General features: G+C 36.3%; 2 protein-coding genes, 1 long non-coding RNA gene and 4 pseudogenes across 6 annotated transcripts; 2 read left to right on the top strand and 5 right to left on the bottom strand.

Moving 5' to 3' along the window:
- Positions 1-24,125: 24,125 nt before the first annotated feature.
- Positions 24,126-25,657, top strand: LOC147504523 (patellin-6 pseudogene; annotated as a pseudogene).
- Positions 25,658-36,706: 11,049 nt separating this feature from the next.
- OCT4 (organic cation/carnitine transporter4) lies at positions 36,707-43,547 on the bottom strand. 2 transcript variants are annotated; one of them, XM_086557355.1, is made up of 3 exons: positions 42,529-43,547; positions 37,168-38,003; positions 36,707-37,064 (listed from the first exon to the last, which is right to left on the bottom strand). In XM_086557355.1, exons 1-3 carry the CDS (start codon positions 43,202-43,204, stop codon positions 37,044-37,046), a joined length of 1,533 nt encoding a protein of 510 aa, XP_086413481.1. In that variant the 5' UTR covers positions 43,205-43,547; the 3' UTR covers positions 36,707-37,043. The 2 variants fall into 2 exon arrangements, with proteins under 2 accessions (XP_086413481.1, XP_086413480.1); XM_086557354.1 differs by having other exon boundaries at positions 36,707-38,003.
- Positions 43,548-74,638: 31,091 nt separating this feature from the next.
- LOC147504521 (zinc finger CCCH domain-containing protein 53-like) lies at positions 74,639-80,687 on the top strand (annotated as a pseudogene). Its single transcript, XR_015221018.1, has 5 exons — positions 74,639-75,275; positions 75,863-76,014; positions 79,915-79,967; positions 80,083-80,193; positions 80,279-80,687. The product of XR_015221018.1 is annotated as a zinc finger CCCH domain-containing protein 53-like (transcript).
- Positions 80,688-106,689: 26,002 nt separating this feature from the next.
- LOC147504520 (uncharacterized) lies at positions 106,690-107,373 on the bottom strand. Its single transcript, XR_015220414.1, has 2 exons — positions 107,242-107,373; positions 106,690-106,848 (listed from the first exon to the last, which is right to left on the bottom strand). It is a non-coding gene; the product is annotated as an uncharacterized LOC147504520 (long non-coding RNA).
- Positions 107,374-108,515: 1,142 nt separating this feature from the next.
- Positions 108,516-111,668, bottom strand: LOC147504519 (phosphatidylglycerophosphate phosphatase 1, chloroplastic/mitochondrial pseudogene; annotated as a pseudogene). Its single transcript, XR_015221017.1, has 5 exons — positions 111,444-111,668; positions 111,031-111,093; positions 110,759-110,960; positions 110,575-110,655; positions 108,516-108,792 (listed from the first exon to the last, which is right to left on the bottom strand). The product of XR_015221017.1 is annotated as a phosphatidylglycerophosphate phosphatase 1, chloroplastic/mitochondrial pseudogene (transcript).
- A 364-nt stretch (positions 111,669-112,032) lies between these two features.
- Positions 112,033-113,075, bottom strand: LOC147504518 (uncharacterized). The gene is made up of 2 exons (XM_086557353.1): positions 112,588-113,075; positions 112,033-112,511 (listed from the first exon to the last, which is right to left on the bottom strand). The coding sequence occupies exons 1-2, from the start codon at positions 112,885-112,887 to the stop codon at positions 112,050-112,052; spliced, it is 762 nt and encodes a 253-aa protein (XP_086413479.1). The 5' UTR covers positions 112,888-113,075; the 3' UTR covers positions 112,033-112,049.
- A 6,223-nt stretch (positions 113,076-119,298) lies between these two features.
- Positions 119,299-125,396, bottom strand: LOC147504517 (5-methyltetrahydropteroyltriglutamate--homocysteine methyltransferase-like; annotated as a pseudogene).
- Positions 125,397-144,179: the final 18,783 nt, after the last annotated feature.

Raw genomic sequence — 144,179 nt, 5'->3', positions numbered from 1 at the left:
CAAGTACCTTTCAAGTTAACGGTCAACGGTTAAAACATTTTCACGAACTTCGTCCCTCGATATAGAGGAAGTCCTTTTACAGGACCCTATATATGAGGAATGACCCTTGTCATTGGTGTACTTCCTTTCACTTCCATTTAATGGTAAGTGCACCATTAAGGTAACCGGGCCCTCCCTATGGAGTGTGTGGCTGTAAGTACCGGATCCTAAGTCCACGGTTCACATATTTCACGTTTTCCACTCTTGCATGTTTTCTCGGATTTTGAGTCATGTTTCTCTATGGTGTGAATTATGTCTTTATTTGCTTAATGTTTTTGCTTATAGTTCAAAAAAAATAATAAAAATAATAATAATAATAAATAAATAAATAAATAATAATAATAATAATAATAATAATAATAATTGTTTTCATTTTTAGATATAGATATATATCTAAACCCATAAAACTAGCAATCCAACAAGTCTTGGGAATCTGACTTTAAACGACCCATGTTAAAACAAATTTTGTGTTTAAAAATTTGTTTTGGGGTGGGCGATCGATCCTTGCATCCGGATTGCTTTCGAACCTTCTTTTATGCGTTGCTTAGGTCCATTAGTATAGTTCATTGGGGTTGGCGTCATCTAATTTAGTGTTCATTTGTCCAAGATAACTTACGTCATGCACGCACTTCGAGGCGTTTTCCACTATCTTATATGTCACCCACAGTCGGAATAGAGTAGTTTATGGATCATTGGATTGGAAATTCTCTCCTGATCATTTCCATATCTCATTCATAAAAATCGGACCGATAACGGCGGCAAATTTAGTTTGAAGTTCTTGTTGAAAATCGGCGAAAGTCGAAAAATCGAAGTGGGCTTGGGCCCAACTCAGGCCACCTACCGCCAGCCAGCCCTTTCCAAAATCCAAATCGCGGAAGTTCATCTTCTCCAACCCGTTTCTCACAAATTTAAATTCAAACCCTAGCAACCAAAAAAAAAAATAGAATAAAAATAAAATAGAATACATCAAAATAGAAAGACATCCCACTTTGTGAAACACCAACACAAGCTCCAACCGTTCCACCAAGAAACCACCCACCAATTCAAGTTTTCAAACCTCCACCGTAACCACCACCGCCACCACCATTGTTTCTCCTTGTTTTTCATCAAACTTGCATCCACCTCCATCTACAAACCCCAAATCGGTTCAAACTCCAATGGCGCTTACGACGAAGAATGTTGCCGAGCAGCACGCGTTTGAGCCCGACCATTTCGCACCATTTTACGGACGCCAATATGATTAAGAGGGATTGGAACAGACCGTGGTATTCGACCGGGGATTTCTATCACTATGATTTGGTAGAACAGTTTTATAAGAAACGAGAATTGGGGAAATAGGATTTTCATTAGGATAGCGAGAACGAGGAGGAAGTAACGAGGCGGTTGTTGGTCGAGCTATTAGGAATCATGCCTCAGAACCAACCTAGATACGACCAAACAGGAATCAAAGATATCTGCAGTTCTGTTTTGATGAAAGATACGGTCATAGAGGGTGAATACAATACGATATCTCATTGCATTCGCGGGACGACCACGAGAACCAATCAACCGGTCAGCTTCGGTGGATTGGTAGGAACGTCCTCGGCAAAGACAAAGTCGGCGACATCGGACTTGATTCCGCGCACCTTCTCCGGATTTTGCAAGCGAATGAGTGTAATTTCTGCATCCTCGATGTAATTTTGAATGTGATTAGAGGAGTGGGAAAAGAGCATGGCCTCTTCCCGTATTGATCACTAAGATTATGCTCTCATTTAGAGCCATGTCGCTAAATCTGCTCCTATTAAGATCAAATTGCATTCTAATGCAAGTATTTATAAGGAATGCATCCAAGAGACTTGGCCGTTGTCCGCAGAGAATACACGGTTGAGTCGAATAATGAAGGCGAAGATATGACATGGTTGGTTGAGGATAATTTCGATAGTCATACTTCTAATTTAGAACGAATGATAATGCCGCAAAACCGGGTTGCGCAGTTATCGTATCCGTGAAGATATCCGACATAGACAAATTGTAATTCGAAATAAGCAAACGAACTTTCGACGAGAGTTGAAATGCTCGAAAAGGGGAGGAAGATATCTTGCCTAACTTGGAGATTATCCACGAGAATCACCAAGCCCAAGATCGATACTCAAGATCGAGATGGAAGCACGGTATTGCTTGTTCGGGATAGAGATGCTACGACACATGCCACTCGTGGATGAGTCTGTCTCACCGAAGTCCGAGAGGCATGAGCGTCGTTGCCGAGAGCCGGATGGCTCAAGCCATTCTTCACCACAGAACCAGTCTCCATCTCAGGGACCATCTTCTTCACACGCCTAGGTGTTCACCATCAGTTGTGTCCTGTTATTTCATTGTTTTTATTATTTTGTTAGTGGAATTTTATTTCAGTAGTTAGATTTAAATATTAAGTTGTTTGTTTTAGATTGCTTGGATTTCATATTATTTTAATATAATTTATTTTGATCATCTTTCGTAAGGTTGTCTTGGAGTTAGAGTTGAAAATTAGGCCGATATCGGCATAGCTATGATTTTTTGTAGTGGTAGCATGATATGTAGGAGAGTTTAGAAGTTACTATGCTAAACCAAGTTTAAAAGATACCATGGTTGTTAGGAAATCAAAACTATGGATAGTTTCCGTTTTCGGGTTTGGCAGTTTTTCAAGTTTAGGAAATTGCCTTTAAAACAATTTGGCAACTTGCCGATTCGTTTTGGAAACCGGAACCTATTTAAACTTCCATCTTTCTACACTCACAACCCACACTACACCCCACAATCATCTCTCACTTTTTACTCCAAGCTTTTTTCTTCTTGTTTCTCTTGTCAACTCGGTTTTTATGGCGGCCGCCCAGGAGAGGCGGCTTTACACTTTTGTCGAATTTTGTTCAGAGCGCCACCAAGTCAAGTAGAGCGACTTCGCCCTAAAACACTGTAATACGAAAAATCTCTCAAGCGCAGCGAGCGGCCAAACAACCGTAATTTCAAAAACCTAAGAAGCGCGACTTCGCTATAATGGCAACGCCCGCCGCCTCCATCGATAAAACACGTGAAATTCCAATTTTTCCGAGGTTTCTTCCGTGTTTTCGCAGGTTGTTCTACACAGTAGTTTTGAGATGACACCTCCTATAGTGATTCCTGAACAGTCATTTGAAGACTTGATGGGAACCGATACCTATGGAGCATCGTTCATGGCGGATCGATCGGCGATTAGGATGGCGGCATCTTCCGGTGAGTGATGACGACTTTTTCACCTAAGCTAACTGAATTCTTCTATAATAATATTACTTTTATTGTACCCAAGAAGGAGAACAAAAATTTTCCCTTGCTATTAATGGCACGACTATGAAATTCAAGAAGCAATTGATAGCTTTGGTTTCGGGGTTGCCATTACGACCCTATGCACACGCGGGGATATATGACGGATAACTCATACCTATATGAATATGCCTATTTCCATGAGTATTATGGGGGAGGGTGTTTCATATCATGGACCAAGACCAATATAACATCGCCTAAAGTAGCCTATCGCTGAATGTAGGCACAACCATGTTGTTCATCATGATGAACATTTCTAGGAACGGCGGTTTACTTACGCCAATAATATCGCTGGTGACGTTTTTCCTTGCTTTAGGCGAGGGACGTCGTCGGTATGACATTCCCCGAAGTTTTAGTTGCTACTCGCGGCGAGGCCATTCCTTGAGGCATAAGTACCTTCTTATGCCTGTCTTGGTTTGTCGCCTTACGCGGCTTGCCTACCCATATTTGCGTACCGCGATACATGATTGGGAAAGGGTCGAAATCATGAGACCCACCAATCAATGGTGGTAAGATCATTCCGAGCCATGACTTGGCGGGATGGCAGGTGCAACCACATTTGGTTGCCCCTTACACCCCATCGGACCAAATAACACTAGAGAGGTTAGCACTAGTTGATGATACCACGGACGGAAGCGTGGCAAGTTGTTATGGCATGGCGGGATGCGAAAAGAACCTCATATAGAAGAGGAGGATGACGAGTAGATCTTTGGGGTGCAGGTAAGTTTTAGTTAAGTTAGTGTCCGCTTATGTCCCAAGCAATTTAATTGTTAACCCCATAATGGGTGGAACTCTTATAGAGTCAAGGCGTCGAATATTTTATTACTATATTTGTATGTTTTAACTTTGTTTTGCGCAGATGTTCCCGAATTTCACGCACTTCAATGGTATTTTTCCTACCCTCTTTATTTAAATGCTTTGAGGACAAAGCATGCTTCTAGTTGGGGGGGATAGAAACACGTGTAATTAAGACATCTGTTAGGATATAGATATGTATAATATGCACTTGTTTTCTAGTTAAAATTTCAAAAATTCAAAAATATAAATAAAAAATAAAAATAAAAGTATGCTATACACTTAGGAATATTGGTATTGTTTTCTTTCTCCATGCTCTTAACAATTTAGAAGTCTCACATAGCTTTTGCATCAGAATAATTGTTAGAAACTTAGGTTAATATGTAGGTAATAATCTTTGCATCTATCTATAAATTTATTACATGAGTATCTATGATTGTTAGTAGTAAGTTTCTAAAATCTAGGCTAGAGTACTTATTCTACAAATCCTGTGAGAATATAGCCTAAAGCCTTATATGAGCGAAACATTTGATAAATGACACAAGGGAGAAGTAAAATCCGGATAGAGAAATCACACGTCCACTTGCTTGATCACTATACCATATCCTAAGCGAGAATTTAGGCCCTCTTTGGATCGATATAGCCAGAAATTCAAACCTATGAATTATTTTCCGCTAGTTAAGCCCTCCGAGCCTTTCATTAGCCCTTCCATAACCCACAATTCCTTTACCACTGTTACAAAAACAAAACAAAATAAAAAAAATAATAAATCAACCTACCCAATTTAGAATAAGTCCGAGAATAGAATGATGAAGAAAGAAGAAGAGAAAACCTGTGTAAACAAAAATTAGTTAGTTGCTTGGGAAAATAAAGAAAAGAAGTTTCCATTTAAAGAAAAAGAAAAAGAAAAAAAAAATATAGAAATAAATCTAAACTCCAAAAATAGAATAAAGGGAGTCAAAAGCCAAAGAAAAGAAAAAAAAAAATATGGCTAAGGATGGAAACAAAATGTAGAAGCAAAAAAGTAAATAACAAGGTTTCTCTAGTTACATAATATGAAGACTCTATTATCTCGGACTTGTCCTTTTTGAATATCCATTTCCTTCCTTCTTAAACCATCTCCTAATCCCCCGCAACACCTAATAAAGACCTCTAGCTCAATTAGGAATAGGTTAGTGTGATAGTAAGTGGCGGATGTGTTTGATCGACTCCGGCTTCCTTGTTGTCATTGAGATTGTAAGGTAAAGTGTGCCCACTGCATTAATTGGAGTATGAAAACTTGAGTGGAAAAATCAGAGTGGTTTTGTCTTGACATTTATGCGAGGACCTACTTAAGGACGCTTATTCCGTTTTTAAACGGACCTCGCTATTACATTTCATAGTATTACTCATTGTTATATGTTTATTTTAGATGATTGATTATTATGCATATATTAGCTTAGGGTTCGATTTGGGTTATTCTTATGTATTTGCTAGTGAGATGTATAGATAGTTGAGACATGAATGAGAAAACAATAGTTTTATTTCTTAGTCGTTGTAGTATAGATGAAGTTTGTGAGTACCTTCATCGAAAACTCTCACGAGGCTATAACTTCGTCCACTAGGGAATTCCTAGTGGTTTAAGGCCTTGTTGCATATGGTCAATGCAATCGCGACTCAAATAAACGAGAGTAGTTAGAACTCCATTTTTGGTCACTTATTTTAATTTCTCATCTTTGCTTGAGGACAAGCAAAATCTTTGTTTTGGGGTGGTTTGATAAGAGCCCAAAACTGTAGTTTTAACCCCTTAATAATCATATCTTGTTAGACCAATTATATGAATAATAAGTAAGAGTTAATACTGATTACGTGTTTTTATGCATTTCAGGGCTTTAAAGTCCATTATATGCGAATCGTGCCACTTTAGCGAGATAAAAGAGAACAGTCGTGAGAACTTCCGAATGCCATATCTTTGGACTCAGACCTCGGAATTGGGCCTACCTTATGTCAAAACGACCGGCTCGGAAAGAGCTTTCCAATGGTCCAAGCCTTGACCCAATCAGAGGAGCAGAAGTGGACGAAAAGTCTGTTGAAATGAACTGCAGCTGAAGAGGCCTTTTTGGACCGAAAGAATCGGGTTTTGGGCCTGATTCTCTGGCCCAAAACATGGCTCCAAGCCCATGCACGATTTTTGGATCTGGATGTATAAAAACAAAAGCTTCATTCTTTGTTAATGGTAGCTAGTTAGACCTAAATTAATAAATAGAATTCTAGATCTAGTTTTATTAATAGATTAAGTTTTAGTTCCATTTCAATTCCTGTTTTAGATTAAATCTTTGAATGATTGTTCTTGATTGATTAGATTAATAAAATAGTTAGTTGTCAATTTCGAATTTTGTCAATTCCATTCTAGATCTAAATTAAATTCTTGTTATTATTCCATTCCAGCCATTAAATTAGATTCATTATTGTTAACTAAGTAAATCTCAATTTCTTACATTATGTTTAGTTTAGATTCAATGGGAAATGTTGGTTTGATGACTCAAGGCTAAACCTCCATTAGAGGGGTTGATGAAGCCTTGATGAAAACTTAGTGGTTAGTATAGAATTTGGTAGTAGAATCTATTCCACTCTAGAAGGTCGTGTTTCGCCATGAGAATGGGTGGACGACCTCACATGCTAGTTAGTATCCGGTAGGAATGCCATGAACACTAGGGATTAGACTCGAAATTCTTGCCGTTAAAACGTAAGAATCGAGATACGACAATCTATACTAGGTTATTAAGTTGGATTCGAGGTGGATTTAATTCCCCTCTATTTCTTTATCTAGAGTAAAACAATCGTATTTCCGTAGCTTCGTAGATTATCTTTAGTTTATATTTTATCTTGTTATTTATTATATCTAGTTATTTAAAATAACGCGTCTTGATAGCATAACATTTCGTAAAGCTCTCATTGACTTAAGACTGATTTCTTAGACTTAGAAAACAATCCATGCTAGGGAACTAGGAGTGGAACGAACTTCCTACTCCACTTAGTGCAATTTGCATCAAGAGTAGAAGATTTGATAATAGACACGAAAGTTAGTTTAGTTTACTTACGTTGTGAATTCATCGTTCATTTCGTAGGTAGACTATTCATTTTACATTTATCACTATTCCAAAAACTAAGTGTACTATGATTAAGTTGCATACGAATGCCATAGCTTATACAGACTGTATTCAGAAGGTTTGGAGGTTGCCTAGAGAGAGGGTACTGGAAGAGACTGAGTCGGATGATGAGGAGGACACGACATGTTTTGATGTCGATGCCTTGGAGAGGTGTACTTCTGATGCAGAACGCATGTCAGTGCTTTATCGTGGCATGCGTTCTCTTAATACAATTTGTGAAGATCTTCAAACTCGGCAGACTACCATACATCATAACTACGAGACTTGTGCCCAGCGCGAGGATGAGCGTTGGGAAGAGATGAAGGCAGAGATGGAAGCACAGTGCAAGTTCCGAGAAAAAATGCTTGAACGCTTCCCACCCACGGGGGTTCTTCTGAGGAGAGGCATCTGTGAGGCACTAGAGTCGTCACCGAAAGATGGATGGCTCGGGCCCATCGGGATCTCAGGACCCATCTTCTACTCATGTTCCATCTTCAACCATTAGCGTGTGGTTTAGGGAATTTATTGATTGATGTTGTTTTTAATGTTTTTATTAGTTCGGATGTTAAGTTGTTGAATTTAGTAGTTACTTTTTACATTCGGTAGTTAATTGTATTTGAATTTCGATTTTAATTTAATATGGTTCTTTTCTACGTATGCGATAATTTTAACATTAATCCCACCTTCCCGAATTGTTTTAGGGTGGTATTATTTCTTTTAGAATTGTTTTTATATAATCCACAAATTTAGAAGTGATATTTCAATGATTGTTGGGAATGTTGCCGATATTGGCATGACTATGATTAGATATTGTGGTAGGATGAAATTTTGATGAGTTAGAAAGTTGCTATTCTAAATTCAACTTAAAAGATATTATGTTTGTTTTGGAATAAGGAATATGGGTTGTTTCCGTTTTAGGTTTTGGAAATATTTTGTTTCCGAAAATTACCTTAAAGCTTTTTGGCAACTTGTTAATTCGTTTTAGAAACTAAAACCCTATATATACTTCTTTCATTCTACACTCACAACCCACACTACAAACCTTGCACTCTCACCTTTCACTTTCATTTTTTTCTCTTTTGTTTCTTCACTTCAGCACTCAAGCTATACGGAGCACGCCCTGCACCTCAGTGAGCGCACCCTGCGCTTGAACCGCCTGTTAATCAATTTAGACCGGAGCGCACCCTACGCCCATACAAGGCATAGTTTGAGCGCCCCCGCGCTCTGACATCCGTAGGCACAAAAAATTCTGTGGGTTGTTCAAGGATCGTTTGCACCTGTTCTAGAGAGTAGTTTTGTGATGACATCTCCTACATTCATACCGGAGCAGTCTTTCGAAGACTTGTTGGGAAGCGAGACTTATGAAGGTTGGTTCTGTTAGAATGGCAGCATCTACTGGTAGGTGATGACGACTAGTATTCACCTCAACTTACTGCATTTTTCTAGAATAATATTACTTTCTATTGTAACCATGATGGAGAACAAAAATTTTCCCTTGCAATTGAAGACACGACAATGGAATTCAGTAAGTCTTTGGTAGTGTTAGTTTCGGGATTGCCCGTGCCTGATCCTATGTACACGTGGGGATATATGACCGATAATGCATACCTCTATGACTATACATATTTCCATGTATTATGGGGGAGGGGTGTTTCGTGTAATGGACCAAGGGCGATATAGCATAGCCCTTGGTAGCCTGTCCCTGAATGTAGGAACCACCATGTTATTCATCCTGATGAATATTTTAGGGGAGTGATAGTTTAATTCTGCAAATAGTACTGTTGGTGACGTTTTCCTTGCTTTAGCTTAGGGACGTCGCCGATATGACATTCCCCGAGTATTAGTGGCTAGTCTTAAGAAAGCCCATAACATGCGACATAAGTATATTCTTATGCCTGTTTTGGTTTGCCGTATCATGCGCAGTTGTTTACCTGAATTCTGTCCCAGTTCACAGATTGGAAAAGGGTTGAAGTCATGAGACTTACCAATTGGGTGGTTCGTTCATTTCGAGTTATGACTTGGCCGGGCTGGCAGGTGCAACCTCATTTGGTTGCTCCTTACACCCCATCAGACCGAGTGACACTCGACAGGTTAGCACGGGTTGAACACACATGACGATGGGCTTGGCAAGTTATCATGGCATGGCAGGACGCGAAGGAGCCTCATTTCTTTAAAGAGGATGAGGACGACGCTTAAACACTGGAGTTAAGGTAAGTTTTTATTTCAGTTAGTGTCTGCTTATGTCCCAAGCAATTTGATTCTTGTTAACCCCATAACGGGTGGAACTCATATAGAATTGCGTCTGTTTTTCTTTTTCTATATTAGTATATTTTAACCTTGTTTTGCAGATGTTTCAGAATTTCACGCGTTTTCATGGTATTTTTCTACCCTTTTTATTTCAATACTTTGAGGACAAAGCATGCTTCTTGTTTTGGGGTGGCATAGAAACACGTGTAATTAAGGCATATGTTAGGATATATATATGTACAATATGCACTTGTTTTCTAGTAAAAATTCAAAAATTTCAAAAATTCAAAAATATAAATAAAAAGTTTATGTTATACACTTAAGAATATTGGTATTGTTTTCTTTCTCTATGCTCTTAATAATCTAGAAGTCTCACGTAGCTTTTGCGTTAGAATAGTTTTTAGAAACTTAGGTTAATATGTAGATAATAATCTTTGCATCTTTCTATAAATATATTGCATGAGTATCTATGATTGTTTGGCAGTAAATTTCAGAAATCTAGGCTAGAGTACTTATTCTACAAATCCTGTGAGAATATAGCCTAAAGCCTTATATGAGTGAAAACAAATTGAGAAATGACACAAGGGAGAAGTAAAATCCGGATAGAGAAATCACACGTCCACTTGCTTGATCACTATACCATATCCTAAGTGAGAATTTAGGCCCTCTTTGGATCGATATAGCCAGAAATTCAAACCTTATGAAATTATTTTCCGCTAGTCGCCCCTCTGAGCCTTTCTTTAGCCTTTCATAAACCGCAAATCTTTTACTCTTTTACAAAACAAAATAAAAATAAAAATCAGCCTACCCATTCTTTGAATGAGTCTGAGAATAGAGATGAATAATAGAAAAGAGAAAGACCTTTAAAATCAAGAATTTGTTAGTCGCTTCAAATAAGAAAAGAAAGTTTTCATCCAAATAAAAATAAATAAATAAATAAAAGAAAATAAAGAGTTAGAACCCTAAAAACATAATCAAATTAGTCAAAAGCCAAAGAAAAAGAAAAATAATGCTAAGGATAGAAACAAAGTGTAGAAGCAAAAGTAAAGAACAAGGTTTTCTCTAGTTACATAATATGAAGACTCTATTATCTCGGACTTGTCCTTTTTGAATATTCAATTCCTTCCTTCCTAAACCATCTCCTAATCCCCGTAACACCTAATAAATACCTCTAACTCAATTAGGAATAGGTTAGTGTGATAGTAAGTAGCAGATGTGTTTGATCGACTTCGGCTACTTGTGTGTCACTAAGTTTGTAAGGTAAAGTGTGCCCACTACATACTGGAGTAACGAAACTTGAGCAGAAAAATCAGAGTATTTTTGTCTTGACTTTTATGTGAGGACCTACTTAAGGATGTTATTCCAAAGTTTCAAAAACGGACATGTTACTGCAGTTCATAGTATTACTCATTGTATATATGTGTATTCATAGATGATTGATTATTATGCATATATTAGCTTAGGTTTCGACTTGATTATTCTGTATTCATTGCTAGTGAGATGTATAGATCATTGAGACATAAATAAGGAAACAATAGTTTTATTTCTAAGTCATTGTAGTATAGATGAAGTTTGTGAGTACCTTCACTGGAAAACTCTCATGAGTCTATAACTCGTCTATTAGGGAATTCCTAGTGGTTTAAGGTCTTGTTGCATATGGTCAATACAATCGCACTCGGCGAAACGAGATTAGTTAAAACTCCATTTTTGGTCACTTATGCTAATTTCTCATATTTGCTTGAGGACAAGCAAAATGCTGTTTGGGGCTGGTTTGATAAGAGCCAAAAACTGTAGTTTTAACCCCTTAACAATAATACTTTTAGACCAATTATGTGAGTAATAAATAAGAGTTAATGCTGATTATGTGATTTTATGTATTTTAGGCATTGGAGTCAATTATGTGCAGAAATGTGTCACTTTTGCGAGATAAAGGAGCAAGGTTGGTTGCTAATAAGTTCTGTGATTAAAAGCCAAGATTCAAGGAGAAAAAGTCTTTTTAAATCCCAGCCAAAGCTGAAAAGTCAAAGTCAACGTGGGCAGAAACAGCGCATAAAAGTTAGCAGAAGTTCCGACAACCGTATCTTTGGACTCAGACCTTGGAATTGGGCTTACCTTATGTCAAAACAACCGTCTTGGAAAGAAATTTCCAATTGGTCCAAATCTTGACCCAATCAGAGGAGCAGAAGTGGATGAAAAGTCTGTTGAAGTCAAATCTAGCTGAAAAGGGCTCTGTGGACTGAAGTAATTGGCTTTTGGGCTCTATTTTCTGACCCAAAACATGGCTCCAAGCCCATGCACGAAATTAGGGATCTCTTTCTCTTCTTGAAGGGAGGAAAAAGGAGACTCATTAGCTAGACCTTGATTAGAAAATAAATTAGCTTAGACTCCATTAATTAGTTTTATTACCTTGTTTTTAATTCAATTTTGAATAAGTATTGTTATTTATTCATTAGATCAATAAAGTTAGTTAGTTATTCATAAATCTAGTTTCATTCCATTAAATCATTTTAGTTCAATTCATAATTTTACTTATTAATCATTACTAGTTCAATTCAATCTTGCATGATTAGATTTCCTTTTTAAATCAAATAAGTAAAATTATAATCTTTATATCATGTCTTGTTTTAACTCAAATAGAAATGATAGTTTTATGAATCAAGGCTAAACCTCCATTAGAGGGGTTTAAGGAAGCCTTGATGAAAACTTGATTGTGTAGTGTAGAAATAGTTGTAAGATTCTATTCTACTCTATAAGGTAGTTGATTCGCCATGAGAATGGGTTGAACTTCCTCACATGCTAGTCATTATTTAGTAGAGATTGCCATGAATTATTAGGGATTAGAACAACTAATTCTTATTGTAAGGACGGAAGAATTGGATTACAACAATCTATGCTAGTTTATTAAGTTGAATTCAAGGTGGAATCAAATTCTCCTAATTCTTTATCTAGATTCGAACCTTAGTATTTGAATTGCCATCATAGTATAATTTCCATCATTACTCTCATTGATTTGATAGACTGATAATCGTATTTAACGTAGAATTCTAAAGAACTAGGAGTGGAACAAATTCTCTACTCCACTTATTGCAATAGCATCGAGAGTAGAAAACTTTGATAACATTAAGTAGAAATTAGTTTTAGTTTTACTTACATTTGAGTCTCGTTGCTTATTTGTAGTTAAACTATCGTTTTACATATTATCAATACACTAGAAAATGCTATGCGAAAATGACAAAAAACTATCCTACAATGCTTGAATAATATGTAACTATTCTAAATTATAATAAAATGTAAAACTAGTTTCCTTCAACTGGGTTGGGCTTTGCAGCTAGTATCTCACCCGTTGTCTAAAGCTGTCTCTTCTAGGGTTATGGTGAATCACTTAGATTGCTTAACTACCACGGCCCACAGACAATAGTCCGTTTGTCAAGATTCAGACAAGAAACACTAGATTTTGATGTTTCGCTGTGTTGGCTTACAACTTTAATTGTTGGAAAGGTCCTAAATGCAATTATACTAGAAAGCAATAAAACTAAACTATGATGCAATTATACTAAGAATGAAATAAAAATAATGAAGATTCGACTAACCTAGATGGTAGATCTTGTCTTCGAGATATCCTTCAAGTTTCTCTCTTTCTCAAAAAGATGGATGATGCGGCTAAAATTACCTCAAGATCTAAAATTCTAATCTTGAAAGAAAACGTTAAACATAAACAACTTAAAACGGCAGCGGCGCCATTTGACACTACTTTTTTTTGTGTTTATGAGATGGTATTTGTATGATGTAGATAGATGATGTAGATGGATGATGGTCGTTAAACAAAATAGAAGCGTATCAAAACCTAATTATCCCTCAATAAGTAAATGATGAGTAGGGTATCGTTCAACTTTTAAGTGTATGTTATGTGAAGGACAGGACTGGAAAGGGGGTTTGAGGGATTAAAAACTATGATTGTAGAGATTTTAGATTCTAATGCTAAACTAAACTAAACTAACTAAATTATTGAGAATTTATAAGAGAAGAAATTCAAGAGATTAGAATCCACCAATACTTTTGATCTATGACCTTCTGCTTCATGGTTGTTCTTACAAGTAGACTACAATTAAGCAATCGAGCGAGTGCCGATGCCCTCTTGGAAGAAACATCGTTAACTCTACTTAAGGTTGTTCCTATGTTTATGCTATTAATATCTTCTTTTCTTTTATTTAAGCTCGGGCAGCCATTCAATGTATTACCGAGAGCAACATCAAGGAGTACTTCCTAATAGGGCGGCCATTCAATGAATCACCACTTAAGGCAAACACAAAGAATACTTCCCCTAGGCAGCCACTCCCTTAGCTACCCCTTCTAAGGTAACACAAAGAATATTTCCCTGACTCTAAAGAACTATACTACTAGAAGAAAAGTAAAGAATACTAGCATGATATTAAGATTGCAAAACATAAACCCTATTCTATACTTCCATCCCCTAGTGTGGGCAATGGAACTAATAACTAAAAACATAAAGAACTAACCTGATTGAATAACACCATGAACCAGAAGAATCATTTAACCTTAAGCATCGGCTTCATCTCCTCCCTTGAAGGAGAAGATTAGCCTTCCATATAGAAGGAAGAACATGAAGAACGAGAAGAAGAAAAGTCAAAGAACATAAGACTAGAAAGACTAACTTATCAAGACACGACTAGTTAAAACTGAATCTTTTATTATTAATCTCTCTCTGCCTCAATTTCTGGAGATAAGAATATAAGTGAATTGGCAAATTACATGAGGCACTTAGGTCCTCTATTTATAGGGGTTACAATGAGTTCTAAAAGCATTCCAAACCGTCATTTGTTTCCTAATACAAATCAACTTCTTTCAGAATCCAACTTCGTCTCCAAAACTGAGAAGGAAGTGGCTACAATGTCATTTCATGCATCTAGACGCATGATCCTTGCGTCTGGGCGCACGATCCTTGCGTCCCAGACGCAGAAGTCTTTTTTCCCTCTTTTGCTTTATCCTCTTTTGCAAGCTTCGGTCCAAGCAATGAATCTATTGGCCTTGGGCTTCCAAATAGGCTTTAAAATAGGTCCAAGTCGCATCTTTAATAGCTTCAATTCGTTGGCCTTCCCCATAATTGTCCACGGGCTTCCTATGTGATCTTTAATGCTCCAAATTGCTCCATTTTACCCCTTTTTCTCTAATATTCTACAAAACTCACTCTTTCACTTGTAGAATCATAAAACACAACTTACAAATACTATTAGTCCACTAAGATGGCTAAACAAGAGGCATAATCGAGGGTTAAATTGCACTTTTTGAGCACTTATCAAAACTCCCAACTAGCCTTTTGCTAGTCTCTTAGCAAATAAGATAAAAGAAAATAGATAAGTGATCAAAATCACATCCTAATAACAAAAATAAAATCCTAACTCACTTTGGCAGGCATCGCGATTTCATTTACCATATGCAACAAGGCTTTAAACCTTTAAGTTCTCCAAAAAGGACGAGTTATAGTCTCGTGAGGGTTTTTAGGTGATATACCCACAAAATCAATCAATAGCATGTTCAAGAATGATATTTTTCAGATAGAGAAATTTCTTACCCACTTGGTACTTACTCCAACAGACGGTCTCCATTACTAACTACATTGTTGCAAATACTCATAAATTATGATGGGAGATAGTAAAAATTGACAAAATTTTCAATCAAGGCTTATATGTGTGTACTTAGTCAATCTCTTATACTCTCCTATCTAAGAAACGGAATCCCTAGTTTACATTTAGACAAATAATCACGACTTTCAATTCTCACCGGTCATACTCTCATAAAAGAATCTCTCAGAAGATGGTATACTATTTTACCTCATGTATGTGAGGAAAAGAATAATGAATACGAACATCCCACATACTACCTTGAAAAACAGACTTCTAGATGACAGTAGTCTCATGGAAACACTACAAGAAACAGGGTCTTTGGCGACAAAATTTTTAGCGACGACAGTATATCGTAGCCAATGGTCACTTTTGGCGACGTTTTTAATCGTTGCCCATACTATTCTAACTTGCTTTTGAAAAATATTTTTGCTGACGTTTTTAGCGTAGCCAAAAGTGGCAATCATTATTTGTAGAACGAAAATAGAATTTTGGCTTAATTTAAGTCAACGACGTAAATTGATTTTTCTATTTAGCTACGTTTTTTAGCGTTGGTGATTGTATTTCATTACCGGCGTTTTTTCGAACCGTTGCTACTAATGGGATTTCAACCACGTAAAAATATACGTCGCTAATTCACTTTATAATTTAGTTTATATCTAATTAGTTTAGTGACAAAATTTTCTTATATATGGCGCTATATTTTTCGGTCGAGCCCGCTATATTTTTAGCTGTTGCCGCCCCATTGGTTTAAGAAAACACAAAGAAAAAATTAAATAGAAAACCTAAGTCTTCAAAATAGAAAATAACCAAGTTTAAAACCCGACTTTCCTCCCCTTCTCCCACACTCATCTTTCTCAATACTGAATCGCGGCAACCATACGAATCAATACACCAACCTTTGGCTTGAGGTGGCTAAAGGTGATCGAGGTTATTTCAATCTCAACTACCAGAACCCACCTTACCTTAATATTGGTTATCTGATAAAACATTGTTTCGCAGGTTCTTACACAAATATAGGAGTTCTCAGATTAGCCTTGCGCTAACAAAAGGTGGAGAGCATTAACTTCCCTGTACATTGGCAGCGTAAATCAAACTTCATTATCAATTGGTACACTTTACACTCTCGTTCATCTTCTAGAAACTTTACACTCTCGTTCATCTTCTAGAAACCTTAAATTAACCTATGAACTGTTTTATGACGAGAGGCTTGACTAGTTTTGTATTGTTGTGTTAGTTTGATATCCTTTCCTTACTGTTTGATAAAATGCTTCATAGAAATTTATATTCACTAGTTTTTAATAGCATGGTTTGTAACAAAAGGTCAAAGTAACAACAGGAGCTCTCTATCTATCTCTCCCTCTCTCTGAAATTAAACAAAGGTGAAGCCACTACAAGAAACAACACCTACTTTCTTCATCTATTTTATTTCCTTTTTATTATCACTATAAAATAGAATTTAATATTATATGATAGCCACTTCATACTATACAAGAGTAAAAATACATGATTTGGTTAGGGATAGAAGAACATAATAGGTTTGGATAAAGTAGATTTCATTAGCTTGGCTGATACATAGTCTGATGGTTGCATCTCTTACTTGATTTAATTGATTTTTATGTTTTCATACCCCTCATAATTTTATGTTTTCAATTTTGGAACGAACATTCTAGTTACTGGTCAAAGCCTACATTTTATAGAGCTGATTTTTTTTTTCTCTTAAATTTTTGCAAGTCTTATTTTTGCTTTCACCTTTTATTGCTTTCTTGATTGTTCTTAAATATTTTTACAAAGTTTTGTTTAGTTTGTCTTGCTCAATGATTACTACTGAAAGGAGTATGTTCTATGTTTGTGACATAATTTATATGTTGAAAGATAAATTATTTCTTGCAGTTTTGATTTTTTGCATGTATGATTATATACTAGGATTCATTTTTAATTACTGGGTATGATAAGTTAATTCGTTAGATATATATATGCTTAATGGATTTATGAGTCTCTTTAGTTAATCTGAATTGTCAAGACGCTACATAACTTAACAAGATTATATTGACCCGTTTTCTTCTGTAGGCACCTATGAGTTAGTTTCGTAATAGTCTGATTAGTGACGAGTTATTGCAAGTTTATCTGAGGTCTGGTAGCATCCTAGTATTTGTTATTCTTAAATGAGTTTAGTAATGGAGTTTGAATCCAGTGCCTTGAGGTACATGTCGTAGCAGCCTCGTTTTTGCTTCCTATATATTTGGTTTGTAGTGAGAGGGAAATAGCTTGTTTTTAGTCCCACACCATGCTTTTAGAACCTTGTAACATACTAGAAAATCAATAGGTGAGAAATACCAACAAACACGACCTTACGTTTAATTTAGAATGTGATATGTTAAATAGGCTCACACATTTAAATCCTCCAGTCATAAGGAGACAAATATGGTTAATGTGGAAAATATTGTGAAATGCATGGTGTTTGTTGCTTATTTATTATTTTTTAGTTAAATGATCATTTTGTCTAATGAATTTTTAATAGGAACAAATATGGATAAGAGTTGGTTGAATATGCCACATAGGCCTATTCAATATGCCCAAGGTATTAGGGATTTTATTGCTCTTGCTAGCAATCATTTAGACGGTGCAGGTAGGGCCCGTTGTCCATGCAAAAAGTGCAATAATCGGATGTACTGACACTTCCAAGAAGTAAAAGATCATTTGTATGATAATGGTTTTGACAAAGATTATACTTCTTGGATATACCACGGAGAACCTTTAGAAGTGGCAAGTGATGACGACGATGATGATACTGATTTAGGTGGTGAAGGTGTACGCTATGATGGTTTGGATGACATGCTTGAAGATGTGAGACAATCAACACATAGAGACAATCAGGCGTCAGACATCCAACATGGGGAAGCTAGCAGTAGTTACATACCCGATGCAACTGATGGGGGTGCATTTGCTGGCCATCATAATACGAGTGATGGAAATACAATGTCATTTGATAGACTCTTAAACGAAGTGCGCCAACCTCTCTATCCGGGGTGTGAGAAATATAGCACGTTGGATTTTCTCATAAAGATGTTCCATTTGAAGATAATTAATCGTTGGAGCAACAAATCTTTTGACATGGTCCTTCGTTGGTTAAGTCAAGACTACTGTAGGTGAGAGGCTCCCAAAATCTCACTATGAAGCTAAGCAATTACTGCGGGATCTGGGCCTAGGTTATATCTCAATACATGCATGCCAATATGATTGTGTGCTCTTCTGGGGGACAGAGAACAAGGATCTTGAAAATTGCCCTGCATTTTGCAATGCATCGAGGTATAAAATTAATGAAGGTAAGACTAAAAAGTACCCGCGGAAAGTATTACGGTATTTTCCACTTAAGCCAAGACTTCAGCCGTTATATATGTCGAGGATGACCGCCGAGGACATGAGATGGCACAAGGAGAAGCGAGTTGGGGAGGAGAATATACTTCGGCATCTTGCTGATTCTGAAGCTTGGAAAGAGTTTGACAAGGAACATGAGTGGTTTTCTAGTGATCCCCGCAATGTCCGTCTTGGCCTAGCAAGTGACGGGTTCAACCCTTTTCCGACATGAGTAGATCTATAGCATGTGGCCGCGATCGCTTATGCCGTATAATATGCCCCCTTGGAAATGTATGAAGGAGCCGTTCATTTTCATGTCTCTCCTTATCCCTGGGCCTAAAGCTCCTGGAAATGACATTGATGTGTATTTACAGCCATTAATAGACGAACTGAAAGAGTTGTGGGTACATGGTGTGGATACATACGATGTTGTAACGAAACAAACATTTCGGTTGCACGTTGCATTACTATGGACTATAAATGACTTTCCTGCATTTGCTAATTTATCCGGTTGGTCTACAAAAGGCAAACTAGCATGTCCAACTTGCAACAAGGATACATGTTCTATGTACTTGAAAAATGGCAGGAAGTTATGTTATATGAACCATTGTAGGTTTTTGCAGCCACGACATCCTTTGACAAAGCGTGCTAGGCGCTTATTCAAGAGAAACAATTGGAGCAGGTTGCCTCCTAACAAGTTGACCGGGAAGATGTGTTAAAGCGGTTAGAACATGTTAAGGAACAAGGGTATGGAAAGCATCCGTAATACAAGAAGAGGAAGCGTCATCGAGGACCGAGTTGAATTTGGACAAAACATAGCATATTTTTTCGATTACCCTATTGGCGCACCCTTAAATACCCCCCACAACATTGATGTTATGCATGAGAGAAGAATATTTGTGAAAGTGTTTTAGGGACATTGTTGAACCTAGATGGGAAGACAAAAGATTCAAAGAAAAGCTCGGTTGGATTTGGGTGAATTGGGTATTAGACAAGAGTTGCATCTAATTCCAAGGGGTAATAAATTTGTTGTACCCCGCATGTTATACATTGTCTCTTCTTTGAAAGAAGGATTTTTTTGCGAAAGTGGTTGAAAATGGTGAAGTTTCCGGATGGTTATCGTCAAATATTTCTCGATGTGTAAATGTTACAGACTGCAAAGTACATGGACTGAAGAGTCATGATTGTCATGTACTTTTACAACGAGTTCTCCCAGTTGCACTTCGTGGTTTTTTGGCTAATGACGTATCTTCTGCTCTAATTGAACTAGGATTCTTCTTTAGAGAGCTTTGCTGCAAAACGTTAAAAATAGAATTACTCGAGAAATTGGAAAAGGACATTGCAGTGATACTTTGTAAGCTCGAATTGATTTTTCCACCAGCATTCTTTGACGTCATGGTCCACTTGGCAGTCCACTTGCCTTGTGAGGCAATAGTTGGTGGACCTGTACAATACCGGTGGATGTATCCTATTGAGAGGTGATGTTCATAAATTATATTCTACTCATTTTGATGCTAAAATACTATCATACTTTGATACCCTCATCTAACTTTGCTTATATAACACTTTATTGCAGATTCCTCAAAACTCTCAAACAATATGTTCGTAATAGGGCACACCCAGAAGGTTCCATTGTAGAAGCGTATGTTGACTCTGAATGTCTCACTTTTTGTTCAATGTATCTCCAAGGAATTGAAACGCGGTTCAACCGTGAAGATCGTAACTACGACGGTGGTCAAGTGAAACAAACCAAGGGGTTGCATGTTTTCTCACATAATGTTAGACCATTGGGAGCTCCGAATTATATAACAATGAGTTCAAAGGATTTCAACAAGGCTCGATATGATGTGTTAAACAATTCAGAAGAAATATCATCATATTTAGAGTAAGTGTCTTTTCTGATTAGATGTGTCTTGTGTAGATTGTGTTAAATCAATCACAAAAGATAATAATACTCATTTTGTAGTGAGCATATGGTTGAGCTACAAAAGCACAGCTCTCATGATTTGGAACAAAGGCAGGAACAACATTTTGTTGAATGGTTCCGGGCTCGCGTAAGTGTTAAATTAAGTTGACATGTAGTTAGGTTCACTCGATTACGAAGGATCTTAAATTATTATTAATTTTTTTTTTTCCATTTGATAGATGGAACAACTATATTATGAGAAATCTCCCAAGGCAACTGATGATTTATATTCACTATCATGCGGTCCCGATCATCGTGTGACTCGATATAGTGGTTGCATTATCAATGGAGTTAGGTTTCATACCAAGGATCGTGAGAAAACTCTACGGACTCAAAATAGTGGTGTGGTTGTTAAAGGGGATGACCAATCAAATGATATCGACTTTTATGGTGTCCTGGCGGATGTTATAGAGTTAGAATATATATTTGGAAAACGAGTTTGGATTTTCAAGTGTGATTGGTGGGATGTTAGTAACAAAAAAACAGGAATCCATGTAGATAGATATTTCATTAGTGTTAATGTGTCTAGGAAGTGGTATAAAGATGATCCATTTGTGTTGGCCACACAAACAAGTCAAGTATTCTATGTTGCAGACACCAAATTGCGTGGTGATTGGCAAGTTGCACAGAAGAGGAAGAAATCGGAGTACATCAGAATGCTGAGACTTATCAACAAGAGGAGCAACTCATAGTTGATGAAATTCAAAGTGATGAAGTTACGCTTGTGCAAATGAATAGAGATGATGTGAACCTCGATGAGGCTGAAGAGGTTGATGCAAATGAGGTCTTTAACAATATTGTGGACTCTAACCAAACTGACGATACAATTATGACCAATGACTATGACACTGAAGAAGATGATACATTGATAGAATATTGTACTGAAGATGAGATTCTTTCGAGTGATAATGATACTAATATTGATTAATCATAATCAATGTAAAAGCTTGTTATTTTTCTTCTATAAAAATATATATTTCTCAAATACTTATAAATGTATATCACACATTCATACTTGTAGGCTTTGTATTTATTGCCTTTTGATATTGTACTTTTCTAACTCTTCTTTTATTGCCTTTTGTTTAGAAGTATTGTACTCTTCTTACTTTTCTTCTATTGCCTTTTGATATTGTACTCTTTTTACTCTTCTTTTATTGCCTTTTGTTTAAAAGTATTACTATTTAATTTGCTTTGATGGTTCTAGTATGGCACCTGGTCGTCCACCGCGTACTCGTGTTACATCACAGTCTCAGGCCACTCAGCCCGCGCAAGATGGTTCTAGTGTTGGTATAATTCTTTCTTAATTTTGTACTATTCTTCTTCATACTAATCTTTTACGGTTTTGCTAGTGTTGGTACAATACTTACTAACAAATATTTTGTCTTCTAAATAATTATTAAAGCCAAAAAACGGGAGCCTAGAAAGAAGACCCAAAACCTAATTCTGAAGAACCACTTAGCGCGAGGGGGTGGAAAACCGAGGATAGAGATTGCTATTGGGAAAGATAGGCCTATATGCAATTGGAGCCAACAGTGGATCACCGAGCTTGGCGTCATTGCTAGGTTTAGAATACCGCCTTTTGCCCATTACTGGAAAGACGTGACTGATGATCAAAGGAAAAGTCTTCACAAGCTTGTTTTGGTAATTGATGTTTGCTTACTAATTGTTTCTTTTACTAAACTCTTTAAAGCATCGTGCTAAAAATTATGTCCTTATGATATCTTTGTCTGTATTTTATTTTATTTGTTTTTGTAGGAAAAGTTTGACATGGACATCCATCTACCACATGTCGAAACTACTGTTAATAATTATATTAGGGATCGTTTCAGAGATCATAGGTGTGCCCTTCACAAGTACTACGTGAGGATTCCAAATAATGTGAACAAACGTCAACACCCATTTAATGGTGTATCGCAAGATTCTTGGGAGAGATGGTGCGATCTGTGGGAAACAGATAAGTTCAAGGTAAGTGAGTTTACTCCTCTTTTTAAAGAAGAGGCTATGGCGGCCAAATTCAATGTGGGAAGTGGTAGTGCTAAAAGGATGGTTGTTGTACTTATACACATTATAATAGTTCTTTTTATGATGCATTGTTTATTTGTTTTAACCCAGGATGTTAGTACGCATAACCAATACAGCCGCTCATGCCTCGTCGTTAACCATTGTGCTGGTTCAAAATCTTTTGTGCGGATCCGTGGTGACATGGTACACTTAATTGATTAATTTTAGATATTATAAATAGTTATTTTTTTTTAGTACTAACTTTGGAAGTTTGCCTGTCTTTTGAAATGACATAGCCGGTTGATCCCGAGACTCAACAAGAGGCTGGGATGATCGCACTATATCATAAGACTCATTTCAGTGAGAAAAAAGGCTGGGTTTCTCATGAAGCAGAAAATAATTATGTAATTAACTCGTACTTACCCTTTAAGTTAGCTAAATTGTACTTTTGTGAAATAGTTATATCTATTTGTTTTCTTTCCAGGAGAGAATGGTGGAACTACAAAATCAACCTACACCAGAAGGTTCTAACCCTTTGACTGAAGAAGAGATTTTTGATGAAGTCTTGGGCGTAAGACCTGGTTATAAACATGGTCTTGGACATGGCGAGGCACCCCATCCCGTAAACGCGTGTGGCTGGATATGAGCACCCGGATGTGGATCAGTTGAGAGCAAGGGCGAGGAGGAGAGTCTCACAAATTTGGAAGAGTTCGCGAGAATGGAAGGAAGCGGCTCAAGAGACACAAGCAACACACCAAGCAAATTCAACGACAACAACGCCGGTTGGACTATCTCATGGAGAAGCTTGGTGGTCCTCCTTCAATGTGGTATGATTTATGAATTTAACTATTTTTCCGATATGTGTTGGTGTTGTTTGATTGGGTTTTAGTTGTTTGAAGTCCCATAGAATGAATAACCCTCCATATAAGGCATCACTATCCTTTGGGTTGCCTTTATTGAGTTGTCCCCAAGTTATAGTTTACCGGCTTTATGCGTGTAAAATAATTTAATAGTTTACCAGTTTTTCTCTATATGTAGCAGTAATTTTACCAATGGTGCATGCTTTATTTTCGCCGCCACATTCTCTTGGTAGATGTTAGGAGTTAGTATGTTAGTATGTTTCATGTTCTTAAGAACCCGACGGTAAACTCCCTTGAGCAGTCCCGTGGGGGCAAAGCGTATATCCTATTGAGCGGCACAAGCAAAGATTCATTTGTGTTGCTTTGTTCATGCTAACAATATCTGATAGAGTGTGCCCGGATAGTGTGATTGGAAATAAAATGGCAGTTTTCGATTTTGTTTCAAGTCATAATTAATCAAGAGAAGTGATAAGAAAATCAATTGGGAGGATGTCACAGAGTGTGCATAGGAGGACCATGTGAAAATCTGACTTTTCCATGTGAACTCAATCTACAGTAGTCAGTCTATTGAACCCTTCAAGTTGACATGGTAAATCTTCTCTTAGATTTCATTTTCATTTATCTTGGTTAGAACCTTCACCATGGAAGAAAACGCTATACTATCTCCTCTCTCAACCCAACCAGAAACCTCCCTAAAATCCTTGAAGAAAAGTCTTGTTTCTTTTGCTCCATTTAGATCTTCATCATTCAAAGAAGACACTTACGTTACTTCTAACTTAAAATGTTCCGAGGCGTGTCGAGGCTTTTACTATCTTTGGAGAAGTGTTTAGCTTGGAGAAAAGAGTTTAGTTTGAAAGTATAGTTGATGAAGAGTTGGGGTTTAAGGAACTTGAAGGGGTTGTAGCCTATATGCATAGCTATGATAAAGATGGACACCCTGTGTATTATAATGCATATGGTGTGTTTAAAGATAGAGAAATGCATGAAAGGATATTTGGGGATGATGAGAAGTTGAAGAAGTTTTTGAAATGGAGAGTTCAAGTACTTGAAAGGGGTATCAAACTTTTGCATTTTAAGCCTGCCTGGTGGTGTTAATTCAATTATACAAGTAACTGACTTGAATGATATGCCAAAAGAGAGAGTTAAGGGTAGCTTCAAATCAGATTCTATCTCTTTCCGGATAACTATCCCGAAATGGTAACTAGAAAGGTTTTATCAATGTTCCATGGTACTTCAAAGTGTGTTATATGGGATTTTTAGTCTGTTTCTTACTCAAAGAACTAAGAGCAAGTTTGTAATAGTTAGATAAGGGAATGTGGCAGAGACCCTTTACAAGTACATTAGGCCGAGAGAATATTCGGTAATCTACGGTCTCGGTCGACACGGTGATTTCACAGGATGGTGTCCCAAAACCAAAGATCCGAAGTTCATTTGTTAAAGGAGGAGAGAAGGTTAATCTAGAAATTGATGGAATTGAGGCTGGTGCAACCATAACATGGGAGTTAGTAGTGGACGGTTGGGAGTTAGACTATGCAGGTGAGTTTGTTCGAATCTTTGAGAAAAGCTACACCATTGCTATTGGAAGGCAAAAAAATGGATGGCTGCGTGGTAGACCCTTTACAAGTACATTAGGCCGAGAATATTCCGGTGCAATACTGGCCGGTCTCGGTCGACTGGTGATTCACGGGATGGTGTCCCAAAACCAGCATCCGAAGTTCCTTTGTTAAAGGAGGAGAGAAGGTTAATCTAGAGATTGATGGAATTGAAGGCGGGTGCGACCATAACATGGGTGTTAGTAGTGGGCGGTTGGGAGTTAGACTATGCAGGTGAGTTTGTTCGAATGTTGAGAAAAGCTACACCATTGCTATTTCAGAAGGCAAAATGGATGGCTGCGTGGCGTAGACCCTTTACAAGTACATTAGGCCGAGAATATTCGGTCAATCTGGCCGGTCTCGGTCAACCTAGTGATTCACGGGATGGTGTCCCAAAACCAAAGACATCCGAAGTTCACTCTTAAAGGAGGAGAGAAGGTTAATCTAGAGATTGATGGAATTGAAGCTGAGATGCGACCATAACATGGGAGTTAGTAGTGGGCGGTTGGGAGTTAGACTATGCAGTGAGTTTGTTCGAATGCCGAGAAAAGCTACACCATTGCTATTGAGAAGGCAAAATGGATGGCGCCGTAAGAGCGAGTGTACAAATCTTTTCGCCACAAAAGAAGCTGGGAGAATGGTCCTAGCTATTGATAACACAAATTCTCGACAAAGGATGGTTCTTTGCCACCGATATATCGTCCGTCGACCTCTCAGATAATCTTTAAGAACCCAACATATTTTGTATGAGTATGGTGTTTAACTTAAGACTTCTGAATAATTTCTGATAATATGAGTTTGTAAATTAAGGTGCATTATGATTAGTACTAGAAAAGTGCACATGAACTTTGGGAAGTTTAGTAAAAGAAGATTTGTGTTGGCTTGCTTTAAAAAAAATAAAGTTAACATGGACAGCTAGTCGCATGCATGTTAAGTGAAGGATCATAACTTCTACAAAGAACGAAAATTAGTTACTAGAGCCAATATATGGACGATTAATCGCTTGTCGCCTAAACTTAGGGGGGACACAATGCTTATAAGGTACCCTCTATTCTCTTACCCTAGCCCGATATTGACCCGACCTTAACCACTAGTCTACACACCTAACATTTGTTCACTACAAACACTACAATAAAATGAAAAACACTGCGGCCTAAACTTGTATTCTGTGCTAATTTTCACATCGATGAATCGTTCCTATTATTAACTTTTAGACTGGTGTATAAGTTTTTGCGTAGTATTATCTTTGTAAAGAGTGGATATGCAGTGAACATCTCAAATGAATTGGCGATGCGGATATATGCTACCAGCTTATGGTGACATATATTATACGTTCGCACCCACATTCATTTTTGGACAGTTCGATTAAACTTGGGATTCTTCAGTCATAATCACAACTTTAATTTATTTGCTTAAATGAACAGGACGAAGAACCTTGTGTTAGTATTGTTTATGATTTCAGTTGTTTGTATATTGCTTGCTCATGTTATTATGCTCTACAATGCAAAAGGTCTAATAGATAACATTTTCGTGTGCAGATCGATAAACGTACATCAAAAGAGGAGTAAAGAAATGGCGGTTTGGAATTGCAAGAGGCCTGAGATGAATCTATATGCTATTTTATGTCATTTTTTTTTTTGCTTTTTAGTGAAGATAGTTTTATTTGAAAGCTACTTGGGGGATGTTTAGAATTGTTTTTGTTAAGTTAATACTTTTATTATTAAGAAGAGTTTAGAAGAAAAAAAATATGCAACTCATTTGTTTATAATGGAGTAAATTGATCCAATTTTTTTTATTGAAAATTTGTTGTTTATTACATATTATTAGATATTTGATGTTATGTTTTTTGTTTTTAGGTTTATTTGTTAAATGATAGGTTTATTTAAAATGATAGTCTTCTGCGGCGCATGTAGTGTCAGAATATGAACACAACGAATAGACTTTTTTGGACTCCAGCGGCGATTAGAACGTCGCTTATGATGCCAATTTTTCAAATTCGTTTTAGCTCGTCGACGATAGAAACATTGCTAAAAACACACAAAATTCAAATATTTTAAATCTTTAATGACGATAAAAACATCGCTTATATGAACAAAGTTTCAAATTACTGTTATCTCTAGGAACACTAAAAACGTTGCTAATACTACTTTTTTTTTAAAAAAATTTGGACTTATAGTGATGATTAAAACGTCACTAATAAAGTTAAAATTTTCAAAAAAAAATTACTTTTATCGACGATAAAAACGTCGCTAATAAGGCTAAAATTTTCAAATTTTCTGAACTTTTATCGACGATAAAAACGTAGCTAGTAATCCTCATTACCGACGATGTTGAATATGTCACAAAAACCCCATCTTTTGCTACGTTATTGCATTTAGAATGCGGAAAAGAGTTAGCGACGTAATTAGGTAATTGGCGACACTAGGAATCGTCGGTGAATATATGATATTTGGCGACGTTGAAAAATCGTAGGCCCATATCATTGCCGACTATAGCATTAGCGACACTGACATAACACTCCAAAAACCGTCGCAAAATGTAATTGGCGACGTTTTGGCAATTTTCAGCGATAGTTTTTTTTGTCGCCAATGACCCTGTTTCTTGTAGTGAAAGAATGTCAATAACATATGAAGTGTCGGGTCCTTCACTTTAGCATCCTCTCACCTATTCTAGATTTTGTACCATACTGTAGTGATAAGTCATAGGGACAAAATGGGTATTTCCAAAATGGGTGGGCTTGGGCCCAAGTCCACAGTAAAACCCAAGAACGCATCGCGTTCTTCTTCTTCTCCATTTCGCCATCAGCTTTATTAACGACCAAACCCTAAAGAAAAAAAAAAAAAAAAAAAAAAAAAGGAAACCAACACCGAATTTAACCACCACCACCACTTCTTCTCCACTCAAATCAGCCACCCATACCAAATTTCGCCCCCCTCCAGTTCACTTTCTCTTCAACAGTTCGAAAAAAAAATTCAAAAATTTTGCCCAAATCAAATGACTAATCAAACCCCCAGTTCGATTCCTTGTTCTATTTACTCTCCTCCATCTTATTCAAACCTACATTTCAAATTCCAATACTCAATGGCCCAAACACGCAAAATCCTCCCGAAACAATTTTTCAAGTCGGACTATTTTGCGCCGTTTTATGATGACGAGATGAAACGTAGGAATTGGGAATGGTTGTGGTATACGGGGGATGATTTTTACCATGAGGATTTGGTTTTGAATTTTTATAAGAAGCGGGAAATCGAGGGTAGGAAGATGTTTGTGAAGTTGAATGGTGCGAAGAGAGAGGTGAGTGCTTCGATTATGACTGATGTTCTGGGCATTATGCCAAAACGCCAGCTTGTAGCCACCACGCAGGAATCCCAGTATGGGGGGGGTAGAGGCGTTGATGAGAGACACTATGTTGGAAGGACAATACAATACGAAGTTGCATTGTGTTCGACAGTCGTCTCTAAGAACCAACCAGCTGGCTGTAGCTCAGTGGGTTGGTAAGAATGTCATTGAGAAAGAGAAGTTCAGTGACATCAATCTAAACTGTCTACATGTACTCTGGGTATTACAGCAACAGAGGTATGATTTTTGTATTGTCAACTTCTTGTTAACTATGATTAGAGGAGTTGGAGTAAGTTCCGCACCCTTTCCTACTTTAATTACGAAGATAATGTTGTCTTTTGGTGATAAACCAAGAACTGAGAGGACTATGTTGAAGTTGCATGCAAATGCAATTGCTTATGCGGACTGTATCCAGAAGGTTTGGAGATTGCCTGGAGATAGGGTTGTGGAAGATGGTGATTCGGATGATGAGGAAGAGGACACGGCATGTTTTGATGCCAATGCCTTGGAGAATTGTAATTCGGATATGAAACGCATGTCAGTGCTGCATCGTGGTTTGCGTTCCCTGAACCATATTTGTGAAAACCTGCAGAATAGGCAGGTTGCCATTCATGATGAAAATCTGAACTTGCAGAAGATTGGGGATGAGCGTTGGGTTGAGATGAGGGAATTTATAGAGGGACAGCGGCGGTTCCAAGACGAAATCCTAAGACACTTGCCACCTTATCAGAATCCTGTTTCTGACGACTCTGACAGGCATGAGAGTCATCGTCGCCGGACTGACAAGGCTGGACCATCTTCCTCTCATGGCGAGTAGCCTAGTTATTTGGTATTTAGGAAGTTTCCTTGTTTTCGTAGAATTTTATTTCGAGTTGTTTAGTTTATTAGTTAGATTTGGATTATGTAATCGTTTTTGGATATTTGATCGTTAATTGAATTTTTAATGCAATTTGGTTTTTGTCCAAGCATGCGATGATTTTTCCATGAATCCCACCTTCCCGAATTATTTGGGGGTGGTATTATTATATTTTGCATTGCTTTTATCTTATCCACCGTTTTAGATGTTAAATTTTGCAAACTATGGAAATACGAGTGTTTAAGAATGTTGCCGATATTGGTGTGGCTAAGAATAGATATTGTTGTAGAATGGAAATTCAATGAATAGAATTAGGAAATTGCTATTTTGAATTCAACCAAAAAGCTATTGGTTTATATTTGGAATATGCACCTAACTTGTTTCCATTTTGGTTTTTAGAATATTTTGTTTCCGACAATTGCCTTAAAATTTTTGGCAACTTGTGGATATTCGTTTTAGAAACTAAAACCCTATATATACTTGATTCACTCTACACTCACAACCCATACCTCTCACCTTTCACTCCTCACTTTTCTCTTAGTTTTTCACTGCAGAGCACTAAAGATATACAGAGTGCACCCCACGCCCTATACAAGCTGAATCAGAGCGCACCTTGCGTTGTGGCCTCTGGACCTCAAGTTAGACAAGAGCGCGCCCTGCGCCCTTGTAAGGCCAATTCTGAGCGCACCCTGCGCTGTAGTGTTGGACCTCGCCCAAGACAGGAGCGCACCCCGCGCCCTTCACAGGCTATTTTAGAGCGCACCCCGTGCCCTGACCTTCATAGCCACTTGAACTTCTGATTTTTTTTATGAGTTTTTCTTTGCAGCACTTCTAAAGAGTATTTATTGTGATGACATCTCCTACAGTCATACCTGAGCAGTCTTTCGAAGACTTGTTAGGAAGCAAAACCTATGGAGGATGGTTCAGCGACAAGATCGTGCAGTTAGGATGGCGGCATCTACTGGTAAGTCTTGACGACTCGTATTCACCTCAACTTACTGCATATTTCTATAATAATGCTAAATTCTTTTGTCAACCTGATGGAGAACAAAAATTCTCCGTCGTAGTTAATGACACGACAATGGAATTCAGTAAGAATTTGGTAGCGTTGGTTGTGGGAATGCATTTGCCTGATCCTACAAACACGTGGGAATATATGAGTAATAATGCATACCTTTATAACTATGCATATTTTCACGAGTATTATGGGGGAAGGGTGTTTCATGTAATGGACCAAGGGAAATATAACATAGCCCTTGGTAGCCTGTCCCTGAACGTAGGCACTACCATGTTATTTATCCTAATAAATATTTTAGGGGAGTGGCAATTTACTTCTGTGCATAGTACCACTGGTGACACGTTCCTTGCTTTAGCTGAGGGACGTTTCCTATACGACATTCCCAAGGTTTTAGTGGCTAGTCTAGCGAGAGCCCATAGCATGAGGCATAAGTTAGGGTGCATAGTACCATCTTCTTATGCCTGTTTTGGTTTGCCGCATCATGCACGCTTGTTTACCTAAATTCTGTACTCACTACACGGATTTGGTTGGGGTTGAAATCATGAGACCCACCAATTCTGTTGTTCGTTCATTTCGAGTTATGACTTGGCCGGGATGGTAGGTGCAACCTCATTTGGTCGCTCCTTACACCCCATCAGACCAAGTAACGCTTGACAGGTTAGCACGAGTTGATGATACAAGGAGACAAGCTTGGCAAGTTATCATAGTGTGGCAGGTCGCAAAGGAACCTCGCTTCTTTATAGAAGATGAGGATGACACTTAATCGTGGAGATAAGGTAAGTTTTAGTTATTTTTGTTCGTGTCTGCTTATGTCCCAAGCAATTTACTTCTTGTAACCCCATAACGGGTGGAACTCATATAGAGTTGCGTCTGTTTTTATTTATCTATATTAGTATGTTTTAACTTTGGTTTGCAAATGTTCCAAAATTTCACGTGTTTCCATGGTATTTTTCTACCCTTTGTATTTCAATACTTTGAGGACAAAGCATGATTTTTTGTTTGGGGGTGGCATAGAAACACGCGTAATTTAAGGCATCTGTTAGGATATAGATAGTATAATATGCACTTGTTTTCTAGTAAAAAAATCAAAAATTCAAAAATATAAATAAAAAGTTTATGATATACACATAGGAATATTGGTATTGTTTTCTTTCTATGCTCTTAATAATCTAGAAGTTTCACGTTAGCTTTTACATTAGAATAGTTTTTTGAAACTTAGGTTAATATGTAGGTAATAATCTTTGCATCTTTCTATAAATATATTACATGAGTATCTATGATTGTTTGACAGTAAGTTTCTGAAATCTAGGCTAGAGTACTTATTCTACAAATCCTGTGAGAATATAGCTTAAAGTATTATATGAGTGAAATATTTGAGAAATGACACAAGGGAGAAGTAAATTCCGAATAGATAAATCACACGTCCACTTGCTTTATCACTATGTCATATCCTAAGCGAGAATTTAGGCCCTCTTTGGATCGATATAGCCAGAAATTCAAATCTTACAAAATTATTTTCCGTTAGTCGCCCTTCTGGGACTTTCATTAGCCTTTCATAACCCGCAAATCCTTTACCCTTTTACAAAACAAAATAAAAATAAAAATCAATCTACCCATCTTTGAACGAGTCTAAGAATAGAGATGAAGAATAGAAAAGAGAAAGACCTTTGAAACCAAGAATTTATTAGTGCTTCAAATAAGAAAAGAAAGTTTCCATCCAAGAAAAAAATAATAAATAAATAAAAATAAAATAAAGAGTTAGAACTCCAAAAACAGAATCAAAGGAGTCAAAAGCCAAAGAAAAAGAAAAAAATGACTAAGGATGGAAACAAATGTAGAAGCAAGGTAAAAATAAGGTTTTCTCTAGTTGCATAATATGAAGACTCTATTATGTCAGACTTGTCCTTTTTGAATATCAATTTCCTTCATTCTTAAACCATCACCTAATCCCCGCAACACCTAATAAAAACATCTAGCTCAATTAGGAATAGGTTAGTGTGATAGTAAGTGGCAGATGTGTTTGATCGACTTCGGCTTCCTTGTGTGTCATTGAGATTGTAAGGTAAAGTGTGCCCACCGCATTTGGAGAGTAGCTTAAACTTGAGTTTAAAAAAATCGAATGTTTTGTCTTGACATTTATGTGAGGACCTACTTAAGGACGTTATTCTAAAGTTTCATAAACGAACCTGTTAGTGCATTTCATAGCATTGCTCATTGTATATATGGTTATTTGTAGATGATTGATTATTATGCATATATTAGCTTAGGTTTCGACTTGATTATTCTGTATTCATTGCTAGTGAGATGTATATATGTTTGAGAATAAATAAGGAAACAATAGTTTTATTTCTGAGTCGTTGTAGTATAGATGAAGTTTGTGAGTACCTTCACTGGAAAACTCTCATGAGGCTATAACTTGTCCACTAGGAAATTCCTAGTGGTTTAAGGCCTTGTTGCATATGGTCAATGCAATCGCACTCAGCGAAACGAGATTAGTTAGAACTCCATTTTTAGTCACTTATTCTAATTTCTCATATTTGCTTGAGGATAAGCAAAATGCTGTTTGGGGGCGGTTTGATAAGAGCCCAAAACTGTAGCTTTAACTCCTTAACAATATTACTTTTAGACCAATTATGTGATTAATAAGTAAGAGTTAGTACTATTATCGTGTTCTTATGTATTTCAGGCATTGGAGTTGAATATGTGCAGAAATGCGTCCCTTGTAAGAGATAAAGGAGCAAAGGTTGGTTGCTAAGAAGTTCTATGATTAAAGGTCAAGATTCAAGGAAAAAAAAACCTTTTGAAAGCCCGGTCAAAGCTGAAAAATCAAAGTCAACGCGGACAGAAATAGTGCACAAAAGTCAGCAGAACTTCCAAAGGCCTTATCTTTGGACTTAGACCTCGAAATTGGGCCTACCTTATGTCAAAAGGACCATCTCAGAACGAGCTTTCTAATGGTCCAAGCCTTGACCCAATCAGAGTAGCAGAAGTGTACGAAACGGCTGTTGAAGTCATTTCCAATTGAAACTGAAGTAATAAGATTTTGGGCTCGATTTTTCGGCCCAAAACATGGCTCCTCAACCCATGCATGAAATTGTGGATCTAGCTCTTCTATATCAAGAGACAAAGACTTAGCTCTTAGAGGATCTAGTTTTTAATTAGCAATTATCCAAATAGTTAGTTTTTTATCTAGTTAATTAGCATCAAATTAGTTTTTAGAACAAGATTTAGTTTTTAGATTCAAAAAATTAGTTTATATTTCAAGTTTTAGTTTCTAATTCAATACTTAATTCATTTCATTTAGTTTGTCTTAAATTGATAATTAGTTATTCATAATCTCAGTTCTAAATTAACTTTAAATTCAATTTTAATTCATTTGAATCATTATCCTCTTGTTCAATTAGATTTATAAAGTTTATTGCTTATTCAATAATAACTTGTTCTATTTGTTCTTGTGTTAGAAATGATAGTGTAATGATTCAAGGCTAAAACCTCCATTAGATGGGTTTGAGGAAACCTTGATGAAACTTGATTTCGATTAGTGTAGAAATGGTTGTAGTAATCTATTCCATTCTATAAAGTAATTAGTTCTCCATGAGAATGGGTTTGATCATTTCGCATGTTGATTGTTAGTTGGTAGAGATTACCATGAACAATTAGGGATTAGATAGACCCAATTGTTATGCGAAAACATTGCAATTTGGATTACGATAATTCTTCATTAGTTTATTAAGTTGAATTAAGGTAAAATCAAATCCCCCTAATTCCTCCCCATATTGTCAAGTTAGTATTTCCGTAGTTTGATTTATATCATCTTGATTGTTGATTCACCATCATAGTTAAAATTCAATTCCATTACTCTCACGACTTTGTTAGCTTACACGAACTAGGAAACCTTCACATCTAAATGACTAGGAGTGGAACGAATTCTCTGCTCTAAACATATTGCATTGATAAAGAGAGTAGAAAACTTTGATATATAAGCAAGAAAATAGTTTTAGTTTTACATACATTTGAGTTTCATCGCTTATTCATAGGTAAAACTATCGTTTTCCCTATTATCACATCTCATTAGACAGGGTACTCAAAATTGCATGACGACATACCTTGTTACCTTTTATCCAAGCAGCATGATTTCTTTCGAAATCAATAGAACCCTCCATGAATGCAAATTCAGTAAGATACCTCGCATAATTGAGGACGTCCAGGGCTAAGAACACCCTCTCCTTCCAACACTTGAATTGAGAATCGCTGAAAGATTCAATCTTGGAAATATAAAGTAAGTTGTGAGCAAACAGCAAACTAAAGGCGAAGCATCCATCAGATTAGAAGTAATTTTAATAACTCCAAAATTGTTCTTATCAGATTGGTGTAACCGTTGGTGTAGACATATCTAAAGTCTTTCCTTATGATTGTTGTATCTAAGGTCAGGAATCAGAAAAGAAGTCGAGGACAGAAGAAACAGTAACTACCAAGGCGTGTTAGACACTGTCCTTAAGGAAAGATTTCACCCCCTTCGAACAGTGCAGAAAGGCTATAACAGGCGTCTTCCTCATAGGATACAATAATGGTATACATTAGACTGATATGCACTTAAACAAGCTACTCTCAAGAACTGTAGTACAACTCTCTTTGGTGGCTTAAGTGAGAAGAGAAAGAAGAAGCTTTAGGGTTTGATTATTGAGTGAATAGATATTGACGCGAGTCTTAGTTTTATAGAGATGCCTCCACAGTTTTGTTTCCAAAATAGTATAAGAATATTACATTAATTAGGAAACATAAACGTGGTGGAGAAGCAAAAACACTTTAGGGAATTAGCCAAGACCACACTACCCACTACCCTATCACACCCAAGCCCGAACCCGAACACGACGCGGCTTAACTCGGTGCGGCACGCGCACGTTCTCCCTCCTAACACAAAAGCATTTGTACATAAGCGCATGCCCTTATGCTATAGAAAGTATAGATATACTTGCAAGATTAGTGGTGGCATACCAATGTGGGCCCGGGACTATCACCAAAGCACGAAATGAAGAACCACTTTGCACACTCACAAATAGTTTGAAATACCTCAAGAGAATTTCAACAATCCGAATGTATAGTGTATTTAGTCGAGCCAGCTCACGATCTTGGCTTGTTTATAGACGAGCCTTAATTTGAGCATGGGCTTGGTTAATATACCGAAACAAGCTAGCTCGAGCGAGCTATAAACGAGTTGAGCCGCTCAGCTCAAATTCTACCCTTATTAGTGGGTAGCATAAGTTGGTTGTCAACTGCAGCTAGTCTCTCCTTTTTACCACACCCAACCAAATTAGAATGGATCCACAATTCAAGTATATATGAGCGTTGTGGAGCTGCATGGCCTTCTTGGTAACATAGTAATAACATTACTATTTAGACAAAAAAGATTAGATAAATTATACACTATGACACAAGTTATATATTACCTTTTAGGATTTGGTAAGTAGGCCAGTTAATTAGGTTTTGATCCTACTTTATGCCATTAACAATTGAATTGACTAGTTAGGTTAGTGAAATATCAAATATAAAGGGAAACTATTGAATTAATAATTGAATGCCTTTATATATCGCCGTTTACAGTTACTTCTATAGATACATTCCAAACTATTGGTGTCTTGCCCCTACATTTATCGAAGATATGTTGTGGAGAAGATGACTTCTAACCTCTCCATTTATAAAGGGAAAAATTGTGTACTGTTGGGTTGTAACGGCTCTATTTTTATGATCATTGGAATATAGGTTGCAAATTGTGACAAGTGTTCTCATGCTCAAATTTTATGACGGTTTGGTTTCAATACTAACTTATAGTTTGCACGCACTGCACATAAGGGTAGTCTAGCCATTATGTGATAATTGGACACTTTGACCATAGTCAACTAATAGTCAACGAGTTTGACTAATAGAAATAGGACTAAAGTCTAATTTCCAACTATAAATGGATCAAGGCCTAATATCACTACTATAAATAGGACCAAAGCCTAGAAAAAAAGGGTCATCTATAAATTTTAACAAGTAACTGGAAAGTACGCCCGTGCATATGCACCAATTATTTTGAAAACTTACTCAATAATTATTACTATACATATAGAAATTTCCTAGCAAATCATTTTAATTAGGAAAAGGCATTCTCATTTTAGTTGCTAATCCGTTTTAATTTCCTAACAAATCATTTTAATTATGCTGTAAAAACCCTTTTTTAACTGATTTGACTTAATTTAGAAGCGTGATTCTTGTTTTAATAGGAGAAGGATTCCCATTTTAATCAGAAATAGTAGAATTTCCATTTTCAATAGATTGGAAGAATTCCCGTTTTAATAGGAGTTTTGAAAGGAAAAATAGATTCTAGGAAAACGAGACCCATTTTAGGTTGGTGATGTGGAATTTTATGGAAGTTCAAAAAATACTTTAATATTAAGATATAGATATAGATAGATGTGGGGTAATCCCTAACTAACCCTTTTCTCGTGGATATTGTGAGTGAAAAATGTTATTGTGACAAAAAAACAAATTTTTAGGGGAGGGCGCGGAACTAACCCTTTTCTCGAGCGACGGTGGATATTGTTGTTATTGTGACAAAAAAACAAAGTTTTAGGGGGGGGTGGGGGGTTTAAAAACCCGAGTACAGCTTGAAATCTTGAATACATCTAACTCAAACATTTCCGACAAATGCAGTTTCACCATCCTCCAATCCAGCCATAGTATCATATAACGGACGATTTAGAGTCTCTGGCAAGTAGAACGCAAGAATCCCTCCAATTATCCCACATGTGCCAAACACGGCGAAAGGAAGTCCCCCACCCAAAACAACCACCAAAGGTGCTAATATAGCTCCCATTTGTGCCGCTTGTGTTGCACCTCCTAGTGCTGCATTCCTCACAACTGTTGGAAAAAGCTCTGCCGTATAGATAAATAACAAATTATAAGTTCCAGCCATCCCAAATATACCCAAAACTCCACACAGCATTCGCACCACCTTCCACACACCATAGTTACTTACCAGGCTTCCCCCCAAGCAAAAAACTCCACTGAACCACAATGTTCCTATTGCCAAAGGTTTCCTTCCAAATTTGTCCAATAAAACTGCTGTGAATGCAAATGCTGGCATCTCTGCTACGGCATTGATTAGGACATTGATGTAAAGATTCGTTTTAAGATTGACAACATTCAAGCTAATGCCATAGTACACGATGGAACATAGGAAATTGATAGCAACTATTAGTAATAACCGTAAGCGGGTAACTGGGGATTTAACAACATCAATCAGTGAACCTGATACGACATCCCTTGACATGGCCTCTTCTTTGACATTGCTTACTTCTTTGGAGACTTTATTATTGGTTTCGTCATCAAGAGCTAAGACAACTCCACTAGGCAGGTGTTTTGCATTACCTTGTGCAATTTTGTGCATAACTTCCATGGCTTGATCAATTTTTCCGCGCACTAAGTACCATCTAGGAGATTCAGAGACGAAGGGAATAAACACAAGAAGGTAGATGACAGAGGGAATAGAAGAAGCAATGTAGAGGGCACGCCACGATTGGAAAATGTAAGCAATGCCAGAAAGTATAGCGATCCCAGTAGAGAAGAAGTAGAAAGTTGACATTCCAACTGCTCCACGCACTGATGGGCCTATCGGCTCTGTGGCTAAGACAAATGCACATAGGCCGACGCCACCAGTGCTGAAGCCAGTGAGAAAACGAAGTGCCGCATAAACCCAGTAGGTAGGAGATAATGCTGTTAAGAAACCAAAAATGGCATTTAATATGCAAACTACAGTAATAGATCCTTTCCTTCCTAAGAAGGAATCTGAAAGATGACCGAATATCCCAGCACCTGAAAAGTAAGTAAAACTACGTTACATTGTCAAGATAAACTCGACTTAAAAAAAGAGGCCGGATCTTTTGCACCCGGCCGAAAACATTAGCCATTACACCTTACAAAATATTATTGACACGTGTCCCCTTATTTAACACCTAAAGTGTTACTTAAAACCAAAAAAAAAAATCATTACAAAAATTAATTGATTGATATTGATTTTCAATATTAGGTTGAAAATTAATTAAATTTCTTTTTACGGGATCAATTTGATCTTTACAAATTAGTAATTTGATGATTGGGTTTTGAGCTTTAATCATAATTTTGAATAATTTCATCTTTTTTACTTGAAGTTGAGTTTTAATCAGTTCTTTAGATTATTTCTTGAGTATTAATCAAATGCTGTGAAGTTATGTGATAATTTATGAATGTAATTTCGACTTTCATTCAAATCCAAATGTGGTTATCTATTTTAATGGAAAATTTGGCAATTTCATTGAAGTAATAATAAGAATATTGTTGAAGAGAGAACATTTTTTAAAACAAAATTTCTATCGAATCTTTTCTTGTTTGTAGTAATTTTTTATTGATTTTGTTTTTGGGTTTTAAGTAACACCATTACTTTGGGTGTTAAATAAGAGACACATGTCAAAAATATTTTATAAGATGTAATAGCTAAAATTTTGACTTCTTAAAAAAAATACTTTATTAAGCAAGTCAGTAAACATCAAGCATCATTAAAATAAAGGGGTAATAGCAACTACGGTGTGGTCCATGTATTGGTCCTATACTCCTATTGACAAGATATTTCTTCACGCCTGCACCTTGCACAATGAATGAGAAACAGAGAAGGTGTGGGAGCTAACAACTAAAAGTGTAAATGGATACCCGTTTAACTGAAACCAGAACCGGAACAGCATAAAAAATCACGTTTATGGTTTCTTTTTAGAAACCATTTAAAAATGGGTACTAAAAAAACCAGACCATATAAAACCGGAACTGAATAATTTTTTAAACAAAAAATCAAACTAGAACTGGAATCGAAACCAAATGTTAGAGTATTTTTACCATAAAAAATATCAAAATAAAATATATAAAAACTCAAAACGTTTAATTATATATTACTAAATTTTATTTATTAGTGTAACATGTAGTTTTCATGGTATTTAATATTATAAATAATATAAAAATATAGTTTACAGCTTTAAATATATGGTTTTACTTAACTTATTATTGAATGATATAATTACTTATATAAATATTTTAAAAACAATTCATTCGTGCAATATTTTTGTGTTTTTAGTACACATTTTTTTTTTCATAAAACTAATAATAAATGTATAAATAGTGAATCTCTTAAGAACTGAAATGAAAAACCTGAACCAGTGGTTATTGATAAAGTTCCACATTTTTAAAAACCGAAACCAGAATTAAAACCGCAAAATTAAACGGACACTAAAAACCAGACCGTTGACACCCCTACTAACAACTTGCAAATAGAGGTGATGTGGCAATTGGGATAATAGAGGGCCTATAGTTCTCAAAAAGAATTCAAGGGCAGTAAGTCTAATTCGAAAGGATAGACCTAAAACACATGGCCGAGCACAAAAAAAATGTCCAAAGTAAATTGTGATTGGTTTCTCTCTCTCCACCAGCCAATCACAGCCGACTTCGGATGGTTTTTTTGTGCTAGGCCTTATGGTGTAGTCGCGCCCAATTCAAAAATGGTTGTTACTTATTTTTGTGAAGGTCAATTCTCTAGCTACTACAGATTCGACAACTGATTTACTTAGGCCTGTAAATCACCCATTGTACTTGTAATACTTTCTCATTTTTGCTAATTCAATACAATCACCCATTTTTATTCAAAGATAATTAATCACCCATTAGTATATAGAGCTTTATTTTACTTATTTAGAATAAAATTTCCAAGTGGAAACGACACACATGCATTACATTTGACAGTTAAAAGTTAAAACAAGGGTCATCAACAATTTTAAACGCACTAATGTTTCCAACAAAAAGTAAACATCTGCAATTGCTAATCAAAGTGTTTACGACTCTAAGAATGGATTACACTCCGGAGTGGACGGAGAGATAAGGCCAAAATTTGTTTCTATCGTTTAATAAAGAGCATAATAAAGAATTATTTTCCAAGTTTGTCGTTTACTTCAACTGCAGACACGTGTTTTCTCGATCACATATTTAAAACTATATATACACTAGACTCATGCACGTGTTTCACACGTTTTAGGTGAAATCACAAAGCCACAGTATTTTTTTCTCTCAAAACATAGGTGGGTCCCTGATATGACGGTTCTTATTGGAATTTATTAATTTGCCTTGTAATATACGTTATTTACACGTCTGCCACACACAAATTACCTTTCTGCCCACAAAAAAACAAATCTGAAATTCGTAAAATTACCGTTTTGCCACTACCAAAAGTCAAAAAAATAATAAAAAATTTCGAAATTAAGCAATTGCCACCGTGAAATCACAAAATAACGATTCTACCAATGTACACAAAACAACGTCTGTCACAGGGGCCGAAATGTCATTTCCAACTCTTAAAAAGTATTTTTGGACACTTGTCAATCATTGATGGTCTTTTTTGACAAAAAATAATAAAATATTAAACAAAATTACTTATTTGCCCCTGTGACGTACGTGAAAACACTATTCATTACACCCCATATTTTTCTATATAGTAAGATGATCTCTTGTGGACATTAAAAAGCACAACGTTGAATTTCCACAATTCGGCTAGGGCTCACCATGTATTTGCCGATTTAAGAAAAGAAATAAATTAGTTTTCTTAACAGAAAAATAATCAAAGGAAAAAAGAAAAGGAGAAAAGGACATTGAAAAAGTGCGACAATTAATTGTTAAGCCAAAGAAAATTAAGAATAGAAAAATCAAAATTGAACTCAACTAAAATTATTCAAACTCAGCAACTGTGTAACACACCCTAAAGATTGTAAAAGTCACAGTGTATTAGTAATTTGTTAGAAAAATAACTAAACTATAAAAATTTGCACCCACAAATTTTTTACAAAAAACTCTATTATCACATCTCCTAATTCAATTATTGAGTTGTATATACTCTTGCACTCCTAATTTTGTCCTTATGCAAATGCAAATTGTAAATATATAATATAATATATATTTTTATTCTGCAAAGAAAACTACTCAACTAACAGCTCCGGGTCGACTAGATTTTTGTTTCTGTTTTCTAATTTCACTCTTATTACTAATTTTTATTTATAGACTCTTATGTTTCTTATACTGGGTTTAAGAGGTAAATTCTGGTATTTAAAAAGAGTATAAATATTATTAAAATGTAATTTTTTCAAGTCAACTATTTCTGCTTAGGCTTTATGATAGTGCACGCCTAGCGTGCACACGTATGCTAATATATATATAGTTGATATATGTCTCGAATTAAATAGTACAGGACTTTGGGGAGTGAGCACATACTAAGTAGACAAGTTCGGTGTACTATCTCAGATTCTCACCAACTTTCCATATCTATAATCATTATTACACCATGCCATCCACATGATTCCTTGATTTCTTGGATCCCAGACCACCTTGTCCGACTACTAGTTGCCTACTCTTGAGATTTAGACTTTAGAGCCAAATCTATAGCCCCGTGCACGGATAAAAACACGTGTTATCAACCCGGAAGATTCTATAAATTGACTAAAAATACTAATTTAAGAGTGAATTTATTTTTATAACCCTGTTTATCTAATTTTCCGCAAATATAATGGCCCACCAGTTTTAAAAATCTGGTTTAAAAACAAATTTAAAAAAATAAAATTACTGTTATACCTTTCCAAAAAACAAAAAATATTTTAAAAAAAGTGAAATTACAGTTTTGTCTCTAAAACATAGACCGAAATCACTGTTACTCGACCCCACATTTTTCTATCAAGTAGAGATATTAGAAAACTTTCTTTTCTCATTGAAACTATAAATATAGTAGGCAAGTTTTATCTTACCAAAAAAAACTTTAGTAGCCATAATAATCATTAATAGACCAGACAATTTCATCCCTTGATTCTTGGATCCTAGCCCATCCTGGATGACTTAAATTAAGTACATTAGACTTTGACAATTACTTCTCCAGCAACCTAAAGGCAAAGGTGAGCCGGTGAGGTGTTAAGATATGTTTGTTTTCAATATTTTATAGAACTAACTCGATAAAGAGTGAAGAGAGCAAAAACACGAATTTTGAGTTAAGTGGTAAATTCATTACCCAAAAAAAAAAGTTAAATGGTAAATTCGTGCTTATCTGAATTAACATATTTAGCCTTAAAACATATAAGAACAGTAGTCCTTTTTCTTTCCTTATCAATCAAACTTGCGAACCTGCCATATATACCAGTTTTATTGAGTCTAAGCAATTTTATTGCGTGCCAAAAGAGTAGCCAGAAAAATCTCACTATACTAACTACCATACTAGCAAGTCAAAAGTCAAAAATCAAAAGTCAAAACTAGTCTAATGAACAAGGAAATGAGGATAATGAAAACTCACCAACCATGCAGCCAGCAAAGAAAGCAGACTGAGCCAACCCAACTTTATATTTATCACCACAAACGAGTCCCCATTCAGCTATAGTCGAAGCACCAGATCCACCAATCCATTCCCAAGACCCAGGCTCCAATCCACAAACACTCCGACTCAAACTCGAACAACCCGAATCCAAACCCGTACTAGTACATCTCCAACCCGGTTCACGATCAGCGAAAATCATAACCATAGTATGAAAAGCTTCTAAAGCCCAAGCAGAGCAGGTTAATACGAAATGTTTGAACTGCCATGGCCCGAATTCTCCACAATATCTCGTTAACATCTCGTCGATAACCATCTTTTCATCGTGATTTTTCGATGCCTTAACTAGAAGTGGTGAACTGACGTCATTGGTGCCGGAATCCGACGGTTCCGGCATCTTTGGGAGACTCGTTGATGAGGAAGCTAAGAAAATGAGGATGGGTTTGAAACTAGAATATTTGTTTGATTCTAAAATATTTCGGTTCGTTATATAGGGATGTGAGAGGGAGAAAATTTGTAAGTATGCGCACACGCGTGGAAGTAGATATGGCCGTTGTCTCTTAGGTGGACTTATGAGAAAACGTTGGTCTCGTGTGGTCCTGTTACTGGTGGGCCTAAGCAGCGGAATGGGCCATGGATTAGTTTGGTAGCTTTCCATTTTGTTTTTACCTTTTTAAAGGGTCTAGATTTTAACAAGAAAACATTTGAAATTGACGACGTCATGAATGAATTCTCTACTCTAATTTTCCTCCCACTTTTTTTTTCTCCTTCCTGATGTTTCAAAATACAATGTCCAAGATTCATATATTTGCAATTCACATTCCTCTTTACCCAATACGAAACCATAAAAATAAAAAATGTTAAAATTTTGCATTAAGAATGAACTACATTAATCTTTATTAAACCAAGGTTTTCGTTGTTGTTAGTGTTCTCTTTGTCTAGAAAAAAAAAATTGTAAAGCTTAAAACATACAAGAGAAGAGGAAGAAGATTGATCTGTTTTAGTTATGCATATTCTTCTTTTTTTTTTTTTTTTTGATAATGAGTTATGCATCTTCTTTTATAATGATGAAGATGGGAAAAACGTAATGAAGAAGAATATAACTCATGAGTTCCCATCATGTGGAGGATTTGTATTGATTATTGAAATCTGTATGCGGTCACAAGGAAAGATCATTTTCCCCTGCCATTGCATTTGCAGATCAGATGCTGGAACGTTTAGCAAGACATGCTTATTACTATTTTTTGGTCGGGTATTCAGGTTACTTTTACATCTTAATTGATGAATTATATCAGGAAAAGACTACATTCACATGCCCTTTTGGAACATATGCTTATGCACGTATGTCTTTCGGACTCTGCAATGCACCTACCACATTTCAACGCTGCATGTTACACATTTTCAGTGATATGGTGGAGAGATTCATGGAAGCGTTTATGGATAAATGATTTTTTCCTCTATGGAGATTCTTTCGATAACTGCCTATCCAACCTCTCCGAAGTATTGGCGCGTTATCAGGAAAAGAATATAGTCCTTAATTAGAAAAAAATGTCACTTCATGGTAAAAAAGGGAATAGTGTTAGGCCACATTGTGTCTAAAAATAGTATACAGGTCGATAAAACTAAAATAGACAAAATTTCTACTCTACCTATTCCACAGAACATCCGTGACATACAAGCCTTTCTAGGCCATGCTGGATTTTATCAAAAATTCATCCAAGATTTCTCAAAAATTGATAAACCCTTAACTAATCTTCTTATAAAAGATGCACCCTTTGAGTTTAACTCGGACTGCATGCAGGTTTTTGAAACGTTGAAAACCTCCTTAATAACTGCACTTATAATTTAATCTCCTGATTGGTCAAAACCGTTTGAGCTCATGTGTGACGCCAACAACTATGCTGTTGTCGTCATTCTAGGTCAAAAACATGATAAGGGACCTACAATTATTTATTATGCAAGTAAAATATTAAATGAGGCTCAACAGAATTATATGACTACTGAAAAGGAATTCTTAGCCATTGTCTATGCTTTAGACAAATTTCATCCTTATTTAATAGGTTCAAAAACCTTAATCTACACCGATCATGCAGTACTTAGGTACCTTCTCGCGAAAAAGGATGCTAAGCAAAGGTTAATCCGATGAATTCCTCCTGCAAGAATTCACTTTAAAGATAAAATATAAAAAAAGGAGTTGAAAGCGTAGTGGCCAACCACCTATCAAGGTTAACCAATGATAGTGACAGTGATTCCGATCACATTTTAGATTCTTTTCCTGATGAACACCTTTACGCAATCCTTTTTGTACTGTGGTACTAATAAGAGCCCAAAACTGTAGTTTCAACCCCTTAATAGTATTATATTTAGACCAATTATGTTTATAATAAATAAAAGTTAGTAATGTTTACGTGTTTTTGTGTATTTCAGGTCTTAGAATCAATTATGTGAAGAAATACGTCATTTTAGGTTGGATGTAGGTTGGATCAATTATGCTAGTAATAATGACTATAGAGATGTAGGTTGTTGCTAGGGATGATAAAGTTTGAGGCTTTAGGTTGGATCATTGCGTGAAAACCTAAAAACGATCTCTTTTCAATGAATAATTCATAACTTGCATGAAACTAATCATTAGGTGCATTTATTATTCACTCTATATCTTTTTCTCATCATTAACTCTACTGTTTCTTGACATTCAATTTACTGTTTTGGTAGTATAAATCAATTAGTTATCAAATGGCGCTATGCCATCTTAAACTCATTCAAGACAAGAATTTAATTGGTCGAATCCTAGGGGCAATCCCCCATTCTCTACCCATCCACCCTTTTAATTTTTCATTCTCGTTTCTCATATTTTTGTAACTTTTCAAACTTGATATTCATTGTTTTAAACTAAGCTAAGAGCGCACCCGCCCTCCCTTTTGCCTTGCACAGAGCGCGCCCGCACTCTCTTAAGATTGTGGAATCACAGTGTAGAATACCGCGGTAAAGGTATTTCTAAATTTCCGAAAATTTTGAAAATTTTCAGGCATAATAATTGAGGTGATGTAGATTTACTGGAATAGTTTCAGATTTTTCCTAGTTGTTTTACCTAGTGAACTATTACCATATTTACACTGCTATATTTCAGGTTTCACACCGTAAGTTTCTGGAAAAACAGACGAGTAGGGTTACTTAGTAGCAATTCCAAAAATTCTAAATTTTTTACTAGAGTATCTATCATAACTCATGAGTTTTCAATAAAATTTTGAAGAGTTGTTGATTTGTTTTGACCACCTAACTAGTGGATTGTTTCCAGTGTGTTTCTGCAGTTTTACAACACTTAATTTCTGGAACAATAGCTGATAAGGAGGATTTGTAGAACTCCAATTGCTCTAAAATGTTTACAAGAATACACATGATCTGTCAGGAGTCTCCAGTAAACGTTTTGTGATTTTTGGCTCTGTTTTGATTAGTTAACCATTCGGTTGTTTGTAGTGTGTCCAAAAACTGTTTCACAAACTTTGTAGGGCAGTAGAAGGACTTGCATAGCTCCGATTGTTCTAAAATTTTACAGGCTACTTATTGGATGTCTTAGAAAACTACTACAAAAATTTCAAATTTTTTGGAGCGCGCACGCGCCCTATTATACCTATATTTGAGTGCCCCCGCGCCCTAACCTCCAATAACCTAAGTTTGCATTTTTTTTTTTTTTTTTTTACAGTGTGCATGCACCACCCTAGTTACCTTATATTTGAGCGCACCCGCACCCTCTGAAGTAAGCTCAATTTATAGGTTAGTTACATGTCATATTTTAGTTCAAAATATTTGTTGGTTCGGTGTTCCACGCTTCTACAGGACACTTAGATTCATATTGAAGACGCTATTCATAAGTGTAGCAAGGAGGCATTTAAGTTCTCCTTATTTCACTCCTCGTTTCTTCTGTCAGAGGAGTTTAATTCTAGTATAATCAGGCTTGTTTAACTAATGTTATTGTTCTTTCATATTAGACTTAACCTTGTATGAGATTAAGGTCTGGTAAGAAAAAACCATCTAACGTTATCTATCGTAAACGTCAACGCACACGCCTATCTAGAATATCACACACCACACCTGCAACAATAGCTAAAGAACCAAAAACTCCTCTCTTTGATTTTTACAAAGCCCTGATCGATGGACCTAAGTCAAGCATCGTTCTTGCAGACCCAGTGGGGGATTTTCGAATTCCCCCGAATATATTTAACGTGCTACCAGTTTTCTATGGTTTAGACCGCGAGAAACCTTATCAACACATGCGTAGGATATAACAAGTTCTCACTACATTCCATCATCCTAGCGTAAGCCTAGATAAAGTCAAACTTAGGGTGTTTCCATTCACCCTAGCTGACAAAGGCGGCGTCTTGGTTAACTGCCCAAATGTCCAACTTTGTGAACTCATGGGCTAAACTTGTTCAATTGTTCATGGAACATTTTTACCCACCATTGAAGACAGATGAAATACTTCAAAATTTTCATTTTTTCCACCAAAACCCTCATGAATTCTTTTCAGAGGCCTGGAATCGTTTCACCGACTTCTCATTGAATGCCCGCATCATAACCTTGCGAAAGACACGCTTGTCCTTGCATTTTTCAAGGGCCTTTCATATCATCATAAGGAGGTTCTAGCTATCATGAATGAGGATAGTTTTATTAGTAAAGGAGCCTTGGAGGCTTATAAATTCATAGAAGATCAATCTAAGAGAAACAATAATTGGGGAGGTAACGATGTCCCCCGCTCCACTCCTTCTTCTTTTGAGGATAAACCTGATCCCGAGCTTCTAACTCTTATCGATGCCCTCACTAAAAAGGTAGATGCCATCTCTGTTCAACAACAATCCACTTTAGTCATGAACATAAACTCTACTCGTTGTAATGTCTGTTTTAGTCTTGAACATTCCGACTTCTATTGTCCTCTTGTCTATGAATAACCACCATCACAACCAGAAAATGTCTACGCTTTTAATAACAAACCTAACACACAATGGAGGAAAAACACTAATTATAATCCACAACAACAAGCTACACCTTTAGGTTTTAATAATCAAAACGTTAGGCCCACTACAAACTTCAACCAGTTTATTCCACATCAAGTACAAGGAAACTTAGGTGACTAGAATAGAGGTTTAGTGCCCATGACCCAAAACTATCAACATCAAGACATGACCACACAACAAGCCTTAGTCCTGGTCATTCCTCCTATGGCCACTCAACCCGTCAAACCATCTACAAACAAAGTAGTAGTAGCCTTGCTACAAAATCGGAATCAAATTATGCAACAAACATTTTAAATGATGAAGTCTTTGTGCCAAAAGGTTATTGACATGTCTCCTAACCAAAATAATAACCGAACAAGCGTGCTTCCAGGTCAAGCAGTGCCTAATCAACAAGCACCGCCTTCGAAGTGAACAGTATTCACTGTAATGGTGATATAAACTAAGGGGACCTACAAACAGTCACTACCCTTCGTTCAGGTAGAGTAGTTGATAACAAAGTGACTATGCTTACAGATTGCCCGCAAATGGAAGCTGAAAATGAAACCATACCGAATACTGTCATAGAAACTGAAGACCCTACAACTGTAGAAGTTCTAGTCCAACCACAACCAAAAAGTACAACCTTACTAAATACCACCATAGAAATTGATGATCCTACACCTGTAGAGGTTCCAATATGGACACCTAGATGGAAAACGGCTAAAAATAAAGCAAAGACTAATAATACTTTTGACTCTTATGCTAAATATAGAGACAAACCACCGTATCCCCAGAGACTAGTTGTGTCTAAAAAGGACGAGAATTTTGATGAGATTAGGGAACTGTTTAAAAATCTGACTATAAATCTGCCTTTTCTAGATGCTATAAAAAGTCTACTTGGACACGCTAAGTTTCTAAAAGAGTTGTGCACCAAGAAGAGGAAAACCAACATACCCAACGAAGCTTTATTAACTAAACAATATCCATCTTTATCTGAACATAATGGAATTATTAAGTACAAGGACCCTGGTCGTCCTACTATACAATGCACCTTGGGAGATTACTTTATAACAACTGCTCTATTAGACCTGGGGGTGAGTGTTAACTTACTCTCTTTTTATTTATATAAACAACTAGGTCTAACAAAACTTTAGCTAACCAAAATTACTTTGCAGTTAGCCGATCGTTCTATTAAGTACCCCAAGGGCGTAGTTGAAAATATTCTCGTTAAAGTTTAAGACTTTTACTATCCAGCTGACTTCGTTATTCTCAACACAGAAGTTGCTCATGATTCCATTCCCATCATCTTAGGGCGTCTTTTCTTGGCAATCGCCAATGCCCAAATCATTTGTCGGGATGGCTCAATGACTTTTTCTTTTGGAAATCTTTATGTGGAAGTTAATATGTTTAGACAAAAGCAGAGACAACTAGGTTTGCCTGTAGAAGGAGAAGTGAAGTCCATTAAGAGTTTTGTATCTCACATTAGTGTAGCCAACGCTTTCGTCCCCACACTTGTAGATACCCCTCTTATGGAAAAAGACAAAGATCACAATTTCAACTCCCTAGACGTAGATGAAATCGAGGGAGATATCATTTAACTCTTTTGCAACCTTTCTTCGCCACCTCATGAGTCCCCTCCTATTAACATCCATTCATCCCTCGACGCCATAACGGAAGAATAATTTTTCAACCTTTATCCCACTGATTCTTCTGACCCACCTATTGAGAAATGTCTTGCATATCTCAAGGCTTCTGATGATCTAGAACTTAGAACGTTAGTTGAGCACCATTCACCCACCTCACATCCTCATGTCACTCATTCACCTTCCATCACCAATATTCCCCACCTTCCACCTTTTCAAAGGAACCTTGAGTTTGTACTTGACCTTCTTGCTTTTCCTGTGCTTCTTGATTTTCTAAACTCTCATGATACGGAAATAATATCCAAGGACAAGCCACCTAACACCTTCATTTTTAGATTTGAGACAATTCATACTTACACTATGAATGAGTTTTGTGCTAAACCCACATTCTTATTTTTTCCATTCCATCCTTCTAAAACTTATCCATATCCCACGTATTTTCCACAACCATCCATTTTCTCACGATCATTCACTTGGACACCCTTTCGTTCAAAGAAGAAGAAGAAAGTGCATGCTCGATTACGTTCTAGGTCTATCAGGCTTCGCTTTTATTCCACTAAGCTACGTCGTACAACATCTTGGTGTTTGATTCTGTTTGGGGGTGCTTTCAATTCTGTGATAGTTGTTTATGGAAAGACCCCCAACTTTTTCGGTTGTTTATATATGGTAAGCGGCACATATATATGTATTAGTAAGTCTCGGGAATCTGACTTTAAAAGACCCAAGTTTTTGTAAGATACCACCGTTTTGGAGTATAGGCCACAAAAATTTTCAAACTTGAAAAGAGTTTTCAAATTTTGTTTAGGGGTGGCGTATTTTGGTATTTTATTTCAAATCTTTTTGCCACCCTTTGCCATGTTAGTTAATACGTAACAGTTTAATTGTATTCCATGTTATCATATCTTCTTTATAATATTTATGTTACAGGAACTGCCAAAATTTTTCACGTTTCTATGGTAAATTCTTTCCTATCCCTTTACACTTTGAGGACAAAGCGTTCGATTGTTTGGGGGTGGGATAGAAACATTTGCAAAAATTAGGCACTTTTAGGATATAAATTTCGCACTTCTCTTTATAAAATGTTAAAAATCATAAAAATCAGTTAGTTACATAATTTAATTGTGCTATTGAATTGTTTGATGAACCCCCTTCTCCCAAATTGTTTAGGGGTGATATATTTAGTTTTAGCACATAGTACGTTCACGTATTAAAATTTCATATATAAATATCAAAATATTGATGCATAATGTACCTTAATTTTGTGAAATTAACTATTTCATAGAATTTCGGAAGCTAATCCGATAGGAGCCACGATAGGTGCATGCTTGATTTGTGAACGTATGGTATTATTTTATTTTTGTTAAAGTCCACTTATGTCCCAAGCGCTATTTATTATTTCATGTTATCCCCATAATGGGAGGAACTCATATAGGAGTTGTGTATGTTTTTATTTATTTATATTAGTATAGATTAACCTTCTTTTTCAGGTGATCCCATTTACAAGCATGTTTCTATGGTACTCTTTATCTTTTATTTTTATTTCATACTTTGGGGACAGGCATAATTCTGTTTGGGGGTGGTATAAAAACACGTTGTAAATTTTTATGCACATATTAGGTTGTATATTACGTATTATTTGTCTTATAAAATTTTAAAAAATATATATATATCAAAAATATAGTTTATGTTATGCACTTAGTGATAATGATATTGTTCCCTTTTCCATGATAATATTAGTCTAGAAATCTTACCTAGTACTTGAATTAGGATTTAATTTTTGAAACTTAGATTAATATATAGGTAATAGTCATTGCATCTTTTCATGAACATCTTGCATGAGCATCTATGATTGTACTTGGCAATATTTTTCTGAGACTTAGGTTAGAGTACTTAATACATATCCTATGAGCATCTAGCCAAAAAGCCTATATGAATTAATATATGAGTGATGACACAAGGGAGAAGTAAATTCCGAGTAGAGAAATCACTCATCCACTTGCTTGATCACCATACCATATCCTAAGCGAGAATTTAGGCCCTCTTTGGATCGATATAGCTAGAAATTCACACCTATATGAAATTTATTATCTACTAGTCACCCCACTGAGCCTTTCATTAGCCTTTCCACAAACCACAAATCCTTTACCCAATAAAACAAAATAAAAAATAAATCATCCTACCTATCTGAATAAGTCTGAGAAATAGGATGAGTGAAGAAAAGAGAAGAGAAAAACCTGTGTAAACAAAATTAGTTAGTTACTTCAAAGAAAAAGAAAAGAAAGTTTCCATCCAAAGAAAAGAAAAGAAAAGAAAAAGAAAAATAAAATAAAAAGTTAAAACTCCAAAAATAGAATCAGAAGGAGTCAAAAGCCAAAACAAAGGGGCTAAGGATGGAAACAAAGTGTAGAAGAAAAATAAGAACAAGACTTTCTCTAGTTACATAATATGAAAACCCTATTTTCTCAGATTTGTCGTTTTGAATATCCATTTCCTTCATTCTTTAACCAATACCTACGCCCCATATCACCTAATAATGACCTCTAGCTCAATTAGGAATAGGTTTGTGTGATAGTAAGTGGTAGATGTGTTTGATCGACCTCGGCTTCCTTGGATTGTCATTGAGATTGTAAGGAAATGTGTTCCCACTACACACTGGAGTTAGCAAACTTGAGTGAAAAAATCAGAGTGTTATTTGTCTTGACACATTCCTTGTGAGAACCTACTTAGGCACGCTACCCAAAAGTTTCAGAAAAAGACCTGCCACTACATTTCATTTCATAGTTCATTGTATAGTTGTTTATCTTAAGATGATTTGATTATTATCCATGTATTAATTTAGGAGTTAGATTAATGATCCTTGTTTAAATGCTAGTTAAATTAGATGTATAAATATATGAGATAAATTAGGGAACAATTACTTTTATTTCTTAGTCGTTGTAGTATAAATGAAGTTTGTGAGTACCTTCTCTAGAAAACTCTCACTAGGCTATAACTCGTCCACTAGGGAATTCTTAGTGGTTTAAGGCCTTATTGCATATGGTCAATGCAGTCGCACTCAGCGAAACGAGAGTAGTTAGGAATACATTTTTGGCCACTTATTTTAATTTCACCCCAAAATGCTGTTTGGGGGTGGTTTGATAAGAGCCCAAAACTATAGTTTCAACCCCTAATAGTATTATATTTAGGCCAATTATATTTATAATAAATAAGAGTTAGTAATGTTTACGTGTTTTTGTATATTTCAGGTCTTAGAATCAATTATGTAAAGAAATACATTACTTTTGTAAGAGAAAGGAGTCAAATTGCTTGCTAGAGAAATTATATGATTAAAGCCCAAGTTTCAAGGAGAAAAAACCTTTTTAAAGCCTAGTCAAAGCTGAAAAGTGAAAGTCAACGCGGGTAGAAAAAGAGCAGAAAAGTCAACAGAACTTCCACAGGCCGTATCTTTTGACTCAGACCTCGGAATTGGGCCTATTATATGTTACAACAATCGGCTCGGAAAGAGCTTTCTAATGGTATAATTTTTTTACCCAATCAAAGTAGTAAAAGTAGACAAAAAGAGTGTTGCAGTAAATCCCCGTAGAGAAACCCTTTTGGACTTAAGTAATTAGGTTTTGGGTTTGATTTAGTGGCCCAAAACATAGCTCCAAAGCCTATGTATAAAATTGTAAATCTAACCCTTTCCTATATAAAGAGGGTTAAGACTAAACAAAACTTGGCTACTCCCCTATTTAGTTTAGTTGTAAATTAGGGTTCTCTCTCTCTCTCTCTCTCTCTCTCTCTCTCTCTCCCCTTTCTTTAGCTTAATATAGTTTAAGTAATTAGGGTTTATAATTGTAGCCTCCATAAAACCTCCATTAAAATACCTTCAAGTTATTATTATTATTCAATTCAATTGCTTCTCTTTCTATTATGTCTTATTTTCATTCTTTTGTTCATGATAGTCCCATGAATCAAAACTAAACTCCCATTAGAGCGAGTTTGAATGAAGCTTTGAGAGGACTTGATTTGTTAGTATAGATTTGTTGTTTAGGGTTTCAAGTTTAGGTTTTTCTTGACTTAGAGATAAGAAGAGTTTAATCTAAACTAAAGAATAATAAGTTTGTCATGAGAATGGGAACAAGCTTTCTCTCATGCTAATTAGTTTATGACTAGAGATAACATAAAGTAATGAGAGATCATTAAAGGTCTAGTCTTTATATTTTAACCATGTGTGAGAATATCTAGACTAGGGTTTTCTATACAAATCTATGCTAGCATGTTAAGAAATTTAAAAGTGGATTTCAATCTTTCTCTATTCTTCTCCATATTTTATTCAAGTCATATTCAATTGTTTTAATTAAATTAGTATAAGTTAAATTCATATATTTAGTTTTGTAGTATAAATTCACATCCATAAATATTGCTCTCACCATTGTTTCTTTGTGTTTGATTAGTTGAATTCATTAAGTCTAGAGAGTTAAAAGTGGAACGATTCCGTACTCTATATATTGCATGAATATATATGTGAGAGTAGGAAATAAATAATTGATAACATAAGAATAAGTAAGAGAAATCTAGTTATGTTTTTACAAGATATCAAGTATGTATGCTGATATTGTGAACTGGTCACTGAAAAGACTCCACCCTTATGGAACAAAAAACAGAGGAAGAAGTTTCTAGCTCAAGTAAAGTACTACTATTGGGACGACCCATATCTTTTCAAATACTGCACGGACCAGATTATCCGACGTTGCATGCCAGAATGGGAACAGTCCGCGATCCTTTCCTTCTATCACGAGCAGTCTTGTGGAGGACATTTTAGTGCAAATAAAACTGCTGCTAATGTGTTACAATGTGGATTTTGCTGGTCAACACTCTTTCGTGATGCATTTCTTCATTGCAAGGCATGCGTTCGTTACCAACATCTTGGTCTTATTTCTGCACATAACATGATGCCCTTAAATCCCATTCTCATAGTGGAGATTTTTTATGTCTGGGGCATCGATTTCATGGGACCTTTTCCAACTTCTAATGGTTTCATTTACATCCTAGTAGTCGTAGACTATGTATCCAAATAGACTATGTCGTAACAATGATAACAAAACGGTTGTCTGTTTCATAAAAGAAAACATTTTTTCAAGATTCGGTGTTCCAAAAGCCATCATCAATGATGGCGGATCACACTTTTGCAATCCAGTTTTTGAACATATCATGAAAAATATGGAGTAACCCACAAAGTTGCAACTCCATATTATCCTCGAACAAGTGTCCAAGTAGAAGTCTCCAATCGAGAGAGTAAGTGTATCTTGGAGAAAACAGTTAATCCAAATAGGAAAGACTGGTCGCTTAGTCTAAACGATGCGTTATGGGCATACATAACCGTTCTTAAAACACCTATAGGGATGTCACCCTACAGGCTTGTCTTTGAAAAACCTTGTCATCTACCAGTTGAACTAGAGCATCGTGCCCTATGGGCAATAAAAACCCTTAACTATAATCTCGATGCGGTAGGTGAAAAACGAAAACTACAAATAAACGAGCTTAAAGAGATTCGTAATGATGCTTAAGACCTTTCAAAATATTACAAAACTAACATGAAAAGATTTCATGACAAACATATTTTGCAAAAACATTTTGAAATTGGTAAAAAAGTTTTGCTTTATAACTCAAGGTTGCATATTTTCTCAGGAAAACTTAATATTCGATGGACTAGTCCTTCCAAAATGATAGGGTTATATACTAAAAGCATTACTTTTGTAATAACTCTAATTCTTTATATTTTGAATGAGAATCATATGGGCAAATGTTATGCATATTATATATGTTATTAGTTATATGCATACATGTGTCTAATACTTTATGTTGTAGATGATATGGTGTGTGGTGACACACAGAAGATCATATCATTAGTACCTTATAAAGTATAAGTAAACATTCACAACCTAAATGGATTTGGACAAACCATTGGTACGGTTGTAGTATAATCTGATATTAGTCTATCTTGACTACAGGATTTTACTAGTACACTTTGTGTGTATTGAATAGGACCAAGTGAGGTTGTTTCTCTTTATACTAACTATATAAGAGAACAAACACCTCTGTTATTATGGATGCTTGTCCTCTTAATCCGGATATAATAATGGGCACTTATGTGCATTGTACATTGCTTTTAATCATCAATGAGTGAGATTCATTTGTGAATCAACAAACTCGATGGATTGGGTAATGACATTGTATGTAAGGTGTGCTGTTGATTATAGAAGGAATTTGTGATCTGCAGGAAGTCGGGTTGATGATGTCCCCTTGAGGAGCTCATAAGGATTGTCATGTAAACCCTGCAGGTGGATTTAATCCGACATGACAATGAGGTTGAGTGGTACTACTCAAGGACATAAGAAGTTGATTAATGTAGTTGTCAGTAACTTGACTTAATCAAAGGGCATTCGATATCTTAAACACGGGGAGATCAACAAGCATATAATATAGAGCCCATAAACGTAATACACGGTTTGGGATTAGAGCGGTAGTGCAATAATTTTAGTGGAATAAGCTATTTATTGACGGACTTGGGCCATGTGTTCTGGGCGAACATGGGAAGCCCAAGCCCATCAGGAGGCCCAATCCTAATTTCTCCTCATGGTCCCTGTTGTAGCCTATAAAAAGAAACCCCTCTTTCTTGGCCATTTTTTTTTACACTAAGAGAATCTCAGGTTTTGCTCAAGAAAGATAAGTTCCAAATTTGGTTATGATCTTGTGAGTGAGAGAGGCCAAGAGAGAAAGAAGGGGGGGTGGGTATATTGTTGCCCACACAACGTCCATCCTAAGATAGGAATACAACAGAAGATCAAGAGGTTGCTGATTCGTAAAGCTTGGATTCTCAAAGTTATCACAGCTGATTTAAGAGGTATAATTCCTAACCAAAACTGTGAACACCCTTTATTCCGCTGCGCATGGGTTCTCACGGTTTGTAGTAAATCATTCGGTGAAACCATAACAGTTCCTACACAAAATAACTACAGTCACCCATAATGGAGATATTACTTTAAAGAACCACAAAGATAACAACACTTTTCAAGTAAATGGTCAGCGCCTCAAGCATTTCCATGAGTTACAGTCTACGAAAATAGAAGAAACCCTTCTCCAAGTTCCTATCTATGAGGATTAAATCCTCTTTTCTATGATGTATTCCTTCCCCATTCCATTACATTTTTTCTTTAAAGGGAATACATCAATAAGGTAACTGGACCCTCCATTTGGAGTGTGTGGGTGGTTGTAAATGCCAGAGCCTTAGTCCACGTATATCTCGCATATTCTTTGTAAAACATTTTTTACTTGTCATTTGAGTAAGTGTGAACTTGTGGAGCGAGTATACAATTTTTCTTTTTTCTTTATTTTACACTTCTTTTTCAAAATAGATGTTTTCTCCATCTGTTAATGCTAGATTCTTGATACATCAATAGTTATGTGATTTTCCAAAAACAAAATGGGCAATTGATTCTACACAAACCAACCCCTAGAACAATGCAATCTAGGGGCGGTTTGAGATCATTTTTCTTACCGTGTTATTAAATGCAGTCGGGGACATTCCATGTCTTCTTGATAAATCCCCAACTCAGCGTGGGCTGAAGCTCTGTCTATCTTGATTGGGTTCGCCTCAGAACCGATATGAAAGTTGCCTGAGATTTCCTGTTATGGTTTGTTTTTCAAAAATTAGTGTTTAGAATCACATCTTTTAAGTACGTATGAGTATCTTTAAAACATCTCTCCATAGTTTTCAAAACTAGAGGATATAAAAATGAAAATTATATGCCCCGGAGTAACCAAAATGATACCGGATTCATGTATAATTTTATCTTCTTGTCAAAACCTCTATATGGTTAGAGGTATCTTTTGCTTGTATAAAAAAAAAGACGAGATTTAAACAAATAGAGTAACCCAAAGTGATACTATTCTCTGTTTAATTCTATTTTTTGCCTCCACCTCTCTATTTTGTCTTGAAAATCTGACGTTAAAAGACTTAAACTTGTACAAAATTTTCAAAAATCTTTCCTTTTCTAAAAATCTTTTCTGATCCTTTCTCAATCTCTCTCTTTCTAAAAACTTTCAAAAATGTCTTCTGTAACGAACAAAAACCATCCACCTAGTAAGACTAGATGTATTAGTTTCAATGATCGTGTGCAAGCACTTCCTAAAGTACTACAACTAAATATATGGACACGTATACCAAAAACCATTTCTGGTTTGGGTAAGAGTTCATACTCAAGTAAGAGACGAGCTATGAGAGAAGGTTGATGCTCAAACTGTCAAACGCCAACTTGTCCCGGTCTTCAACTTCATAGTGAAAATTCAGTTTTAAGGTTTTCATATGCCAGCTACCTGCGCACCGAGCACAGCTGAGGAGAGTAATCTAACCATCTAGTTGGGATTGACTCAAGTTTTTAAAAACTTCTAAGTCTTGGGAATCTAACTTAAAATGACCCACTTTTTAAAATTTCAATCAAACTTATTTAAAACCCAAAAAAATTAATTAAATTTTTTCCTTATTTTGTTTGTATATATTTCCCTTCAGTTCCTTTTCGTTCTTTCATTTGTTTGTTTTTCATCCACCGTTGGATGTGAGTGTACCCTATACCGTTGCATAGAATTTTCAATGTTGATCGTTTTGGTACCTCACTGGTCAGGATTGGACGAGTAACATAAGACGGATCGACTTTTAAAGTTGGCAAGGCACTAAGGACATGATTGGAATTACCTGATTTCATTTAGGCTTGGGCCAAAAATTCATTTAACTTAAAAAGGCACGTGCCATCAAACCTTTTTAAGCCTCGTGACCACCCGACCGACATCATCATCCCCAAGTCAACTCGCACTTTCCCTTCTAAAGCTCGCAACTATCCACCTACATAAATACACCCGCACTCCAATTTTTTACAGCCTGCTCCATTTTCAACCCCCATTCCAACTAAAAACCACAATTTCATCAATCCCAACTCTAAATGGCTCTAGTTCTAAAAATCATGCCAAAGAATTTTTTTCAAAACCTCTTGAATTCTGATCTGTTTGAAGTGCACTTCAACGCTGAGATTAGAAGAAGAGGATGGGAACCATTGAATTTGTTGGAAGGTGCGAGTTATTCTCCTTCTCTTACTCTTTTGTTTTATAATCATATGCTTAGATAGGAGGATGACTGCATCACGGTTGTCGTGGATGGCCACACGTTCAAGCTCACTAAGGATGTGGTGAGTAAGGTTCTGGGGATTCCACTGAAGGCTTATATTCAGACGGAATAGTTCATAGACAACAAGACCATTGATGTGATGATGGCAGAAATGCTTCTCGAGGGTAGGAAAAACCCTGTGTCACGTTGCGCGTTTCAGAACTCACTACGAAGGAACCAGTTGGCAATATCTCAGTGGATAGCCTCCAACCTGCTAGGCTTAGCCAAGCCTTCTAATATTGGTAAGGCAATGTTCCACATCATGTGGATTCTTCAGGAGCAGAACAATTTCTGCATCGTCACCTTCGCTTGGGAGCAACTCTGCAAACCCACGAGGTCCACCACCCCTCAACAAGTGATGGTCACTAGGATCATGCGTGTAGGAACCGTTATTCAGAATGCAAATATTTCTACAAACCGTGAACACCATGCGTAGCAAAATTAATGGGTGTCCACGATTTGTGATTGAAAAACATACCTTTAAGAATTGGTTTAGATAACTCTGAGAATCCAAGCTTTATCAAATCTGAAATCAACCCCTTGATCTTCTGTTGTATTCCTTTAGAACAGATTGGACGTTGTGTGGACAACGATCTACCAATCCTCTTCTTTCCCTCAAGATCAGAAACGAATTCAGATCTACTTTTCTTGCCTCTTTTTAGAACAATGAATAGTGAATTTCAGCCAGAGAGAAAGTATTCTATTTATAGGCTACAACAGGGACCATGAGGAGAAATTAGGGTTGGGCCTCCTGACGGGCTTGGGCTTCCCATGTTCGCCCCGAACACACGGCCCAAGTCTGTCAACAAATGGCTTATTCCACTAAAGGCCATTGTTGCTCTACTGCCCTAATCCCAAATTACGTGTCAGCATTTATGGGCTCTATATTATATGCTCGTTGATCTCCCCATGTTTAAGATATTGAATGTCCGTTGATTAAGTCAAGTTACTGACAACTACATTAATCAACTTCTTATGTCCTTGAGTAGTACCACTCAACCTCATTGTCATGTCGGAATAAATCCACCTGCAGGGTTTACATGAAAACCTTTTTGAGCTCCTCAAGGGGACATCATCAACTCAACTTCTTGCGGGACACATATTCCTTCTATAATCAACAGCACACCTTACATACAATGTCATTACCCAATCCATCGAATTTGTTGATTCACCAATGAATCTCACTCATTGATGATTTAAAGTAATGTACAATGCACGTAAGTGCCCGTTATTATATCCAGATTAGGAGGATAAACATCCATAATAACAGAGGCGTTTGTTCTCTTATATAGTCAGTATAAAGAGAAACAACCTCACTTGGTCCTGTTCAATACACACAAAGTGTACTAGTGTAATCCTATAGTCAAGATAGACTAATACCAGATTATACTACAACCGTACTAATGGTTTGTCCAAAACCATCTAGGTTGTGAACGATTACTTATACTTTATAAGGTACTGATGATATGATTTCTGTGTGTTCACACCAAATCATCTACAACATAAAGTATTAGACTCATGCATATAACTAATAACATATATAATATGCATATCATTTGCCCATATGATTCTCATTCAAAAAATGAAGAATTAGAGTTAATACAAAAGTAATGCTTTTAGTATATAACCCTATCAATGTGGCACTGAGTGTTCGACGCTACAGACGCTTTAGTAGAGGTGCGAGACACTTCTATAGGTCCTATCTATGCCCACTACATCCAGAAAATCTGGCATCCACCTGCAGCCAGAGCCGCTGAGCAAGCATTCCCTTCAAAGCAAGTAGACTACTTCGCTGAAGGTGCCACTCGACAGTTCACTCATCCCATGGATGGAATTCACTTCCTCCATGGATGCCAGAGGATTCTGCACCAGCACATTCACCAGCAGTCTTTTTAGCGCAAGCTATCATAGCAGCTCAGCAGAACCTTAGAGAGGCGCAACAGTCTTTCTAGCAGGAGCTGTAACGTTTCTAGCACAATGTCACTAGAACACTGCAGAGCATTAGAGATGCACTCCCACATAGCAATAGACATGCTAGGACCCGACGTCATCCATGAGAAGGATCTTCTCGACGTTGTGACGATTCACGCACGGATTCTGACTAGGAAGCTCCCTAGTATCCGTATAGATAGTTTATGTTTTACCTTTAATTTGATGTTTGCTTACTTTTCCACACTTATATATAAGTATAACTAGTAGTATACTTTTAATATTGTCTGCTTGTTTTATTTGTTTTCTTGTGGAATTTGATATATTAGTAGAAAGTAATACAAATACATCATGCCAAAATTTTCTATTTTTCTTTTCTGTATTTTTGATAACCCGTAAAAACTCAATTAGATTACTCTAACCTTATTCTTACGGTATCAATATTTTATTTTCTACTCTCACATATAGATTCATGCAATATATATAGAGTCAGGATTCGTTCCACTCTTAACTCTCAAGACTTAAACAAATTCAATTGAACAAACACAAAGAACAATGGTGAGAGTAATATGTTATGTGAAATTTCTATTCTACGATTATACTACGGATTCAATTTATACTAACAAGATACGATAATTCAACTACAGAAATACTATGTTGATTCTATGATAAGGAATTAGGGGGGATTTGATTCCACCTTAACTCAATTTAACTTGCTAATCGATTAATCGTAATCGAATTGAATCGCCCGCGAGAAACAATTGGTTCTTCCTAATCCCTAATTACACATGGCATTTCTACCAATTATAACTAGCATGTGAATGATTAAACCCATTCTCATGGTGACTAATCATTTCTAGAGTGGAAAGGAATTACGACTATTCTACGCTAACACAAATCTAGCTTTCATCAAGGCTTCGCAACTCCCTCTAATGGAGGTTTAGCCGAGAATCATTCGTAATCATTTCCATATGAATCTAAACTAAACATAATATCAAGATTCCAACTTTACTAATTTAACAAACAATAATTGAAATCTAATTAATAATTAAGAAATGATATCAACAAGAATTTAAACTAGATCTATAAATGTAATGACAAAAAACGAATTGAATAATAATAAACTATTTTATTAATCTAATCAAATGAATAACAATAATGTAATACTAAAATTGAACAAGAATTAACTAATGAATTAATGTAAAACTAAATCTAGATCTAAATTATTCTAATCTAACCCTAGCTACCATTACAAGGAACTAGTTTTCTAAATAAAACTAGATAACTTCAGAACTAAGCTTTTCTTTGTTTTTATATGTTTCAGATCCAAAATCGTGCATGGGCTTGGAGCCATGTTTTGGTCTTGAATTTTTCTTTCCGACATTTTGTTTTTAAAGGTAGGCTCAAAAAGAATCGCCCAAAACCCAATTCTTCAAATTCAAAAAGGCCTCTTCAGCTGGAGTTGGCTTTGACAAACTTTTCGTCCACTTCTACTCCTCTGATTGGGTCAAGTCTTAGACCATTGGAAAGTTCTTTCCGAGCCGGTCGTTTTGAAGTAAGGTAGGCTCAATTCCGAGGTCTGAGTCCAAAGATATGGTCTTAGGAAGTTCTATTCACATAATCAAGACTTTGTGCATTATTTACGCCCGCGTGGACTTTGACTTTTCATCTTTGACCGGCATTTTACTAGAGGCTTTGTCTTCTTGAAAATTGGCCTTTAATCACAGAACTCCTTAGCAACCGACCTTTGCTCCTTTATCTCGCTAAAGTGGTACTTTTCTGCACATAATGGACTTTGAAGCCTGAAATGCATAACGTAATTCTCATGTAAAAGCTCATAGTTGTAGGCAGAGAAATTATCAACTATGTTGCCCTATGGGTCTTGAATCTTAGCAGGCATAGGAATCTCAATAACAAAAGCCAACAGGGACTTAGTTATCTCCATTGTTTCGTCATCAATGTTGATGGAGAACACTCCATCCATCCGATAAAAGAATGTACAATGGTTATAAAAATACGAGGCAAGTGCAGGGAGTAAAGTTCATCGAGAACTTATCATTAAAGATTGCCATCCCGCACAGATGATTACTTAAAGCGAAACCAAGCACCATAGGTGTCACTTTGGAACAAGTTTTCGAAAAGACTGCTTCGGCATGATACGGGATGTCATCACAAAAACTCTCGAACACCTTCAACTATCCCGAACAACCCACGAAAAAAAATCGGAAATTTCGGTCCATCGAAGTTCATTCGGCTTAAAATGCGGCTCTACTTGGGCATAGGATGCGGCTTCGGGTGTTTTGGAGTTTTACATGTGTTTTAACGGGTCTTGAATCTTAGCGGCATAGGAATGAAGTCGCGGGGACTTACAACTTCAATGTTGATGGTGCACTCTCCATGGTAGAATTGGTTACAATGATTAAAGTTGAAGCAAAATCATTCCATCGGGCACACTTGTACCAAGGGGGGTGTTGTAGTGTCAAAGAGCGAAAGGAAAATTAAGCCAAAATGGGAGTGAAAAATGAGGGATGGATGTGAGAGATTTGTGTGTGTGTGGAGAATGAATGAAGTTTATATAGGGTTAGGTTTCCAAAAACGAAAATCGGGAAATTTCCAAAACATTTTAAGGCAATTGCCGGAAACAGAAATTTCCAAAACCGGAAACGGAAACAACCCTAATATCTTTTATACTGGATTTAGACTAGTAACTTCTAAACTCTCTTAGATTTCATCTTACCACCACATCTAATCATAGGTATGCCAATTATGGCAATATTCTCAACCTTCACTCCAAAACAAACTCTAAAATGGAGGATCTTCTACAAATTATGATAGAATAAATAATACCACCCCCAAACAATTCGGGAAGGTGGGATTAACAATAAAATCCATGCACAATTTGAAAAGAACCACATTATATTAAAATTGAAATTCAAACAACATTTAACTACCAAATTCAAAGTTAACTACGAAATTTAACAACGTAACATCCTATCTACTAAAAATAATAAAAAACAACATCAAAACAACAAACAAGAAGAAATCTAGCTACTCTTTAAGGGAGCGAGGTGGGGGTAAGAATAGGAATTTGAGTGATCAAGAATGGAAAAACCAAACACCCCCCCCCAAACAAATTTTGAAAAAACAGGTTTGTAAACATTTGTTTTAAAACGTGGGTCTTTTAAAGTCGATTCGAGACTTAATGTGGGGTCATTTTACGTCCGATTCTAGATGTGCGCGTAACACACCCCAAACAAGCATGAAACTGGGGTGGCACAAAGTGGATGATCGTGGTCAACTATAAACAAATAGTCGAAAGAGTTGGGGGTCTAGTCATAAAACATGATACTAAATGCACCCCCAAACGTAATAATGTTGTATAATTGGAAGCAAACATGTAAGCGAAGGAATGAAAACTTATGCATCCTATCAAAGAACATATGCAAACCATCATGTTGTAATTTTTTAAATAGTTGGAATGACCAAAAGATGAATTAGCGATACTTTAGGTGAGAAGGGAATGAAGTGTGGATCCCGATGTCTTTCATGAAGCTCGGATGAGGAAAAATAAGACAAACTAGGTTTCTCACTACACTTTCGAGCTTGTCTCTCAATTACCGGAATAGTGTACTCATGGGATTGTGTGCTAGGCAAACACTCTTCACTGTGAGGGTTGAAAAAATTATAGATGGTCTCTGAGGCAATTGGCTCAAGGGCAAAATCGAGGTTCCTTTTAAATGGTGGGTGAATGGATGGCTTAGTTATGGTAGATGGTTGGATTATAGGAGGTGGTAACTCAGGTGGATGGTGGTTAGTTGGTGATAAGAGCCCAAACTATAGTTTTAACCCTGTAACAGTCATACTTTTAGACCAATTATGTGAGTAATAATTAAGAGTTAATACTGATTATGTGTTTTTATGCATTTCAGGCTTCAAAGTCCATTATGTGTAGAAATGTACCACTTTAGCGAGATAAAGGAGAAAAGGTCGGTTGCTAAGGAGTTCTATGATTAAAGGCCAAGATTCAAGAAGATAAAGCCTTTCTAAGCCCAGTCAAAAGGTGAAAAGTCGACGCGGGCAGAAACATCACACAAAGTCAACAGAACTTCTGAAGGCCGTATCTTTGGACTCAGACCTCGGAATTGGGCCTACCTTATGTCAAAATGACCGGCTCGGAAAAAGCTGTCTAATGGTCTAAGCCTTGACCCAATCAGAGGAGCAGAAGTAGACGAAAAGTCTGTTGAAGTCAACTGCAGCTGAAGAGGCCTTTTTGGACTGAAAGAATTGGGTTTTAGGCCTGATTCTCTGGCCCAAAACATGGCTCCAAGCCCATGCACGATTTTTGGATCTGAAAGTATAAAAACAAAAGCTTGACTCTTTGTTAATGGTAGATAGTTAGACCTAGATTTGTTAGCCTCCATTAATTAGTTTTTCATATCTTGTTTTAGATCTAGTTTCATGTTTAATTAATTAGTTTAGAACAAAGTAGATTATTAATTTAGTATTTGAATCATTGTTTTATTATTCATTAGATTAATAAAATCGTGTTCTTGATAATCTAGTTTCATTTTCATTTACTTATTTAGTTTCAATTCTTAGATTCCATTACTTGTCATTATTAGTTTCAATTAATTATTGCATGATTAGTTTCCAATTGAGTTTAAACAAGCAAAGTTTCAATCTTTATATCATGTCTTGTTTGAATTCCATTGGGAATGATAGCGTGATGATTCTCGGCTAAACCTCCATTAGAGGGGGTTGAGAAGCCTTGATGAAAGCTTGATTCCGATTATCGTAGAGTCGTCGTAATTTCCTTTCCACTCTAGAAATGATTAGTTCACCATGAGAATGGGTGTAATCGTTCACATGCTAGTTATGAATTGGTAGAAATGCCATGTGTAATTAGGGATTAGGAGTAACCAGATTGTTCTCAAGCAGGTTCAATTCGGATTACGATGATTCGTCGTTAGTAGGATTAAGTCGAGTTAAGGTGGAATCAATCCCCCTCTAACTCCTTATCATAGAATCGACGTAGCATTCCCATAGTAGTTCTAATAGTCGACTAGTTGCATCTTGTGGGTAGTTGCATCGTAGTCTAGTTGCCATTTCGTAAATCTCTCATTAGACTTTAGTTAAGATTACTTATACGTAGAGAACACAGCATGCGGAAGGACTAGGAGTGGAACGAATCATCTACTCCACTATATCTCATAGGATTAAGAGTAGAAATCTTTGATAAATATAGGCACGTATTAAGTTTTAGTTTACTTACGTTTTGAGTTTCATCGTTCATTTCGTTAGGTAAAACTATCTTTTTATATTTTATCAGTTGGTGGTTCATCGGGTGGTGGATCCTCACATGCTCTTAAGAACTCTACATCTGGCTTAGCTGAATCCACAAGGTTGTGGTTCGTGGCTTTATCTTTAAGATTTTCCTATATTTCTTTCCTTGTTATTTCCTCAGCTGCCAAACTGAATTGAGATTCACATTCCTCTAAAGATGTAACTTCCTCTTTTTCTTGCATATTAACTTGTTCATGCCTTAGATTTGAATTGTTAATCTCCATGTCCTCACCCTCTTCCTCTAAAACACTACAAGTATCCTCAATGGCCTCATTCGAATGTGTCGAGACATCATCCGGCCGAGTCGCGGTTAGCAAACTCAAAAGCCCGGACATGCTCAGTGGGGAGGGTCCATATTACGAGAATGTCAATAGTTATCAAATTCTTCCTTCGTCACACCTTTATAAATATCTTCTAAAGTGTCATCATTATATTCATCGTCGTGGATGGATCGATTGGGAAGTTCCTCGGAGACATCGCTCAAGTTTGAGTGGTCATCCCGAAACTAGTCCTAAAGAGTCGCTCTACAAGAATTTCCTCATCCGGTGGGGTGTGGAGTTAATATCATGGTTAATGGGAGGGTCTTCGGAAGGTAATGGTTCATGAAATGTAGGGTAGGTGTGAACTAGGTTTCTTGGGTTAGTTATGGGAATAGTGTCGATCTCCGGAATGGTAGAAATGTTCCAAGTTGGTGAACCTAGTATCTTTAGGTTCCGGTTTATTTCTGAAGTATTATTTTGTTTTGGGCCATTATTTCATCGAATGTTGTTAGTTTGGGGAAGTTTGGTGGTGTGGGTCTGGTTGGTATGGTGTTTGATAGTCATAGTTATTGGCGTTTGAGTGACTCACGGTTGATGTCGATCTTGTGATGGGTTAGGTTGAAATTTGAATGGAATGGGTTGATTGTTATTGGTGGAATTACATGAATAGTTTGGATGACTAGAAAACTCTTGATTGTATGAGTCACTATAAAAATTTGAAAATTGAGGCTCATAATTATTATTATATCCTATAGTTGGCTTAGACTCTTGATATGATGGGCATTGAGAAGCCCAATGGTCAGGACTACCACAACATGAACATGGTGAAGGGTTCCTATAATAATTACAAGATTGCTCTTGATATGATGGGCATTGAAAAGCCCAATGATCAGGACTACCACAACATGAACATAGTGAAGGGTTCCCATAATAATTACAAGATTGCTCTTGATATGATGGGCATTGAGAAGCCCAATGGTCAGGACTACCATAGCATGAACATGGTGAAGGGTTTGCATAATTATCATATGATTGTTCCTCTACATATTGATATGCCATATTGGTTTTTCAAATATATTATAGGGCAATTAATATGCAACCACAACTCTAAGCATACATTTCTAGATAGGCGTGTGGTATTTCGTTTTAAGAAAACAAGCCTGATTATACTAGAATTAAAACTCCTCTGACAGAAGAAACAAGGAGTGAAAGAAGGAGTACCTGAATGCCTCATTGCTTCGCTTACGAATAGCGTCTTGTATACGCGTTCTCAGTGTTTGTATGATGTTAGAAACACTGAATGACTTAAAGAAATGAAAATTTGGAACAAACCTGAGGAAATCGGGCAAATTCAGCAGTTTAGGGCGCAGTCGCGCTCTGTTTGGGCGCAGGTGCGCTCAGAGTTCCAGGCGTTTGGGCGCAGGTCGCGCTCTGTTTGGGCGCAGGTGCGCTCGTGGCTTGGCTCTAATTCCAGTAAGGTTAACGTGCTCCAAAAAATTTGAAATTTTTACAGTAGTTTTCTAAGACGTCTATCAAGTAGCCTGTAAATATTCAGATCAATCGAAGCTATGAAAGTCCGTCTACTGCCCTTCAAACTTTGTGAAACAGTTTTCGGACACAATACAAACAACCGAATAGTTAACCCATCAAAACAAAGCCAAAAATCGCCAAAATTTTACTGAAGACTCCTGACAGATCCTACTTGTTCCTGAAAAACTTTTAGAGCAATTAGAGTTCTACAAACTCTCCTTATGAGCTGGTGATCTAGAAATTAAGTGTTTGCAAAACTGCAGAAACACACTAAAAACACTCCACTATTTAGGAGGTCAAAACAATTCAAACACTCGTCAAATTTTTACTGCAAGCTCCTGACGTAGGATAGATACTCCTGTACAAATTATAGAATTTTTAGAACTACCTAAGTAACCTTACTCGACAGTTTTTCCAAGAACACACGGTTTGAAAACTGAAATGCAGCACTGTAAAGATCATATTTGTTCACAAAGTAAAACAATTAGGAAATTTCTGAAAAAATTACAGTAAATCAATAACACATTAAGGATTACACCTGTAATTGTTTAGAATTTTTAGAAATTTACAAATACCTTTACTGCAGTGTTTTCCTCTGTGAATCCACAACCCCTATGCCTAAAACAATGAACAGTTCCAAAAATTCAAGAAATAGGAATGAAAATTTAAAAGGGTAGAGAATGGGGGATTGCCCCTTGGATTCAATCAATTGAATTCTTGTCTTGAATGAGATTAAGATGGCCGCGGCGCCATTTGATAACACGTAAAAACTCAATTAGATTACTCTAACCTTATTCTTACGATATCAATATTTTATTTCCTACTCTCACATATAGATTCATGCAATATATATAGAGTCAGGATTCGTTCCACTCTTAACTCTCAAGACTTAAACAAATTCAATTGAACAAACACAAAGAACAATGGTGAGAGTAATATGTTATGTGAAATTTCTATTCTACGATTATACTACAGATTCAATTTATACTAACAAGATACGATAATTCAACTACAGAAATACTACGTTGATTCTATGATAATGAATTAGGGGGGATTTGATTCCACCTTAACTCAACTTAACTTGTTAATCCATTTAATCGTAATCCGAATTGAACTGCTTAGTAACAATTTGGTTCTTCATAATCCCTAATTACACATGGCATTTCTACCAATTATAACTAGCATGTGAGCGATTAAACCCATTCTCATGGTGACTAATCATTTCTAGAGTGGAAATGAATTACGACTATTTCACGCTAACACAAATCAAGCTTTCATCAAGGAGCATAACCCCCTCTAATGGAGGTTTAGCCGAGAATCATTCATAATCATTTCCATATGAATCTAAACTAAACATAATATCAAGATTCCAACTTTACTAATTTAACAAACAATAATTGAAATCTAATTAATAATTAAGAAATGATATCAACAAGAATTTAAACTAGATCTATAAATGTAATGACAAAAAACGAATTGAATAATAATAAACTATTTTATTAATCTAATCAAATGAATAACAATAATGTAATACTAAAATTGAACAAGAATTAACTAATGAATTAATGTAAAACTAAATCTAGATCTAAATTATTCTAATCTAACCCTAGCTACCATTACAAGGAACTAGTTTTCTAAATAAAACTAGATAACTTTAGAACTAAGCTTTTCTTTGTTTTTATATGTTTCAGATCCAAAATCGTGTATGGGCTTGGAGCCATGTTTTGGGCCAGAGAATCAGGCCCAAAACCCAATTCTTTCAGTCCAAAAAGGCCTCTTCAGCTAGAGTTAGCTTTGACAAACCTTTCATCCACTTCTACTCTTCTGATTGGGTCAAAGCTTAGACCATTAGAAAGCTCTTCCGAGCCGATCGTTTTGACGTAAGGTAGGCCCAATTCTGAGGTCTGAGTCCAAAGATATGGTCTTAGGAAGTTCTCACGACTTTTTGTGCTTTCAATTTTACGCCCAGCGTGGACTTTGACTTTTCATCTTTTGACCGGGATTTACAGAGGCTTTGTCTTCTTGAAAATTGGCCTTTAATCACATAACTCCTTAGCAACCGACCTTTGCTCCTTTATCTCGCTAAAGTGGTACATTTCTGCACATAATGGATTTTGAAGCCTGAAATGCATAAAAACACGTAATCAGTATTAACTCTTACTTATTATTCACATAATTGGTCTAAAAGTACGATTGTTAAGGGGTTAAAACTATAGTTTTGGGCTCTTATCAATTTCATATGTTTTCAAAAATACAAAAACCTAAAAAATTCATAGTAGAATAATTATCCCTATTAGAATAAATAATGTATTTCTCATTTTATATCAAACAATCCAAACCCCAAATTTATTTGGGGGTGGCGCATTTTCATCAAGAAGAACAGAATACAGGTGTATCACCGTTTTTGCTCATGTTTCTATGGTAATCTCTTTCATTATCTTTTCATACTTTGAGTACAAAACATATTTCTATTTGGGGGTGGTATAGTAATATTTTCCAAAAACTAGGCATTTTCTATAATATATATAATAGTATATTTCTTCATTTCTAAAAAAAAAAATAGAAAAAGACAAAAAATATTTTTCTGTTTAGTATTAAAAAGTCTTGTTTCATTTTTTTATGATGAATAAAAAGTTTAGAAGTCTCATTATAGCAATAGAGTAATGACTTGTTCTTCGAACTTAGACTAATATACGTACAATAGTTTCTGCATCTTTTCATGAATGACATGCATAAACATTTGATTGTATATAGCAGTGAGTTTCTGAGACCAAGGTTAGAACAATTAAGTTCCATATCCTGTGAGAATCTAGCTAGAAGCATCATCTAAATGATTATTGAGTGATGACACAAAGGATGTCCGGATAGAAAGACCACATGTCCATTTGCTTGATCACCAGGCCATATCCTAAAAGAGAATTTAGGCCCTTTTTGGACCGATATAGCCAAATAAATGTTAAAACCCTAAAAAATAGTTTTCCTCTAGTTACCCTCTTGAGCCTTCACCATTTCCTAAAAGCCTTTTTATTATTCACCATAAATCCCTAACCCGTTACAACACACAATAAAAAACTTATCTAGCTGATAAGTTGAGAATTAAATGGATATTAGAAAAATAGAAGAGAAAACCTTGTACAAAAACAAATCAGTTACTTGCTACGAAAAAGAAAGAAAGACCCAACAAAAACCAAAACTCCAAAAAAATCAAAGGAGCCAAAATTCGAATCTCCCAAAAGTTCAAAATCAAAAGGAGACGATACCAGAAACAAAAACAAAAAGAAACAAAAGAAAAGTTAGAACTCCTAAAATTATAAATCATATGGAGTCACAAAGCCAAAGGGATAAAATAATGAATCACAATTCGGAAGCAAAGAGCAAAACGAAGTTCTTCTCTAGTTACAAGTATCTTGAAAACCCAATTTCTCAACTTATAAGATTTTTGTTTTTCCCTTCTATTTTCTTTCTAAACCATCACTCTAGCCCCATAACTCCTAATAAAAAACTTTTATCTCAATTAGAAATATAATGGTGTGATAGTAAGTGACAAACGTGCACTACACCATTTTGGTTAATTTGCAACAATTGAGATTTTTCATTTGTAACACTTGTACCGCCATTAGAAAATTAGTCACATATATTATCCGTTGGCAATGCAATCAACCATTGCTTAAATAGTTGAATTATTACGAAATATTTTTTTAGATATTTAGCAACATTTACTCATACGTTAGAAACTAAGAAAAAAAAACAAGAAAAAGAATATTATATGGGAAAAAATAGATAAACTGAAGCGGGAGTATTTCACTTCTGGCGCTCATCTAAGAAAAACAATAGAAAAAAAAGGGAAAACAGATAAACTAAAGCTTCAACGAGTGGTGCTGCCACTGCTGCCGTGGACTTCTTCTTCACTCGGTGAGTTGCTCTATCCTCGTCTTCCTTCTTGTTTGCCTTCTCTTCTTCCTCCTACAAATTATTTAAGGTTTTGATTTTGGTTTTGGTTTTGTATGTCTAGGGTTTCGAGATTTTCATTTTTTCGATCTACTGAAGAAAAGATTCTCTTTAACCGAGGTGAGTAGTTGATGTTTAGGGTTTTCATTATCTGCTGAACATATTTAATTTTATTAGTTGATTGTTGTTTATTATGCTGATTTTCAATGGATCAATACAAGATTGTTTTTAATATGTAAAAGAGTGGGTTTTGATGGTAAATTTGCTAAAGAATGATTTCTGAGTTTTCTAATTAACAAGTTTATCTCTATTTCTAATGGATCTAATTTAGATATCAATCAAGCTGAGAGCTTTATGATTTCTCTGCTCATAAAGTATTGATTACCTTTTTTTATTGTTATTTTATGATTTTTTAATAGTTTGGTTTGAACCAATGGTTTACTTTTAATCGTTCTTTGTCGAATTTATGATATGGGGTTCAATATTTTGAGATTTTGAAGGTGCCTGCTGTCGTTGATGTTGTCTCTTCTTACTAAGTGTTCAATCTGCTAAATGTTTAACTAGTGTAGTATTTTCGTTTGTCAAGTTAAATATGACTAAATTGAAAAGCTTGGGTGAATAAAAATGGACTCTCTATTTCACACTCTGTTGAACTTCTGAAACCTCCCAACCTTCAATAAAAATGGACTCTGTATGTTACACTTTGTGTTCGCAAACCTCATCGACGAGTTAGGTAATTCAAAATTACACTCATTTTTTGTTAGATGGGAAGTTCAACTACACTGTATGTTTATTGAATGGGGTCTTATTGTGATTGAAGCTTTGTATGAACATGTCATATTTTATTGTCTGCAGGGCAAAAACACCATTTTACTTTTGATAAAGTCTTTACAGACGAGTCTTCACAGCAAGATGTTTTTGTAGAAATCTCACAGCTTGTTCAGAGTCTTCACAGCAAGATGTTTTTGTAGAAATCTCGCAGCTTGTTCAGTTATGTGTACATATGTAGTGCCACTTAATTAGCTTATTTGAGCTTTTCATGTTTGTCATTCAGGTAATTCTTTTGCATATTCAACTAATATAGAATTTCCTTAAGAGATTTAATATCAGTTATTATCCATCTTGCGTTGTCATTCATTTGTTTTAGGTTACACAAGTGTTTTTTTGTAGTCTTGTACGATGTTATAATTGTCATTAAATCTTAATCTTGGTATCAAAAGTTTTGCTGGAGTGGGATTGTAATTCCAATTATTGTAGCCTGATTCAATTTCTTTTCATGCATTCTTATTAGAAACTAATTGAAGTTCGTGATGGTTGGTCAAATCCTTTCCATATTTTTTCAGTGCTTTTAATTTTGTTATGCAGGAGAAAGACAAGTGTTTGGGGAGCAGTTGTACCATTTTATCTTATGCAGGAGAAAGACAAGTGTTTGCGTGTTGGAATCGTTGTTACTCAAAATGTTTATAATGTGAAAAAAGAGAGTAAATTAAATAACCGTTGTCACTTTTTCTGTAAAATTATATGTTGAGTATTGTTAAATTTGTATTCTTTTTTCATATAACTTGCATCATGCCATGCCCATGTTCATTAAACTTCATGTGTGTGAATTTTTCATCTCTTTGATGTATGATTTGTGTTTTTTTTTTTTCATTTCTTATGATTTACGGCTCACAAGTTTTTTTGTGCATTACATACTTCAGTTGTGAGGGAGTAACTAACTTATGGCTATGACATACTTTTTTCAGAAGGATCAGAATTTTTATCTGGTGTAATTGTTAAGAGAGATGACTAAGAGTGAAGATTCTGGTAGTCTTGGATGGAGTGTTGCATATTTTATGCGGACTATTGAGGATATTGCGAAAGCTGTTGCAGCAGTAGCTACTGCTGCTGTAGCGCCTCGTTCCCCACATCCTTCTGCTGTATTTTCAATTAAAGATGACAATAGCCAATTTCAGAAATTTCAATGCCAGTTCACAAGGGTATTAAAAGGCTCCTCACCTTCTGCTTTCGAAGTCAAGAAAGCAGCATATAATCCCGAAGTTTTGACTAGCTGAAGCGTCGATTGGGCAAAGTTTTGATTGCATGCCATGGTATGCTAATCTCTTTTTCTTTGTTCTTCTTCCGATCAAGTAGTTGGCGTGAATTTCGCTTAAATTTTCACTTATTACACTCGTAGTATGCCAAAGAATCAATAATTGATAATCATTTCTGTTAATGAAATTAGAACTTAAATATCAAAGTGTGAATCTTCTTTATGGAAACTCCCGACATATTTGATGGTAATACTATTTATCAATCTCTTAAAAAGAGTAACACTTTAGTCAGAAAAATGAATATGCAAAGGTGCCTTCCAAAGAGTTCATTTGTTGCAAAACGTAAAATTCATTTACCTTTGTGTTTCTTATGTAGTTAGTAGTGTGGTCATCACTCTCGATTATCTATGTTCTGCAGGGTCACAGATCTGTAAAAGAGCCTTCGAGGCTGTTTGAGAGCATGGTAGTTCTTGGACTGCATCCTAATACTGATATCTGGGCACTTGAACAACAGATTCTCGAATTTTTAAATTTTAAGTCTATAGTGGAGTGTTTAGTTAGAAACTCTTAAAGATGTTGGATTTAGAGAGTCCAGACTTACATGGTGGGTAACTACTAAGTAGCAGTAGTAGGATATCATATTTTTCCTAGCTTTTTTTAGATACCCAAATCTTTTTTTTTTTTTTTGAGTAGTATTGTAGTAGTAGTAGGATATCATATTTTTCCTAGCTTTTTTTAGATACCCAAATCTAACTTTTTCCTTTTTTTTTTTAGATACCCATTTTTTTTTTTTTTTTAGCAGTAGTAGTAGTAGGGTATCATATTTTTCCTAGCTTTTTTTAGATACCCAAATTTAACCTCTCTTTTTTTATTTTTTTATTTTTTTTTTGTGTAAACATAAACATGAGAGGGATTTGGTATTTAGAGTAGTAGTAGCTTTTTTTAGATACCCAAATCTAACCTCTTTTTTTTTTAGCAAAGTAGTAGTAGTAGTAGGGTATCATATTTTTCCTAGCTTTATTTAGATACCCAAATTTAACCTCTCTTTTTTTATTTATTTATTTATTTATTTATTTTTTGTGTAAACATAAACATGAGAGGGATTTGGTATTTAGAGTAGTAGTCAGAGAAAAATTCAGAGACTTACTTTGAGCCTCTAAAAAAAAATCTAACTTTCTTCTTTTTGGTCATTTATATCTTTTTTGCGTAACAAAGAAGAAGTGAGGCAAGAAAAGGAAAAGTCGTAGGAGAATTGAAGATAAAGGATTACTCTGAGAGTCTGAGTGAGTGAGTGAGTGAGTAAGTCATTTATTTATTTTAGAGGTTGGAGTGTACTTTTTTGTTTTTCAAGTCCAAAACCATCATCTTTGCCCAACACCGAAAGAAAATCCAAATCATGGATGCTTATGAAGCAACAAGAATAGTTTTTTCAAGGATTCAAAGCATAGACCCAGAGAATGCGGCTAAGATCATGGGGTTTTTCTTGATCCAAGATCATGGTGACAAAGAAATGATCCACCTTGCTTTTGGACCTGAATCCCTTGTCCACTCTCTCATCCTCAAAGCCTGTAATGAACTAGGTCTCTTTCCCACGGCCTCTCCGTTCTTCCCACTTTCCAGGCAGAATTCTTCCAGATTACTCCACTCTCACTCTTCTGCCTCCTCTGATTTTAATGTTTTGAGCCCCAATGGCTTCCACCACAATGTCAAAAACAACCACATTGATGAATTTCATCTCCAAGACCACTTGTCTTTCCTCGACGAAGGCCCAAAAGACCCTGACTTGTTTTTCCCCTCATCCGACTTTGCCACCGACACTGATGCTATGTTTTTCAATTCCCCTCCTCCTAATTGGGGTGTCAACAATGAGTAACACCGACGCAGCCACTCCGTCACAGATATCGGCTTGGATCCTTTCTGGTGGAAGCCATGCCTTTACTATGCTAGAGGCTACTGTAAGAATGGGACAAGCTATAACACCCCGTGTTTTAGTTCTTTTTTTTTTAATAATAATAATAATAATAGGTTAAACTGAATATAGATAACTATCAGATACGGATAAAAGCCGTAGGTAAATGGATAAGGGTTGTCCTTGTTTTTCGGGGAGTTTTCTCACGCAGAGTTTTTGGGAAAAAAACACAGCGAGGGTTTTAGAAAAAAAAATGGGAGTTTTACTGAAGGAAGGAAAGGAAGGTTTTTCCTGGTAGCTGGTTGATAATCGGATAGCGCTACAGGTGAGTAGAGTTAACTCTCACCACTACTAGAAATTTTCATCTGTTGGAATTTACGAATTTAATGTCTATATAAACTGATATTGTGTGTAGTTAGTTTTTCCCCGAAACTAGATGCGACTCACGTATGAATGAATGCTTTTGTCAAAGATTTCTTCTGTTAGATTTCTTTTGTTAGTTACGTTTTACGTGTTGTTATTTTACTCATAAAGGGAAAAGCTGGTTGGAATCTGATGGAGCTTCGAACGAGTCGTTAATGGCAGCTCCAACTCCCATGTCATTTTTTGTGTTGATTGGTTTGTTGGTTTGGAGGCAGATGGGATTGTGGTTGGTGGATGGGATGAAGGCATTTGAAGCTTTGCAGGTGCGATAATGGGGGCTGGGTTGTTGGGATCTTGGGGGGGTATTGTTGTGGTGGTGGTGGTAGGAAGATCGAAGCGTGGTAAGGTGTTATGGGTTGGTTAATGGATGATTGGTGATGGGATAGTGTAGAGTGAGTGGGTGGTGTCGAATGGGGTCATTGAAGCTCCCAAAAAGTTAATGGGCGAGATCGATTTGGGAGGAGTGGGGAATCGAGATTTGTTGGTAGGAGAAGATGGGGGTTTCTCAAAATGAGGCAAACCCATTTGGAATGGAAGAAGGAGGAGGAGATGGGGGTGCGGCGTGGCTGAAGCTGGTGGGTCAGTGGAGGAAGAAGCCTGATGGAGAAGATGATGAACAGTGATTTCGGTTTGGGCCTGGGGCTTGGGCCGGACCAGTTCAACTAAGTTGGACCAATTTGGTTTAAGTCTTTGGGCCATTTTGTATTTCTTTTGTTTTAGTTTTGGGCCCGATTTTGGTTGTTTAGTTTGGGCCAGTTTAAATTAAAGTTTTTGGACCGAACCACTTAACTGTTTTGGGCCCGTTTCTGATATTGCTTGGGCTAGTCCATTGGACTTAAAATAGATCTTTCTGGGTCTTTACATGTTTGGACTTTCGGGTTCTAAGGTTTGGGTTTGGCCAGTTGGGTCCGAACTATGGCCTTAACCATGAGCCCATGAGCCATGCACTTTTGACCTTAGCCATGAACCATAGCTATGACCCCGAACCTGTTGAACATGAAAACGACAGTTTGACTTTGACCATGATGGTTGACTTTGACTTTGACCATGGTTGACTTTAACTAGGGTTGACTTTGACCAGTTGACCCAATTTGACATTTTAATCGGCATAATTTCTTCCCAAGCAAGACTTCCATTATATAACTCATTATAATACCTCATTTTAATATCTAAACCATTGAATTAAAACTTACCGATATCCACTGCTGTATAAGGGTAGGACCGCGTCCCTGCACAAAATGTTATTAAGTCCTACCCTCCTGCAAAAGAAAGTTAGAACTTCTATATATCATATGTATATATTATATTAGGTATTCAAAAGTAAACCCAAGCACACTCGTATAAACAAATCAATTTCTCTTGTCAATTACTCAATTACTTTTCTTATACACCCACCCTTTAGTACCTACTCCACGATTTGCACTTCACACATTTGCCAAATCACACATTCCTGTGTGCCTCTCTCCCACCGAATACCACAATATCATAGCCATCTCTGGGCTTTCATACACATATTTCACAGCCTCTTTGGGCACAAAAACTCAGGTCATTCATGGCACATTCAATGAATACCTTAGGTCATTCCCGCCACATTCAAGGAATACCTATCATATCACTAACGGGCCATTCATGGCACATTCAATGAATGCCCTGGGTCATTCCTGCCACATTCAAGGAATACCCAATCCTACATTCCCGTACACTCAAGGAATACAACTAACCCGCAAGGCGAATACCTTAGTTCCTCTTTAGAGGTGATCAACTACAACTTGGTCATTCATGGCACATTCAATGAATACCCGGGTCATTCATGGCACATTCAATGAATACCCTTATATAACACTAACGGGCCATTTATGGCACATTCAATAAATGCCCACCTACATATGACATCATCAGTCATAAAACTCAATTCCAAAACTTGAGGCGTGGAGAGTTCTAAAAGGGTGCGGTAAATTTTGTTTACGCATTATTGAAATTTATTTTATATATCATTTTAGAGAACGAATGAGTATCTTGATTCTTGTATTTTTGATTTACGCGTTATTAATTTCAGGGATGTCTTAGTGTCATAACGTTGCATATCATAAAATACTGCAAAATCACATAGTAGTTAATACACATACACACGTATATATAGAGGTCTTAGCCTAAAGTCAAGTATGCTAATAGTCCTAGACATATCTTAATAACCCAAATCATAATCCGAGTTAAAAAGTCAAATTGGGTCAACTGGTCAAAGTCAACCCTAGTTAAAGTCAACCATTGTCAAAGTCAAAGTCAACCATCATGGTCAAAGTCAAACTGTCGTTTCCATGTTCAACAGGTTCGGGGTCATAGCTATGGTTCATGGCTAAGGTCAAAAGTGCATGGCTCATGGGCTCATGGTTAAGGCCATAGTTCGGACCCAACTGGCCAAACCCAAACCTTAGAACCCGAAAGTCCAAACATGTAAAGACCCAGAAAGATCTATTTTAAGTCCAATGGACTAGCCCAAGCAATATCAGAAACGGGCCCAAAACAGTTAAGTGGTTCGGTCCAAAAACTTTAATTTAAACTGGCCCAAACTAAACAACCAAAATCGGACCCAAAACTAAAACAAAAGAAATACAAAATGGCCCAAAGACTTAAACCAAATTGGTCCAACTTAGTTGAATTGGTCCGCCCAAGCCCCCCGTGCCCAAACCGAAATCACTTGTTCATCATCTTCTCCATCGGGGCTTCTTCCTCCACCACCACCACTCGCTTACCGCCACCCCCCATCTATCCTCCTTCTTCTTCCATTCCAAATGGGTTTGCCTCATTTTGAGAAAACCCCATCTTCTCCTACCAACAAATCTCGATTCCCCACTCCTCCCAAATCGAGATCGGCGCCATTAACCAACTTTTGGGAGCTTCAACAGCCCCCATTCGACACCACCCACTCACTCTACACTATCCCATCACCAATCATCCATTAACCAACCCATAACACCTTACCACAGTTCAATCTTCCTACCACCACCACCACAACAATACCCCCAAGATCAAGATCAACTTCGGCCCCCCCATTATCGCGACCAAGCTTCAAATGACTTTTCATCCCATCCACCAACCACAATCCCATCTGCCTCCCGACCAACAAACCAATCAACAAAAAAAATGACATGGGAGTTGGAGTCGCCATTAACGACTTCTCCGAGAGCTCCATCGATTCCAACCGGCTTTTCCCTTTATGAGTAAAATAACAACACAGAAACAGAACTAACAAAAGAAATCTAACAGGAAGAAATCTTTGACAGTAAAGCATTCATACGTAGCCGTACTCTAGTTTCGGGGAAAAACTAACTACACACAATATCAGTTTATATAGACATTAAATTCGTAAATTCCAACAGATGAAAATTTCTAGTAGTGGTGAGAGTTAACTCTACTCACCTGTAGCGCTATCCGATTATCAACCAGCTACCAGGAAAAACCTTCCTTTCCTTCCTTCAGTAAAACTCCCATTTTTTTTTTCTAAAACCCTCGCTGTGTTTTTTTCCCAAAAACTCTGCGTGAGAAAACTCCCCGAAAAACAAGGACAACCCTTATCCATTTACCTACGGCTTTTATCCGTATCTGATAGTTATCTATATTCAGTTTAACCTATTATTATTATTATTATTATTATTATTATTATTATTAAAAAAAGAACTAAAACACGGGGTGTTATACAAGCTGTCATTTCCTCCATGATTCTACTGATTCAACCGCATTTGGTGGTGAATTTGATGTCATGGAACAGTGTCACGAGCTTCTTAGATCCAGAAGTCTGAAACATTGTCAACATCAACAGCAGATTGACCAATGTCTCCCAGATACTTGCTTCTGGTTCTTTCCCTTACACTGGCAGCAAATGCTCAAATTTCTTGTTGCAACAGTAGCAGAATGATATTTTGAGGTGCATAGAGCTCTATTTTGAGGTGCATACTTTGCTGTTTATTATTACTATTCTTGTTTTCACTAGCATAGAGCTTTATTTTGAGGATTGGTTCATTTTGTTTCATTGATTTGTTTTGATTGAGGTATTAGTTTTTTCAGGGCAGCAGCTGGGTTAATGTTGGATGGGGACGATTTGCACCATTATGGTCGGTCTCGAATTAAGAGAAGTGACTTTTTAGCATACCTGGAGGAATGGCTAACTCTGCATCCGGCGGATATACTTGACTTTCGGACGCGTCTCCAATTACTTCAGGTTTCTCCTTACTCCTCATCTCTACCTGAGTGAAGATTTTTTTCCTATTTTTTGCTATTGTTTCTACAATTTAAAGACTTGGGGATTAAAGTGTACTTCTTGTTTCTTTTCCAAGTATTTATTATGAGACTGTGAAGCTCATACTCGCCAAAGGCAACCCACACTTTTTCTGCGATGCTCGTGTGCTTGTTAAGCCCTACAAAGAGAAAGGGAAAGTCCCGGATAGGTACATGCACTCCACATTCCAATTTCATAATTTCGATTTTTGTTTTATGCGTCAAATACATTTACCACCTCTTCCCAATAAATAGGAAACAACAACAACCAATGATGGAGTTGGGAGATTTCTCACCATCTGGTATTACTGGCCATGATCACCGGGACCCCTTTGACCTTTAGCTCAGTATGCAAATGGAAAGCAGTCCAAGGATGTTGTACAATACCAATGAAATGCTTATGAGAAGAAAGTTGGAGCAGGCTGAATTGCAGCAAGCAATGGAGCTTTATAGTAGGAAACTGATGGGCATGCACCTTTTTTATGGTAATAAGCACCATCGTCGCAATCTTTCTATTGGAACTGGCTCCGTTCCCTCCCCAATTCACTCCCACACCTATGTCAATCAGAATTTCATGATTCTGACATCTTCACCTGGTCAGAGTAGTCCTATGACGCAATTAGGTAAGCATGAACAACAATTAAGGTTCTACAAACTCCTATGAAGGTAGGAGCACATGTTACATTTTTTTTTCTCGATGCCATCTTGTTTACTTGCAGATAATTGTGCAAGAAGTCGTGGCGACTTCCTTATCCTTATCCACTATTGCTGATAACGTCTCAAAGCCTCAAGCCGAGTTAGATCGTGGGGACAATGATACGGAGGAGAACTCCAAGCATGGCGACAACAACACCCATGTCAGGTAATAATGTAACGATGCTCCGATAAGGATTGAAGAGTTTCGTTTTTCAATCCTTGCTTTGGCAAAACTTCATGATCTTTTCTTGTTTTAGTTTATAAGGATTGGAAAGTTGTTCCATTTAAATCCTTGGTGCCACAAATTTTTATGATCTATTTCTTGTTTTGGTTCTATTTAAAGACTGTTGGATTTTTAGAGCAAAGCTCTATGGTTTTTTATAAGTGGGTTTTGAAGGGTAGATTCTGATAATTTATTCATATACGTTTTACTCTAAAGTCTTGCCATGGATGCCAAATTCAATTATACTTCTGTCGTATTTCAGAAGTGATATGGATGAAGTAGATATGGAGGAAGCTTCTACCTCTGGTCGAGAAAGTTTCAATGATCACAACATTCTTGAATAGGCAAGGTGTTGTAAAAATTGTACTTAAAATAGTTATGTCGGAGAAGATGAGATCTTTCATTCTAATGCGTAAGGATTGCTTACTCGAATAATTATTTAGCTTGTACTTAGGTGGTGCGGATTTATTTATACTTAAGTTTTATTTTCTTAAGTTGTTTATATGATACTCTGAAGTTTTAGACTTGAGTTGTAATTATTTAATGAAGTGTTGTTTGACTATCAATTGTTCCAAGTGATAAGTGATACATTGTGGAGTAAAAAAAGGTGTTGGTATGGGTACGTGCACCAGTACAGGTGGCCCACATATAAAAGGGTCAGAGAAAATCATTTTTTTTTATACAATGAAAATTTGTTAGTAACGGATACGTAATCAACCGTTAGCAACATAATTTTTTTTTTATACAATGAAAATTCGTTAGTAACGGATACGAAACCGTTAGCAACAAAAAATCAAAGTGACGCTTATATTCGTTGATAAACAAATTTGGTAACCGTTATTAATAAATTCTAACTGTTACGTATCCGTTACTGAAATTAATTTCATTAACACTTTATAACCGTTAGTAAATTTTGTAACGGATAATAAGTGTTACAAATATCTGTTACTAATATTAGTCACGCTTTTGTGTCAACGCAAGATAACCGTTACTAATATTTTTTGTAACGGATGTATATCCGTTACAAATAGGATGTTATGGTGTATTGGTGATCAATTGATCCCGATTTCTTTGTACGTCATTCGTGTATGTGAGAAATATAAGTGTCTATTGCACTTGAGAGAAACTTTAGTGAATCTATTAGAGAGTTGTGATTGCAACACACCTCTGTGAGAACCCACTTTAAGGCCGGTCTCTAAAAGTTTCGGAAATGACTCTGCTTTTGCATTTCATTGCCCATGTTTTGCGCATTTATCTTTAGATGATTAAACTACTGTACATATATTATTCTAAGTTCAAAGGAGCTTATCCATATTCCCCGCTAATGAGATGTATAGACTTCTAAGAATAAATAAGGAGACAAGACCTTTTGTACTAGATAGAAGAAGTTTGTGAGTACCTTCTTTGGAAAACTCTCATGAGACTTAAAGCTCGTCCGCTAGGGAATCCCTAGTGGTTTAAGGCCTTGTTGCATATGGTCAATGCAATCTCACTCTGCGAAATGAGATTAGTATAATTAATATTAAATCACTCATTTGTGATCCTAGTTTTTCTCTCATCTTTGCTTGAGGACAAGCAAAATACTATTTGGGGGTGGTGATCAGCTCCCAAATGTGCATTTTATTACCCTTACATTACTACATTACAGCCTTTCTTACGCATAATGAAAAGACAACTCATAGCTTTTATTGTATTTTTCAGGTTACAGAGTAATTCAGACCACTTATCATAAAAGTTGCATCTTAGCATCAAAAGGAGCCTTATTTACGCCTATTATGAATACTCGAAGCTGCTATGAAAAAGTGTTAAAAAAGTCAAAGTCAAAGTCAAAGGTCAAGGACTCCAAACCAGAGAGCGGAATGTCAAGTCCATAACTCAAAAGACCAGAGATAGATGTCCTTGACACAAAAGAAGGCTTTCTCTAAAACCTAGCTTGATCAAGAAGAAATCAAAAAGCAAAAGCAAAAAGAAAAAGCATAAAGCAAATTTGGTGAGGTGTCTCGAATGTAGAGGGAGAGAGCAAATAAGTCTTTTGTAAAAGTAGGGGTATAAGAACTCAGAAGTAGGATGAGAGAATGCACCTAGATTTATTTTAATGTCATGTAGGAGTAGTGTAGAATTTTATTTTTCAAGTCATTTACATTCAAGTTCTTTACTTTTTGTTCTTCAATTCAATCAAGTTATTTCTTTCTTTGTTCTTCATTTCAATCAAGTTATTTCTTCCTTTCAATAATTATTTGCTTTCAATCTTTCATTCAACAAGTCTTTCTAATGTTATTCATACAAGTAGAGTTAAATAAACAAGTCCTAAAAGAAACCTGCCTTCCTTCCTTCTAAAACTCTCAATCATTCAAGCTCCAAACAATTTATAGTGAACCTCATTCAATACAATTTTGAAATACTCAACACAACTACAACTTCAAAATCACTTATTCCTTTTACAATGTATTTTTTTATTATTATATTATTTTTATGTTTTTCTTTGTAAAGGCTCCAATTGAAGGAGAAAAGAACACGATGGGAGAGAGAATGAAATTTGGAGGAAAAAATATAGCAGAAGTTTCATGATGTCATCAGTTTTAGTGGTTTTCTTGTTAAAATCTAGACCCTTAGATGGAACCAATCTAAGGGTCATAAACTTGAGTTAAAATTGAGTAAAAAAAAGTTGAGTCCCTCGAACCGGAATAGTACTGTTTAAAATATCTCCTTTCCATGAGTTTATTATAACACCCCTATTTTTTATTCCCCTTTTTAATTAAATGTATATTGTTTCGGCAGTAAACTGCTTCAACACAACGAGAGCAATGGTGACGAACGCACTAAGAAACAGAGGATTTTGATGTTGGGAGAGATGAAACTGAACCAAATAATGGCTGCCTACGTACCCAAGATCTATTATCTAGGGATCAAGTTTCCACGTAGTTCCTTATGAAAAATAGTTTGATATTTATAGAGGTAGAGTAGAGAGTCCTTGTAGCTCAAGTAATCTTGTATCTTGAGTAATTGTGATAGAGTATAACTGTCAACTGATAACTATCTCTTTGATAAGAAATGAATCTGGGACATAAATCAACATACATTAGTGGCAAGCCATGTGGCTAAGGTTCACCTTAGACACATGAGTTAATGGGCCTGTACATTGATCCATGATATTGCGAATTGGGCTTTAGCCCTGTTGATTAAATGAATAAAATAAAGACCCCTACTAATGGACGTTTGCCACGTAGGTGGGGGTCGAAACACCGCCCCCTCTTTGTCAGGCGAACAAAGTTCACATGGCAAAGAAGAGAAGATAAATCACGGAAAACGTGAATTAAGAAAAGAGTAAGCGGAGTGTATAACAAAGTATCGTGTGAACGTAAACGATAAGATAAATGGACAATCGGGAAATATTTGTGAATTAGCGGAAATGAAAAAATGTCAAATTAACGTATACGGGACGCAATGACGTAGTTAAATAAAAAACGGCCGAAAACGCATAGATAGAATAAAAGATGCACATAAATAAAATTGCAAAAGAAATTGATTGGCGAAAACTGTACCGAACGCGTCACGTGATAACGCGAAATCTGAATTCGACGAAGCGTGCCAACGGAATAGCGATATTTGGACTATACCGTTGAAAATTAAATGTAGGGGCAGTATAGTAATAATAATAATAAAAGGAAGTTAAACAGTAATAGGACTCAAAGTGTTCGGATGAGATAAGAATTGAGAGTAGAGATGAAGTCGGAGTTGGAGAAGAATTCCACCAACACTGGAAAACCCGCGCATAATCCTATATAAGTGCTGGCCGCATATCCTACTCCATAAAAATTACACAGACGTAGGCAAGAGAACTTCGGATGAAGAAAAGTTGTGGGTTTTGAAGAAAAGGTTAGTATCGTTCTCATCCACCTATACGTTCCTATTGTTCCAGGCAACTCCTCTCGTCATCGTCTTCATCTATTCTTACTATCGCACCAGTAAAAAGTGATCGAAAAGATCACGAAAAATGGCTTATTCACAAAGTCATCCTGTTGCTGGCGCCTTCAAAAGATTTAGTTGTATCTTTCGCTACAGATAGATTTGAGAGCGGAAAACTCACCGTACCCTTCAGCGCATCTTGGAGGCTGATGATACCGTGGTAAGTAACCCTTGCGCATTATGTTGTTTTGTTTTTTTTTTTTTTGCATGGGCGTTAACTGTTGAACTCCTTCCTCAGGAATCACTTCATGGATCATGTGGAGATGACATAACACTGTTGGTGTATGTATCGAAGTCCTACATGAGCTGATGAGAAGGAAAGCGTGGAAGGCGATACTGATGGCGCCATTATCTGAAAAACAAACATAACCAACATGTTATGGTGGGGAGCTCGGGTGGTATGAGCGTGCTGACGCGGTGGTGCTGATTTTCGTGGGTCGTTTCCAGCAGCAGCGAGCATGAAAACGAGATATGTCTTTGTTTCCGCTGGAGAAGAAGAAACGATGTGCTGGCGGTTTTAAAATTGAAAAGTGAAACTTTAAACACGATCTAGTGCATCGCCAGTAAAGGAGGGGCACCATACCTGCCCTCCTTTAATATGGCCTAGTGAACCCGGTTTTTCCTCGCTTTTCAACCCGCTTTTTGTTTTTTTTTTTTTTTGTTTTTGTTTTTGTTTTTTTTTTTTTTTTTTGTTTTTGTTTTTGTTTTGTTTTTTTTTTGTTTTGGTTTTTTTTTTTTTTGTTTTTGGTTTTTTTTTTTTTTTTTTTTACAGGTAGAACTACCGTACTATACGGGCGAAAAATAATTGAGAAGAAAACTCGATGACAATTGCAGACTTGGTGAGGTGGAAAGAAGGTGACAGGTACAGCGACTACCTGGAACCGCGTCGATGGTCGCTTAAGGAAATACAGAAAATACTAGGACTCGAGAAATTTGAGATTGATGAAGTGTATGAATTTGAAACGAAAGTCGAAGAAGATGAAGTAGTAATGACTTACACACAATTAAATTGCAGGAATGCAATTCCGTTGAGCAAAGAAATTGCACAATTATTAGAGTGGTGGCAAATAGCACCGGGACAACTACCAATATCGTTCTGGTTGATCTTTACGAGAGCGCACCGTTTACAAAATGAATTTAACAGAAGGTTCGGGGATCAAGAAATCTTTGCGTTGATACGACCGAAAGCCATACTGACGAAAGGGTACATAAAATTTGAAGTTGAATTCAAGGATTCAAACAGAAGTTTTAAAGGGTTCCCAAAAATATACACCGGATGGGATAGATTTCTGTACCGCTTGCGAGGGAAGTGGAATCCGACAGAGTTTAAAGTGCCGAACAAATTTCGAGGTAAGCCAAAACATAAGTATAGAAAATTTTATTACGAGTAAACTGTTGACTAACAAGAGTTATTATTGTGTCGAACAGAGAATGCGAGTACACTACCAGACATTGAATTGGAGAAGGAAGTGGAGAACAATCTTCGTTTCTTCTTTCATGAATGCTCGGATGAAAGATTGGTAGATCTGAGCTACTTTGATGATATCGTTGATTTCCGACATTATGGGGGTATCGAACAACGGCCCGATAGGTCCAAGGAGACACATAGCGAAATGGCGAAGAAAAGTAAGAGTCTCAGAAATGCAATATTTGGCAGCGACAGCGATAGTGAAAAAGAAGATGGAACGGAGTTAACACAGCGAGAACTAGTGCTGAGTTTGCTAAGCAAAAAAAGCGAATTGTACAAAAGAAGATGTGCTACAAGAAAACGGGCGAACGGAGACCAAGAGAGACAACCAACGTTACAATGTATGATGCCTCGAGGGACGAGACTATAATGCACAAAACATCCTGCATTTTAAAGATAATACATAACAGCAAAGATCAAGAGGAAAAGGTATGTACCGTAGAAAACATAGATATGTAAAAGTGTGTTGAGATGTAATATCTCGCTTTGGTCTGGTATACACAGGAAAAGAATGGCGGGAAAAGAAACTAAAAGCGTTGATACTTACAAAAGATAGTAAATAAGAAACACAAAGTCGGTGAAAGAAAATAAACTGCAAAGCAAAATGTAGGAGCAAAGAATCCAACAACCACTGGCAAGTACTGTTAGGGGTAATACTACTCATGGAGGAAAACCACAGAATCTGTTAACCGTAAGTTGACCGTTGATTTTTACTATTGTGTTAGGACGGTAAAGAAATTTGTGTCCAACACTAAACCGATGAAAATTTGCAGATGAAGCAGAGATGTTCAAGTTTGGAAGACGAAGTGAAGGGATCGCCCGGGACTACTCCAATGGAAGGGCTCAAAAAATATAAAAAATGTGACCAGAATACGGAGAACATCGGAGAATATGACAGAGCAGTGTCAATGATTTTCGATAGTATAAACCAGGTATGATAGTATTTATTTATTTTTATTAGTTATTGCAAACTTGTGTTAAAGTTTGAAAGATTGATGAAATCAGATATTTTTCGCCGCAGGTTAAAACGGCGGTAGTATGGGCCAAAGAAATTCATGAAAAAGTCGCGAAGAAAAATATCGTTCCGAATGAAGTCAATGCCTTAGAAGAGATAGAGAAAGTGAAGATACTCAACCAAAAATTGGAAGAGGCAAACAAAGCGTTAAGCGGAACCATCAGAGAGTTAGAAGACGAAAACAAAAACTTAACCGAGCGGACGGAAGAAGCAGAGGAGAGATCATACGAAGAAATTGGGAAAGCCTGTGAGGTAATGGAGGAACACAAACACTTAAAAGCAGATGTGATAGAATTGAAGTCACTCATGGCGACCAAAGATCAGGAACTTAAACGTGCGCAAAAAGAGGTAGAGAAAAATAACAAGTTTAATGATGATTTAAACGAAGCGGCTCGCCAAGATCACGTGCAAATGGCACATCGTGAATCGTCCAGAAGACAACTGACAGAGACTTTAATAGAAACGGGCGATGAACTAGAACGTGAGAAGATGAATTACAAGGATTTGTACGAGTTGTATATGCAAAAAGTTGGGAAGAAACCATTGGATTTTCCCAAACCAATGATCATGTGATTGCGGAAGTATGTAATATCGTAGAGCTAAAAATTCTTTTTATGAAAATAAAAATAAAGTATGTGTTGGCTATTGAATATCATTGTGATGTCAGATAACATACCTGTATAAAACTTAGTGTTGTTGATTTATGAATGTAAAAGAACGAGACGCCCCCATGTAGAGAGAAAAACCTCCCAATATAGAACCATTGGAGAAAGTTATTGAAAGGCAAAGGGGACATGATCGTCCCCAATGAACCTAGCTATTCAGGTGTTAAAATATTTGTACCGAACGTGAAGCAAGGCCTGACAACTGTTGGAGTTGTCACAGGTTCAAAGTCGTCACCCGTGCCCTGGGACCAAACTAAAACACAACGCCATTGCCTTAGTAGTGGAATTAGCACGGATATTGTATTGTGGGAGTATTGCAATAATTGTTCCGAGCAAGAATAACCATCTTATTGACTCGATTTCCGTCCAAGTAGGCATGAATGCGACTTACTTGGACCGAAAAAGGCATAATATGAATGACCTCCCTAGAATGAACGTTAATGAATGACATTGTTGAAAGTAAAAGTACAGACGAATAGAGAAATGTAAAATGACAACCAAACTAAGAGAATGGATGTTGAATGCCTTTATTGATGGATAAAATAGAACGAACTACATAGATGGATAGATTTGTTATTGATGGAGTAATGTAAAATTGCAAAAAATTTCCTAACGGTAAGACTTGCGAAGGTGGTAAGCATTCCATGGCTTCTCTATTATTCTTCCAGAAATAGTACGGAGGAAATATGACCCCTTAGATGCTGGATGATCTATGATGTAGGGTCCTTGCCAATTTTCCCCAAACTTTCCTGATTCTATAAGCTTTGGGTTTCTACAAAGAACCCAGTCTTCAGGAGCAAAAGACTTAGGACGGATCTTCTTGTCGTAGTTCCGTTTCATGTCGACTTTGATACTTAATCATTTGTTGTAGTCCCTTAGAACGAACCTCATCAATAAGAGCTTTTGACCGAGCCAAAGTAGTGTCATTGGAACTGTTTCAACCGCGAATCGACCGAGATGTCTTGGAAATCAGTTTGTAGGTAAAGATCGCCAAAGCACCATATGCAAGGTTAAAAGGTGATAATGCAGTTGAATATTTTGGCGTTGTCCTATAAGCCCACAAGAAGGCGGTGGTAACTCCTTGACCCAATTTCCTTTGCGCCACCAAAACGCCTCTTTAGGTTGGCCAAAATCACCTTATTGGTGGCTTCGGCCTGCCCATTGGCTTTCATGGATGATAAGGTGCGGAGAAGTTATGCCGTATCTTCAAATTAGCACGTAGGCGATTTAATTTCTTCAAAGATCGAATTGTTTACCATTATCCGATACAAGTGCCGCAGAGGATGCCAAAACGACAAACAATATTTCTCCACAAAAACATTTTGACATTGGAAGCATGGATTTGGACCAAAGGCTTTGCTTCTACCCATTTGGTAAAGTAATCGGTTGCCACAAGAAGGAATCGTATACTACCTGGAGCTTTAGGTAAAGGACCAATAATGTCTAAGCCCCATTTGGCAAATGGCCACGGGCTTAGCATGGGATGCAACTCAAGAATGTGTAGTTTACTCATATTATCGTGCTTTTGGCATGGCTCACACCTCTCAGATAGGTGTTTTGCATCCTTTTGCATCTCTGGCCACCAATAGCCTTGTGTCATAGTCTTATGAGCTAAACTTCGCCCCTTGGAGTGGCTTCCGCATAAGCTGGAGTGAATCTCTTCCAAAACTTGAGGTCCTTCCTGTTTTAAGAGGCATCGCAACATAGGGTTTAAGTCTGAGCCTTTGCGATATAATTGCAAACTTCCGTCAGTAACAGATATCACCAAAAACTTCCATGCATCGCGTTTGATTCTTTCAGCGAGTTTTGGTTCTGGCGGAAGCAAAGAAACTTGCAAGTAGTGGATATAAGGAAGACGCCAATCTTGCGCATCGGAGATCATCACTGGCTCTGATAGTATCATATCGGGAACTTCAGGACTATCATCTGCTTCATGTACCAACTCACTATCTGTTTCGGGAGCGAATTCAGGAGGAACAAACGGATCTACAGATTCTAATGGAAGATCCAAAGTATGGTCATGTTGTGAATTTTCCATCTCCCTTTTCCGCTTCCGAGTCATGATTGGTGCGATTATACGTGGGTCGTATTTCGCTGTTGTGTACAAGCAAAACAAGTAATTGCTTTCATGTACATACAAGTCATGCAATTCTTTTTCGGTAAAGTCAATGCTTGGCTCTTTCTGGAACTCCACAGTGATATGTCTTGACTCTTTGCTTCTAACGGCGGCGGAGAGATAAGCCAATGAATCAGCATGACGTATGTCATTTCGGGGTCTTTGAGTGATAGAGATGCTATCAAATTGTCGAGCAAGGCTATGTATCAAACCAAGATAAGCCGTCATACGGTCATCTCTTGCTTCAAAAGACCCGCCAAACTGATTGGCTACAAGGCGAGAATCCGTGTATAACTAGAGCTTTCCCCAGTTTCAAAAGTCGTTCTCAAGGCACAAATGGCAGCCTCATACTCGGCCGTTATTTGAAGCGGCGAAACCAAGTCGCACCGATTTCTCAATCTTCTCTCCGCCGGGTTTAACAAAAACGCATCCAATTCCAGACCCAGATTTATTATGGGAGCCATCTGAATAAACAATCCATAGGTCAATGGGATTAGGAATTGCGTTTGCAAGTTGGTCTTCGTCGCCCCCAGTTATTGGTGGCAGAATGTCTTCCATAGATTCTTCTTGGCGCAAGAAATCGTCAATAGGAGAATCATCAATCGGAAAATCAGCTATCAAAGAAGCTAGAGCATGTCCTTTTTCAGCAGTACGACTTTCAAAGACAATGCAATATACACTAAGATAACTTTCCCATTCGGCTAATTTGCTTGATTCTTGTGCATTACGAAAGGCCTTGCGTAAGGGATACTCAGTATAAACTCTGACCAACCTCCCCTGGAAGTATGGTTTTAACCGACGAGCGGCATGAACCAATGCAAGTGCAATTTTTTCCATTTTTGAATAACGAGACTCAGCTCCGGTTAACGTCTTACTGATAAAAAAGACGGGTCTACCATCATCGACAAAAAGAACAGCACTAACAGCTTGAGTTGTAGCTGCTAGGTACATGCCAATAGGTTGACCTGTTGAAGGACTTGTTAATATAGGAGGACTAACCAAGTATTTCTTCAGTTGTTGCAATGCCATCTCACAATCATCGTTCCAAGTTGCCGCCCCCTTTAAAGTCTAGAAGAAGGGATGACAACGATCGGAATATTTAGAAATAAATCTATGAAGAGCGGCAAGCCGACCAGTAAGCCGTTGAATTTCCTTCTTATTTTTTGGTGATGGCATATCAATAACGCACGCGTATCGATCGGGGATTAGCCTCAATACCTCTACGAGTCATGAGGTATCCCAGAAATTTTCCAGAAGAGAGGCCAAAAGAACATTTGGCGGGATTGAGTCTCATGTTATACTTGTTAAGCCTATCAAAAACAAGTTGAAGATCGGAAAGATGATCACCAGTAAGCTTTGATTTAACGACTATATCATCAATATAAGCCTCCATTATTATCCCCAACAGATCGGAAAAAATTGTATTGACAAGCTTTTGGTAGGTTTGCGGCATTTTTCGACCAAAAGGCATAACGATTAGTAGCAGAAAATGCCTTGGTCGATAATGAAAGCGGTGAACTCTTGGTCATCAACATTCAAAGAGATCTGGTAGTACCACGAAGAAGCATCCATGAAAGATAGGCTTAGAATCCGGTGGAATCCACTAGTTCGAAATTCGCGGGCAATGGATACGGATGAATCGGACAAGCTGCGTTAAGGTTTGTAAAGTCAATACAAATTCTGGTTTGTCCGTTCTTTTTGGCATCGCTGACGACATTAGCAAGCCATTTTGGGTAAGTAACTTCGTCGGATAAAGTTAACCGCAAGTAGCTTATCAATCTCCTCTTTAACTTTGAGCTTCCGATCAGGTGCCATTCTTTTGGTTTTGGCGAACTGGCCTGAAACTTGGATCAATGTCAAGTTTATGATAGGCTTTTAACCACGTGGTCGTGGGTTCGGTCCCCACAGACGGCGCCAATTATGTTTCGGCAGTAAACTGCTTCAACACAACGAGAGCAATGGTGACGAACGCACTAAGAAACAGAGGATTTTGATGTTGGGGGAGATGAAACTGAACCAAATAATGGCTGCCTACGTACCCAAGATCTATTATCTAGGGATCAAGTTTCCACGTAGTTCCTTATGAAAAATAGTTTGATATTTATAGAGGTAGAGTAGAGAGTCCTTGTAGCTCAAGTAATCTTGTATCTTGAGTAATTGTGATAGAGTATAACTGTCAACTGATAACTATCTCTTTGATAAGAAATGAATCTGGACATAAATCAACGTACATTAGTGGCAAGCCATGTGGCTAAGGTTCAGCCTTAGACACATGAGTTAATGGGCCTGTACATTGATCCATGATATTGCGAATTGGGCTTTAGCCCTGTTGATTAAATGAATAAAATAGAGACCCCTACTAATGGACGTTTGCCATGTAGGTGGGGGTCGAAACATATATAAAGTTAATTAATAATAATAATAATAATAATAATAATAAAAATAATAAAAATAGGATAAAGATAAAAGAAAGACAAAACATGGGGGAAAGAGAAGGGGTTACAACCGAACCCTCTTTTGCTCCCTCTTTCCTATTCTTGTGGGTTTTTCAAAAAAGAAAAGAAAAATAGAGAGAAACATACAAGAGAAAAAACAGAGAGAGATATAGCTATTGTTTGAGAGTGCTTGAAAGAGAAAGGGGCGGAGGAAGACAATACTTTACCATTGGTTTTCATGTTCGTCGGTTATTTCACTTTCACTAACGTTTTCGTTTTTCGATTAACTTCAGGCGTGTAGTCTAAACCTCATTTTTATATAATTGATTTATTACTATGGTTTAGATTAGTTGTGTATTTAATTCTCTATAATGGAATTGTGTGATCGAAATTATTTGTTTAATCAGAGATTTTGGTATACTGAGTTACTAGCACCAAAAGTTTTGCTTTGATATATAGGTGTTGTCGTGTTGAGGAGTATTTGTATACGGTAGTGAGTAAACCATGTGTTTATTGATTGATTGGTAGTATTATATAGGCCTGCAACTGTTTTGAATGATTTGAAGTCATTGGATTCATATTATAAGGTTTTGATTTTCAGAATTTCAAAACTGTTCGTGGTAATTTAAGCATAGAAAATTCGTTTTGATCTTTTTTATATGAATCCAACACTTGTTTACTTTAGACATGCATATATACAACTTTCGTGTTTTGTAAAATTTCATATCTAGTCATTTTGCATACTAAAATTGAAGTTGAAGTCTGACGCAGAAACTGGGACTAAAACTGAGCAGTCTGCAATAATAAATTCTTATAAAATAAAAAATTTACTCTTTTGTGTTGATTCCAAAACCATTAGAATCTAGATTTACATAAGTACAACCTCATACTTTGACCCGAGTTCATACTAGTGTTTAAGATTATGAAAACTGACTTCAATATATGATGACTATTTGTGCACATATTCTGGACATGTTGCATTGTAGAAAGTGTATAGGACACTATACTTTATAGATTTGTGCAAAACCAAAACCTAATGAAACCTTAGAGAGTCTTTTATCCGATGCAGTGAGACGCACTTAATTTGGGTGAGTGACGGAAAAGATATGACCTCGACAATGCTATGCATCAGAAATTCTATTCGTCAGAAAATAGTTATCCACATAGGGTTTTATCTCAAATTGCATAAAGCTAGGGGGGATTTAGAGTTTTCGTAAAACTGAAAAATGTGAGTTTTATGAGTTTTCTTTCTAACTTAATTGGACTTGTCCCATTCCAAGTCCTGTGGAGACATCAATGATGTCTGGAAGTTTGGTTGACAAAAAACAGTGAGCCAGAAATCAGTTTCTGCGCACTGTGTTCAAGTCCAGTTTTAATATAGTTAGAGTGAGTTAGAATTTTTGTAAACATAAAAGAGTAAGTTCTGAGAGTCTTCTTATCAATGCAAAAATCCTTGTCACGTTTGGACATCTGTGGAAAGAGTTATGGTCTTTGGAAGATAGCGCGTTAGAATTCTAGTTTGCTAATGATTAGGATTTTTACTGTTTTCGACCTAAGTTTTCTTCTAGATGGGTTGAGGTTGGGATTTGAGTTCTACATAAAAAAGTAAGTATACCTATTCTAGTTTTCAAATAATCAAGTGAAGTAGCATTTGGATGACTGTAGAAAAAGTTATTTCTTTGGCAAGTTAACTATATAACGTTCCATGTTTTCTTTTAGGTGAGCTCTAGTTAACTTTACTTTTTATAATGAGATAAATAATTGTACTTAGGCATATGGGTGCCTTGATTGCTTAATTTCACATTTGTACAATTGTTGTACAAACCCTAAATGTTAACACGCGATATGTTACAATAAAGTTTGAGTTTAGTATATATATAATTGAGGAATGAAAGGGAAATAAAGTGTGAAATCTTAAGGCATGAATTCTTATTGTTCTTTGACTTTGACTATATGGCTGATAAGAACTACAAAGGCTTGATTCCAATCTTATAAGATTTGGATATGTAGGCAGCTTTGAACAAAAGTGCAGCCACTATACTATATTATATATTGTTTTTTGTGATAAACGATATGTAGAACTTGATTGTGCTCTTTCAGAGTGTTGCTCTTCGATTGGGAGTGTATGTTAATTCATGAGGCATTTAATTAATGCATTACTCATAATTGAGAATTTTGATATATATGGTTTATATATTCGATATGTAGGCAATTTGAATGACTATTATGCTTGGAATCTTTATTAATGATTCTACTGTGTGATCGAGAAGATGTATATTTTATGATAAAAATATTATAATAAATGATAACTCTTGGGTGTTAAAAAGTGTTGTGAAAATTTAATGTGTTGCCCACATCTTTAGATCTCTCTACGCCTCTTTGATGAAAAGAAAAGAAATGAAATGTTTATGACTAATGATGTCATGTGAAAAGCCGCCTTAGAGAGGAACTAAGGCATTTGCCTTGCGGGTGGTTGTATTCCTTGAGTGTACGGGAATGTAAGTCTGGGTATTCCTTGAATGCAGCGAGAATGACCTAAGGTATTCATTGAATGTGCCATGAATGATCTGTTAGTGTTATGATGGGTATTTCTTGAATGTGGCGGGAATGACCCAAGGTATTCATTGAATGTGCCATGAATGACCTGAGATTTTATGCCCAAAGAGGCTGTGATTATGTGTATGGAATGTCCAAAGATGGCTGTGACTCACAAATTACGAGTTTACAAGATGAAAATATGTTCTTAGAGGCGATATCCCCGCTTGGGACATATGTCTTGTAGTGGTACTCGGTGTGAGTGAGGCACACGGGTATGTGTGATTTAGCAAATGTGTGAAGTGCAAATCGTGGAGTTGTAACTAAAGGTTAGGCAGTGTCTATTAATAAATGAGTCAACGAGATAATTAATAAGAAAAGTAAAATATTGATTTTACATATGACTGAGTTATTGCATATGAATATATGTGTATTATGATGTATAGGATTTGTTATAAAAGGAATGTATACTTGGTTTGTGTGAGTTGATATTCACGAGATGAATGTACTCCCTGGTTGTGATATTTTCTCTTTCTCATAAGTAGACGAGTGGTTTTTAAGTAAAATATTGGTTTTATATATGAGTGAGTTATTGGATATGATTAGTTGTGTATTATGATATGATGCATATAATTTCTTACGAAAGAATGGGCGTGAATGTGGTTAGCGTGATATGATGGATATGGTGGTGTGACATGATTGTTAATATTTATGATATATTATGTCAGATTATGTATACCCATGATGGTTGCAATGAGAGTGAAATAAATGTATACTTTAAATGATTATGTTTGGGAAACCTAACTTTGTCTTGTAGGAGGGTATGACTTATTAACTTTTTATGCAAAGACGTTATCCTACCCTTACACAGAAGCGGTTATCGGTAAGATTTAATTCAATTACTGAGTTATTAGAATGAGTTATTAGAAATGAAATCTTACTTGGGAAGAAACTATACGCCGTTTTGGAAAACGGAACTATCTTGTCTTCCAAGTTACAATGGTTGGTAATGTTTTATTTATTTATTAGAAAATTGAATGTAGTACTGTATATTTTATTTTAGTCTTACTCATACAAGAAAATTCAATTTACTGACCCATGTTTGCTTTCTTTTGCAACATGGGTATGTTCTTGGAAACATAGATGGTAGAATGCAGTGGATGATGACTTTTAATTTGGATTCGCTTTTGGAGCCTTACTAGTTTAAGTTTTTTGAAGTAGAAAGTTTTGATTTGAAACAGATGTAATAGAGTTGGTTAGTAATTTTTTATTTGTGAATGAAGAGCTGTTATTTCGGTTTTAATTTGATCTCATTTTTCTATATCGTGTTTGGTAATGGGTTATTAGGGTTTCATTTCATCTTGGGTTTTCAGGAGATGGAATAGGGTGACGATTGAGGTAATTATATCTTGGATAATTTCCTATTTTAATTTTCTTGAAATTTGGGGTGTGACATTTATCCTCTAATTTATTTCCCCATAAGTATAAGTAGGGTTGTTTGTCAATGGGTTTCAATAACCCGATAACTGACCTGAGCCAAATCGATAAAAAAATGGTTTGGGTTTTGGAAATTTAGTTTGCCCTTTACCAAACTGAAACCGAACTGATAAAATATTGGCTTGGTTTCGGGTTTGTCTTCCACCGTAGGGCTGGTCATCGAGCTACCCGAGTCAAGTTTTGCTATACTCGAGCTCGACTCGCACATGCAGAAGCTCGACTCGAACTTGCCTTCGAGCCTAATATTGAAGCTCAAGCTCGACCCGGCTCAACTCGTTTTACGCTTCGAGCTCGAGCTCAAGTTTAGTTGTGCTCGTTTAAACTCGTACTCGAGCTCAAACTCGAAAAAAATGTATATAAAACATTAAAACTAGTATAAATTGTAAATTATAGTTGGGTATAAAGTATAAAATGACATATAAATTATAAATTATATACTACGTATGGGCATATAAAATGCGAGCTACTCGAGTTCGAGCTCGACTCGAGTAGCTCGCGAGTTACTCAAACTCGAACTACTCGCTATCTAGAATGAGCTTTAAATTAAGCTAAAGCTCGATTCATACTTTTGTGCGAATGAGTTTGAGTCAAGCTTTTGACGAGCCGAGCTTAAGTTACTCACGAACAGCTCAACTCGATGACCTGCCTTACTCCACCGAACTAATAAAATGGCATTTTAGTAATATCTATTATTAATTTTGTATAGGTTTTATCAATTGTGTTTCTAAAATTAATTGATTTGATTTAGGATTTAATTGATTTTATAGTTTTCGATTTAGGTCGGTTCGGTTTCGATTTGTAATATATCTTATCGGTTCGGTTATGTTTTGGATGAAATATAATATTATCGGTTTGGTTCAATTTGAAGTGCCCAATTATCTTATCGGTTCGGTTTTTGAATTTCTAGAATCCAACCCAAACCTATCCATTGACAGCCTTGCCCATAACCATCACCCCAATTTTTTGCAAGACATTCTAAAGGGACCAAGACAAAAACAAAGTAATCAGTTATTTCACTAGCAACAAACTTAACCATGGGGGATAGAGGTGTAGGCTAGGCTTTTTTTTTTTAGTAATCTTCTTGCTAATACCTTGGATATAAAAAAAACTTCATTTTTAAGCATTTATCCAGATCTTTTACTGCGTTGACCAAGGCATTTTTCTCAGTTGACCTTCCTAGAACTACATATCAACTTTCTCTCTGGGTTTATCTATTATAACCTCTCGATGGCTTCACATTTGGAGAACATACAAAACTTTCCACCTCTCCCAAACCAAAATTCTTCCTTGCCAACGCCTCAAGTGCTTTCTCAAAACCCTTCTATCGTGAGCAACCTTGCAAATGGCATCCATTCTAGCATAAGCAACAACAAACTGGCCTAGAGCTCTATATTCCAAGGAGGTAAGGATACTTCCACTAATAATTCACATCAAAAATTTGATCTCCAAATTGTACTGTTGAAGGAGTTACACAAGTGCCAATAGATATTGTATAGAAAGGCCTCAACGTAATACAGGAGAGAGAAAGTAAAAACAAGAACTCTCGAAGGAAAAAAAGAAAAGGGAATTAGGTCGTTTTCTCCATGCGCTGTCTTCTCCATGATGTTACTAACTTCTCTCCATCCCGAGACCCCCAACCCATCTATTCTTTCGACAAAATCAAAATCACAATTTTTACTCACCCCACCACAAGTAATCCATTCTTCTCTTCAAGCATTTTCGAATCGGTTGAAATCAATCAATCAAAATTTGTTATTAATTTTAAGTTGGGTTTTATGTTTGTGGTTTTGAAGAATATTCTAATTGTTTTTATTTTTATGGCGTCATGTATTCAAAGAAGATATTAGAAGATTGGGTTTGTTGTCTACTTTGTGATAAGAAGATTTATTGTGCCAATCAAATTGAAACATTGCACTGATTTTGGATTAATCCTTTCAAAACTTGTTTTTATATATCCTATTTCAATCATAGACAAACATTGGGCAAGGTATAGAGAAGACAACGAAAGTGAGACCAAACAGCTTCCATTCCCACTTTGTGTTGTTTGTACATCTACTGTATTGGACCACCTAAACTAGGTTGGCTACTACACATTTTTCTATTGCCAAACAGAGCCTAAAAAAATGAAAAACAAATGGGGATTATGAGATGGTAGCTGATTCCGAACTCTTCTATTTCAAGTTTACAAATGAAGATGATAAGAGACAAGTTCTAGAAAATTGACAAATATGTGGTAAGCGCTCAAAAGTGTATATTTATCCCATTAATAATATATCATTTTGGCCAAAAATGTTAGTAAATATCATAAATAAACACTTTTTTTTTTGCTTTTGTAGATTTCATCATTTATTTCGTGAAATTTTTGTAAAACCCGATATTTTAGCAAGGAATATGATGTAGACCAAGCTTAGGAGCAAAAGAGTCCAAGAGAAAATCAAAGTCAAGCCTTAAAAGCCTAGTCAAACGCGGGTCAAACTGGTCCGATCCTTATATGTGAGAAAGACAGGCAAAACTTCCAAATTGCATATCTTTTGAACCGTAAGTCCGTCTGAGGCATGTGATTTACCAAAACAATCAACATGACGAGCTCTACGCTATGATGTATCACAAGACAATATTTGATTAAGAACGTTTGGTCAAAATTCCATACAGGTCTGAAATAAGCAAAAATGGGCCCACCAAAAAGTATTGGCTTATCTCAATAACTAGCAAAGGAGATGAACCGGAAGATTGAAAATGTGAATGTCATGATAAAACTTGATATGGCTAAAGCATACGACCTGGTTAATTGGCAATTTTTCAAGAATGTGCTTTTGAGGTTTGGTTTTAGTTCAAGTTGGGTGCAATTAATTTCTCAATGTTTTGAAGATACTTATTTTTTAGTTGTGTTGCAAGGTGCGTATAAGGGCTTCTTCAAGGTGTCAAGAGGATTAAGACAAGAAGACCCCCTTTCTCATTTGCTATTTATTTGGAGTGAAAAGGTGTTGAGTAAAAGCATTGTCATTGCATTTTAGAAACTGTGATAATGGTTATTTTAAAGGAAGGAAATATTGTATGCATATTACTTATCTGTTGTACATCGATGATATTTTGAATTTCGTAAATGGGTGCAGGGAGTCACTCTTGTTCTATGGATTTGATTAGTAAATATGAATTATGTTCTGGTCAAATGGTGAATCAATCAAAAAGTTGATGTTTTGTGCACCATCGTGTACCAGCACTATTGAGAAATGCAATTTCAAGTGCAGTTGGCATTCCACTGAAGCAGATGTCATTTACTTATTTGGGAGCTCCCATTCATCATGGTTGTATCACCTCTAGATTGTTTGATGATTTGATTACTAAAGTACAAAGGCGAGTGATGGTTGGAAAGCAAAGCTCTTGTCATCCGGAGGTCAGCTAATTATGATCAGGCATGTATTGTCTTCTATTTCCATATATTTATTAGCTGCTATGGTTGTTCTTGATATTGTTTTTAAAAGTGTGGAAAAAATCACGTCGGAATCTTTTTGGGGAGAATCTGAGGGAAAGAAGAAAAGAGCATGGTATCCTTAAGAATCTTATACACTACCCTGTTAATGAAGGTGGGTTGGGTATATGCTCACTTTTTGATGTCAAGAAAACTTTCATGATGAAGAAAGCTTGGCGTATTTTATGTCCTGGAGAACCTTTGCCTTTGTGGGCAAAAAATTTCAGAAGTAAGTATTTTGTTGTTGGCCATCCTTTATCCTTATCTCAATTCGCCTCACTACTTTGGAAATAAATTTGTAATAGCTTAGAGGATGTGGAGTCTAATTCCTCATGGAATGTGGAATCAGGTAATATTGATTTTTGGAGTAGTTCTTGGTAATATTGATATGGGGTCTTTTGATTGACAACATAGAGACCCGTGTCACAGCCCGATTTTCTAAACAATTAAAATAATGAATATTTGAAATATAAATATCTCAAACATCACTATATGCAATTGTCTAAAAACCCAGGCTATGACGGGGTGGATACAATACATGTCAAAACCTAAAACCTACATCACAACAGAATCAACTTAACAACAAAAATCTCCAAAATTCTCTTTATTACTTTATGAAAGTCTATCTTCCATCCAAAAACCATCAATATAACATTCTAAGAATAACAGGTCCTCAACATCGTATTCTCATTCCATATGAAAAGGAAACTACGTTATTACATACTTCCAAAAAACAGACCTAATAGAATAAACTCCCGGACTGCTCCAGGCAAGAATCCAAATCACACGCCGCGGTTCCACTGCCTTCCACCTATGTTCCCAAGAACACACCCACGTTGCCAAAACAAAGCAAACATGGGTCAGCAAAATGGAATTTGCTGGTATGAGTAGACTAACCACATATACACATTATCATACTTTGATTATCCAAACCATCACTTTATATCTATCATAACCTAATCATTCTCAGCTTGGAAGACAGGTAGTTCCGTCATCTCAACCGGCATAGTTCTTCCCAAGCAAAACTTATATTATCTTAACTCATTCTAATACCTCGTTTTAATATCTAAATACCGGAATTAAAACGTACCGATATCCATTGCTGTATAAGGGTAGGACCGCGTCCCTGCACAAAATGTTATTAAGTCCTACCCTCCTGCAAAAGAAAGTTAGAACTTGCATATAACATATGTAGATATCCTATGTATTCAAAAGTAACCCAAACACTCGCATAATCAAAGAATACAACTAACCAAGCAAGGCTTAATACCTTAGTTCCTCTCTAGGTGATCCAAACAATCGGTCATTCATGGCTGTCAATGGTCATTCATGGCAAACAATGAATACCTGGTCATTCATGGCACATTCAATGAATACCCTATATATACGCTTAACGGGCCATTTATGGCACATTCAATAAATGCCCACCTAACATATGACATCAACAGTCATAAAACTCAATTTCCAAAACTTGAGGCGTAGAGAGTTCTAAAAGGGTGCGGTACATTTTGTTTACGCATTATTGAAATTTATTTTATATATCATTTCAGAGAACGAATGAGTATCTTGATTAAATTAATTTTGGTTTACGTGTTATTAGTTTTATGGATGTCTAAGTGTCATAACATTGCGTATCATAAAATACTGCAAAATCACATAGTAGTTAATACCCAAACACACGTATATATAGAGGTCTTAGCCTAAAGTCAAGTATGCTAATAGCCCTAGACCTATCTTAATAACCCAAATCATAATCCGAGTTAAAAGGTCAAATTGGGTCAACTGGTCAAAGTCAACCATAGTCAAAAGTCAACTCTGGTCAAAGTCAAAGTCAACCAACCCCAAACTCCTCTAACCCAAAAGCCCAAAGTCAAAGGCCCAAAGTCTAACTTAAAAGTCAAATTTAAAAAAAAACAAAAAAAAAGAAAGATATAAGCCCACGATTTTGGCCCAAGCCCAAAAATCGTTTTTTTGGCTCTTGTTCATCTCCTTCACTCCTTCCTTCTCCAGCCACCACCGACCACCACAACGGCCACCACCGCCACCATGACAGAAAAAACCAAAGCGGTTTTGATCCTCACTAAAACCCAATCCACCGATACCTTAAAACGCGATTTTGTTATATCGACAAAATCGAGGTCGATTTCATTACAACCCTTTTTAAAGCTTCAACAAAGCCATTTTCAATACTCACACACACCTAACTACCTCCAACCACCCATAACCAATCAATAACCAACCAATAATAACCAAAATAGTTCAAACAATGCAATAGGATTTACGTTCATGGTTGGGCGATTCTCGGCCGCATTATTAATGTACCATGACCAACCTTCAAAGCTCTTCAACACCCAATCTCCAGTCCACCATCACCCATCTCACACCAATTAGAACACTCACAGTTCCAACATCACCACAAATCAAAAAGAATATACTTCAAAACACAAAACAAGAAGTACGGTTTGGGGCTTTGTGCCGATGGCGACGCCATCAACCACCGGCCGTCCGTGACTTCGGCGGTTTAAACTCTCAACTTGTCGAATGGATTTACTGTAGTACTTAACAATGGTAATGGTATCTAATAGAGACGGCACCATTAACAAAGTTTTTTACATCTTTGTTATCTGCGACATTCGTGATAAATCGGTCGACAATAGTAAAGGGGTTTACACTATACAATATATCGTATTGGCAAGAAAAAAACATCATGTGAGCGATGATCTCGTATCACAAAATTGATGGTAAACAAAAATAAAACGTGAAATATCCACTCACCTGCAGCTCTCTCGATTATCAGCCAGCTACAAGAAAAAACTTCTTTTTTCTTCTTTTCGGAAAAATCCCCCGCTTTTTTCTGTCTAAAACTCTCATTTGTGTTTTTCCCCGTAAACTCTCGGAGAAAACTCTATATTGTTTTCTTTCTCGTTAAAAACAAAACCCCCCGAAATAGGGAAGAAGGTTTATCCCATAAACCCACATCTCCTATTTCCACTAACACTTATCCTATTTTTATTTTTTTCTATTATACATTATTATTATTATTAGGAAAATAAACGAAATAAAACACGGGGTGTTATACCCCGATCTCATAGATTATTGATGTGAATGCAATTTTTTTCAATGGGGTATGGAGATAGGATTTGTTAGAAGTGGGAATTCCAAATGACATCAAATTCCAAATTTGCAAGATACAAGAGTATGAAGTCTTACTAATGATGGTGGATTTTCTGTTAAGTCGGCATGCATGGTAAAGTATTCGGGTTCGTGACATCGAACATCCCTTCTTATTGAGATTGTGGTCTCTGAAATTACCTTTGAAGGTTGATGTTTTCAACTGGACAATTTGGAAAGGTGTTGCTCAAGTGGAAGAAACTCTTCAATCAGTGCATGTCTTCCTTGCCTCAAAGTGCCATTGTTGTTCAACATCACAATCAGAGGGTTTAAACTAGTGTAGTCAGGGTGTTAAGGTGCACCTAAGGCACAACACTCTCTCTGTGCCTTAGGCGCAAGGCGCGAGGCGTGGCGCACGCCTGATTAAAGTAAGGCACGTAGTAATAAAAAAATAGATATAACAAATAAAAAATAAAATAAATATTAAATACGACATGAATTATCACTGATTTGCTTAGCCAAATATTAAAATTAATTCTATGTGATTGTAAACATGAAACCATCGAGCAACACCTATAAAATCTACAAGTCATTTCCATACCATTGTAGTCATTTAAAAGAAAATTCTTAAGCAATAAGTAAATAGCATAATAAAACTCGTATCTCTCAATACAATCTAGCTCAACTTCAATAAACTGAAAGAGTGAACCAATCGAATTGAGCTAAATGAGTTCTTCACAAAATAGAACACGTGATTCAAATTTTGGAATCTCGTAAAACTTCATTAAATCCATCTTCATGTTTTCTCTCAATCCGTACAACTTAACAAAAACTAGTTAAAATTAGACTTAGAGTATACTTCAAGATGAAACTTATTAAATTTGATCAATTTCTTATACCATACAACAATTGGATCGAGTGTAAATGTGTCACGTGTAGCAAATATTTTACAAAAACACAAAAAAACTGTAAATGTTGATAAGGAGTGCGCCTTGTGTGCCTCGAGCCTCAACAAAAAGCACAAAAGGCACACGACTTATGTTAGCTCCCGCGCCTTGGTCAACGCGAGGCACTAAAGTGCGCCTCGCTAGTCAAACATTTACACTGGTTCAAACCACCTTTCTGTGCATAGTCAGGTAGCAAAAGAGGTATGGTTGTTCTTTTTAAATTTATTTGGTATCTTGGTTCCATACCCTGCTTCTATTATTGAAATATTTCAAGTTTGGTTTCGTAATAGCAGAAGTGATTCTTAATGCACTTTTCTTAAAGGTTTGGTACCAAGCTTAGTGTTAGGAAGTCTGGCTTGCTAGAAATAAAGCGAAATATAAAGGATCTTTGTTTTCTAGTACCCAAGTAAACATGAAAGTTAGGAAATGGTTAAGGGATTTGGCAGTTTTTTCAAATCAAGGGAAAAAATCATCTTTTTTCGTGGGTTTATCGCTTAATTTGTTTAATGTTGTGGTGAGATCTCCTAGGCATAAACAACCTACTATTATTGTGTGGCAAAAACCAGAGCATGGGGGTCTTAAGCTAAACACAGATAGTGCTTGTGAGGGTAATCCAAGTCTTTGTGCAGGAGGAGGGATTGTTTGAGATTACCATGGGGATATGGTGGTTTCTTATAGTGCTCTATTTGGCTCAACCACTAACACAGTAGCTGAACTGTTTGCTCTTCTTAAAGGTTTGAAAATATATGTGGATAGAAATATTTTTAATATTAGAATTGAAATGGATTCTAAGGTCATTGGATTGCTACAATAGTGGATCAGATCGTCATTGGTTCCTTAGAAAGGCTTGGTAGAAAATTAAGAGACTTGGTAATGTGGTTAATGTTTCTATTGCTCATGTTTTTCGAGAAGGAAATATATTTGGTGGCTGATGCTTTAGCTAGAAGTAATATTGTCGGTGATAACATTAGAATTTTTGAATCGTTCTAGGAATTACCAAGATAAATTAGAGGTTTAATACAATTAGACAAGGTGGATTTTGGTAATATTAAAGTTTGACATTGTATTTTTGTAAATAGTTTCATGTTTTATAAATGAAGCTATATTGCATTCATATATTGTCTTAGGAAATGCATTTATATGTTTGTAAGGGGTAAGGCCAAAAAAATGCCCATCCTTTTCAGGGTCATTTCTAAACTAATTAGGGTATCTACCTCCTTTGGGACTCTCTAGAGATAAGATAAGATAAAGATCAAAGATAGAGTTACACTCTATTCATTCTCTAACTTGCTTGCTTCCTAATGAATGTATCTAGCCTTGATTTGAGGCATTGTACTTCTCCTTTGGAACATTCTAGAACTAAAAACAAGATAAGGATCAAGGATAAAGATTAATGATAAGAATCAAAGATAAGGACTGAAGAGTTACACTTTATCCCTCAACTATTTCCTTAGCTCTTAAGGAATGCATCTGGCCATGATTATAGCATTGGACATACTTTCTTCCCTATATTCTCTATAAATAGGGGAGTAGAATTTTGGCCATGTATGTAGAGTACGTAGTTTTTAGGCAATTTTAATTCTTAGTTTAATTTCATTATGTTTTCCATTATTATCTTCTTAAGTAGTTAATTCATGTTCTTCATTATGTTCATTCTATTCCATTATTGTTTTTAGTTCAATGATCATGAACTAATCACCCCTAATGGGGAGTGATAATCTTAAAAATAACATTTTACCTATCGAAACTAATTATGCTAGGAATAAGTAAAAGATAATTTTTAGTTCTTTTATATCAAAGTTTCTACTCTCAATTATCATGCAATAAAACTATAGTAAGAATTCGTTCCACTCTTACTTGTTTAGAATATACGAATTCAATTCGTGATTAATAATTCTACAATACGAGAGTAATGATTCTAAATATAATTAATATGGTGAACACTATGATTTAATGTATTCTAAATTGAACTATGACAATTAAATAATAAGATGCGAACACTACACCATAACAGGCTATTTGCAACGGCAAAAAACCGTTGCGAATAATTTTCGCAACGTTTTTTAAGCGTTGCAAATAGGGCGTCGGTAAAGTGTTGGAAATATTTGCAACGGTTTTTTGCCATTGCAAACCAAATTTTCCAAACCGGTTATTAACCGTTGCAAAGTGACAATTACTAACGGTTAAAAGCGTTGCAAACCAAATTTTCCAACGGTTATTAACCGCTGCAGAGTGACAATTACTAACGGTTAAAAGCGTTGCAAAACCAAATTTTCCAACGGTTATTAACCGTTGCAGAGTGACAATTAGTAACGGTTAAAAGCGTGCTATGAGTTTGATTTGTAACGATTATTGATGATGCTTTAATTTTTTTTTGTTTTGCAACGGTTTAAAACCGTTACTAATGTGTTGATATTGTAAAAAAAAATTATTTTTATTTTTTTCTTGCCTAAATTTGAACCTCCTGGTTTCATATAGAAACAAAGAAAATTACCAATGCTTTTGCAAATAGGACGAAAGGAATTAATCAAAACAGGAGCATTTGTATTATGGTTTGATGACTAAATCTCAAAAGATAGTGAAAGAGATAAAAGAAACTACCTCATCTATACAGCAACCAAATAAAAAATACAATTCTATACTCCCAAGCAAAGTTTTGTACATCCTGACAACTTCAGCTCCCTATCAAAGATCACAACAATAATCCACAATCCTTAAATTGCCAAATGAAGTCATAGTGGGCAGGTTAAGTAAGGTTACCTTTCTTCTCTTCCACTTGGATCTGTTCCCGGAGCTTATGCTACTTCCCGGTGGGACCAACGACTACTCCCTCTGGACTTCTTCCCTCTGCCTGTGATAGAGAAAGGAAAGGCCTATTCTGTGCCCAACAAATCCATCAATGTCTTGTGCCCTATCAACGTGTACTCATGCTTGCTATATAGAATATCATATGGGAATGGTAGACCAACCATAACTCGTATCCTCCAATCAATAATGAATGCTGATATCCCCGTCTGGTTAACATGCAACGTTTTCCTCTACCTATGGACAAGAGCTGCGAGAAGAAAAACAAACCTTCTCATATACCTGTAGTCAGAAAATAAGAAACCTTTTAGGCCTCGTATAACTTTTTTAGTAAGGAAATACACAATGGAACTATATGTATATATAGGAGGGATAAAGAGTAAGACTCATAGTCATTGTATGGTCCATAATAGACCCATATGAGGAGTCATAGCCAATCATGGAGTTGCACAACATCAGCCAACACATTTCAATACATCAGAATCGACAGCACACAATCACTTCGGATCAATAGTAAAATCAATTTAAAGAGAACAACAACTAAGCAACATACCTAAAATGCTGATTTTCACTAATACCCAATAGAAAAGCAATCAGAAGGTCCTATTGCTCGTGAAATCACTTACAAAGAATTTCGCATCAAGTCGCCAAGCCGACCAAAGAATAAGGCCCCGAGATTCCTTGATCTTCGCCGCTTTTTTTATCAATCGCACGCCCAGTTCAACATAAATCTACACGAGGAGAAATAAAAAATGCCCAACACAACTCATTAGTAACCTTCCAAGAGAAATTACTTGTTAAAAGAGAAAATAGCTTTGCAATTTATTAATTCACGCTTACCTTCCCAGCAGAGATACTTTGTTTAGCGTTTTGATTAATTCTACACGAGCTTCAATATCGCGTGTCATCTATATATTGCATAGCTTTTCGGACCATAGCAAGAATGTACTGTTTAACACCAAATAACAACATGGAACTAGATTTGAGATTTATATTATATTAAATCAATCGAAAAAAAAAAAATGTACCTGTTTGCCGGGCCTCTTCGTTTGGACAATATGAGGATCCGTTCATTAAGAGTTTTCCAAGCACGTGCTCGAAGAATAGAGTTGAATGATATCAATGACGGCTTTCTTAGTAGCGTAAACATTCTCAACAAGTCTACTTTGTTTCTCTACATTCAATAAAGATTCAATTTGTGCATCCAAATTATCCCTCCTTCTGCCGCATAAAAAAACAATAGTAAAAATGAGAAAGCCGGAAATCTAGAAATAAATTGAGATCTATAAACGAACAAACTTACCATTGAATCGAAAAGTTTGAAAAGTAGATTTGAGAGAGAATAAAACCCTAGCTGCTGATGATGACAAGAAAAAGGAACACTAATAAAGAGTTACGTGGGCTTTTCTTGTGGACCACTTAAGGTAAGCCCAATTAATGGCCCAATGTTAGTTTTCCAACCGACTCACGACCCTCCTCATCGCGGCATCATCTGCCTTTGCTTAAAAGGCTCCAACTTTCCAACCCAACACATTGGCCTAAAATGTTATGTGTAAGGCACTAAATAAACTAAAGAGTAGCCAAAGACCAATAAAAACAACCACACCCATACATAAAAATAAAAATAATGAGATTGCTATAAATGGAAGGTAAAAACATATCTGGCGGTAGCCAACTTGCAAAATCCCAGGTTTCGTAATACATGTGGCGGCAATTACAGGCTGTACCTCTACTAACATAGATCGTAGAAATTATGTGTTAGTAGTTACTAACCTTGATATAAGAATGTGGTCGTACAGGATGAGCCATGGGACCAGAATCCTAGAAAATCACCAGCAAACATCAGCCTTTAGTGAGGGGGAAATTCTAAAACCCATGTCCAAAGCTATGGGTTTTACTATTACAGTAGAAATATTACTATATGAGTTTTAACTTTACATACTGAAAATAAATAAAAATCTGTCGTGCCTACTGATTGACAGTTTAACACATTTCCAAAGCTATGTATTGGAATTTTTTTTGTTCCCATGCATTATGCAACAATGCAAGTTAATCTCAACACTAAATCGATCACTACACCTGCTATACAATGTTGTTCTGTGTTTCATGTTTTCTTGCCATAGAATGCTTTTGACATTTGGATGATACAAACAATATATTTTGATGATGATCTCTCTCTCTCTCTCTCTCTATTATACAACACTAGACGAGCCAAGAACACGACAATGTATGAAACAAAATTTGAGTAAAATAATATAACAGAGATAAGTCAAGTCAAGGAGTTGGCCTTTTTGGTCATATATGCAACTCCATCTCGTGAAGAGAATAAAATGCAAGTATAAAATTGTAACATAAGTGAATTATTAGATAATGAGTACAATATATTAAACTAAAAAGAAAACATAGAGAAGAGTCAACAGTGTTTTGCTTTATCTTTTAAAACCAACAAACAAAGCAAAATAACGCATCTCCATAGAAAATCTTAAGAAAGAGAAAAAGAAGAAGGAAGAAAAGCAAAAGATGCCATAAGAACCCTTTTATTTTACCAAAAAAAAAATGGTGGACGTGGGTTTTGCAATTTTCATAGCTAAACTAACCCATCCATGCAAAAAGAAAAAAAAAAAGAAAAGGCTTTCATTTCATGTGTGCCTATGTATATAGAAAAGACAAAGTATATAAAAATATTATAGAATGAGAAAGAAAGAGGAAAAGAAGATGGGATAGTGTTACCTTGAAGAGTTACTCCAAAGAGTAGTATTACTTGAAGAAGCATAATCCACTTCTTGGTTCATAGGCACATCCGACGACACCCTTTGATCCATAAACCGCCAAGATTCAGTCATTTACCCTCACTGACGCCTCCGAGAAATCTTCTTCTCCGGATCCATCGATTGGCCTAATGTCATAAATTTGAGGAGACATTTTGGTTATAACTCATGTGTTTGTATGTGGAACAAAGTTCTAAATGTTCGAGGACCACATTTGATTTTGTGAACACTGAACCATTGTTGTCACGGGAGAACATTGTTTTGGTAGACACATTGTGATTTGGCAATGGAAATAGTAAAGAAATTAATGAGAGTTTGGGGTAAGGGAAGAAATGGATTTTATTTGTAAATGGTTACTGAAAATTGGAATAAAGTTGAACTGCTAAAAGAAAGGTATTGAACTGTGAAGTTTAAGCTATACAAATCACCCGAGGAAGCTGCAGGTTTGTCGGGTTGTCTTCACAAATCCTATACATCTGCAAAGGCAAAGAAAACAAGGACAATAAAGATAAAGAAGATGAAAAAAAGAGACCACAAAGAAAATTTTAAAAAATAAACAAGCACTAGAAAGGAAATGTCTTTGCATAATTCATATACTAACTAATGTACCATTGTCAAAGCGTGTGGATCGTCGGATGGATGTTGGGATATGCATGATATTGTAATGTATTTGTACCTTATGCTGGTATCAATGTTATCCACATTCCAAACCAAATTGAATTAAAAAGAAAACAAAACAAAAAAATGAAAGATTTCTGATGGCCTCCTTTTTCTAAATTTCTGGGAATTTCTTGTTTTGCTTCATTAATATTTACAAAACCGAAAAGTAAGAAACCTGTGGAAATTGAGAACAGCGAAGCCTTGAAACGTCAGCTATCCGCTTAACTGGACGACTCCCCATGTCCGATGAAAATTCCTGTAAGTTGTGAAAGAGTTTTGCAGATTTAAAATCTCAAAATGAAATCATCTAAGCATCCTTCTATCACCAATTGACAGAAGAAAGGAGGATGAGGGATTACCTGATCACGGAAGACAGTGAGGCCTTCCTTTAGGTTGAGCTGGAACCAGTCACAGCATGTCACTCTACAGCAAGATGGAACGAAACTATTTACCAAGATTCGACAGATCTATACTTATTAAGTGCCACGAGGAATCCGTTAATATTGTGAGAAATCCGTTTCGATTTCCATAAACGATGTCTGTAAAGTACCGATCACCTACCTACATTAGAACCACATATAAGTCATGTGGCAACAAAACATGAGAAGATTAGTAACTTATAGATATCTACCATGATAAGCGGTGAGGCTTCACAACCAAAGTATTTTTCAATGTCTTGGTGATCCACCGGCTTCTTCACCCACGAAGTTTATACATGACTAAGTTAAGTTTAAAACGATGATGCCAATTCTAATACAGTGGAGAAAACAAGGTGTGGCTTGCCTAACTTGACAACATTGGTGAGTTAATCACAAAGCAATCCAAATGCAGTAACTAGAAATGCTATTCAATAGTAAATCATTCAAAGGCAACAAAGTGACTTACCGTGGTCTAATGACATGAATTTCAATTGATTGCTCGGCGTTCGAGCTTTGGAACCATTAGCATCATATTGGCTTAATCCTAGCATAAAAAATCAAACATAAACATTAGTCCACAAGTATGAAACAAGATATTTATACAGATTAGGCAATGCCAACTTACCAGAGAGTTGCTAAAAGCGGCAACATTATCACCAAAACAGACTTACAAGAATCCAAGGACGATTCAAGAGGAGGCCAAAGCGCCAGTTTAATAAGGCAACGTAAGTGTATTATCTTTATAAAAAACCACACCTTTAAACCCTCTTTTTCTAACTCTACCCAATCAATCCACCTAATATCTTTCACGTAAATATGAGGTACAAAGAAGATGATTGTCTTTAGTCATCACCGCCAAATGCCGATGATATCCCTTCGAAGTTAAACGCGTGCCTATTCTTACCATGACAAAGAACACTCATTCCAAAGTTCCACCATTCTCCCTCCTCCTTTATCCGGGCTTGGGACCGGCAAAAGAAAAGACTTTCATTACTTTGTAATCTTGGAGTTAAAAACGGGTTATCTCTTCAACCTGCAAAAAACATAAAAACTTTCATAATATAACATTCAGACAATAAACATTCTTATAAACCATCATACCATCATAACAAGCTATAGTGCACAAAATTAGTTATGTCATTCTTACATCTTGCAAAAGGCTCTTACCATTACTTACAAAAACATACTCAAAAACCAAAATAGATGAAGTTTGCATATCCCACACAATAGATTACTCATACTGCAACCTTGATTCAAGCCAAATCAAAGGCCCCCTTTCAACAAAATCACTAAGGTCCGAGCAGCCAAATTGAGGTCCATCATAAATAGGAGCATTGGGAACCAAGACTTCCTCGATGTAGATCTTTTTCTCCCCTCTAAGGACGGTTCTGCCATGGCAAATATTAGGGGTGGTTGTCATAACATATCCCCTAGCAACCGGAACACCATCTCTACCTAATAGGGTAACCTTAAGAGGTGGACTCAACATTTCAGCAGGAGGGTTCACAGGCGGGTTCACAGGAGGGTTCGCAGGAGGGTTCACAGGAGGGTTCATAGATTCAAACATATTCATTAAATTCTGTTGAGACGGACGGCGAACTAAGTTGGAGCCAACATCGGTTCCGGGTGTTATATCCCCATGTGGCGGTTGACTATTCGACATTCCATTGTTGGTTACAAGCTTAAGCATATCCTGACAAAATGAATGACAAAACTAAGAATTATATATATGATGAAAACAATAAGTTTTTTATTTAAGGCAAACTCACCATCAACACACCCTCAACTCTAGCTATGGAGGACTTCATCTCACTCATTTCACCCTTAAATTCAGAATTTGATGAAGACCTTGCTTGTGCTAACATCACCTTCGCAATACTTGTACGCTTTAATTGCTTCTTAGAGAGGTTAGAGCTGATTCCACGAGTCCTACTCTTTTTGTCCGCTCCTAAGACTTCGGTCAATTCGTCATTATCAAAATCAAGATGAGTTGCATTGCCCTCTCCACTTGAAGTTGCACTTTTCTTTTCTTTTGAGCAGCCTCCACCAATTCCTATAGTGTTTTCCATGGAAATTAGTTCAAAACTAACAAGTTAGTACAAACTTAAGGTAAATCAGTCGAGAAAAAATTGTCTATAATAACAAAGTAACGAACTAACAGCCTGCACACTAGTTCGTGCATCATTTACAAAGAGAAATACTATGTCAAAGACTTAACAAAATTATAGTTGGAACTCAAGTGAAATGCAAACTCACATAACGGGCTCGAGAGCTCTCCAAAACAGTTCCATTACGACGTTCATGTCCCCGCTTTCCGGCATTTGTCTACCCGTCCGTGTATCTTGTCAGGATTTTGTTTATTCTACATGTACATTGGTAAACAATTGTTAGCATATCGTGATAAAAATTTAAAAGTTTATGGAAAGACACCTACCATTTTATGCAACGTGTTGGCATACGTATCCCGCCCAAGTGTATGTCGAGAATCATTCAATTTTATATTCTCACCATTCTTCGTGATTTCTTGCCATCACCTCGAAGTGTTCTCATATATTACAAACTGTTCCTAATGATTTGGATCAATGCCGGTTTGGGCATGCGGCGATTTGTTCTTCCAAGGTCTCAAACTTATTCAATATATCTTTTCTCAAGACCCATTTTCCATATCTAAACTTAGTAGAAAAGTTTTTTTTCTGCATGTGAACGAGCTAGTGCTTGGTCGACATTTGTAACTTCAAATTCACGCTGTAAAACACAAGTTATATAGTAATGTGAATGAAGCTAGAACTCAAAATGTCTAGAATGCATTAAAAAAAATCAGAGGTAAACCTTACCATTAAGGCATTCCAAACCTTATCCTTGAATTCAGAATGTACAAGCCTCCAATCAGTGTAACTAACTGGGATACGAGCTCGAATGAGACTACCAGCACGAGTATTCCATCTGGAGGCATTATCACCAACGACAACACCATCAATATCAATCAATATAGGTAACTTCCTAACATTTTCTGATTCTTGCACGTCGCCTGAAGGCTGAGATGGATGTGAAACTGAAGTAGAAGGCTGTGATGCATGTGAGGCAGAACAAGAAGGTTGAGATGCACTAGGCTGTGGTTGACCTGATACCATTTCAAATGAAATCCTAACATATATTGCAAAATAGTCTATTAGTAGTGCGTAACTGAAAAAATATAATCATGAAAGGTGAGAAAGAAGAATAAATAAAAGCATATACACGATTCAATCCAAACAAAAGTATTTCATTACATTATCATAGTTTGGAAACTATAACAATTACAATCAGGTTAAGCACTTCATCAAAGGCTTCAAATTAGGTTGGTCCTCAAGGGTAGATTGGAAAACAGTTGGTACATCTAGTGAGTCAACTCCACACGTCAATCGCCTCGGTGAATGGATGACTACCGACCAATTAGGATTTTTCAAGTCCTTCGAATAAAACACTTGACTAGCTTCGGAAGTGAGAATGACCGGCTCATCAAAATACTGATCAACACTTTTCATCTTATTAAGATTGACCAACACCAAATTAGAGTCTGGACAGAGCTTGCAGCCATTGGTCTTGTCTTCCACCTTCACCCAATTGCAATAAAAGACTACTTGTTGAAAGTCTGTATAGTCCAGCTCTAATATTTGTTCAATAACCCCATACCACTTCGTCGATGCATCTACTGGATTTTTGTCTTTCCTACTTGACGTAAACGAAGTGATTGCCTCCATGCAAACACCACTATCTTGTGTGACAACTGTTTTGTCATGCGACCTAGTAGAAAAGACAAAACCATTGATGCGATACTTTCTATACTTTTTAGCTTGGTGTAATGGTCCTTCAACTAATCGCCATAAGTCATTCTTGGTGTCGTTTGCAGCCAATAACTGTAAAAAGACAATAGTTAGAAAGCTAATATTACTAACTTCAGATTTCCTATTTAACTAATGGATGAATTAAACAATACCTTGTTATATAACCAGACAATGAAATCTGTTTGTATCTCAAGACTTCCGACTTTGCAATCCCTTTTCCTCTACCACGAATTAGATTGTAAGGGCGGTATTCACTACAAATCGTTCATGCAATTACGCATGAGTATTTTCATGTAGAGTACTAGAGTAGGTTTAGAAACCAAATGTCCAAAAAAAAAACACTGTGTAGTAATCATCAAGCTTTTCGACGCCTAGTCGAAACGGACCCATCTATGATTTGAATCCATTGTTTAACACTTAGAGTCACATCTTACCATCGAGCAAAGGCCCTTCATCACTATACTCGCCATCTTCATCCAGAAAGGCTACACGCTTCGATTTATGATTTCCGTCCCGCGAATTGGGCATATACTCCATAGCATACCTAACTGACTCAGAAATAATATACGACTCTGCAATGGACCCTTCAACATATCGTTTATTGCTGGGAATATTTTTACACTCTTTCATCGCCCTATTAGAACAAGAAATTTAAGTATACACTTTCAATTTTTAAAATCCAATTATAGAAAAAGCTAGAGAAGATATTAAGGTAAAAGTAATTTACATACCGTTCAAATGGAAACATCCACCTTTGATGCACAGTTCCACAAAGTAGCGCTTCATCAGCCAAATGCACCATGAGGTGGATGCTGATATCAAAAAACGATGGTGGAAAATATTTTTCAAGCATGCACAATGCTTACGCAACCATGTACTTGGCCTCTTGGATATGTTGCGAACTAAGACTTTAGAGCACAACAAGTTGAAGAATAAGCTTATCGATGAATAGCTCTTCGCGAGATCGCGATGTTTAGGAAAAGCATGTTGAAGCAATACAGGTAGCAAATAACACATAATGACATGATAGTCATGTGATTTCATTACGAGCAAACCAGGTGGATTTAAAGCGACAATGTTGCTCAGATTTGATGAGAAACCAGAAGGAAGCTTCAAGTCCTTCAAAATTTTGCAGAAGTTTAACTTCTCGTCTTTAGTTAAGACAAATGGAGCCTTCGGTTTTATTGGTTTCCCTGTGACTGGGTCTGATTGCATCCACTGACCACTATGAATTCGCATCTTCCTCATATCTTCTCGCGCACCTACTGTATCCTTTGACTTGTCTTTCTTATCTAGGATGTAATTTAGTAGATGTTCCGCAACATTTTTTCAAGTATGCATCACATCAACAACATGTCGGATTTATGAGTGGGCCAATAGGGCATATCCCAAAAAAATAGACCTTTTATACCAAGCCTGCGTAACTTGAACATCTTCATCATCTACACTATCATCCAAATTCACATCAGATGTGCTTCTTTTGCTACTGTTGGGATTTTACCGGCTTATACTTGATATGACTCTTCTTTGCATAACTTTTTCTCCACTTAACCTTTGTGGAGCAATGTTCAACTCTTGATCTTAAGTCCCAAGTAAAACGGGTGACCCAACGGAAGAAGAAAGGCGATAGTTTGTGTAAACAATCTTCTTTGCATGCTTAAGATATATCGATTGAGTGTTATCGGAACAAATCGGACATGCTTTGTAACCATGTGTTATGCAACCCGCTAAGTTTCCAAGAGCAGGAAAATCATGAATACCCCACATTAGCATAGCTCTCAAGGTAAAATGCTGTTTTTTATGCATGTCATAAGCCAGCACCCTTCCTTCCATAACTGTTCCAACTCTTCATACAATGGCTGAAGAAAAACGTCGATATCTTGACCCGGTGCCACTACAACAGAGCATGGTTTTAGCAGCGCCATACTCCATCGCTAAAGGTGCCTTTGAGCGTGGCAAAAGATCTGTCATAAACGCACGGAGATGGCGTTGCAAAGGCGTGGCTAAAAGTCGTCTCAAATACTCAAATGCAACGCCAAAGGTGGCGTGGCAAATGTTCCAAGTTTGTTCGCGGCCGAGGGTGCTTTGCTAATACACTAATTCCGTTGCTACTTCATTTATTAAAATTAAATTAATTGCAAATTTTTTCAAACTATTTGCGGCGCATGGCGTCACAAAAAGAGAGCTTGTAACAACTAGAATGGCGTTGCAAAAGTGATACCTTTAGCTATTATTAACTAAGGGCCAAAAGGCAACTTTTGCAACACTATTTCGGCCATGGAAAGTTTAAATATTTGCCTACATAGTGCGGGGAAATTTAAATATTTATTTGAACATTTGGCGTGGCAAAAGGCGTCCAAAAATTTAGCCACACACCAAGCGTGGCAAAAGATGTCTACGTTCTTGTAGAATCAAAGCTTTTAGCTACACCAAAATTGTTGCGAATGATATAAACTCTCGTGCTTTATTTGAGGCGATTTAGCATTGCAAATGGTGCAATTCATACATGTACATTTCCATTTACATAATCCTGCCCAAAACATTTTTTTATAGAACACGGTAATCCTATAACAATTCACCACAAATCATAACAAAATGAATTTCATTAATAAATCATTCAATACAAAAGATCTTAAAGAATTCACATAACTATTTTTTGAAAAACATCGTCTCACATAATCTTAACAACGTTCAACTAAATTTAGACGAATTATTCAAAACTAAAATTTCACAAATAATGTCTATAACATGCTAATTTGAGCAGCATCCACTCGGAGCTTCTTCTTGATTCTACTACTTCTGGCGACCAATCGACCAATGCGGCACAACAAAAAAAAAAAAAAAAAAAAAACGTAAGTAAATTTATTAGAAACATTAATAAACCTAATATACACTCAAGTTGGCAATGCATGTGAAACTATGCACCTCATATATGCGTAAATTGGTGCCCATGGCCAAAAGAACTTATCAAAGTTATAACTCGATCACATTCATGAAGGTCTGAGGATCAAATAAGAAGACAAAAATAGTAAAAACTAATAGATTTTGAACTAAATTGTACATGTAAATGCCAAACCATTAAAAACCTCGTGTCATAAAGTTATCACCAATGAAACAATAAAATAAGCAAGGCTAAACATCAAGTAAATCAAGCAAACAAGCTCAACTACAAAAGCGGTTCAAACGGATGGCAGAGTCGGGATGTAAAGATATCAACCAACCTATAATGAGATTTTTAACCCCTACCTATGATTTAGGAGTTAGGGAAGTCCCGCCCGGCTATTCCTTCTATCCCTTGCTCTTTGTTTAACAGGGCGGAATATCCTTTGTCCTAACCTTTTTATCCTTGGCTATTCCTTCTATCCTTTGAAACTATTTTAAAAGTACCAAATTCGTCCTATTAGAACATTCATGTAATTAAACTTACCTTAAATAGTAGGCTTTGTATGCTGCTGGACCTTCTTTGAAGAGAACTGACAAGCCATTCTTGAATAAAAAATGTAGTAACTAGATGAACAACCAACAGTCATAATCATAAGGTGAGTATCAACATAATTTACTTTCAAGAAGGTCGCGGATAGAAAAAACAAAATGATAAAACAAATCCCAAGACCTCAAAAATTCTAATCAGTATCTAAGTCAAGCAACAATTACATGCTTTTACATCAAATCCCAACCCAAGTAATACACAAATTTTACAGATACACTTTCAAGAATTCTCAAAAGTCAAATATGAAGTCGTCACCATGTTGTGAATGCTGTTGCATTTTATTCATCGAAAAGAGTCAGAGCCAATATTTTTCATTCTTCCATGCATACCTGAATAATAATTTGTTGAAAAGAATACTAGCATATTTTGGTATTCTCAGTTATCTTGGTGATCAAAATGTAGAATTTGATTGAACTAACTCCAATGCTAATGTTCCATCCCATGCTTACCAAGTAATAGACATGGACATAAAAATATGTACCTTATCCCTATGACAAAGAAGTTCTAAAACTCTCTGGCTCCAACAAAGCATAACCGGCATCCTCTAGCCTGCTTTCAAGTCCGCGATTAAATTATTTTCGACAATAAAAGATCCAATCTTTATCTATTTATTTACAAAATCACTAATTTGTTGGTATACAATCAAATTATTAGTAACCAATAATCACCTTCGTTCTAACTTCAAAGCAATGTTATCAACTTGAGTCCGATTATCTTGCACCACGAGAAAACAACAAAGCAAATGCACTCAAACTTACCTGCACAATAATCAAATCCTATTTTCTCACCAAACCCATTGTCATAAACTTAAGCGAAAAAAAAGAAAAAAGAGACTACCTCTTTTTTTTTTCATACATGGACTTTGAATCATATAACTTCATATTCATATTCTATATGTCGATAAGTTTACATGGAATTGACTTGTCGACTTTAGAATTTAGGAGGGAGAGAATTAATTGTAGAATGGTGATGAATAAATCAAAGTATTCTTTCCTACTAGGCTAGCTAGACAATGGCCGGACTCCATAGTCTCATTCATATATCCATGTTAAAAGAGTTAAATGGAATATACTAGGTGTGTATGCTACTTCTACATGCTTGCACTATATCGGACTTCAGTGCTTTGGGGACAACCACGAACTTCTGCAAGAACATAGATAAAACCATCACTTCACGGTTAGGCCTTTGGACATGAAAATTAGAAAACTAATACATAAATAGTCCAAAGTAGATGCTATATACCTTGCTAAAGTAACGCTGAAGTAAGAACTCCTTATTATATAGTAAGAACACCACACATACCATAATAGTATAGCAAATTTGACATTACCTGCAGAGATAAAAATAGGTAAAGGTACCTCATCCTTCTGGCCAGCCAAAGCCTTTGCCAAGGCGTTTACTTCAACAACCTTCTGTGCAGCAAATGCCAACCATGACTTGATTTCATCGTCTAGCTTAGTTTCATTGACAAGATCAACGGCAGTGTGGAGAAGCGATGTGGAGGTAGAAACAACAAGCTTGTCTGCAAGGAAAGGGCAAACAACTTGATTAGAAATTTCTAAAAGAATGCATAGTAAAATGCTGGTCTAAATATCTATGCAAGGAAAAAAAAAGTTTAGAAGGGTACCTTTTCCAACAATGCCCTCAAGAGCACCTGCAGAGTCTTGAGGAGAAGCGGCAAGATCATTTGCCCGGATATTCCTCCCATCTACCAAAAAGCAAAAGATATTTCCACGATGGGAATCCACCTTTGATCAAATCAAGGGTCTTTGAACCTCGAATAAAGTCAAAGCCAAAACCAAGTAACACCCTTCAAAGCGGTGAGAGTCTTATATGTCTCATTTTGGAATGTCGACAAAATAAGTTTCAATCAATCACGTTAAGACCCGATAAGGGATGACTCTAGCTCTAGCAGGTGCTTGTAAATGCTTGTAATTGGTGGGGTTCAAGGTCCTTGGCGAGGGTGGGCTCATCAAACTGAATCCAAGAAGCACCGGCCACGCCGGTTCGCCCACAACTTCCCTGCAGAGGTTCAACGGATACTCATTGTTAAGCCAAACGAGGAAATCAAAAATACAGACTACAAATAAACTGGTACCATACTCTCCAAACTTACTTGTAGATGGGAAGGATCTTTCCAATAAGAGATAGAAGAGAAAAGGATTTCTCCACACCCTTTGCAGGTTTTGAAAGCAACAAGTAGGAGACAGGGCCTACAAGGACTGGAACTGTATCAATTCCGAGCTGCAAAAGAGAAACGACAAGATCGAGTTATCTGAAACAAATAAGTTGACCAATACAACTCCATAATGTATGAAAAGTCCTCTCTCTTCAGTTATCCCGAGTTGTTTGTTTAATTTTCCTAGAAGCAACACAATGGGACCTCAATATTTCCGAAGTTAGCACTTATATCATGTCAGATATAGTAGCGGAAATACTTGAATTTTTAGTTTAAATTGATGTAATCATGCATAACAAGATCATATCTGAATAACTTAGAGTTGGGGACTTAGATGTGACACTTTTATCAAGGATAAAATCTAGTCATCTTAGCAAGTCGTGTAGAAGTAGGACTACCAAATGGCTTCTGCACAAACATTTCGATAGGTCATCTCAGCTCAAATAGGTATCAGCTAATACATTTATCAAACAGAACAAAAATTCAGACCATGGTTTTACTCCATTATGTGTAAACTAGACATAAACGTGCAACAGATAGACATTGACAAGGGCTAAAAATATGGTTACATTTGATAATTAGCTAACTATTAGTAGTTGTATGTCTTATTAGGGAAATTACATATAAATAAGAAACATGATTATTAATAAAAATCAAATAGCATTCAAAGCATATATATACCGCTTGGCCTCCTTGTACTTTCGGTCCTTTGCTTTTTTGTAAGCGTAAGAGAATTTGGTCTGGTCCCAACTCTGGGACAATGAAATGGCTGTAATAGTGATCAAACAAACAGGTTATTACTCACTCCTGCTAATCAATGACATTTTCAGAAAATTTTAAGTGATGGATTGATCACTTACTAGTTGGTGTCAAACCACTTGGTCATTTCCATAGCGAGCGCGGAAGCATTTCCTCTTGCCATGGAGAAGTAAGTGTCCAAACCGATTTCTCCACCGGTCGATTATATCTAGATGGAACAGCTCCAACCATTGCAGTTGTATCAAGGACACGGTCATAGTATGAGAAGGTGTTGCTTGGAATATACTTAATCCCAAAGACCGGACATCGTTTTCGGATGGAAGACACGAGATTTGCGGCAACCATCATCCAAATCCTCGAGACTACTCTTCTTATCCCGAGAGAAAAGATTCCAAAGCAAACTTGAGTTCTCTCTTTGGCCCCATACGAGGATAACCAACAATGTGAGGCCATTGTATGCTTGTATCAACATAAGCGACCAAATAAAGTCAATTTTACCAATCAAAGTCTTTTATTTAAAGAAGAAAAAAAAAACAATACTTATTATTTTTGACATTCGAATATATCTGGTAAGAGAATGGTAAAAAAAAAAAATCAATATTATATTATCATATGCTTGATATCAGAAAAGTACTCTATAAGTTGAAATTTAGCATTTACCATATCAAAATTAATCCGTTCGCTAATGAGCGCCATTGCCATGAATTAAATTCAAAATATTGAGATCAAATGGAAACTACATACACAAAATAATAATAATAATAATAAAAATTACAAGGCTATTAATTGGAAAACTTGCTTAGATTGAAACTATAAACTAAACAATCACAAACCCGCATTAAATAATTAACTACACATCAATTGTGTACAACATTTAACGGATTATTCGTGTCAATTTAAGTGACACAAGCTCACATCAAAATTTTCGTTCTAACTATGCATGCCTCATTCTAACTTAAATGGTGTAAATATGTATAACCGAGTTTAGCTCAGTACATATTTCACAAGACATCTCGATATAATTGAATAAACATACTCGGTAGTACAATGGTTGAACACAAAGAGTCCCTTACATATACAATGACAAAATGGATAATAGAGAAAGATAACTGAATAAACCATTAATGAAAAATCATAAATTTACTCAAACTCCAATCAATGGAAATTGATAAAATGAATGGACAAAACAAGTGAGATGACAACTTTAAATCTAAAGTGGAAGTAGTTCACACTAACACGCTTTTATATAAATTGTTCCATGAACTGAAGGGAAGACAACATTGCTTTAACCACCTTTTGGAGTTCAATTACTAAAGATAGAAACCTCAATATATTACTATCACCAACTATGACCCATCGTAATCAAGAAATGAAAAGTAGAAAAATGAATGACCTTTGTATAAATATAGTTTTATATACACAAATTTCTTAATCACTTCACAAGCTTGTAAAATTGGAATTAACTATTACAATTGATGACTTCTTCTTACTCCTCAAACAGTGAATTAATTGTTAAAACTTATAAACATGAAAGGGTTTTCAAGCAATCGATTGACAATTCCGGGGTTTTCATGCCAAATCTGAACTAAACCAACAAGAAATTCATTTTCTTAGAAGCGTCTCACAAACCCGGTTGGTAAACCCTAACCCCCAAATCCAACATATCATTTTCTGTTTGATTAATGAAAAACCAAACGAGAAAGTTATAAAGAAAAATGAAAACCCATACCTTGGAGTCTAAAGGGTAAGGAGACGAGCCCACTCACCCAAGAGATGGAGGGAGAGAGGAAGAGAGAAAAACATAAATTAGGACTGGTGGGCGGAACTTTGTTGAGTACTTCAATTCCGTTGGACGCAAAATTTCGTTGCTAAAGAACGGAACTATGTTGAGCCGGTCGTTGTTGTGTTGAACAAGGTTCAGTAAGACTAGGGTTTGGATTTGTGGAGGGGAGGAAGAAATGGAAATAACTGTTTTGGAGAAAAGTGTGCGATGGATGAGGAGAGGGGAATTTTTCACAGCGACGGTATCTAACAAATTTAAGACTAACTTGTTCATCCTATATCAACGACAAGAACAAACGTCCTTAATTTTTCGAGAAAAACCACACGACAGGTTCTTTTCTTAATTGGGACTAAGAAGCCCGTCCTAAATTAAAGACACCAACCCCGTCCTAATACCCGTCCTTTTTGACAATTGGTGTAGTGCCACCGTGAATCATAATCTGACACTTGATTTGAAATTTAATTATTATTGATATTGAATCCGCCATCAATGTATACAAGTTTATATATAACATGCGACATTGCAACATGGCCAAAAAGAGTTTGTGCGTGGTAACATGAAATTATGAACAGAAGAAAGGGCTTATGGTAATAAATGGTTAAGCTAATATTGAACACCATAACTATTTTCATGTTTCCATCATTCAAAAAAATTATGAATATGGATGTATCTTTGAAGAGGAGAAACTGTACAAAACAAACCTGGATTGTGGTTACATTTCCTTGCTGCGTGAATTGTGATTTGAGGACCTGAAGCATGTTTTAGAACAAATATTGTCAATAAGAAAAAGTTCAAATCAATGGAATAAAACTGAGAAAAATACCCAAAACCAAAACTAATTGGCTATCAAACTAATTATCCCAAAATCCAATAGTTAAAGACCTAAAATCACATATCGAACCAAAACCCATTAATACCCAAAACCAAAGTCGAAGCTTGACCTCATTGATGGAGGAGGATCTGACCCAAAACAAAAACCGAAATTAAAGCTTTAAACTTTAATAAAGAGAGGTGGAGAGTGATAGAGAGCTTATCATAGCTTTGTAGTGGTGGTGGGGGTGAGGCCTCGAAACTTTAAGTGAAGAAGAAAAAAGAAAAGAAAATGGGGGGTGGAGAGAGACAAAAGTATTTTTAGGTGTTTTCTTATTTTACCATTTTTTCGTGGAGGAGAGAGAGAGAGTGAACTGTTTTTGGGTTTTCTAATTTTTTCGGTTCAAGCCCATAATAAAAAGCCCCCCACAAAATTTGGTTTAAATCGAATCTCGGCACATAAAAACCCATTTGACACCAATGTCGTCCCCAACAGGGTAAACAAAAGTTTATGCTAATGAAATGAAAAACTTCGCTCACGGACAACCCGTTGCTTTGATCACTTCTATTGTAGTGACAACAAATAGCGTTGCCAAAGGTTGATTTTCTTAAAATAAAATATTTATTCATTTTCTAAAAAAATAATTAGACCATTTGCCGCACCGTAAGCATTGCAACAATAAATCCAAGTAAGTCCAGCACTAATAGAGAGGCAAACCTCTAGCAACACTGGAAGGCGTGGCAATTGATAACTTTTACCAACAATTTTGGGCGTTGTTTACTGCAATAGACCCTTTACGTTGTAGTGTGCCTTCGCCAGTATCGACAAACACATCATTTGGAACTCGGCTTCATACATAAAGAAGGGGGGAGATTATAAGGTACCAAGTAAACAGGCCAACAACTATAGCTAGTGGATTATATTCCACGGGGATTGAAACCATCGGTTGCAATTCCAAGCCAAACATTACGCTTCCTTCCGAAAGCAAAATCAGGCCAACTCTTTTTACATGTTTTCCCTTTGGATTGAGTCGATGGGATGTCGCGATATGATCCCAAGAAGGTGTAGCTCGGTGCGTGCCATGTCATTTCGTTAAGCTATCCATGGGATAGTGTACAACCTCTTGAGCCTTGGAATCAAGGGAAAATGTCTCAAAACTTTATTCGCTCTTTTGTTTCTTTCTTACCCATCTTTCCTTCTTTCACTTTGTATCCGGGTGCTTTAATCGGCGACATTCCGTTAACTTAGCATCATCTTTCCAAGTATAACATACAATTGTTCTCACATGCATGGATACTTGTGGCTTTCATTCCTAGATCTTTCAAAGCATTGCTTTCATTCTGGGGGTACTTTGATGGCAAAGTGATTCCTTACGGGAACCATATCCTCAAAAGGGACAAAAGTGCGGAACACACTAGTTCCCGACCAACCATATTTCTTCTTCAAGTTATGAAGGTCAACAATTGCGAAAGTGTTGTAGCGGGAGCCTCACATGAAGGGTATAGCTTTTGTTCGCCATTTTCTTGTATTCGTTGTACCTCTTCCCCAAATCAGGTTCAAGAACAGGTGGTGGTTCAAAATCCCCCATATGATTTTCTTCATCCTCATTCAAATCACATGCAACTACTTCATGCACTCCATAAGAAGCATCAACAAAATTCCCCATCCCAAGCCCCTTGACCTCGGTGTTTTCTTCTTCAATCAATCGGCTCCACCCATCGGATCCGCACATGGGTTCTCACCATGTAAAACCCATACACGATAATTCTTATCCATCCCGTACCTAATCAAATGTCTAGAGATTGTATCAAACACAAAGTGTAACGCCCGTATTTTAAAAATACGTTTTTATCTATTTAATTAATTAATTTAATTATTTATTTATTTTCAAAATTCGTCGGATTGGACTCGGGATACGTGGGCCTGGTTTGGGCCCGAGTTGGTGTTAGGCTTGGGTTTTGGACCCAAGTATATAAACACATTTTTCTAGAGAATAGGGTTCAGAGAAAAATAAAATATTAAAAATGGAGGCATAGAAAAATTTGGATTCTTTGGAGGGTGGGGCTTTGACGGTTCGGACTCTGAGGGATTCGTCGAGTCGTTCATCTGGTGAGTAGCTATTTTGCTATTTCACGGGTTTTCCGTGTATCGGAGTATACCGACTAAGGTTTGACCTATTAATCTTGTTCATTATCTTTGCGTGTTGGACTTCGTGACATTTGTATTATTAAACTTTGTTATATTTGGATTTTGTCATTAAACCGTCAAACCGTGTTAAAATTGGGTAACCGTCGAAGGCTTAATTTTGAGAGCATCAATGGCGTCGCCCAAAACGGTATCGAAATTGTGTTTTTGACTTGTTGAAATTTCTGTATTTGTTGTTGGTGTTTGGTGGTGGACTGATGAGGGTCGAGTGGGGGCAGTGGAGCTTGGAGGCGTTAATGGCGCCGGTGTTTGGGCTGTGTTTTTGGTTTAAATTGGTTGTTGTGTTTTGTGGTGATGTGGTGTGAGAATGGATGAGTGGGGGTTGGAGTACGGTGGTTGGGCTGTTGGGAGCCTTGAACAGGCGTCAATGGCGCCGAACACCATTACTGCGATACTAAGGTTTTGATTTTTATGTGAACTGTTTTGTTGGTGTCGTGGGTTGTTTGTTTGAGGAATGGGGGTAGTGAGTGAGGGCTGTTGATGGGGGCTGTCAAAGCTCGGAGAGAAGCCATTAATGGCGATGGGAATTCTTCCAGATCTAATTTTGGTGATGTTGGGATTTGACGATTTGGGATTTTTGGTTTTATTAATGTTGTTTGGGTTTTTAGGGGGATTGAAACCGTTAGCTTGAATGGGGCAGACGAGTGGTGGCCGGAATTCGAGCGGTGGTGGTGGTTTTATTAACTGTTCATCTTCGTTGGGCCTTCTTGTTGGGCCTTTGTTAGTTTGTTTCTATGGGCCGATTTTATTGTATGTTGGGCCAAAGTTCTATTATTTGGTCTTGGGCCTTAGTTGGTTTTTGGGCCCGATTTTGGTTGTTTTGTTTGGACAGTTCTATTTTTGTTTTGACTGGGCCGGTTTATATTAAAGTTTTTGGGCCGAATCCACTTAACATTTTTGGGTTCCAAGATTATAAGTTTTGGGCCGTTTCTAATATTTCTTGGGGCCAGTCCACTGGACTTAAAATAGATCTATTTGGGTCTTTCACGGTTTAGACTTTCGGGTTCTAAGGTTTGGGCCTGGCCAGTTGGGTCGGAACCATGACCTTAGCCATGAGCCATGCACCCTTGACCTTAGCCATGAACCATGGCTACGACTCTGAACCTGTCGAACACGGAAACGACAGTTTGACTTTGACAATGATGAATTGACTTTGATCAGGACCTGTTGACTTTGACCAGGACAGTTTGACTTTGACCAGGACAGTTTGACTTTGACTATGACATGTTGAGTTTGACCTTGACCATGATGTGTTGACCTTGGACTGTTGACTTTTTTTGATTGACCGTTGACTTTGACCGTTGGTGGGAATGTTGACTTTTCCAATTTTTCACATATTTGATTATATGGATAAATATAGTAATAAAATATTGTTGAGATTGTATAACTTGGTTTGTCATTATCTAATTTAGATTTGACGTGAGTAGTGTGTAAAGCATATATATATTGGGCTTTGGTTGTGGACTGTGGACTGTTTATTTGTGCTACGTTTTATGTGTATATTATATGGACACATATAGTAATAAAATGCTGTGGAAGCTAGTATATATTTGGTTGTCATTATCTAAGAAAGATTTGACCTTGATGTTGTGTATTTTTGACACGTGACGATATTGAGATATTAGGAGATATTATATTCCTAATACGTTATAATAAAAATGTATGTGATACGTTGAAGCATTGTGACATGAGATAATATCTTTGGGATATTTATATTAATGCAATATCTTGGAGAAATGTATATACACTCCATTATTTTATATGTGAGATGCTAATATAGTATTGGTGAATATTTTGCTACCGGAGTGTGGTGTAGTGCAATAATATATTGGCACGTGAAAGAATGAAAGTGACTATGAGATATAATTGAGATGTTTCTAGATATTATGGCTTAGTGCAATAAGGTAATTGACCTACACGTGATATAGTAGAAATGTTTATGAGTCATTAATGTATGACACCTGAATAAATTACGTAACGAAAATCCTAGAACGACTACCACAACTCATGTGATTGGCCCTCCCGGCGTTTGATTAATCCGAATGGCCTTCGGTGACCCTCCGGCGTTCGGTTAATCTGAATGGCCTTCGGGCTGACCTTCCGGCGTTTCATAAAAGCTGAATGGCCCTCTGGCGTAACCCGAATAGTGGCTTGATTATTCCGTTCACAAAAATAGAACGATGATGCTAATATTTTATGCCGAATAGTGGCGGCTTACATAGATTTGGCTTCGTGTGAGGATTTTACGGTGTCGCGGCATCCATTTCGGGGTGGTTACGCACGGAGTGGCTCATTATGTAAGGGAGGCATGTGGATGTACATGTTCGGCGTTGGGTAGCGATTGTGGTAGCCAGGGAAACTAGGTAAGACATAGATACTGACGTGATTTTAGGGACACATAAAGAAAACCTTAATTAATATAATTATGGTAATATGTTTGTTAATGATGTATATGTAGATAGATGATTATATATGGTTTTGCAGAAGGGTGGGTCAAACTAATTACTTGGGCGAGAGGCGACCCACTCGTGATTGAGCATGTAATGAATGCATTATATAATATGTTTGTTTGGTTATTTGTTTAGTTGAACCTAAGGGCCTCGATGGAGGAACTACATGCCTTATTTATTATGTGTATAGTTTGTTGTGTGGTTAGTGGAAAGTTAAGGCGCCTCAGTGGAGGAACTACCTGCCTTAATTATTATTCTTAAGGATGTTGTATTTGTCGTTGAAAGTGAAGGCGCCTCGGTGGAGGAACTAACTGCCTTGTGGATTGTGTTTATATTTGTATAAGTATATGTTGTTTTTAGGGCTACTCACACGGCATTGTTTATATCTTGACCCGATTGCATGTTTGCTTATCGGGTGTGTTCATTAAATGAACATAGTTGATAAGTCTTTGACAGGTTTAGTGATGAAGAAGATTGGTTCTTTGCCTTGTGGTTTGCGTTAGCATTGCATCTCATGATAAGTTTTGTTTTCCCTTGAGGTGATATAGATTTTCAGTTGAGATAAGGTTATTTGCGTTTTCATTTGTAAATTGTTTTATAATGAAGATGATTGTTGTTTAAGTTAAAAATTTTATTGGCTTTTAATTATCCGCATATTTTAAAACTGTTTATGGGCTTTTGGGAGTGGAGAGTGCGTCACACCTCGGAGATCGAAGGGTCGGGGACAAATAATGTTTTTTCCGAATTCTGTCGAAATTCGGGGTGTGACACAAAGCTTTTTCCATTTCGACATTCTCTACAAGGACAAGGACACGTGGTCGAGCCGCGGTTGTTCACAGTCGCAAATTGAATGAAATCAGCCACCCCTTGTTTGTACACATCTCCAAGTCTGTCCAATTCATTCATCAATCTTTCTGAATTGGCCGAGACATTCTGCAAAATTAGACATGTGGGGGGTTGAACAAGCACATTGTGTAATCTATCGATTTGATACAACATAATACACAATCAAACCTTGAATATAGACACAGAGTACTAAGGCTTTTGTGTAAGCCGTTGAATCCTAAACTCAACTTCAACTACATCAAAAGTAAGCTCTAAGTCGGTCCAGCGCAGCTGGCCTAGGTAGCAAGCAGCACTAGTATTCTCGAATTCTAGCTAAGTCTATGATATTAAAGGAATAGCTATAAATAGAATTAACAAAGAATATTAACAAAGAAAAATTGATTTAATCTGCCGTAACATTGGGCTATACTACCACCTTAGGCAGGCAATCACCGTCGAACCCTCGGTCGACATATCTTTATCTAAGCAACCACATATACTTCATCATTGTTTCACCACTGAACATAAGAAAAATTCAAACAACAGCATCTATCAATACTCAGTCGACGTCAAATTGTGATACTTGCTCGGTTCTTATATAGAGTTGTTATTACGTGGACTGCTTTGTTACTACACAATTGCGTGAGGTCTTTGCATACGTTATTACGTGGACTCGATAAACCAACACCTCAACTTTTTCTAATTTTGTCTAAAATAGTTTCTATCTTAGCTAGTCCACAAAAAAAAATTTGCATTGAGATTGATTGAGACAAACAATTGACACCTCTGATCATACACAATATTTACGTATCCCAGCAACCGTTACAAGTCACTGTTGATTTAGATCCGAGATTCGTGTGTGCACCAAGATCTGTGTGTGCCGAGATCCGTAACCGAAACAATCCAACGACAACTAGTAATGGTTGCTGGAATTTGATCCCAGTAACCGGTTACTGTGTAGCCGGACTCAAAGGAAAATACTGCATTCCTCTACTGTGTGTTTAACAACTCAGTTCTTTGGCCTAGGGGAACAAAAAGTCCTTTAAAGAATTTTTGTAATCTATGGAGAAACCACTTCATCAAAAAAGGAATAATAAGAATACTTTCCAAAGTCAATTGAATTTTCTTTGACAAACTTTCAAAGTAGTTACATGGAAAAGAAAATAACGAATACGAGATTAAATTATGAAGTCAAATGGAATTCTCTTTTTACTAAACTTTCAATATGAAATTGCACTGCTATTGTTATTATTATTTTTTCCGATGAAGAGAAATTGCACTACTAATTTCTCATTGTTTTCCACGTAATAGTTGTTTACATGTGTACTTCATTTCTTGTTCCACACGCAAAGAAGACCCCCTCACTCCAAATCTCTTTCATGTGACAGCCCAATATCGGCCCAAGGCTATATGAAATGGGTCGGGGTGTTGTTTTGGGCCTTGGTTTCCCCCCCCCAGTTTTTCAGGGAGAATTAATTCACCTATTTTTCCAAAAGCTGTAATTTGCGAGGCTAAGCAAATCGAGAACAACGCCACCCTCAATTGTGTGCGCCAAAAGCCTTATCGCTATGGTTCAAGTGTGATACTTGCTCGAGTCTTATATAGAGTGAAATATCGATTATAATATTCATTTAAGTGAGCAGACCACATTGTAATTCAAATAAAGCAATATAATGCCAACACCGACCGATCAAATCCTTTCTTCTTGGCAGATTCTAGAAAAGTGAGCGTAAAACTGTTAAGAGAGATCATCGGAGAGAAGCCTAGCAAGTCAAAGGCATATACAGATTTCCTGCTAGTATTCTAAATAACATACTAGAATAAATGCCAACAAATCAAACCTAATCTACATATTCGAGCACCACGAGAGAAATTATCATATCAAAACCACAACTACATACTAAAAACTAAGCTTGCATATATGTATGAATCAAGTAGTTCTTGCTAATAGAGAGACTTCAATAAGAAACAGTAGAAGCTAGAAAGGATAAAGGAAAGAGAGAAATTTGAAGCTTTAAACTCACGCTTCTTCTAAATCAATAACTTTAATAGCAACATCTCGTTAAGCTCCTTATCAAATCTGCAACGACAGAATGTAACAATGCATATTAAGTCAACGTGTAGGAAACCAACAACTCAGGATTTATGTGAAAATCTTACTTCTCAAATGAATTGAATAAGATATATCCTAGACAGATGTAGCGCTTTTGATATAGACTAAACAAAAACTGCTTAAGTGCAAAAGAGCGTCTAGGAGTATAGCAAATCAGTCTCCGTGAACCAAACGGTAAGTATGAGAACCTCACATTATAATAGTTTTTTCAATCCATACAAATCTTATTAATACTTTTTCTCCAGCATGTAACAAACTAGAAAGAAACTGAAAAATTATTACCTCAAACTGCAAGAAATGGATTGTGTCAAACGTTGCAAAAGAATTCACAAATTCACAAATTTACTTGCAAAAGAATTCCAGAACTTTCAGGAAAGAGTTCTGATTTCAAACGTTGGGGGGATTAACTTTCATGATCACAAATTCACAACATGCTTTCGATACGGTCATAAGATAGATAATTGTAAATTGTGATTACAGCTAATGAAGAGAAAAGTTTGAGGAGAAAAGAGTGTATGGCTTAATTAGTTTTGGCCTTCTCTCACACTGTTTATATAGGAAAAATAGTTGGTTACAATAAGTACGCCTATTTAATGTCTCGGCTTAGACACTAACATATAATTAAGGTAGATATATAGCCAAATATAACATTTGCTACTTACTAAATATCATTGACGATTGTGGTATGGATCACCAGTTAGCATTTACTCAACACTAATATCTGATATTATCATGTAAACGTAGTTTGGTTTCTTTAGTCAGTAATAAGTTAATGACCTAATAAATAAGATTTATACATTATATGATTGTAGTCTGTAGTAGTGCGAATATGTATTTTCCCCATATTTCCAGGTACCAAAAAGTTTATTAAGAGTTGAAGAGTGTACAAGACTTAGAAACCTTACGTAATAATACAAGAAAAACTCTAATACTATGCTCAACCAACTATATGTGAAGTTATCAAACCTGAAGCGCTACACACTTCTAGAATCTAGCAAAAGCACCCCAAAGGTTTTTCATGCTTGCGATAATTTGGTCAAGATATGAGAAGTGCTTTTACTTTCTAGTTGTTGTTTCTTTCCAACCAGATTGGGCCAGGACACTGTATGAGGGAGCAATTCCACAAAACATACGGCCGAGTTTTGTCAATTTGTTACACATTCTTATTGTACTAGTTACATATTACGCTATTACCTGACTATCTGAGCATATTCATAAATATTTTCAGCTCTCTATTTTACATGAATGAATGAGTAATACGCTTGAGCAGGTGATGCCAAGCCCAGATAAAGCAAATAGCATCATGTTAAGTGAATGGTTGCTCATAGTTTGTGACAAATCCCAAACCAACTTTATGATCTTACAGTTAATATGTTCATCAGATAGGTGATTGAATTATAATGACCATTATTTATATATTTAAGTTTAAGGAGTCACTAGTCATGCTAATAGCTGTGGCGAACACATGCTAATAACGACTAGTAAAATGGTTAAGCACATACCTGCAGATGTCCCGAGCATTTTGTGCACGTGGCTCTGCCATAGATGCTTCAAAATCAATGTAGAAAAGGTAATCAAAGTACCTGTCATCATAAAGGATTCACTTAACCAACTTATAGGCTTTAAACTGAACATAAAAGGAAGTTTCACCTCACTGAAACAATTGAAGAATAATTCTATTAAATGTTAAAAGACACAGATAAAATCTTTTAACATCTATAGTGTATAATCTTTTACTAGTGATATCTCCAGTAGTTCCATCAGAAATTCAGGACGTTAGATTTTATCATCCCTGAAAGTCATATCAAAGACAGCATTTCCCATATATAAGGATGTTATGTAACTTTTGTGTTATGAATCATAGCGCATATTACTGTCTCTTCTTTCCTAACACTTTTTTACAAAACTTTGAGAGCCTCAGAGTAGACATTCTTGTGTACACTTTTGGATAAGAGATGAAATGTTTATGTTTATCAATGTGGGGCTATCTTTTATGTGATAGTCCATACTTTGGTAGTTTCAAGGTGGTGTGTCCTTATGGAGTGGTTCTTGATTCTTTTTGGTTCAAAGAAGTATCAAGATCCTCTATAGAAGCAGAGATCTGTAGCCTACACTGCTGCAGAAATGACATGGCTAAGGACCTTGTTAAAAGTGTATCTGTCAGATCCACCAATGCTTTAGGGTGACAACTCGAGTGCTATGAAACTATCTCTAAACCCTGTGTTTCATGCGTGTCGTTGGAAATTTTAATGGTACGTTTGCCTACAACTAGGTCAGCATCTATGTCCTCTGTAAGACTGTAGCCATTATGGTAAAAGAAACAACTCTATGACAATCAACCAAAGCAACGTGTCACCTATATAAAAGGCTTCCAATATATGAAAAACAGGAACAATATTATAGATGTCGGGTAAGAAATATAAGTTATTGTGATCAGAAATGACATTTATAGGTTTAGATAACCTATCAAAATAAAAATCACGGAAACAAACAAATTCTTGACTTTCAAACATGCCATCCTCCTGGATGAAAACAAAGGAAAAAAAGGACTATGAATGAAACCATCTCATATACTAACAAAGATGAGACCTTTAAACTAATTGTCATATCCTACCACTGTATTCAAACCTTCTTTTAAACGATGGAACACTATGTCGAAGTAATTAGCCAATTACATCAACAAAATATAAGCAAGAAGTCGTACATTTTAAGACCGAGAACACCAAACCCAAATCTGGCAGAACTAATTCTAGTGGCATCAACAAAGAACAAACCAAAGACACCCAACAGAGAGAAAATATATCAATTCAATATAAAAATAGTTCCTCTACTTAAAAACACAACTTTCCACTAATAAAACTAATACCCATCAATAATTAGTTATATTTCACGCAAAAATTTTTCTTCATATTAACAGAAAGTAAATTAGCACAATGCCCACATCCAACTGTAACCACATTAAACAAAGTGGTGCATGGAACACCGACGCAAAACAAATCAACATTTATTTTTTTAAAAAATCAAACTACAAGAGGAAGAAGTAGAGCGATTACTAAATATAACCAAACATCGTCACTCAAAACTTCGATATTTGTAACAAAATTTATAACTGTTATGCACTACAGAAAACCTTGGTCTAATCTAATTGTAATGATGTAATATGACATGAAAAAAAAGCTATATATTTCTCTGCTCTTTACAAGATTGCACCTGACTTTTTCTGTGACACCAAAATCAAGATAATAAAGGCAGGAAAATGTGCAGAGAGAAAAGGGACTTGAGCGAGAAACCCCCAAAGGCTAAAACCACAGTTCTTGAAAGTGGACAAGTTAAAAAAGAGAGAATGTTGAGAGATGATCAAGGAGTAGATCTGGTACTTTCGATCCTTGAGATCGAATTTTAGATTCTTCATAAAAAAGGAGAAAGAGAGAGGGTTGGTAAAAAGGAGGAGATGCTATGATGAAAGGAAGCCCAAAAGTAACAAAAGGAGAGAAGCATTTTGTAGTGGTGACCAGCAATCTTCATGCATGCTCTACCCTTTGCAAGATATCTGTCTCAATTTTTTGTTATAGAAATCCTCCATACAGTGTTGAAATTGCAAAGCCCACTTGAGAATTCAAAATAAATTTCAAAAAAATAAAAATAAAATAAAAAATAAAATAAAATGGAAACTATGCGAGAATGTTGGCGAGGAAAAGCATATAGTATGAAAAAGGAAAAAAAATGAACAAAAATAGACGAAACTATAGACCTTTTCAATATAGGTGAGATTGATGGATGAGACTAGGGCAAGTCAAGGGATGTTGAAAAGCTCAAAATTGTATACTGGTGTGGAACCCTAAGACCTAGATCTTTGGTACAGGCTGGCTTACCAAAATGTTCTTCGAGATACTCCTTAGGGAATTAGTTTTGAGGGGATGATAATTTTAGGGATAAGAATCAAATTCCTACCGGAATCAACAAACCCCAAAACAGAATTCAAATCTAGAGACCCACCAAATTTCTGAACAGTTGGAGAGAATAAAATTAAGCCGTCGTATAAATACTCTCCATGTTGAGATAATTTGAGATTAGAATCAGTGGCGAGATGGAAATCGAGGTGGTAGTTACGGTTTTTGAGGGAGGTGAAGTATAGGGAGTGGGAGGATTTTAGAGAGCGAGGAGAGAAAGAAATTTTCGTTTTTAACTCAATGATATTTCGTTTTTTTTCGTTTTCGCTCTTTTTCCTTGAAATTTTCAAAATTTTAATTTGTAACACTTCTCCAATGCTTTTTAAGCATTGGCAATTAATTCCGGAAATTCAACCAAATAAAGTAACGCTTTACAATATTGCCAACGCTTATTTAGCGTTGGAAATTTACTAACGGTAAATAACCATTGCAAATCAAAAAAGGTGCGTGTTGCAAATATCCTATTATGGTGTAGTGGAATATGAAGAAGGAATTAAGGAGATTTGATATCCACCTTGATTAATCTCTAAGGGTGTGTTTGTTAACTGGCAAATAGGGGTGGCTAATTGTATTTTCCTACTAGAAGCACCATTTGCCAGTGTTTGGGTGTATTTAAGGACCCTGGCAAACACTATTTGGAATTAGCCGGCAAATCAAATTATCCCACTAGAAGTGGGAAAATAGAAAACACCTCCCCCCAAAGTTGAATTAGTCACCCGATATTTTTCCACTGGGAAAATAGAAACACCTCTCCCTCTCGAGCTCTCCTCTCTTTCTCATTGCTGCCTCTCTCGCTCGATCAACTCGCTCTCTTCTCAGGTATTCTCTCTCGCTCTCATCTCTTATCTCTTTCTCTTTCAAACTATCGGTCTCTCTCTTTCTCTCTCAAACTTTCGGTCTCTCAATCTCTCTACGTCATATTTTTTCACTGTTTTTTTTATTTCTATCTTTCTCATATTCAATTTTTTTCACATCACATACCTCATTGAACAGGTACTCTCAAAAATCAAAATGCTTGTTGTAAATTGGTTCAATAGTTTGGCATGTGTAGTTTGTTTTTAGCTAGCACTTCTTTGTAATTAGGATCGTGCTTGGTTAGCACCATCTTTGTTCAATCACTTGCAAATCTTGATGGTCTGGAGAGAATTGCGCCTTTCCTAGGGCCTGTAATAGAACTGTAAGAAATTTCTTTCCTTTCTATTGATTTTAAATTTTTCTTAAGAAAAAAAACATTCAAAATGCGTAAGTGTGGATTATTCCAATTAAAAAGTTTCGAAATATGCATATGGTCAGATTTACACGTGTTAAAAATGGTAGTGTAATTCTGTCACCTCGTAATATTCAGAAGATAGTCTCACATTAACTTGATTAAAAACACTGTAAACCAAAAGAATATTTGCATAAGGTGGCTTAGAGTTATCGAGTTCTCAAATAATATGTAATTTTGTGGTTTAGAATATTGTATGTCAAGGATTCCCTAAGAGGTGTAGTATGTGAAACATAATCTCTCAATGTTGAATCTATGGGTTTGACTCACGTATTTTTCTTTGATGTGTCTTGTGTTGTTGATTGACCCTGAGGTAGAGGCCTAAACTATTCATGGCTTTTTATGGCATCTAACGAAGTTATAAAATGATATTGCTCTTTTGTGAAGGTTGAGGATTCAATTCCAAAAAAATTAACTTGATGCACGGAAGTTAATATTATTCTTCAGTGGTTGGTGTTGTCTTTAGCGTGAGTGTGTGTCTTTGAGTGTGTGTGATGCGTGAGGATTGTGTGTGCTGTTGTGGTGTGTGCTGATTTAGTGTGTATATGTTGTTTGAATCAATATTTGGCGTTCAAACGTAATTGAATGGACGATCATGATTTATATAGAGAATCGTATGGTATATCGAGTATCAATTATCTTTGTTTTATTAATTATCTTGATGCACTTTCTTAACTAGGAATTGTTTTATGTATATTAGCTCGACTTGTATGTTTATTAATTAGATATGACATGCAAATGGACAAATGAGATGGATAGTGTTCTTATCGATACATTCCATAGTGAGCTACTTCTAGGTCATAAGAATAAGAATGGATTTCTTCCAATATCAAAAGAGCGTGCATGGCAAACACTCCAAAACATATTTATATTTGGTATCGACTTGACTATTAGTCATGTAACTCAACGAATGAATTGGATAGTACGCGATATTGTTAATGTAACTATGCAAGAGGGGTTTGAATGGAGTTCTGAAGAACAGAAGATCATAGCTAGCAACGATGTTTGGAATCAAGCAATATCACGAGAATCCGAGAATGGGAAAGTACAAAAATAGAATTTTTTCAAGGCACAATGACATTTTATATGTGTTTGGATAATAATAGTTGTTATGGTTCATTACACTTTCACTTTATTTTATGGTTATTTGAGAAGACATTTTGTGGATACTATTAAAAAGTTGAGTTGTATTGTCTTTAATTTTATTTAATTTGCATTTAATTTTATTTTTTGTTATACTTCATTGAGTTTGAAAACTAAAAAAATATCTCCAAAGAGTTGAAATATCATTTGCCATTGGAGAAAAACCATGTGAACAAACACTGGCAAAACTGCCAAATCTTATATTTTCCCACTATAAATTTTTGCAAACAAACACTGACAAATTGAAATTTTCCCACTAGAGACTTGCCTGGCAAATCTATAGTGGGAAAATACTGGCAAATCTTATATTTTCCCACTAGAAGTTTGTCAGTTAACAAACACACCCTAACATACTAGTACCTAATCTTTATGTTTTCACACAAGGTTCAACATAAAGGTTAAGCCTTTTTTATCCCTAATTATTCATGACATTTCTAACCAACTAATAATTAGCAGAAAGGAAGTTGAAATCCATTCTCATGGTGAACGAACTACCCTCTAGACTTAAAACTCTTAAATATAACTATTTTATATACTAACACATCAAATCTTCATCAAAGCTTCAATCAAACCCCTCTAATGGAGGTTTAGCTATGGATCATTAGATTATCATTGAATCAATAATAATAATAAGAAGACATAATTAAAATACTACTTGATTAAAAATAACTTGAATTGTATTAATTGTGGCTAGGCTAATAAAACATAAAGTAGGTTTAGACTAAAGAGAAAAGGTAAAAGCTAAGAGATAGGAGATCTAAATTATTCTAACTAATGGGTGAGAGAGAGCTAAAATATTCTAAATAATGGAATGGAGTGAGAAAGAGTTAGAGTTTTTCCTTAGTCCTCTTTATATAAGAGAGGGTTAGGTTTACAATTTCGTGCATGGGCTTTGGAGCTATGTTTTGGGTCACTAAATCAAGCCCAAAACCTAAATACCTAAGTCCAAAAAGGGTTTCTCTGCTGGAAATTACTTCAAAAGCCTTCTCATCTACTTTTACTTCTCTTATTGGATCAATTCTTAGAGAATTAGAAAGCTCTTTTCGAGCCGGTCGTTTTGATATATAATAGGTCCAATTCTGAGGTCTGAGTCCAAAGATACGGCCCACGGAAGTTATATTGACTTTTATGCTCTATTTCTGCCCGCGTTGACTTTGACTTTTCAGCTTTGACTACTAGGCTTTAAAAATATTTTTTCTCTTTGAAAGTTGGACTTTAACCATAGAACTTCTTAGCAACCAACATTTGCTCATTTCTCTTACAAAAGTGATATATTTCTTCATATAGTTGATTCTAAGACCTGAAATACACAAAAGTACGTAAACAGTACTAACTCTTATTTATTATAAACATAATTGGTCTATATGTAATATTATTAAGGGGTTAAAACTATAGTTTTAGGCTCTTATCAAACCACCCCCAAATAGTATTTTACTTGTCCTCAAGCAAAGATGAGAAATTAAAATAAGTGACCAAAAATGGAGTTCTAACTAATCTCGTTTCGCCGAGTGCAATTGCATTGACCATATGCAATAAGATCTTAAACCACTAGAGATTCCCTAGTGGACGAGTTATAGCCTCGTGAGAGTTTTACAGAGAAGATACTTACAAACTTCATTTATACTACAACGACTAAAGAAATAAAATTAATGTTTTTTTATTTATTCTCAGATATCTATACATCTCACTAGCAATGAATAAAGAAGAATCAATTCAAAACCTAAGCTAATACATGCATAATAATAAATCATCTAAGGATAAACATATATACAATGAACTATGCTATGAAATGCAATAACAGATCCATTTATGAAATTTTGGAATAGCGTCCTTAAGTAGGTCCTCACAAATATGACAAGACAAAAATACTCTAATTTTTCCACTCAAGTTTCGCTCACTCCAGTGTGTAGTAGGCACACTTTTCCTCAAAATCCCAATGATGTACAAAGGGCGAGGTCGATTAAACACATCAGCCACTAACTATCACACCAACATATTCCTAATTGAGCTAAAGGTCTTTATTAGGTGTTGCAGGGATTAGGTTATGGTTTAAGAAGGAAGGAAATGGATATTCAAAAGAACAAGCAAGTCTGAGAAAATAGGGTCTTTATATTATGTAACTAGAGAAAACATTGTTCTTATTTTGCTTCTACACTTTGTTTTCATCCTTAGCCTTTTTTTTTTCTTTTGGCTTTTGACTCCTTTGATTCTGTTTTTGAAGTTCTAATTTTTTTTTTCTTTTCTTTAGACGGAATCTTTCTTTTCTTTTCTTATTTGAAGCAATTAACAAATTCTTGGTTTTCCATAGGTCTTTCTTTTTTATTTTCTCTATTTCATCCTATTTCTCAGACTCATTCAAAAATGGGTAGGCTGATTTTATTTTTATTTTGTTTTTATAAAAGGGTAAAGGATTTGTGGTTTATGAAAAGGCTAAAGAAAGGCTCAGAGGGGCGACTAGTGGAAAATAATTTCGTATATATTTGAATTTCTGGATATATTGATCCAAAAAGGGCCTAAATTCTCGCTTAAGATATGGTATAGTGATCAAGCAAGTGGACGAGTGATTTCTCTATTCGGAATTTACTTTTCTCTTATGTCATTACTCAGATATTTCACTCATATAAAGCTTTTAGGCTATATTCTCACAGGATTTGTAGAATAAGTATTCTAACCTAGGTTTCATAAACCAATACAAACATAGATGCAATATATTTATGGAAAGATGCAATGACTATTACCTACATATTAACCTAAGTTTCTAAAAACTATCCTAATTTAAGAGCTAACGTGAAACTTCTAGATTACTATCATCACAGAAAAAGAAACAATACCAATATTCCTAAGTACATAGCATAAATACTTTTTATTTATATTTTTAAATTTTTTAACTAGAAAGTAAGTGCATATTATACATATATATATCATAATAGGTGCCTTAAATTCTACGTGTTTTTATGCCACCCCCAAACAAACACATGCTTTGTTCTCAAATTATAGAAATAAGAAGGATAGAAAATACCATGGAAATGCGTGAAATTTTAAAGCACCTACAAAACAAATTTATAACACACTAATATAGATAAAGAAAAATAGACGCAACTCTTATAAGAGTTCCACCCGTTATGGGAATAACAAGAATTAAATTGCTTGGGACATAAGCAGACACTAACAAAAAGTAAACTTACCTTATATCCAGCACTAAGCGTTGTCCTCCCCTCCTATAAAGAAGTGAGGTTCCTTTGCATCCTGCCAAGCCATGATAATCTGCCAGGCCTCACACCATTTATCATCTACATTTTCTAACATGTTAAGTGCCACTTGGTCGGATGGGGTGTAAGTGGCAACCCAATTAGGTTGTAGCCGCCACCCTGACCAAATCATAACACGAAAAGAGCGTACAGTGCAATTGGTGGGTCGCATAATGTCAACCCCAACCCAATCCATGAAACGGGTATAGAACTCAGGAAAGAAACATAACATTATGCGGCAAACCAAGACAGGCATAATAAGGTACTTATGCTTCATACTATGGGCTCGTGCTAAACTAGACACTAAGGTCTGGGGAAGGTCATATAGCATACATCCCTCAGCTAGAGCAAGGAAGATGTCACAAGTGGTGTTATTCACAGAAGAAAAATGCCAATCCCCTAAAATATTCAGCATAATAAAGAACATAATAGTGTCTAAGTTAAGGGATAGGCTACCAAGGGCTACGTTATATTGCCCTTGGTCCTCTACACGAAAAATCCCCGCCCCATAGGTCTCATGGAAATACTCATAGTTATAGATGTACATATTATAAGCCATATAGCCCCATGAGTTTTGGGCAGTAGGCAAAAAAATTCCAATTTCAAAGGCCAACAAAAACTTGCTTAAATCCATTGTTTTATCATCAATGGTGACAGAGAACACTTGTTCCCTATCTGGTCGATAAAAGAACCTACAATTATCATAAAAATAAGCAGTAAGTGCAGAAGAATAAGATTAATCAGCACTTACCATTAGAGGCTACCATCCTGATTGCACAATCAAGTTACGGAACCAGAACCCATAGGTGTCACTCTCGAGCAATTCTTCATAGGACTTCTCTGGTATGATTTGAGGAGATTTCATAGCAAACAAACACACGAATCAACTCCTGGAAGTGACCGTAGAAAACCTTATAAAAAGAACTGGAGGTATGTTGAAGTAAGGGCGCAAGCGCTCAAGATGACCTATGTCAAAGGGCAGGCGGGCTCGCTTCTGACAAAAGAAAATTCTGCAATACCGGAATTACAGCGTGGGCGCGCTCTGTGTTAATGCAATATAAGAGTGTGTGCGCTCTGAGCAAGACCTATGATATGAATTTGAGAGTTGCAGAGTGAAGTACATGGCGTGCCATGTATTTATAGAACACAAGCTTCTTAAATAAAGGTTCCCAAATTGATAAGGACAGAGATGGAATAAGAAAAGGGCTTCTAAAACCAAAATAGAAATAGCCGAGAGCAGACTCCAGCACCAAACCTATATGGTTTTAAGCATGGAATCAAAATAGCAATCTTAATGCTTATAACCCTTGAGGTTGCACCAAACAACAGTAGCCAAATCTAGCTACACTCTATTAGCATAATGCTCATATAAACTGTATTCCTTAAGCATTGCAATATTAATTCTAAAAACATGTGGATATGGTAAAATACAGTGTTAAACAAATAATGTCATCCCCAAACAAGTCAGGAAGGTGGGATTCATGAAAAAGCATGCGTAGACAAAAATTAAACCAACTTCAAATTCAAATAACAACTAACTTACATAATCCAATATTAACTACTTAAACTAATAACTGGGAATACGAATTCTTCTGAAACAGGGAAATTTTCTTTTAAAAATAATACAAAGGAACCAGCCATGAGAGGAGGAAGGAATAAGAATATGAAGTTGAGTGATCAAGAATGGAAAGACCAAACACCCCACCCCAATTTTTTTTTGAAAACATGGTTTAGAAAATTTGTTTTAAAATGTGGGTTTTTTAAAGTCAGATTCCCGAGACTTACTAGACTAATGTTTATTGGATTTAAATATTTTTTTTACTTTTTATGAATAAGGTTTATTATATATAACAGAAAACAATAAAGCAATAAGAACGTAATTCACTCCATAGATAAACACAACTCAAAAATGAGAAAACATTCAAGAGTGGAAAACGTGAATTACATTGGGTTTGGACTTAGGATCCAGTACTTACATCCACACACTCCAAAGAGAGGGTTCGGTTACCTTAATGGTGCACTCCCATAATATAAGATTGGAATAGAGTATACTGAAGAATAAAATGAGTCTTATAATCATATACTCAAGACTTTATCTAAAACATGTATTAACATGCAGTTTACCATATATCAATTTTTTGGACTATCAAGGCTATATCAATGGGGACCTTTTTAGGTGCGATGGGTCTCGATATAACATAAGTTACTGAAGGTTGATCTAGTGCGCCTTTCTTTCCTAGAATAGAAAAAAAACGATTAGGAAAAAGCTCCCTATCTACAAACTTTCATGTTTCTTTCTCACTTTTGGTAAAATCATCCATTGTCAACAGTGAGAGTTCATAGTGGAAAGCAAATATGAATTCGCCTCTAACAAATGCCCAAGAGTTTCCACCGCTCATTAACGATGGAGGAAGAGGACAAAGATCCGTTGAAAATGAACCACCAGCTGTTCAAGCAGAGGCTTGTGAAGCCGCATCAAATCAGCACAACTCTTGGAGTTCGCTGTTTAACAAAGGCAAAGCTGTCGCCTTTAACTTTTTTGAAAAAACATAATCCAAAGTTTATCAATGGGGTCAACATTATCCCAAAGGAAATCATTGAAAATGGAGTTAGTTTGTGGGAAGACTATCTAGTGGGTTTTTTTTCTGGAACAACGTATGTCATTCCCATATGTGAACCAGTATCTGACAAAGAAATGGAGAATCAAAGGGGACTTCGATATGATAGCCGACTCGGATCTGTTTTACTTTAAGTTCACAAATGCGGAAGACAAATTGTCTGTCATGGAGGCAGGGCCTGTGTACATGGCTGGAAACTGTTTTATAGTTACGCCATGGACTTAGGATGTGGAGAGAAGGAGGAAAACAATCAAAGGTATTCCGATATAGGTCAATCTCTTCGATGTTCCAAAAGAATTATGGTCGGAGGAGGGTTTAGGAGTGGTGGCTAGTAGCTTGGGAAAACCTCTGCTCATGGATGAGGCCATTGTTTCAAGACGAAGGATTGTGTTTTCTAGAGTATGTGTTGAAATAGAGATATCTTTAGAGTTACCAAAGGATTTTGAGATAGAAATGGAAAAAGGCGATGTCAGAACTGTTAGGGTGGAGTATTCATGGGTCCCAAAGAAATGTGACAGCTGCAAGGCTTTTGGACACCTCACGGACAAATGCTACAGAGTTCCAAGGAATACACAGACAACTACAACTAATGTGAATGATCAGAGAACTGTTTGGGTTCCGAGGAGAAGAGTATTGGCAGTAGACAGAGTTTCAGAAATAGAAATTGGTAATAGAGAAATCAGAGATGAGGAAATA

The sequence above is a fragment of the Coptis chinensis genome, chromosome 4, assembly GCF_015680905.1.
Source record: "Coptis chinensis isolate HL-2020 chromosome 4, ASM1568090v1, whole genome shotgun sequence".
Classification (NCBI taxonomy): domain Eukaryota; kingdom Viridiplantae; phylum Streptophyta; class Magnoliopsida; order Ranunculales; family Ranunculaceae; genus Coptis; species Coptis chinensis.
Note: the sequence above shows the minus strand (reverse complement) of the source record. Positions and strands in the feature narration are given on the sequence as shown.

Coding starts and splice junctions, on each gene's coding strand:
- OCT4 (XM_086557354.1), bottom strand. CDS start 43,204: ATGGAAAGCTACCAAACTAATCCATGGCCCATTCCGCTGCTTAGGCCC. Junction 38,004..42,528: donor CTTTGCTGGCTGCATGGTTG/GTGAGTTTTCAT, acceptor CTTACTTTTCAG/GTGCTGGGATATTCGGTCAT.
- LOC147504518 (XM_086557353.1), bottom strand. CDS start 112,887: ATGGAAAACACTATAGGAATTGGTGGAGGCTGCTCAAAAGAAAAGAAA. Junction 112,512..112,587: donor GAGTTGAGGGTGTGTTGATG/GTGAGTTTGCCT, acceptor TCATTTTGTCAG/GATATGCTTAAGCTTGTAAC.